At 46.4% G+C, this 142,801-nt stretch overlaps 6 protein-coding genes across 6 annotated transcripts; 3 read left to right on the forward strand and 3 right to left on the reverse strand.

The window, feature by feature from the left end:
- Positions 1 to 11,509: 11,509 nt before the first annotated feature.
- On the forward strand, positions 11,510 to 22,074 carry FCAMR (Fc alpha and mu receptor). Its single transcript, XM_057530787.1, is given in 7 exon segments — positions 11,510 to 11,580; positions 14,114 to 14,174; positions 15,517 to 15,660; positions 18,424 to 18,762; positions 19,723 to 20,479; positions 21,127 to 21,245; positions 21,890 to 22,074. Coding segments are annotated over 7 exon segments (1,644 nt in total). The 5' UTR covers positions 11,510 to 11,541.
- Positions 22,075 to 32,693: 10,619 nt separating this feature from the next.
- On the forward strand, positions 32,694 to 50,038 carry PIGR (polymeric immunoglobulin receptor). The gene is made up of 11 exons (XM_007171562.3): positions 32,694 to 32,822; positions 39,866 to 39,961; positions 40,699 to 41,043; positions 41,784 to 42,437; positions 43,629 to 43,961; positions 44,534 to 44,857; positions 45,764 to 45,938; positions 46,331 to 46,452; positions 47,090 to 47,221; positions 47,345 to 47,403; positions 48,454 to 50,038. The coding sequence occupies exons 2-11, from the start codon at positions 39,919 to 39,921 to the stop codon at positions 48,547 to 48,549; spliced, it is 2,283 nt and encodes a 760-aa protein (XP_007171624.2). The 5' UTR covers positions 32,694 to 32,822; positions 39,866 to 39,918; the 3' UTR covers positions 48,550 to 50,038.
- A 4,323-nt stretch (positions 50,039 to 54,361) lies between these two features.
- Positions 54,362 to 68,945, forward strand: FCMR (Fc mu receptor). The gene is made up of 8 exons (XM_007171563.2): positions 54,362 to 54,451; positions 61,219 to 61,554; positions 62,299 to 62,430; positions 63,410 to 63,632; positions 63,784 to 63,920; positions 64,245 to 64,403; positions 64,681 to 64,739; positions 67,030 to 68,945. Exons 1-8 carry the CDS (start codon positions 54,415 to 54,417, stop codon positions 67,204 to 67,206), a joined length of 1,260 nt encoding a protein of 419 aa, XP_007171625.2. The 5' UTR covers positions 54,362 to 54,414; the 3' UTR covers positions 67,207 to 68,945.
- Positions 68,946 to 69,181: 236 nt separating this feature from the next.
- On the reverse strand, positions 69,182 to 73,038 carry IL24 (interleukin 24). Its single transcript, XM_007171661.1, has 5 exons — positions 72,886 to 73,038; positions 71,731 to 71,793; positions 70,693 to 70,851; positions 70,159 to 70,233; positions 69,182 to 69,265 (listed from the first exon to the last, which is right to left on the reverse strand). The coding sequence occupies exons 1-5, from the start codon at positions 73,036 to 73,038 to the stop codon at positions 69,182 to 69,184; spliced, it is 534 nt and encodes a 177-aa protein (XP_007171723.1).
- A 27,930-nt stretch (positions 73,039 to 100,968) lies between these two features.
- On the reverse strand, positions 100,969 to 103,604 carry IL20 (interleukin 20). The gene is given in 5 exon segments (XM_057530950.1): positions 100,969 to 101,046; positions 102,090 to 102,169; positions 102,836 to 102,983; positions 103,095 to 103,164; positions 103,450 to 103,604. Coding segments are annotated over 5 exon segments (531 nt in total).
- Positions 103,605 to 127,789: 24,185 nt separating this feature from the next.
- On the reverse strand, positions 127,790 to 139,356 carry IL19 (interleukin 19). The gene is made up of 6 exons (XM_007171564.2): positions 138,950 to 139,356; positions 134,353 to 134,499; positions 134,134 to 134,199; positions 131,615 to 131,767; positions 130,627 to 130,701; positions 127,790 to 128,304 (listed from the first exon to the last, which is right to left on the reverse strand). The coding sequence occupies exons 2-6, from the start codon at positions 134,494 to 134,496 to the stop codon at positions 128,194 to 128,196; spliced, it is 549 nt and encodes a 182-aa protein (XP_007171626.2). The 5' UTR covers positions 134,497 to 134,499; positions 138,950 to 139,356; the 3' UTR covers positions 127,790 to 128,193.
- Between the last annotated feature and the right edge of the window lie 3,445 nt (positions 139,357 to 142,801).

Genomic DNA, 142,801 nt, shown 5'->3' on the forward strand with positions numbered 1-142,801 from the left:
TTTGGTGGGGAGCATGCTGTAGGGTGTACAGAAATAGAAATATGAGGTTGTATACATGAAGCATATAATGTTATAAACTGATGTTACCTCAATAAAAAATAAATTAAAAAAATTTATTCTGTAACATTTATTTGCCACCTACAATATGCCGGACTCTGGACTAAGCATCAGGAATTTGGGGGTGAAAAGAACACAATCTCCCATTGTCTGGTGGGAGAGTCCAGTGTGTAAAATGGTCATCACAGTGTAATATGAAAGGGATTATAAAAAGTGTGTATAAGTTGAGTCTTCTTTTAAATTATTTCCATAGGATAAATTCCAACTAGTGAGATTCCTGGGTTACGTTGACAAATTGGTTTCTAAAAGGTATGACGCAGGGCAAGAATAGCTCAGCGGAGAATGGGGGGGACCAGGTGATATCTGAGCAATGTCACTGTACCCAGACACCAGCCTGAGAAGGGGTAGAGGGACCCCTTCAAGCTGTTAGGAGTTTGGGCTTTGAATTGACTGCTTTACCTAAAAGAGGTCTGAAAATGAAAGAGGTTAAGTTACCGTTAAATCATCAGGTTTAAGTATCTTGCCAATGCCACTTCATCTTTGCTCTCAACAGAAGTTAACATCCATAATAAAATACAATTATAAAAAAAAATTTTTACTTTTATATTTCTGAGTAATATATAAATTTTGAAACTACCACCACCAAACACACACACACACACTCACTTGAGGCGTTTTCTGGGCTTTTTGTTCCTTTATTGATTTAAAATGTATCTTTTTGGGTGGGGGGGCCACGCCCTGCCATATGCAGGATCCTAGTTCCCCAGCCAGGGATCGAACCTGTACCCCCTGAAGCAGAAGAGCAGAATCTTAACCACTGGACCACCAGGGAAGCCCCTAAAATGTACCTTTAAAGTCAGAACTAAACTTTAAATGTGCTTGGGGCACTTTGTGTCCACAGGCAATGTAGAAAGACATAATTCTTTTTTTCCCCCCTATTAATAGGCGTAGTTGTCATTTCCTTATACTTTGTGTCAGAGGAACTCAAAACTTTCTTGTACTGTTAACATTGAATGAGATGGGTGATGGCCAATGTGGAAGGAAGCTTCTTGCTGAGAGTAAACAGAGGAGAGTGGGACAATTTGGAAAACGCTGCCAGAATTGTCTCTAGAGAATCCCAGCACGTCCTTTTGTTCCCTCACATTCCCTGTCCCCGTTTGCACCTGCTGGCCCTGCACCATGATTAAAAGCCCCCTTTCACTTTAAAAAGTGTCCTAATCTGAGTAATGAAGGACATGGTCACCCTAGCTATGAAGCTCTTTTGCCACAAGGTGGCAGGATCTGCCCATGGTTGAAAAAGCACCGTAGCTTGCGGGTGGTTCCAGCATCTGTGGCAAGAATCTACCCCCTTTCTTAACCCAGGAGAGGGCTGGAAATACAGCACCAGACCAACGAAATGAGGGTACCTTAGAAAGCAAGGAGGTCATCTTGTCCACCCTCCAAACCTGACAACTATGAGAGAAGCTCATAGGATTCTCTTAGCGTGTGAAGTCAGACCTTGGTTCAAGCATTCCTGTGTGATACCCAAGGAAGGGTCCTCTCCACCAGCGGTTTCTGAGATCCTGACCTACAAAGACACTAGTCCTTGCACTGAAGGTGCACAGTACTTAGATATGTTCAACTGGCCCATGAAGAAGGTTTTCCCAATGATCCTTTAATTGTTAGCTCTCCTCTTTTTTCTTCCTGTTTTTGGGCTGAATTCTTTCCTCCAAAAGGATAGGCTGAAGTCCTAACCCCCGGGACCTCTTGAAAATAAGGTCGTTGAAGATTTAATTTGTTGAAATGAGGCCATACAGAGTAGAGTGGACCCTTGAATCCAATACGACTTGTGTCCGTATAAGAAGAGCAAGAGGTATGGATTGGAGTGATGCTACCACGGGTCAGGGAATGCCTGGGGTGAAAGAGGTAATCGTTTCCTAGAGGCTTCAGAGGGATCATGGCCCTGACAGAAGTCTTTGAAACTGAACAGACATTTTTTCCGAGGAAATGTAGATGGCCAACAGGCATATGAAAAGATGCTCAACATCACTAATCATCAGGAAAACGCAAGTGAAAACCACAATGAGTTATCACCTCATACCTGTCAAAATGGCTAGCATCAAAAAGAATACAAATAACAAATGTTTGGTGAGGATGTGGAAAAAAGGGAACACCTGTACACTTTGGTGGGGTTGTAAATTTGTGCAGCCACTATGGACAACAGTACGGAGGTTTCTCAAAAAACTCAAACTAGAAGTACAATGTGACCCAGCAATTCCACCCCTGGGTATATATCTGAAAAAAACAAAAACACTAATTCAAAAAGATACATGCACCCCAATGTTCACTGCAGCACTATTTACTATTGCCAAGACATGGAAACAACCTGTGTCCATCAACAGATGAACGGATAAAGAAGATGTGGTACATATATATACAATGGAATACTACTCATCCATTAAAAAGAATGAAATAATGCCATTTGCAGCAACATGGATGGAGCTAGAGATTATCATACTAAGTGAAGTAAGTCAGAAACAAAAAGACAAATCCCATATGATATCATTTATATGTGGAATCTGAAAAATACAACAAGCTAGTGAATATAACAAAAAAGAAGCAGACTCACAGATATAGAGAACAAACTAGTGGGAGAGAGTGGGGGAGGGGCAGGATAGGGTAGGGGAGTGGGAGGCACAAACTATTGGGTATAAGACAGGCTACAAGGATATATTGCACAATGCGGGGAATATAACCAATATTTTATAATAACCATAAATGGAAAGTAACCTGTAAAAATTGTGTCAAATTTTTTAAAAGGATATAAAGATCAAAAAGAAAGAAAGAAAGAAAGAAATCTTTGAAGGTATTGTGCGTTAAGTAGAAGTTTGATTAGGTCACTTCTAAGGTCCCTCACATTTTATGATGCTATGGTAATTTATGATTCTAAGAGAATCCTTTCCTAACTTCTTTGGCTCATTGAATTCTCTCACTCTTTTGAGGTTTTATTTTTTTGAATATGTAAGTTTGTATTGATATTTGAGTTTTGATGTTCCTTCCACAATGAGGTCGTAAAGTTTTTGAGGACCATACCTCATATTTATGCTTTACTCCCCCCTCCCTAAGGCACCCAACATCGCTCCAGATAGTCACTGGCTTCTCAATAAAAAGTGGTCAGGGAGAGTTGCACAGGGAGTTTGGGGTTAGCAGATGCAAACTATTATATATAGAATGGATAAACAACAAGATCCTATTTTATAGCACAGGGAACTATAGTCAATATTCAATATCCTGTAACGCAAAAAAAAAAAAAAAGAGTGGTCAGGGAGGAAGGGAGGATTCAGCCCAGTCTTGCTTTTAGAGAACAAAGCTCCCAGATCCAAGTAGGTGCAGCTGCAGTATTCCAGCCCCTTCTCTCCTTCAAGATAAACCTCAGCTTCAAAAATTGAACAGTTAGGAAGGAAATAACCCCAGGAACTCTGAGGATCCTAGGCATCGGCTTTTGACATGCAGAATGAGGCTTCAGCATTTCCTTAGGCATCTTTGTAGGAGCCATAAAAAATTAAAAGATTTTTAAAAAGTGAATGGAAGATTAAGGGTAATGATCTCTGAAGATAATCTGTCTTCTCAAATGAAGATGCTTTGTTACTGTAGAGCTTAAAAGGTGACAATGTGAACAAATAGGCTTTACTTAGAACTTACAACTCAATGAAATGTCCTATCATTATGGAGACTGTCCCATTGTAGCAAATCTGGAGACTAAATGCATCCATCTGCTTTTTTCAATATTTGGTGGGGAAATGGCCCTTGGGAGCCTCCTGTTATCAGCTTCTGCGGGATTTCAGGCAAGTTGGGCAAGTAACACAACATTCTTTCTGTAAAGGAAAGCTGAACCTGCCCTTCCTGTTTCCTACACATATACAAGCTTAAGTCCAAAGAGCATGGAGACATTTGTGGGGGAGATGGGACCCGGGAGCTTGAGAGGGGACATCTGGTGGATGAACCCTCCAAAATTTTAAGTCTCAGCTTCTTCTAAACTCTCAGAGCCTGCAGAATTGACCCACCTCTCCCTATTAAGAACTAGCACCACTCTCTCTACCCCCCGAACCCCACCACCCCCTCCTTGCTTGAAGACACTACAGAGACCTCTCCCCACCATCTACTTTTCTAGTAACTAGGCTTATAATGAGAGGTAAGTCCCAGCTGCCTGGGACTTATATCCCCAGCTAGGATATACTGGGCCTGATAATGGAAGAAAGGGAATAGACCTCAAATGAGCTGCAAGTCCCAGCCAGCATGAACCAGCAAAAGTCAGAGGATTTCACATGGGACTCGATTCAGAAGGTGCTGAACCAAGGGGGCTGAAACATAAGAAAAGATATGGAAGGGTTTCTTGTTTTGGGAGTGCTCTCCAAGGATACAAGGTTTAACACCCTGGCAAGGACTTCAGGAAGTCCTCACTGTTCCAATGGCTCCTAGAAGCATGGAAAAATTGATGGCCCAAGCCAGATGCAGCTGCAATGCCAGAGCTGCCCCGGCAGGCAGTGGAGGAAGAGATGAAAAGGTTCAGGAAGGGATCATGCTAGAGTGGATGTTCTATAAGGCTGGAAGACTTACCAGATGATTCTGTTCCATGAGAAGGCCTGGTGAATACACCATTCACAAAAGCTAAAAGAAATGAGCTAGTGGGCTTCCCTGGTGGCGTAGTGGTTGAGAATCTGCCTGCTAATGCAAGGGACACGGGTTCGAGCCCTGGTCTGGGAAGATCCCCCATGCCGCAGAGCAACTAGGCCCGTGAGCCACAACTACTGAGCCTGCGCGTCTGGAGCCTGTGCTCCGCAACAAGAGAGGCCGCGATAGTGAGAGCCCGCGCACCGCGATGAAGAGTGGCCCCCAGTTGCCACAGCTAGAGGAAGCCCTCGCACGGAAACGAAGACCCAACACAGCCATAAATAAATAAATAAATAATTAAATTTTAAAAAATTAAAAATAGTTTAAAAAAAAAAAAAAAAAGAAATGAGCTAGTGAGAAAGACACCAGCATCACCAAAAAGATCGATAGGGGCTCTCCTCTGTAAGCCAGGCTGCTGGTTGGAGAGGTAGGTGAAGAAATTAGCTCAGTGATACCAATGGTGTTGAGAGGCCCAGACCAAAGAGGCCAGGTGGATGCAGTTATTATGATGAGCAACAAGGTTAGAGTGGCAGCCAAGGGGCCTGACCCCAGAGAGTTATGGAGATGATTAAAAGAATATGGTGTCTTTAGAGGCAAAATAAACACTCAGCCAACAAGGGTGTTTCTTAGCTTGTATCTCTAGAAGTCAAGGATGGATGACAATGAGTCTAAGGGCAGCAACCCCAATAAAATGTCAGACTCAGATTCAGCCAGGTCCCGAAGAGAAAAAAAAGAAAAAAACCCACAACACCAAACATACAGAGTCATGATTCCGTAAGTCCTTCCCAAAGGGACCCACAGTTGTTTGATTGGGTAACTGGGGGAAGGGGACCCCCAACTGTTCTAAGGACTATTGGACACAGACGCTGAGCTGACATGATACCCAGAGAAGCAAAGCATCATCACAGCCCCCTGTTCTAACTAGTGGGGTATATGGGTAATGACTAAAGTCCTTGCCAAGGTCCAGTTTACAGTGTGCCCACTGGGTCTGCAGATATACCCAGTGGTAATTTCTCCAGTCCCTGAATGTGTAACTAGGGTTGACATGCTTTTTAGCTGAAGCATTGGGTCTTAGGCTTGTGGGTAAGAGCTATCATAGCAGGGAAAGCCACATGGAAGCTTGTGAAACTGGCATATGCCAGGCCAAGATAATAAATACAAAATATTATTGCATGGTAGGGAGGAACTGTTGATATTTGTACCACCCTTAAGGATCTAAAGGATGCAGAGTGGCAGTTCCCATAATGTCACTTTTCGATTCAATAGTTGGCCCCTTCAGAAACCTAGTGGACCCTGGAGGATGACAATAAACTACTGCAAACTCAACCAAATATTAGCCCCAATTCCAGCCACTGTATCTGTTTACCTACCACAGCAGATTTGACCTGGCCTCTGGCACATAGTACGAAGCCTTGGTCTGGTGAATGCATTCTTTGCTATTCCCTTCAGAGGAAAGGATTAGAGACCATTTGCAATTATATGGGTGAATAACAACATAGATTTACAATTTTGTCCCCAAGGCTATGTTAACTCCCCTGCCCTATGTCATAATACAGTCCAAAGGGATCTGGACCATCTGGACATCCTGAAGAATGTCACATCGATCCATTATTTATTGATGGTATTATGCTAATTAGGCCAGGTGAGCAAGATGCACCTAGTATGTTGGAGGCCCCAGTAAGACACACATGCCTCAGAGGATGGGAGGAAAACCTCTTGGAAATTCCAGGGGACCGCCACATCAGCGATGTTTTTAGGGGTCCAATGATCAGGGGCCAGCCAGGAACTCCCATCCCAAGGGAAAGACATTATGTCTTGTACCTTCCACCACAATGAAGGAAGCAGCATATTTGACAAGCTTCTTTGGTTCTGGAGGCAGCACACTCTCCACATGGGGCCCAGATCAGGGTCCACAACCAGGACCTCGGCAGCAGGTCCAGGCTGAGACGGAAGCAGTCCTGTCACTTAATATTAGAGGTAGAGGTGTTGGGAAAAGATGCTATGTGGAGCTTATGACAAGCCCCAGTGGGAGAATCACAACCTGGTCACATAGTCCCCTGTGGTTGTTTGGCAAGACCATGCCACCTGCAAGGGAGAATCATATGTCTTTTGAAAAACAACTGCTAGCATGATACTGGGCCCTGGGAGAGGCGTAACACCTGAACACAGGACCCCAGATGAATATGCACGTGGAACTGCCCATCGTGAACTGAGAGCTATTACACCTACTAAGTCATAAGGTCAAGTATGCCAGCAGCAACTCAGAATAAATGGGAAGTGGTACAGCTGGGACCAAGCACAATAAGGGCTTGAGGGCACAAGCAGGCTGCATGATCAAGTAGTCTGTCCCTCATCTCCACGACCACTGCTGCACCAGTGCCCCTCCATAAGGGGCCACACAAGAGCACACATTAAACCACATGGAAGAGGAACAAAACTCCGGCTTTGTTTATGGATGAGTTGGTTTGATATGCGGGTTCAAGTTGAAAGTAACCAGTGGTTGTGTTACAAGGAGTGGCCTTGCAAAACAGAGAGAGCAAGAGAAAGTCCTTCCAGGAAGCAGAACTTTAGGCAGTGCACCTGGTCATCTACTTTGTGTTAATGGAAAAATGGCCTGATGTTAGAATATAGATGGAGGCCTGGGTAGAGAAAGATTGAAAGATTGATTAAAGACACATGGACGGACATGGGAGCTGTATGAAGTGTGAAGCTCTTTGTATCATAGGCTAATGCCCACCAGAAAGTATCCACCATGGAAGAGGCACTAAATTACCAAGCAGACAGAATGATTTGGCCATCTGGCATCAGCCAATTCCAGGCATTGGCCACCGTGGTGCTGGCACAATGGACACAAGAGAGAAGTAGTCACGGTCAGAGGGATGGACTATGGGCTCCCAAGAACAGCCTGGGCTCCCAAGAACAGCCTGGGCTCCCACTAACCAAGGCTGAGTTTAGCACTGTTGCTAACGAGCGTCCAACCTGCCAGCAACAGAGCTGAACACCAAGTCCCCCATGCAGCACCATTCCTCAGGGAGACCAATTGCTCCTCCATGGCAAGTTAGTTATTTGGAGCCCCTTCCATCCTGCAAGGGCCAGTGATTCGTCATCACAGGATAATGTCTATTACAAATAGCATCATAAGCAAATAATCCCAACCAGTAAGAAATATATTTGTTTTAATCCCCAGACTCAAGTCACTCCAGAAAGGTTATGCTAAGAGCTGTGGAGCATGTTTTCCCACAGTGATCTACACCAACATCCTGAGATGAGTTTCAGCTAAGATCTTAGGCTATATGTATACTCCTATGATCTGTGAAATAATCTCCTGGGATTCTTTACTCTGTGCTTTTACCAGCAGGAACTTAACCATCTCAGCACTCTCCTGGCTGCCTTCAGAACAAACGTCTTCTGTGTTTGGAAGGTGTGAATGTTGCTGGATCGTAATCTTTGCTATCAGCCAAATGATGGTTGGGGTTGTAAAAGCCTGCTAATGGCATTATAAAACGATTATTTGTTCTATACAATTACTTTCTTCTGTTATCATTTGGAGGAGTGACAAGTCGCATAACAATTACTTTCTTCTGTTATCATTTGGAGGAGTGACAAGTCGCATAGTTCACCTTCCTCTATGAGTTTCTTTTTCAAAAAAATTTATTTATTTTTGGCTACGTTGGGTCTTCGTTGCTGTGCGCAGGCTTTCTCCAGTTGTGGCGAGCAGGGGCTACTCTTCGTTGCAGTGCACGGGCTTCTCATTGCGGTGGCTTCTCTTGTGGAGCGCGGGCTCTAGGCACGCGGGCTTCAGTAGTCGTGGCACGTGGGCTCAGTAGTTGTGGCACACGAGCTCTAGAGCGCAGGCTCAGTAGTTGTAGCTCACAGGCTTAGTTGCTCCGCGGCATGTGGGATCTTCCCGGGCCAGGGCTCGAACCCGTGTTCTCTGCATTGGCAGGCAGATTCTTAACCACTGTGCCACCAGGGAAGTCCCCTCTATGAGTTTCTAAGGAAGTGATAAAGGACTTGTAGTAATCCAAGTGTTTTTAAACAATGTTTTCTTCAGCCTTCAGTATTCTGACCAGAGCTTGGCTGAGGGAGGGGGAGGAAGGATGTGTCTCTCCCGCAAATAACAAGGATAGAAAAAAGCTTACATGTGTGGGTAGAGGAAGCAGAAAAATTTGCAATGATGTGTAAGGAGGAATGTAAGTCTTGACCACCAGCGACATGGAAGCATAAAACATCTCTATACATTGCTCTTATTCATTAGAAAACATGTTTTGGAGAGGAAAGAGATCAATACAGATTGTTTCAGCACAAATGGTTTTTCTTGCATTGGTTAGCATTCTGTTTGTTGATTTTCCCTCTGCTATGTCTATTGAGCAAATAAAATCCTTTGCTACAACTGGGATTGGGGGTTGGAGTTGGGGGGTCAGGGAGGGGATAAAGCTCTTCCCAGATGTGACATTTGGTCTAAGTATTATTTTGCCTTTTTCTGGAGTCTGGGCCCTGTAATCAGAAGGTCACAGTGTCATAAACCTGTGTAAAGAGGCCACCTGTGGCTTTGTGCTGAGCAAGAGAATTCAGTTATGTTCCCAAGAGAAGTAGCCAGTACCGTTTTCACCCCCATAAATCTTCAGAGAGGGGACCAGCTTGGCTCTGGACCAGTGCTCTGAAAACTGGCCCATGCTTTCCAAACTAACTGGACTTTATAACTTATGTCTTTACTAATCAAATAGTCTTTAAGACACTTGCTCCCTGTTGCTATAAGCCAAGCTATTAATACTATCAGATAATATTTATTGAGAATTTACTGCAGGTTATGCACTTTGTGTTACATGGATTATCACACTTAATTCGCATAAGAACTTTATAAGGTAGGTGCTATTAATCTTCTGTTTTACAGATCAGGAAAATGAAGTTTAAAGAAGATAAGTAATCTGACCCATATCACTTTCCCAGCAAAAAGTACAACTGGGATATTAATTTGGAGGGAGCCTGACTCCAAAGTCTGTGTGATCAACAATGAGGCTAGACTGCTCTCTGGAGAGCTGGGAGGGGAGAATCTAGCCAGGCATCAACCCTCTCTACCACCTGTACAGAGATCATTCAAACCTGGGGATAAGCCTCTGAAGGCAGGACCACCACGTACAGTTCTTCAGGTGGTACACTGCTCCAGCGTGCCACGCCTAAGGGGATGCCATCCACACTGTAGACATGTTCAAACTTACATGGGAGGCCCTAGGTATTTGTGAAGATCTGGAGCTCATGACCAAGTCCCGGGCCAGCAGTACACACAGCTGTGCCCAAGGACACTGGCATGCACGGATGCACGAGACAGTCTTGTCCCAGCCATATTCCAGGCATCCCATGGAGGTGTTTCTTTTCCTCTCCTATTGCTTTCAGTGGCTCAGTTCCTACCCTTACCCTGTCTGCAAACCTAGAAGGGGGAAAGCATAGGTAATACATGCTGCCCCAATGGTTATCCAAGTTATGCAACAATATACCAATTAAATTTATTTTTCTTAAGGAAGAAGTGCCATTTCTAATTGGCTCAAGGATACTACATACTCTATCAGGGGTCCTGGTGAGAGTCTTTAACTGTAGTCTGCAGCACATGTATCCTCTGGAACCCCTTCGTTGTTGAGTGCTTGGGCTATGCCTGCCATTTTTTTGTTTGTTTGTTTTTATATAAATTTATTTATTTAATTTTATTTTTGGCTGCGTTGGGTCTTTGTTGCTGCGCGCGGGCTTTCTCTAGTTGCGGCGAGCGGGGGCTGCTCTTCGTTGCGGGGTGCAGACTTGTCATTGCGGTGGCTTCTCTTGTTGCGGAGCACGGGCTCTAGGCGTGTGGGCTTCAGTAGCTGTGGCACACGGGCTCAGTAGTTGTGGCTCGCGGGCTCTAGAGCACAGGCTCAGTCGTTGTGGCGCACGGGCTCAGTTGCCCCGTGGCATGTGTGATCTTCCCGGACCAGAGCTTGAACCCATGTCCCCTGCATTGGCAGGAGGATTCTTAACCACTGCACCACCAGGGAAGCCCCTATGCCTTCCGTTTTGATGTCAGTTTAAAACCAACAGAGGCAGGCAAATGACATCTTCTACAAGGAAAAAAAACCCATCCATGAAATATCTTCCAAAGGGAAATATTGGGATATTTTTGAAGTGTGTCATCCATTTGGATAAGCCACACTTGTCAGTGTTCTTTCTCCATGGAGATCATCTCATTTACTCTATTGTGCTTTGTCCAGGGCATGAGCTGGTAACTACCAGGCATGCAGCTGAACTGGAGTCAGGGACTCAAACTGCCTCCCCATGGAAATTGAAGGGGCCCAGCCCGCTAGGAGGAACCAGATGCCAGCCAGACAGCAGGGGAATTCCTCTCTTGAATTTTCTCTTCTGCCATGTTGTTGCATCACTTACCCGGGAGAGGTCTGATCAGGCTGGCTGATCTGGGGCATCCTAAAAAGTCTGGGACCCTGGACTGGAGGGGAAATGAGAGGTAGAAGGATGTGGGTCAGTGTGTTTCCCTTGAAGCCACTGTCATCACCCCTGGAAAAGTTCTGCAGGGATAAGTGACAGTAAGAACAACAAGGGACCTGGACTGGCTCCCTCTTTATATGAGATAAAAGCCAAGATCCTGCGTGAAGTGACTTGATGGGAGTGTGGAGAGGTGAGTGGCAGGGCTATACCTCATCCCTCCATCTTCCAGCGCAAACTCCAGCTGCCTTCCGTCACATCAGACAGCCAACTCAGCCTCAAGGTTTAAAGAAAAGAAACCAGAAGGCGTCCAATCACCAGCATATCAAAAACAGAAGAAGTCCAAGTGGATTTTATTTCTGGACAGAGATGGATGGAGAATCCCCAGCTAAGCCCGGAGAACAAAAGGTGTGGTGAGGCTTTCCCCCAGAGGTTGGGGGCTTGTCTCCGGATGTGGGTGGTGAGTTGCAGCCGCGGCCAGCCCAGAGCAGCCTGGCCTCGCTCCCGGGCCCCAGGGAAGGATTCTGGAGTTCAGGCCAGCATCCCCCTACTCTTCTGCTCACCCCCACTCTCCCTCCCACCAGAGTGCATGACTCCTTACAGCCCCCTGAGGGATTTAGAACCAGCTAACAGTAAGAAGGAGAAGGAAGCATGGCGCTCTTGCAGTCAAAGCTCTTGTGTTGCAGTGGAGATGAAAGAGGCATTGCTCAAGGTCATTGCCATGGGCAATGCGGAACCTCCTGAATCCTGGTTCTGTGCTCTTCCCTCTACATCTGCCTCCTTCCTTTCTTGTCTCCTGCCACAGGGATGGGGGCATAGGAGAGAAGTGGGGCTCAGGGGGCCAGTAGGGATTTGGGGAGTTATACAACAGCCTGTGCTGAAGATGGGGTAGATCCCTTCCCAGCAGGTCTGAGGGACAAGAGAATTCCCCAATGTGCCCTTGTCCCCTAAAATGCTGTGCACGATCACAGAGGCCTGTGGCCCCAAGCTGCTGAGTTGGGGCTCCCTGTCTCCTGGAGGGAGGTTTTCTGAAGGTTATCGACAGGTGGATGACTTGGAGACTTTCCGTTGAATGTTATCCTTGCAGCCTCTAGTCAAGGCTGATAACTCCTTGGAGGCATTTTATCTCACACCTTGTGCTTCCTCATTGCCCCTCAGAGGCGGCTTTTGCTCCTGAAGCTGAGAGATAGCTGCACCCACTGGTGCACACTTCAGAGAACCCCAGCAGGGCAGTGCAGACTTTGGCCCCAGCATGTGCTGTGTCAGCACTTAGCACTTTTGAAAAACTCACCTGCGGGAACCTGGGCACCAGCCTCAGAATTAGCCTGGACCTGGTGAATATTAATCAAACAACAGATAAGCTGCAGGCACACCTGGGAAAGCCTCCAGGTGCAGGCAGGAAACCAGCAGCTCTGGAGGGCAGGGAGGGCCTGAGGCTGCCATGATGGTGCCCAAGACCCGGGAGATTCTAAGGGGAGGGCACAGGAAGCAGAAGGAGCCCGTGGACTTTTCCAGATCTGGCCACTCTGGGGGCCCTACCTGGATAGAGCAGGCAGAGGCTTTAGTGGAGATGGCTAGGCAGAGCCACACTGAGGCGACAAGCTTGCATTACAGGGCCAACCATGGACTCTATCTCCTTCTCTCCTCTCTCCTCTCTCCTTTCTTTCAACTCCCACCTTACCTTTCCTTTCCCCTTCTCCTACTTGCTCTGCCTTCCCCCTTTCCTCCTCACCTTGTTCCCTTTTCTCCCCCTTTAGCCCACAGCCCAGACTGGTCAGTGGCCTTGTGTGGCTTTGTCTAGTTGTACAGGGGGTGGGGCGAGGGGACCAGACCATTGACTGTCAGGGCCTGTTCTTAACATTAGCGAGACATGTATTAGCGTTGGAAGGAGAAAACTATGGCTAACTTAATTTTGCTTTCTTTAGAAAAAAAAGTCCACAGGTCCCAGGAACTGCAGCAGTAGATAGATTCAAAGAAGAGATTTTTAGTCACTCAGAAAGCATCCACGAAACCCTGTGGGAACTACAAATGAAGTATAATGTACCATCCCTGCCTTTTTAATCAGCAAGCAACAGAAGGCCATTGAGTAGTGGTCAGCATGGTGTCTGTCAAAAGAGTGGAAGGTTCTTGTTCACAATAGCTGTGCCTTGGGCACCTACACCGGCCTAGATCCTGGTTCAGAGCCTGGCGGCTCAAAGTCCTCCCCTCAAGGAGCTCCCCAGGCCAGTGAGAGAGACTAGAGCAGGGGAAGATCAGTGTGGACTGGGGGCCCGGGAGGGCTTTCTAGAAATTGTGGAGAAGAAACAGAATAGGACCCTTGAACAGAAAACTACTTCGCCTGAGAGTTAATTAACTTCTATTATTGACTGGAGGCACACTTCCAGTGAGATAGAAAGCTTCCCTTGACGGAAGCAATTCTCCTTCTGCAAAAGAGGAGGGGAAGCGAGCGACTCAGTACCAGGCCTGCTGTTGACTCTTCTAACAGTCTCCTTTAACTGGTACAACAGCCCCGTACACATTCTCATTCCCCCTGGAGAGGAAGCTGATCCCCAAGACCGAGTAACCTTTCCAGGGTCCCACAATTGCAGCTAAGGTTTAAACTTCTAGCTTGGGGTCTTTCCACTACACAGTGCTCCCCCAAATCCAGAGCTCCATGCTGGCAGGTGGGTGGGTGCTGGGGCTGGAATCCCCCAGAGGGAGTTTTTTAGTCTTGGTGGCGGTGACCCAGGCCAAATGTGCGTGTTTAGGGCCCTGAGGATGGAGCTGTGCTTCTCTCGGAGGGCAGGTACGTCCTGCTCTTAGATGGAGCTGATCCAGCCCCAGCGCTGAGCAAACCAAGATCCCAGAGTGAGAAGGAGCTTGCCCAGGTCCCAGGGCTGCTCGCCCAGCTTCTCACTCGTCTCCTCTCAGGCCTCTTCATCCACAGTGTTTGTTTTTGCAGGTCACCAGCCAGAGGGCAGGATGGAAGGTGCCTATCCTCCTCATACTGTGCCTGCTGCAGGGTGAGTCACAAACAGCCCAGCTTCAGAGCCTGTACACCCAGACCCGAGCCTTCCAGGCTGCAGACATGCCTGGCGGGCACCTCAGCGGCATTCAGCACCCGCACCGTAGTTCGGGCATCCGCATGGCTTTGGATCGAGGGAGTGGTCAGATCTGGGTCAGAGGGAATGAGGGAGGTGAGAGCTCACATGAGAGGGCATATGTCCGACTTGATGATTGCTGGAATATTCACAGTTTTGATCTGTCTCTGCTCTCTTCCATTCAAGCTGATGACTGAAAGTCGGCTGCATTTGCAAGATATGGGTTCCAGGGTGTGCAAAAGCCAGAGGTAGCACTGCTCTATTTCTACTCATTCTAAAAACGCTCAAGTGCCAGACGCAGTACTAGGGACATAAAAACCCTGACCTACTCCAAAGAGTGCAGAGTCTGCAAAGAAACCAGATGGGTAAATACTACATCTACGCATTTACTTATTTAGTCAACGCATACTTATGGAGGGCCTACCATGTGCCAGGCACTAGGGACACATGGATGAAAGACAGAACTCTGGCTCTGTAGGTCCTGACAGGCTGGTGTGCTGATCAGGCTCAGAGGACCAATGGTCCTGTCTCCATGCTGTGGTATCTGGTTTTATTTTGATGGTAATGGGGAGCCATTGAGGAATATAGTGAGTATGTGCTTAGAGTGTCTGGTACCCAAGTAGATGCTTAACAAATAATTGTTGAAAGAATAAATGAAAAAATAAACGTTATGATAATACAAAAAAAGGATTAACAATTGTGTTTGTCTTACAAACAAATCAGAATTTTAATGAATCAGAGGTAGCTTATACCTGGGCAAGAACCCTCTGTGATATAATCACACCACCTCTTAATTTTCATCTCCCAATGCCCCCTTTAAAACTTTTCAGTAGGAGCAAGCTTCCCCAGCCCCCAGATGAAAACTCAGGCTGGCCCATGATTTTTCTCCGAACATATCAGAGTCTTAACCTAATTCCTTTAAGTCTCAGATGTTCTAATTTGATCATTGTAAGTGGCTGGTTAAATATTTTGGTCAGTAATTTAATGCCCCTTCGTCACCCAAGGCCTGCAGTCAGGAAGGCAGGGAGGGGTCCGGGGGCTGCCTTCCCCCTTCCCCTGCTCCTTCTCCTCCCCGCCGAGGCAGCTGGCACTTGGGACGCCAGTAGGGTCACAGCAGCAGGTGGGAGGAGAACAGGAGCCAGGCAGCTCTTACTTGATGGGATGGCTTAGAACTCTCTGGCCTGGCAGGGCTCTCGAGCTGGCTCCTCCTCTTGTGGATGCCTTTGTGGATCCTTCGAGGGCCCATCTCCTCCCTGTGCCCCAGGTTCTGCTTTGGCCCCTCCACAAGGAAGACCCCGTCTCAGGTGGCTGTGGGATGGCTCTCTCCCCTCTGGGCCCACCCTCTGGGCCAAGGAAACACGCCCGGTTTTCTCACCCCTTTGCTGGAGGGAGGAGTGATCCATCCCAGGCACCACCCCTACTCTCCCTGCTCCTGTCGCAGGCCTTTTGCGCTTCCTCAGACCAGGTCAAGCTCCAGTGCAGGCCTCACTCGCCCATCCCTGACTGAAGCCGTACAGTGGGCAACTGGTGGGAGATGACGGGTGAATGAGAGCAGGGGCACCGCCTCCACCGCAGGGACCCCTGGCAGGCACCACATTGATCCTAAAATGCCAGCCCTTTCTGTAATTCTCACAGGCAACCAGTACTAAATTCCGAAAACCTTTATTATATATAACCAAGAGCTACTAGTCATCCACCGAATAAGTTCTTAAGGGTAAGTGAAATTTGGTATTTATAAAAGAAAAAAATGTTTATTGCAAAAGTTGATTAAGGATTCCTAATCAGCTCTCAGCTGCGAAGTCAGAACAGCCCTTCCCGCTGATGAATGGGGCTCCTTAATCCTTTTGCCTGCGCCACATGTAGATCACATGCAGATTCCTGAAACATGAGGTGTGAACACTTTATCAGAGCACCATCACTGTCATCCTGAGGTGGTCCTTGTTTGTAATTACGAAGATTCTTACTTTTTAATGATAAGTTGCCATTTAACTTTATCAATAGTGACATAGTTGTGGTGTGTCGCTTAATTAAACCTACAATGAGTATTGATTTATCCCTAACGTTTATGGCCTTGACTCTTCCTATAATGAGACCTCAAGACATTTGCAACAGGCAGGGCCAGCTTTATGGGCATGTGCCCTGTGCAGTCACACAGGACCCCGTTCAGAAGGTGCTTGGTTTAATGCTCTACTGTTGCCATAGTGAAATCCTTAGTAACTTTTGAATAAGGGATCCTCCATTTTTATTTTGCACTGGACCCTGCAAATTATGTAGCCAGTCCTGGCAACAGGATTAAACTTTCTTGGATTCAGAGGTGCTAAAGACATAGAACAAACTGATAGATGCCAGGCACCCACATCCTAAAGCAACATGTTGAACCACCTGGGCAGGACTATGGAGAGAGATGGCAAAGCTGGTTGTTCCAGAAAGAGCCCACCGCGTAGTCTCCTGAAGAATCATCAGAGGTAGAAGAGAAGAGCTTTTTGGAGAGAGACAGTGTGCTGTGCTCTCCACCACCTGCTCCTGGGGGACAAGGCGGATCACCTCCTCCTCACTTTAAGCCAAGTAAGAGAAGGAACTTCTAGGATGCCACTCAACAAGCTTGCTGTATGTCCCAGATTTCTCCTGACAGCAGGACAAAGGTGTGTTTCCTGAGGCCAAATGTAGGTCCCACAGAAAGGAGCTGCCCCAGGGCCTCCACCAAGAGGTCTACCCAGAAGGGATTGTAACCACGAGAGGGGCACGTGGCCAGAAGTCCTAGGCTTGGTGGTGCAGGAGTCATAAAAGGCCAGCAGGAGGAGAGGCAGTTCTTACCAGGAGGGAGCTGCAGCCAGAGGCCACGGACAAGCGATCTGGGAGGCAAAAGGGAAGGACGCAGCTCTGGACGTCTGCCATGCCTGGAGGGCACCAGCAGCAGATCACGACTTTCCATTCACCTCTCGTCTCTCCCCTCCACACCCAATCCCAGAGGGGCCCCAAGAGCTGTTCTGAGTAGGGGAAGGGGTCGAGCAAAGCAAGAGACCCCGACCTGTCCCCCTCCCCCACATCAGGCCTCCAAGTGTAGCTGGGAAATAGGAAAAGGCTTCAGTTGGATAAGAGGCTGGAGTTGCAGCAGTCACTGGGCTGGACATTTTCTTATCCAAGTGAGACTATGAAAGCACTATACCTGAAATTATGTCTGAGATTTCATCAAGGAGGAGAGACATCCCAGAGCTAGTACGAAGAGGCAGTGAGAGAAAGAGTAAACTTTGTTTCTGCTTGCATTGGATCAAATTTAAGTCAGTAAAAGGGCCATAGACTGTGCTTCAACTGTGATTCATGCCTACTGCCAAAGCAGACATATTCACAATTCTGCTGTGCTTTGACAGTGACACTTGGTTATTTCCATTTCTAGAGAAGTGAGCAGTATGAACGTTTTTGAAAATGATGGTCTGGGGAGTTACCCACCGAGCAGAGCAGGATTCCTGTGCTTCCAGCACCCTCTTCTTTCAGCAGAAGCCACACTCATCTGTTTTTACTATTTAACATCCCTCTTTAAAAAAAAAATTTTATTGAAGTATAGTTGATTTTCAATGTTGTGTTAATTTCTGCTGTACAGCAAAGTGATTCAGTTATGCATATATATATTCTTTTCCATATTCTTTTCCATTATGGTTTAGCACAGGATATTGAACATAGTTCCCTGTGCTATACAGTAGGACCTTGTTGTTTTAACATCTCTCTTTTACATTCCATGCAAATAAACCACAGCCCTTCTGTCACCTGTTGCCTTGGCCTTCTTACAGGTGCTTAGATGGCATCTTGTTAAACATTTGCATTTTTTGTAAAACATCTGCACTGGAGCACAGTGGCATGAATCCAGGCTTTGGACGGACATGTACAAGATCACCTGTACATGATAAGCTCAATAGTGGTTAGCTAAATAGTGGTAAGATTATTCTTGCATTTTCATCTCTCCATGGGGCCTTGGACACAGCTCCATTTCATACCTTGGAGCTACTCCTGACCTAGTGGCTAAGCTCTGACATTTCTATATTGATTCTTTTTAGCTTCACTTTCACGGAGGCATTTTCTGACCTGTTCCCTCTCTGGCAGAGTTTGGAGCTCATAGCTCCCCAAACAGTGACAAATTCAGCACTCTTGCCCCGGACTTTTTTTTTTCTGCCTGCAGCTGCAAATGCGTTGAAGGGCCCGAGGCTGGTGTCTGGGGAGCCTGGGGGAGCTGTCACCATCCAGTGCCATTACCCACCCTTCTCCATCAACAGCCACCCGAGGAAGTACTGGTGCCGCCTAAGCCCCCTGACGTGGGCCTGCCACACCATCGTGTCCACCAACCGCTACACTCACCGTCGCTACCGTGGCCGTGTGGTCCTAAGAGACTTCCCACACAGAGGCTTGTTTGTGGTGAGGCTCTCCCAGCTGTCCCCGGAGGATGTGGGGCACTACCGCTGTGGCATTGGAAACGCAAACAACATGCTGTTCTTCAGCATGAACCTGACCATCTCTGCAGGTAAGGGCTGATGGCTGGCAGGTCAAGTTTGGTGACATGAATGTTAGGAAGGGGAAGGGGCAACAGAAGACCCAGAGGTCCAGGAGGGCTTTAGACACAAGGGAAGTGATGATGAAAAGCTGGGGTCAGGTAAGGACTTTAAGACATAGACTTTCATTTCAGATGGAGACCACCTTCAGAGGGAAGGTAGATACTAGGAAAATGTCCCAACTGAATCCCCGTAATCTATCTCACCCAATTCCCCCCGAAAGTTGTGGCACATATATTTGAAGAGAGCTCCGTGAAGCTGGTGAATTGGAGGACATGGCTTCTTACGGTCATGATGTCTCTTTGTTCAGACGTGCAGAGCACATAAGACAGGCAAAGCAGAAGAATGGGGACTGAGCTCTTCCTAAGGCTGAGCCTCTCAGCAGACATCCGACAGCTACCAGGCCAATGCCGTGTGTGGCTCGTTCTGGAGAGTTGATCTAGAGTCAGGTACCCAGAGTCCAAGGAAGGACATCCAGGCTATGAAAGGCTGGTCTACCGGAGAGATGGCTCAGGCAGGCAGGAGTCCAGAGAGTGGACTTGTTTGGTTAGATGTTGCTATCTAACCATCTGCTGACATTGGCTGCTCTGCTGTGACTGGAGTTTTCTTTTTTTCTTATTTGAAAAGCAGTACGTGAAGGGATGTGGGCCCTGGGAAAGGGGACAGCATGGTGTCCTGGGGCAGCTGGATAGAGAATATGCGGGTGTAAAAGGAGATAGGGACATAAAATGTCAATATTGGCAACAGACTAGAGAACACATCTGGTTTTCCCAATTTTTTATTTTATCCAACATATTGACCAAAGACTGCATTGCTTAGTGAAGTTGCATTCCATGGAGCAAACACGTCAAGCCTGGTGTCCTTTGCAGCCTGGTGTCCTGTAGGCAGCCCAGATAGCCTTCTCATTTGGTCTCCTTCTGCTGTTCACACAGGTCTTTCCAGAACCATCCCCGCAGCCACTCTGGCTGCTGGTGAGCTCATCACGGGATCCTTTGTGACAGTATCGCCAGTGGCCAACAGACGGACACCAGGAACTATCCAGACTATAGAGAAACAAGGGACAGGATGGGACAGAGTTGCTCTGACTCTAGGAACCAGCAAAACCACAGCTTCAGCTAAGGGAAGACAAACCCCAGGAGCAACTGGGGTCGTAGCTCCAGGGACAGGCAGCCAGCTAGAGGGTTCCATTTGGGCAACCATCCCCACTCCGCAGAGTCCAGCTTCAGCCATCAGAGGTGCGTCCAATACAACAGAAGGTGATCGAGAGTGGAGCACCAGAAGTTTGGAAGCAAACAGGGCTCGGGCCAGCGAAAGAGAGAGGGAAACAACTACTGGGACTGATAGGCAAAGAGAGGACACAGAGAGGGTCAGAATAGCCCCAGACACAGCTGAGAAGGTCATGGCGACCATTAGGCCATCAACCCTGGTCTCAGAAAAATGGATGTGGGAAACCCTCCAAGAAGAAATGTCGGTTTCTAAGCCACAAGCCCTGCGCTCCATTGAAGGAACCAACCCAGTTGCAGCTGTGTGGACCTTGGAGCCAACCAGCATAGAGATGGCATCTGCGGAAGGAAGCAGTGAAGGAGACCTAGACACCCCTGCTGGAGACAGTGGTCCCCAAGTGACGCCAAGCCAGGCCCTGGCAGCAAGGCCCCTCAGGCCCCTGGGCAAGGACTCCCACGTGAAGAGGTAAACCCCCAGGCTGCCCTCCCCGTTGGGACTCCACATCTGCTCCATCCCTTTGCACGCCCCTCAGTGCGCTAACCTCTGTGACTCCTTCCGTCTGCCCACTCCTCTCCCTTTGTAACCTCAGGACAGTAAAGCGCAAGGGACATGAAAGCCAGAATCCTCCCTCATTCAAGGGTCCTTGCTGGGAGAACGCTATCTGAGTATCTTCATGTGACTTTCAAGCAAAAATATAAGCACTAGAATAATGGAATATTCAGGTGGGACTGTTGGGACTTTTTTTTTTTTTAAAGATGAGGAAACAAAGCTCCGACGAGGTCGGGGGGTGACTCACTGAAGCTGCAAAGACAGATTGTGGCAAAGCCAAATGCCAAGCGTAGATGCCCTGACCCTCACTCACTTCTCTTGCCCACTGTGGCACGTTGGTGGAGGAGGGAAAGGATCAGGGTTTGGGAACCAGAAGGCAGGGGACCTAGTCCCAGCTCGGCAACTAACCCTCCATGGGAATTCGGGCAGACAGCTTGCCTTGGCCTCAGCTTCTCATCTGTAAAATGAGGGGCAAGGGCCAAAGGGTCTTCAGTCTCCTACCCAACTCCAACCTCCCCTCTCCTGTGCTTTTACCATCCCCTCCCCTGCTGCTTCCACTCCAGTGCTTCTCTGGAAGAGAAAAACATCTCTCGGATGCTGACTCCAGTCTCTTCGGTGCTGTGTCCGCTTATGCTGACGGCTCTTGTTCTGCTGCGAAGGAAGCTCCGGAGAAAGAAGAGCTGTAAGTGGAGCTTAAGTCGCCCCAAGGCCGGGAAGGGGAGTGCTTGTTCCCATCTGACACCCTCAGGACTGGGTCGGGGTCAGGGTTGGTACCAGGACCTCTGGATGTAGAAGTGCTGCTAAATTCTAGTCTGAGCCATTTAACCAAGCTTCGCCTTGGTTCCTTTATCAATCAAATGGGAAAATAGTCTATGTATTTATGTCTCAATGGCATCCCAGAGCTTAAGGAGACGCTCTTCCGAAGATGGCAAGACAGCTGGTAGTCATATGAACCACCTGAACAATCCCGACAGCAGACCGGAGTACAGGATCCAAATGTGGAACCAGACTGCATTTGCACCCTCTGCACAGCCCAGCTGGAAGTCTCTTACAGCACCAGGCCCAGGTTTAAACATTCCTAAAGGGACTGCTCCACAGCATTTAGATCTGGCGAGGAAAGAGTGAGATGCTCTGGGAGCAAGTCAAAGGGGCTAAGATTCTCAGACCCAGCGCCCCAAAGGCCTGGCCCAATCCCTGCCGATCTAAGGGCTCAGTTGCAAATCCTCTGTGTCAGGAAGTCCTTGAGGCTTGCGGTGGGCGAAGGTGGTTCTCAAGGAATCAAATTCAGTGCCCAGGACGCTCACAGTGTGCTCTGTGTCTGTGCAGCTCAGGAGACAGAAAGGTCATCAGGGGTCACCTTGATTCAGATGACACCGTTCCCGGAGCTGAGCCTCCAGCCAGACCAGCTTCCCCAGGTGGAAAGGGAGATGCTCCAGGATGACCCTCCTCCTCTCCGTGCCAGCCTGAGCATCCCGGAGAGGGACCCTGGACCCCGAGGAATGGAAGGATAAGCCACGCAGTCACCGTGGAAAAAAGAACCAGGACCGAATACCATAGCCCCAGCCTCTTCTCTTCCTTCCTCCGCCTGTATGAAGGGAAGCTTGGGGAGCTGGGACTCCATCTGGGGAAGCAAAGGCTGACCATCACTGGACCAAGGAAGGTGCAGCATTTTTCATGGCCAAAGGTGACACTATGACTCAAAGAAGGCTGCAAGAAAGGATCTATTTGTTACTGGAGGAGGTCAGTGGACCCGGAAAAAGTGGAATTTCCATTCCTGGAGGTTTGAAAATATGAGAGCCTTCCAATCAGAGTGGAGAATTAACAAAATTTCAGCCATCGCTCCTAGCCCTTAGTAGGTGCCCCTTTTTTCTGACATCTCTTAACACTCAGCCTGCTGCACACATTAAACTATATCTTTTTCAAGTACATTCTAAGCTCTTAGGGCAGTAATTGTGTTTTCTCCATCTCACTATGTCCCCAAAGAGCTTCAGCTCAGTAGGGCCCCCAATAAATATTTGTGACTGAATGGCTGACCAGAGGGGCATGGGCTCCGTGACCTCTGGGGACCCTGCCAACACAGATGTTCTGAATCCCCCTTCGTTTGGGAGTCCCCTAGATGATCCCATAGGTCCTTACACAGGGACCAAAAGGAAGAACCCTCATTCCCAATTCATCCCTGCCCATTTGGCCCCATAGTTATTATGCTGTAGACCTTTTGACCCAGTCAAGATTTTCTGGGAGTTTCCTAAGTTCATGAAGGAAGAGGGTATTTTTCAGTAGATTCTCATCTCCTTCATAAAGCTCCTCTTATTCAACTGCTTGTAAATCCTTGATATCAAGGACTGATGATGAAGCTGGAAAGTGGTTATGGTAAGAGGGACAGATAAGAGAGAGGGTGGCCAAGAGGAATTTTATGTGGATTCTGCTTTACAATCACTTTATCTCATGCCTGTTGGGGGACTTTTGCTCCACTCTTGGGCCCACTGTCTTTTCAGGAATTGCATCTGCTCTTTTATTTTGCCAGATCTGTCAGCAAGCTGTCTGAACTTCATGTTTGGACAGAGCAGCCCTTGAGCAGTGGAAGAGAAGGGAAAGAAAGGCTCCAGTATCAAGTCAAGAACTGTCAGGTAGACATTCCCAGAAGGCTCGGCCCTCTCTCCTAACCTGTCAGCAGCACCAGAAATCCTTCCTTCCTTACTACCTCCTCATAGTTGGGGCTGAACCCAGACACTGTCCAGAGAAAATCAATACGATGCCATTTTCATGGTTTGGGAGAGAAAGACTCACTGCTTTGGATAAGCAGGGAAGTTGCCTGCACCTAACCAAATGGAATCACTGAATTTCAGAGCTAATAGATCCTCAGAGATTAACCAGTCTAAAATCCATTGCCCAGGGTGAGATAACTGAGACCCCATGGGGGGAAGTAACTTGTTGAAAGTCACTCAGTTAACCCAGTTAGGAATAGTAGGGTGAGGACTAGAAAAGGGAACTCACAACCTTGACCTGGTGGCTTCCCCACTTCACCTTTGCTAAACAATGTATCAGAGCAAAACTCATCGTCAAAAATCAGTGACACCACAGCCCTAGCTCCAGACCATTTTCATGCACATGATCTCAGGGACCTGCCTGAAACACCTGTAAAAGAGATAGGAGGGCCACTGTTATCCCATCCAACCAATGAGGAAGCAGGCCCTGAATGGTATGTAATTCAACCATGGTCACTCAGCTCATTAGAGGCAGGGACGGGAAAGAACCCAGGCTGTATAGGATCATTCCACCTGATAGAGTTTTCCAGAGGTGTCCACAGAATGCTAGCTTCTGAGGACTGTTAAGAGGTATGCTGAGAAAAAGGTTTAGTAGACCAAAGAAGTTTGGGAAATGTGGGTTAAACAAAAAACAGGTTTTGTGCAGGATTTTTGGAAGACTTTAATTCACTAAGGTGCACTGTGAATAGCTCTGGGGGGTGGGGACATTGTGTGTGTTTCCCCGGGTTTTGGACTATTGTGTTTTGGTGAAGCAACCTCACAGGACTGGGTTCCTCAAATCACTTCTTGTTTGGGGAAGCCTGATGCACTAAACCAGGGGTCAACAAACCTTTTTGGGAAAGGGCCGGATAGTAAATACTTCGGACTTTGCAGGCCGTACAACCTCTGTCACAACTACTCAGTTCTGCCCTGGCAGCACAGAAGCAGCCAGAGACAATCCATAAGTGAATGACTTTGGCTATGTTCCAACAAAACTATTTACAGAAGCAGCTGGATCTGGATCTGGCTCGAGAGCCATAATTTGCCAATCCCTGCATTAAGCCATAAAACCAACTGAGACTCTCCTGTTCCCACTCTGATATGAAGGCTCACTCCTTCTCAACAGCTTCCCTTGACCACCCCTTTCCTTGCCCCCTCCTCCTTCTGAGCTCTTGTAATCCTTCTGTCTGGGATTCAGCCGTTGGGGCATTCTGCCTGACCACCTGCCTGGGGGAAGGAGGGGACCAGCCAGCAAGGGTGTTGGCCAAGGGGCTGGAGTCAGGGGCAGCTTCCAGAAGTAGGAAAGACTGCCAAATCAGAGTTCCAGGGAAAGCTGAGGTCTTCGAGCAAGAGGAGCCAGTAAAAGTTCAAATGGATGGAGCAGAGCCAAGATCAAAGTCTTTGGAGCTGAACCGAGATAAGATCTGAGGGAAATCTTGGCCAGGAAGGAAGTGGGGCAGCCCCGAAGGCTTACAGCTCTCCTTTATGGGCTAAAGGATGCCTGCAGTGGGGCAGGAGCCTGGACTTAAGGGACCAGAGCCAAAGCAGGCTAAGCAGGCTAAGCAGGCCACGTCCACTGCTGGGTATTGTCAGTGCTTTGGTTTTTTAATCTCATATCCCCAGCTAGCATGATACCCACACCTCTGGGATGAGGGGCAGGGAGACACTCCATCTCTGAAGCTGGAATCAGGGAAGTGTCCGTGGAGATTTCTAATCCAAGATACAGGGCAGGGAAGCACTGACTTTCCTAGGATCAAGCATGTTCTCCGGGTTAGGGCTCAACCCTCCCGTTCTCACCCCGCTACTTATTAATGCTGCTACTGTTCGTTAAGTATCTCTACACAGCTGGCATGCCCCTAGGTGTTTTCACATTCCGTATTCATTTGATGCAACATTTCTGTAAGGTAGGCAGGATAATCCCCATTTTACAGATGAGAAGACTGAAGCTGGAGACAGGAAGTAGCTACACGCCTGGGCACTGAACGCACAGCAGCTACAGCCTAGATCCTTGATCACGGCGCTGCACCTCCATACTTGGACTTATGGCCTGCATAGCTGGTCAGGCCTTCCCTGTTTAAGGTTCTAGAGAAATCCTTGTTTTCCTCTTTTAGGCCTGGGTGTAAAAATTTCATAACGATTTCCAGTAATTTGTTCTCTTCAATCACTGAGCTGACTTATTCCTGTCCTGGCTAAGTGAAGTGGAAAAGTTCAGGGAGCTGGAACTAACAGCTAAAGATTCACTCACCAGCCCCGAGGTCCTTATTGGCATTTGTACAAATTGAGCTCAGATCTTAATCGCCTGCAGGGGTGTCCATCTGTCACAGGTAACTCAGGGCAAACGCTTAACTCCACAGACGACTACTCATGCTCTCCACTAAGACTTTGGGGATTTCTTCCTCTTCTCCAGGAGCCAGTGGGATCTGGGAAATACAGAATCAGTTAAATAACAGCTCCAGTCAGATATAAAGAGGAAGGTACTTCCACAGAAAGACTTATATTTCACTTCAGCCAAGTAGACATGGATTATGTGATTGTTTTCCATTGGTGTAGATAATCCAGGGCTAACAGCTTGACAAACGTTCAATGGAGAATGGAGATTCTACACGAAAGGAAACGCACTCTCTGTGGGTGGCCTTGCATGCAGGGTCCAGGGCCACCAAGCCCTCCATTTTTCTTGAAGTGACACAGCTTGGCTTGCGGGCACTGGCCCTCCCAGGTCAACCTGCTCCCTTCACTATCAGCAAGGGGATGAGCAGTCACCCCGTGGCCTGCTCTCCAGGGGGTCAGCTGAAAGCCAGACAGGCAGCAGAGAGGTGCCAGCTGCAGGAAAGGACCCTATGCCATACTCCTAGAGGCTCATAGAAACCACGAGCACTGAGGCACTGGCTCAGGAGGCCACCATTTACCTCCTGGTCCCGTTTTGTTGAACACATGTGTTCCCTGATTAGCATCTGGCGTCTTCTGTGTCCTGCCTCTTCCAACCTCTGGCCGAGTTCCCAACCTTGGCCTGTTTGCTGCCTTGATCTAGATCTACCAGTGTTGCTCTGAGTGTAGAGGGTCAATCAACAAGGGCCACTTCTTCTCCTAATGTTACAGAGTCCTGGCTCCCCAGCCCTGAGTATCTTAGACAAGAGGAAGAAAGCCAGGATGACTATGACCAAAGACGTTTTCCAAGTTGTCCCATAATTTGAAGATGTTGCACCTCACTTCAGACACGAATTCAGAAAAAGGGCATCAGGGAGTTCCCTTCTTTAGAGCCTGGCATGGGAAGGGCAGACTGGTTAGGAAATGCAACTTGTCTAAACTTTTCATTTTGCCAGCACTCTCCTCCACCCGTGTAGCACGGAAAACTGAAAATTAATTACAGTATACGTCACCGGAAAGAAGCAGATGGTACATCACTATACAGGTGGGACTGTTGAGGCTCAGAGGGCACAGGCTGCAGGGGATCACAGGGGACATTTTTCCAATGGCTGCCTGCTAGGCAAACCTTGGGCTAAAGGCCAGGCTCAGACCAGGAACAAGGAAACAGCAAGGCTTCAGGAGGACACCAGTAGCTTATGAGAGGGGCTGGGCCCTGTCACCTGACCCTCTGTTGACTTTGGATGTCTACTTTGAAAATCTTCCTTCTTCCGCCCCTTCCTGGCCAAGGGATGGAGGTAGTAGAGGGCAAGAGAGTGGTTTGGTAACCTCAGAAATGGTTTGTTCATTTGTTCCTGCCTCTCAGAACCAGAGAATAAAAGCTCTTTGGGGTCCCAGGACTGGCTTAGGGGAAATAGAGGGAGCCTTGGGACCAAGGCCAACTTTCCATTTCCAGGCTCTTTCATGTTCAGCTTCATCACTCCTAGCCTCCTCGGGGCAAGACATAGGCTCAGGGGGCACCCACCACAGTCTCTGCCTTTACTACCCCACCAGCCACAATGATAGAGTACAGACAATCCCCCTCACCACCACCCCGGAAGGCCTAGAAGAAATGTTGTTTTCACTCCCTGATTGGGAGTCAACAGAGCTAGGAAAACAGATGAGGGATTGGACGTCTGGGCAGTGACACAGGGAGGCAGGTAGTCAGGGAGAAGGAGGTGACTCAGTGAGTTCATGTAGAAAAAAGAAAAGATTTGAGGCTCAGGTGCACACACTTGGCCAGTAAGTCACCCTCTCCAACACATTCAGTAACCTGAACCTCTAATCTGGTCGCAGCCCTCTCCCCCTCTTTCACACTCCCCACATGTCCACCACCCAGCTTGCCATTCTGACTTTTCCTTCATTGAGCTTGTTCTTGTCATGGACACAATGCTGCCAGATCATAGATGCTATGCTCCAAGCTCCTTAAGAAGGGCCCTGGGGAGCCCCTATGAAATCACCCAGTAGCCAGGCAAACATAGAGCATTTATAATGAAGTTTCCTTCTACCTACTTCCTAATGGGAAGATTCACCAGGGAGCCTCTGAACATAAGTCTGTGCTCAGAAACTCCCCCAAAAGCTTGCCCGAGCAAGCCCAGCCAACTGGACGGTTCTACTCTGGGATTCCAGGCAGTGACCACACTAGGGACCATGTTGCCAGACAGCAGCGCTCAGCTGAGCAAAAGGGCAGTCGTCCCCATCCCATGCCCTCTCCCAAGCCTCAAAGGTGAAATTAGAACAGGAAGAGCCAATGTTGTGCTCCTGTCAGTAGATGACAGCTGGGGCCAGGAAATGCTAGATCATTATTTGCTGATGGCGAGGGCAGGATACTTGGCATAAATAATCCCAAACAGTCAACGTCCTTAAAAAATAAAGGGGGGAATGGGGCTTGCTATTTAGCTTTGGTAGATCCACTGTCACAATTCTATTTTGCAGTGATTGATACTAAAATACTATATATTATTGGCTTACCAAGGAACGCTAAATTTCAGGGCTGGCTGACCTGGGATTAAACATTGACTCCAGACAAGGGTTAAACATTGACTCAGCTAAAGATCCGCACATGGGAGCAGAGAGCAGGCAGTAAACAGCAGTTATAGGCATTTCATCCGTCCCATCTTACCCCACTTGTCCAGCTACATTCATGGAGACCGTCCACAGTGAGCAATGCCAGAAGGGCAGCGGAGGTCTGGGGAAGGAATGGATGGCATTGACCTCCCCTTCTCCGTTGGTGGCTGGGTCAGCACCGGGTCTGGGAGCAACACGCTAGTGGTGCCAACCTGAAGGGCTGGACCTGCGGAGGCGTGTGGACCTGGCCCTCTCCAGTCTTCCCTGGCTCAGTTTAGGGTGCAAACGGGAGCCCTTGGCTGCCTGGGGAAACGCAATTCAGAAGATTCATCTGGGGGAGTAAAGGCTTTGGGAAGTGGAGGAAAGTGCCCAATGCTGGGAGACCTTGGTTCTCAACCCATCCATGCCATCAACTCACCATGCAAACCTGGGCAAGTCATTCCAGTCCCCCGCCCTTGGTTCCTCATGCATCAGTGGGGCTCTGTTCCAAAAGCCTATGCTGTCCCTTTCATTTGAAGCTGGATAATAAGCACCTTTGAGATGCCAGCCGCTGTCCATATTACAGTTAATTTCATACCATAATTATGGGGTAAGTGTAATTAGCCCCATTTTATAAATGAGAATACCAAGGTCCAGAGACATTAAAAAATTTGTCAAGGGTCCCCCCGCTAGTAGGTGGCAGGGCTCCTACGTAAACCCAGGACGTTCTGGGTCTGGAGCTTGGGAGCTTCCCACAAGGCTACACTGCTTGGCTGGTGTGGCTCTTGGCAGTGGTGCATTGGGGTGATGACTCCTCAGTTAAACCATAAGCCCTGGGGGAACAGGGCTGCGTACCCCTGCATGTCTCAAATCTCCCTGGACCTCGAACTTGTTGTGGGCATAATTTTGTGGTAAATTGATCGAACTGGTCATGGGCATAGTAGATGCTTGTGGTAGGCTGAAAAATGGCCTCCCAAAGACATGTACACCTCCTGATCCCTAGAATCTGTAAATGTGATCTTATTTGAGAAAAGGGTCTTTGCAGTTGTAATTCAGTTCAGGATCTTGAGATGAGGAGATCATCCTGGATTATCCGGGTGGACCCCAAATGCCATCACAAGTGTCCTTATAAGAGAGGCAGAGAAACATTTGAGATACACTTTCAGAAGACAATGTGAGCCCAAGGACAGAGATCGGAGTGGTGTGGCTACAAGCCAAAGAGTGCCAAGGAAGGCCAGCAGCCACCAGGAGCTAGAAGAGGCAAGGATCAGGTTCTTCCCCAGAGCTTCCAGAGGGAGCACAGCACCCACGCCTTGATTTCAGACTTTTGGCCTCTAGAACCAAGAGATAATACATTTCAGCTGTTTTAAGCCACACAGGTTGTAGTACTTTGTTACAGCAGCCACAGGACTCTAATGCGGTGCTCGATCAAAACACAGAATCCTAGAACTGGAAAAGCCTTGGAGACCATTTGGTCCAGCCCCCCCATTCAACAGATGAAACGACTGCAGCCCTAAAGGGGGAAGTGATTTGGCAAAGGTCGCTCAGCAAGTTAGAGGCAGAGCCAGAGCCACGATACAGGCGTTCTGTCCCCAGACCAGGGCTCTGCACTTCCCCACACTGACTCATGCCGAGTCCCAGAGTCGTGAAAGCCAAATGAGAAGCCGTTCTCATTATTATATTCTTCTCATATGATTATTTTAAGAGGGAGGGGGAGCTTTTAAGCAGATGAAGTGATGGCAGTTTTGGAGGTATAATTCCTGTTGCTATCATCACTATTGAGTTGGGTAGTTGGACCCTCTTGGCCAGTCTCTCCTCTCTCAGGACTGGGAGGCAGGGGCTATGTCTTAGGGCCAGTGGGTTCCCGGTGGGGAAACCACAGTGAAAGAGGGGGAGCTGGGGGACTCTAATCACACCACCAGCATGTGGCTGAGCCCAAAATAGGACGCAGGGTCTTGACTTTGTGGTTCTTCCCTGGGTTCTACTTCTCATTTTCTTCTTTCCCTAAGCTGGATTACTAATCCAGGCGGGTCTTGGATATGTAGGGCGGGGCGGGGGTGTGTGGGGGAACGGTATGCTAAGATAGTCTTGGGGACTCCTGGGAATACAGCAGAACATGATCGAGGAACCTTCCCACCATCACAGACTACAGGAATAGGAGTGGAGATCTGGGGCCCCCAAGGCAGCATGAGAAGCAACTGTTTCATGGATGTGCTTCCCTCCCTGCCCACAGGCTTACACTCATCGAGGTTCTGTCTTAGTGCTCAGTGGGCCTCTCTTAACCCCAACTCCAGCCCAGACAACACAATGTATCCCTGCTTTGGAGGAAATCGGTTAATGAGACTAAGAAAACAAAACCTACAAATATCTTGACAATTGAGTTCCAAAGGAGAGAGAGATAAGAAGGAAAACCTTTGAAAGGAGCTATAATCTGGCAGAACCAGGATGTTCCCCTAACTGTCCCCAAACCATCTCCATCTCCCCTCACATCGTCCCACTTCACATTGACACTGGAACTGGGAGGAAGAACAATTGCCGAAGGGGAAGAAAGATGGCTTAGCTATCGATGCATCTTTGTGCCTTCCCACCCATCACCATCAGGCTTAGATCAGGGCTGCAGTCAGGAGAGGAGGTTGACAATGACGGAGAGATCCAGAAGGGTTTGGAGATGCCAGAGCCAAGTGGGCCTGTGCCTTGCTTGTCCTGTATACAACTTTGGTGGTCAGCATCTTGCCAATGTCCTTTGCAGCCCCAGTTACATGGGGACAATTGAGCACAGAAGGCTACAAGGGGTGTTGGGGAGAATGCGCCTCTGAGGCACACGATCTCCCGAAGGCATCAGAAAGATGCAGATGAGCCACATTTGCCCTGCATACACAAGAAGGGCGAGGAAGGGCTGAGGGGGCCCGGAGGTCCTACCCGAAGGAGCCCAGATGAAGTGACAAGTAGAACACAGAGTGGACAGCAGACCTCTCAGGATGGGCCAGTATAAAGGCCCCCAACCAGCAGGGCACATTACACCTCAGTGGATGGGACTATTTCCTTCTGGTGCATGAGGCCAACATAGAACCATGACAAAGCAAGGCCAGCGTGATGGGGCCCTCCTTCCCACTGCCTCGACAGTTACACTGGCACAAGCCACCCCCTCACCCATGCCCACTTCCCCAGGGTTCACATAATCACCAGAGGAGAGAGGGGAGACAAAAAGGAAAGAAAATCCAGAATGAGACTGAGTTTTGAATCGGGAGTAAAGTGACTGAGATATCGTTGAATTGGACCAACTTTGCCCAGAAGTGATTAGGTAACTTTTTTCTTACATCAGTCAGATTGTGGGTTTAGGGTCTAAAATTAAGCTCCATAATAGAAAACCTGGTTTCTTTTCTTGCCATCCAAACCTGTGATCGCGAGTTGATAGCCTGCTGTGACTGAGTGGTTAGCTAAAATAAGACCTGGGCTCTGACTGCCTTGCGTTTTTCCGGGACTCTATTTCCCCTTTCCTCCTTCCCCTTTTGGGGTTCAGTCTGTAGGATGCTGTAGGAGAGCCTGGGCCAGCCCTGCGCAGGTATGATGGGGCAGGATCCTGTGGGGGGGGCATGGTGAGGGGTGGAGGACGCACATGTGTGTTGGGGAGTGGGCTTCACTTGTGTGACTCCGGACTAGGATCATTTGGGTTGCTCCTGGGAGTCCTAACTGGGTCAGGTCAGGGAGGCACCAAGGACTAACTGAGTCAGGGAAGGAGGTTTCTACCCCAGCTCTGCCTGTCAGCGCCCTCTTTGCCGAGACGCCAAGCCCAGGTTCCAACAAAACTCCAAGGTCTGCCATTCCCGGGGGAGCTCAGAGGCAGCCAGAATCTCCAATTCTTCTAGTGAGTGAGGAGGGAAGAGCACGGTCCCCGGGGTCCTGGGAGCTCTGGAGCTGGCAAAAGGGGCTCTGCAGGAGATGCGTAACAAGTGGACTTAATCCAGGCTCAATAGCCCAGGGAGTGGGGGACATGTTGCCAGGTGAATGGAGATATGAGTCCAAGGATGTGAGGCTATTCCTACCACCTATACCCCTTCCAATGCATATCGATTCCACACTGTGCCCTGGGCTAGGTGTTTCACATCTAATATCTGGTTATGTCCACAACCTGTAGGTTTGGTATTACTCTCCCTATTTTCCAGCTGAAAAGAAATGTGAAGGTGACTTGCCTAGGATCTTGCAGCTAGAAAGCAACAGAACAGGCTTTTCATGCTCGATACCCCGTCTCACATCCTGCAGCTGTAAAGATGGAGGATTCCCAAGGAACAGAGTCTCCCAAGGTCAAGGAGAAGCAAGTGGTGCCAGCCAGGAAAGCCAAAAGGAAAGGAAAGCAAGGGATCTGTGGGAGTCACGTGCCACTGGCCAGCCGCCATGCCCATGGGAGAGTGTCCCTTTAAGAGCCCAGGTGTGGGTCAAGCACCACACACAGTTTCAGTTTTGGCAGCAGTATCCAGTGTCCTGCCGGAGGCTTCTAGAAAGGCAAGGGTTGCGGACTGGTCAGCAGGCTGTGCCCAAGAAACTGACAGGATAGAAGGAAGTGGCTAAAAGTAAGTGTGGCTGCTCTGGGATCCCCAAAGGGATGCCATCTGGGAAGGGCCCGGGATGGTGACTCAGGCAGTGCCCTCTGCGTGCGTGACTCCCAGCTTTCAGACAGCGGGGTGAGGAGAACGTGGTCGCGGCCTGTGTGCCCGAGCATGTTGTGGGAGAGTAGACAGGCACAGCCTGGAGAGCTGAGTAAGGACGCATGGGTGAAAGCTCAGCAGGTGGGAAGAAGGGATGTCTTGGGTCAACACATGCAGCTCTGCTCTAAGTTTGGTCTCTGAATTCCCTACTAACTCCTTTATAACTTAACTGTGACCTTAGGCAAGTCACCTAATCTCTCTCTCAGTCTCGGTTTCCTAATGTGTAAAATGGGGATACAAATAAGGCATTGGCCTCACTTAGGGTGGATGTGAGATTCAAATGAGAAAACGTGTGGAATTGCTTTGAAAACTCTAGAGCGAAATAACAGTTGTTTGGTGTTTTTCAGTTCGGTTCAGTTATTCCAGGACTATTGAGCACCAGAAAGGCCTGGGTAGAATAAGGCGTATGCAGTGCCTGGCGCGAGGCAGGTACTCTTCTAGTCCTTGAAGCTTTCCACCTCCAGCTTTCTGGTGAGGGCACAGGCAGCCCCTTTTTCCCGGCTTCGAAGAGGCTCTGAGATCCTTTCCAATTTCAACCCAGCTTTGCTCTCGCAGATTCCTGCCACTTCGAGGTATAGTGTGTATCACTGTATCATCCTGCACCTGCTAAAGTGGGAAAAATGAGGTCCTTCCTGGGAAAGTGAGTAAGGCAGGCAGAGCCCCCTCCCAGGCATAGGCAGCATTCCCCAGTCCTGATGTTCCTCCTGGCTCTGCAGCCCGGAGGCCTCAGACATAGGCTTTCCCCTGGCGCATCCCGAGAGCATCCCCAGGCCAGCCAGGGGACCCTCCGGCACAAGCTCAGCTGCTGTGCAAGCTCCGTCTCTCACCACCCCCACTTCCCTTTTTGCAACTGCCCTGGGCCACCTAAGCTGCTGGCGCTGTTTTGCACCACAGCCTTCGCCATCACGCTCCCCCTTCACTAGGGGAATTACAGGTCCCTGAACACCTGGAGATGAGATATGCCAATTCATGGGTTAGGGTAGAAGGCAACTCTCTGGTCTGCCCAGAGCCAGCTCTGAAACTCTCCATCCATCTCTCTCCCTGGCCTTGGGTGTGGTGATGTAGCAGAAAAAGCAATGAACCAGGAGCCAGGAGAGCAGCTAGCTGTCTCTTAGCCTGTCTCTTAGCACCTCTAGATGCTGGGGCTTTATTTTACAAATAGTGTGATAGCAGCAGCTTCCAAGTAGTAAACACACTTACCCTTGGCTTTCACAGCTTCATTCCCTTCCCAACTGAAACAAACCTGGGAGGTAGGCAGGGTAGGTATCACAATCCCATTTTACAGTTGAGGAAACTAAGACTGTGAGTTAATGTGAGTGGTGTAAGTTCACCCAGCAAGTACAAATGACAACATTTTGGGGCAGTCATTTTGATATGGTCATGGGGACATTCTGACATCACCTAAAAAACACAATACCCAACTTTAAAAACAATAACATTATTCATGCATGTGCTCAGCAGAGATCCCCTCATCTCTGTCTTGCCCCCTCTTTGGGTGGGCTGAAGCTGGGAGCCCAAAGTCCCTGGCGTTGACACAGTGTGATGAAGTAGAAAGAAGCTTTGAAGGCAATGTGTCTGGTTATAGGAAACGAACGTAGCATGCCGTACACATGGTAAGTGCTAAATAAATAGCAGCCAGTATTATTTTTCAGGAAGAAATTTCTCTGTTGGCACCTACCTCTGGCTTCAAATAGAGTCTCTTCACAGGAACTACCTTTCCTGTGAAAAGCAGAGAGGCGAGAACTGGACTAACTTCTCCTCTAAGATTGGATTTCCTGCTCCCTCCCCTCCTGACTGCTTCCTCTCAACTCTAAGACCCTCTGCAGTACAGCATAGTGACTAAAATCTTGTACTCTTGACCCAGAATGCCTGTATTTGAATCCCAGCCCAGCCACTTACCTACTGTGTAACTGTGGACAAATGTCTTACTTCTCCGGGCCTCAACCGTCTCATCTGTGAAATGGGTTTACCCATTTTATCCTACCTTCTAGGGTGGTTGTGAAGATTAAATGAGTTAACACATGTAAAGCACTTGAAAATGACTCAGTACGTGCTAGCTATAATTATGATCCCTCACTTCTAACCTAGTCCTCTTTCAGGCCATGCTGCTCTAATCTGAGCAGCTCCCCCGAGTCTTCAAAGGACGCTCAGCAAACAGACTTCTGTTCTCTCACTCTAAGACAGGAAAAACAGAAGACTGTGTTGATTTTAGAGAGGCTATGGGCAAGGAACTATTTTTTTTTTTAAGCCCAGCACCATGCTTAGGACTTTACATATGTTGCTTCATTTAATCCTTACAGCGACTCACTTTACTAGGTACAATTATCTCCAGTTTACAGATGAGAACTTGGGGCTCAATGAGTTTAAATAGCCTGCCCCAAATCACACAACCCCCAAGTAAGAGAGACGATAGCCAAGCTGAGGAGTCCATGCTCTGTGCTACTCTCCAAGTGCACAGCAACCGTAAAAGTTAAGTGCACAGACACTCACCCTCCTGTGCTAACGAGTAATTGCAACCTCTTACAGTGGAAGAGCACTTTACACTATTCAGAGTGCTTCCATATATATTAACCTGTTATTCCACTCCATAGTCCCCCATCCCACAGTAGCCCTTCAACTAGAAGAGTCAGGGACCATGATGTCCATTTTACAGATGGGAAAGTTGAGACAGCATATTTTGCCCAAGTGGTAGAGCTCCTCTGGTAGCCTGTGACAGAGCAGGACTCTGGACCTCTGGGTTCTCTTCCATCCTCCATGCTCCTCTTCATGCTACTTTCCCTTGAGTGCCCAGAACAAAGAAGCTATTGGGCAAAGTGAGAGAAATCAGCTCAAACTTTGCCCTTCTCAGAGAGGGAATGAGGATGTAACCATTCCCAATCCAATCAGTCTTTGCTGAGCAGCTGGTCTTTGCCAGGCACTCTCTGGAGAGCAAGGTCTTCTGGAGATGGGGAGATTGATCTCAGTTGACTCTAACTTCCAGGAGCTTGCCATCTGGTAGAGTGGGTGAGGTAAACACTTACACGTCAGGGTAGAATGGGATGGAGTCAATAACAGGGGTTCTCAGTCTTTGTCAAAAGGCCATCTGAAAATCCACAAGTCTTATTCCCAGACCTTCATGAAGCTTGTATCCCAAATGCTTAATTTCTGCTGAAGTCTTGCATTCCGACTTTTGACAGGAATGGAACCAGAAAGTCTTGGGTCTTTCTAGCTCATATATCCTTTGGACCCTGTGGTTGCTCTCTCTCCATCTCCCTGCCCTCTGGAGTTCCGATTTCTTTTCTCCAACACTGCCTTTACTTGGAGATTCTCCCACAATCCAGGGCTTCCATAAACTCCATAACCTCTCCTATGCTCCTGCCTGTCACTACAAGTCTGAGGCCCTTCCAGACTACACAGACTGCCCTCCCTCCCCTCGCGATGCTGTGGTTTCCAGGCTCACTCTAGTCTGTGCTCGGCCTCTGCACCCCTGGGAGAGGAGAGTGATAGTCCCACATGGACCCAGGCAGCGCCTCTCCTGGCCATGCAGTCCAGGCCAAGGAAAGCTCCTTCCCCGGCCAGACCAGCCACTCCCTGCTCCTCTGAGCCCCAAGCTTCCTGTTCCCCCAAGTTCACACTCACAGGCAAACAGGTGAAGGGCCCAGAGATGCTGAGGGCCTGTGCTCACCAGCAGCCAAGCCAGGACCTGATCCAGGAGAGCCTTCTCCCTCTGAAAAAGGAGAAAAACCTAAGATTAGATGGACAGAGATTTGACTCCAAGCCATGAGAGCTGAAGACCAACCACTCTAACTTCAGGGGAGCTAGCTAGGTTAATTCTATGAGGAGATAGACTCTGCTATTCAGCAGGGCCTACACCCTGCCCCAACCCACAATTGTGTAGACATACATTATGAATATTTCAGGGTCAGTAACTTGGTAAAATGAGAATGATTTAGAATATCCCAGCCTGACTAGTGAAAATACGGCTCCTTTTTTAAGAGCCAGAAAATGTACCTTCCTGCATGATATACTAGCCCATGTAGATCCCAAAAGAACAAGTCCCTCTGAGCGTCCAAGTAGTGATAATAGGGTAGCGATTCGATCCCACTCTGCTGTGGAGTCTTGGGGCCAAGAATCTCTCTAACCCTTAGATTTCCCATCTGCACGTGAAGATATTATTTATCCCTTGGGTGGCTGAGATGATGGATGAAGTCATATAAGACGAGAAGGTAGCAAAGCATCTGGTGCATACTAGGTGCCCGATAAATATTATGCTCTTCTTTCCTTCCTAAAGCAAATCCTTTGACTCCAGCCCCAGCTACCAAGGAACTGGGGCCTCCCTGAGACCTGAATCTCCCAGGTTTGGGAGAAAGTCTGGTTTTGAGAGGAAGGGATTTCTAATGATTCGCAAAGCCCAGGGTCCTTTCAGCTGTGAACAGAGAAATTGTGTTTCAAGTTTAGCTTTGAGCAGAGATTTCCTGCTCTTGAGAGCATGGGGGCACGGGAGGAGTTCAATATCCCTGGGGACTGGACTGTGTGTTTCCTCACCAAGGTCAACTTCTACCAGATTTGCCCTCCCCCTGCGCATGCCTGGTGATGGCATCCCTGGTGTGAGGTTATGCAAAGGGTAATGGGTACGTGTGCGCATCCTCCCCGGACGTGGACCTTCACAGCCACCCAAGCATGTCACAGATGAGAGAAGCCTGGGCTGGCAGTCAGGACCCCCGCTTTGGAAAATCTGGCATCTGACTCTATGTAACCCAAGGCAAATTGCTTTTACCAGTCCAGAGGAGGGGCTGCATCCTCCAGCTCAGCCTATGGGAAGACCGACTCCAGTCTCACAGAAATATTAGGAAGCTTGTTGATCTCAGGTGAGAACAGCGACCAGAACCAGACAGCTGCTGTTGGCTTGGGCTGCTTAAAGCACGTGGCATTGTGTCCTCCCACTGGCCACTGCAACCAAGGCCAGCGCAAATGGCAGGTGGTAGAGTCCTTGGGACTCTGCAGCGAGCCCGTCCCAAGTGTTCCAGAGGAGAGAGACTTCCCAGCCCTCTGACCCCTGCTCCCACCTGGGAGTCAATCCCATGGCCACCACGGTGCCCACTCAGGTGGTCCTGCAGCCAGCGTTGCCTGAGCACATCCAGGCTAGGGCGGACGCTGGCATTTGGCTAAGGCCCCACTCCAGAAGTTAATCATTGGCCTGGTATGAAAAGTCCAGGGCAGTTAACTAGAATCAAGAGAGCCTCGAGCTGCCACCCGACACCCATATCTGTCCCCACCTCCCCTAACCCGCTCCTCTTACTTTTCTGAAGAACTGGAGAAACAGAATACCTTTATCTCCACAAGGAAATAAAAAGGTGCCTTGCTGGGAAATTCCCTCACGGAAAAGAAAGAACCAAGATAAACAGCTCTATTTCCTTTGGCTCAAGCTAGCGGAGGGCATCTCTGGGAGCAGGAACAGGGCCAAGGCAGTAAGGGAGCCTGGGAGATGCTTCTCCACGCTCCCTGCTGCTTAGAGCGTCCTTATCTCTATGGGTGCTGGTTACTGCCCAGCACCTGTTAACACAGTTTTCTCCTTTCACACTCTCATCGTCAATCCATTCCAAAGTTGAAAGCCTGTCACAGTCCGTGGGAAAGTGAGGACTCCCCTCTTCACCTCTCTCCTCCTTTAGGCTGCAGTCTGGGTCCAGAGGACAGCTGTGGTCAGGCTGGGCCCTGGGGCCCTCAACCCTCCCCAGCCCTGGGCTATGTCCACAGATGTTACAAGGTCCACACGTGCTGCACCCTCCGAGTGGCCTTACCTTGGATTCTCCATCTTCGTCTGACCGACCTCAGCAACCAGGATAACAGAGGCCATCACACCTACATTTTTAACCCCAACCCTATAACTGAGTCAGTGGGAAATCGTGGGCAGATCACTCAGCATCTCAAGACCTTGATTTTCTTATCTATGAAATGGTTGTAACTACAACTGTTCTGTTTTATTTAAAGGGAACTTACAGAGCTCCAGTGAAATAGTGTAAATGATAATGCTTTGATAAGCAAAGGGGGCTCTACAAATAACAGGAATAAGCGTGAGGGATAAGCATCCCACTCTATTTGAGGTGCAACACAGTGCAGTAAGAGAGGCTCAGAGCTTAGACCCTGGGGGTCAGACAAAGCAGGATTCAGGTCTTGCCCACCTCCTCCACTCCCACCCTACCTATCCCCACACTTAATCCTTGTGTGAACGCGGGGAAAGCACTTAACATTAAAGCTTTCATTTCCTCCTACGTAAAATGTGGATAAGAATGCCCATCTCCTCAGCAGCAACAACAACAACAACAAAAATAGAATACCCACCTCCTAGGGGTGATATCAAGTTTAAATGAGATGATACAGGTACATTATTTAACACAGTGCCTGGAACATGGTACAAGGACCATTCATGGTGGTTATGACCATCATCATCGCTTTAATCCTTGCTAGGCTGCCTCTATGCATCTCTACTTACTCATATGACACGCCATAAAATACGCCAGCCCCCCTCCACCTCCCAGAGATGTAGGGAGGGCAGCTGGGACAGAGAGGTGGAGCCACTATTTGGTAGTAACCAATTATCCAGTGAGCTGTTCCTGAGCTGTAATGGATCTTGCCCAGGACCATGACCCCCGGATAGGGATACAGAGGAAATGACACACGTGCGTGTCCCTACCCTAAAGGAACTTGCAGCTTAGTTGAGAAGATGAAAATCTACTTATACCTATTAAGGAACAAAAAAGCATTGTGGATGATGGGACTTTGAACTGTAATAGGAAAGGCGGAGCCATTCATTCTTCCACAGGTTTTATGTCGGTTACTGGAGATACAAAATCAAACAGGTGTTGCAGGAACTCGGTCAACTAGTCTTGGAAGACAAAGGCACTTCATCACCTCGTGCTATTGTCTTTCAGCAACCACGCAAGAAGGCGGTCTGGGTGGCACAGCCCCACGGGAGCCACCAGCGATGTTGCTCCTCTTCTTCGCCTGCCTGCTGGCTGTCTTCCCAGGTGTGTCGGCCAGGTCCCAGCCCACCCCTATCCCAGACCCAGTTCCCTGGGGGCCCTGAAATCAGGCCAGTCCCCAAGGATGTCCCTTGCAAAGCTTGCTTACTCCTTGAGGAGCAACCACACAGACAATGCAGAGAGGCCCCAGCTGAAAATGGATTGGTGAGCCAGCACTGGGGATGGGGAACAGAGATGGCACTTCCTCATTTGAAGGTCAGGGGTCTGGTGAAGGGTCTTCACTGGGAATAAAGAAAACAAGACCTTGACCTTGAACGAAACATCACTATGAGTTGCTTTGGGGTTTTGGGGAAATGACTTATCCTTGTGGCTCTTAATATTTTTATCTGGAAAAAAAAGCAAAATAATCTGAAAAGCTTTTTCAGAAATATAAGGAAATAACAGATAACAGATGAAAAAATGTAGCACCCCACGAGGGTTGTTTAAAAAAAAAAAAAAAATATATATATATATATATACACACACAAGGGATATCACTCAATAAGTTTGCCATTCCGTTTTCCTTAAAATGGTTATCATTAATGAATTACGATTAAAATTTAAGAATTGTTTAATAGTTTTGCAATTTAGCAATTGCCTAGCTTGTAGCACATGGTAATTAATCCACAGAAGGCACATGTCTTGGGAGGAAACGTTCATGTCCTCAGCGTGGGCTGTCTGGAGTCTCTCGGCAGGCTGTACCCTCCTGCAGCCTCGGAAAGCCTCTGTCTCTGTCCCCACAGTGGTCTCCATGAAGAGTCCCATATTCGGTCCCCAGGAGGTGAGCAGCGTGGAAGGCAGCTCCGTGTCCATCAAGTGCTACTACCCGGCCACCTCCGTCAACCGGCATACCCGGAAGTACTGGTGCCGGCAGGGAGCCAGGGGCCGCTGCACTACCCTCATCTCCTCAGAGGGCTACGTCTCCAAGGACTATGAGGGCAGGGCCAACCTCACCAACTTCCCAGAGAGCGGCACATTTGTGACAAACATCAGCCATCTCACTCGGAATGACTCGGGGCTCTACAAGTGTGGTCTGGGCATTAGCAGCCGAGGCCTGTCCTTTGATGTGAGCCTGGAAGTCAGTCAAGGTAAGGATCCAGGTGCCTTAGACTTCTGGGGAGAAGTGAGAGGGAATCATCCCAGGAGCAACAGGAAGGCCTGAGGAAGGCTCTCCTGAGAGGGCATGGGGAAGGCTAGGGGTCCATCTGGAGGAAAGGATTTTGCATAATAGAATATGGAAACGAGACAGATGGGACCTACTTGGTGGTGGGGTGCGGGGGCACTTTTCTAGGTCTTCAGGGCCTGAAACATTTCAGGTTTTACTAAGGCTCTAGCTTAGACGAGCATGAGGGGGATGGCTTCTCTCATTATATTTGTTGCAGGAGGGACAAGAGGCCCATGAGCAGGGAGAGATTCATAGGGACCCTTAAATTCCTGCTATTAGAGCCCCCTTCAGATCAAGACCTTGGGTCACCAGAAGGCTTCTTTAAAAATATATTTTCTAACCTGAGATCCATTAGTCCATCAAAACTCTCAGCGTAAAGTAAATGATCAGTTCTTGCCCAAAGTCCACAAGATTGGATGTAGTAAGTGATACAGGTGTAAGTATCAAGACAGAATAGAGGAGGGAGCGATTAATGCCAGCTTGGGAAGCCTTCATAGAGGAGGCAGCAGTAAAGTTGGGCCTTGGTAGACATTCTGACAGTGTTCCTCTGGAAAAGAGGGCACTCCAGGTGACAGGCACACCCAGCCCTCAAGGGGAACATTGAGTAGTCCTATGTTGCAAGAAAGCAAAATCACAACTTGCCCCCCGCCCCTCATCCTGCAGTTCCTGGGCAGATAAATGGCGGCCACGTCTACACAGCAGACCTGGGCAGAACAGTGACCATCAACTGCCCTTTCAAGGCTGTGAATTCTGAGAAGAGGAAATCTTTGTGCAAGAAGACAGGCCAGGACTGCATGCTAGTCATCGACTCCACTGGGTATGTGAGCCCCAGCTACAGCAACAGAGTACGTCTCTCTATTCAGGGTACCAGCCAATTAGTGTTTAGCGTTGTCATCAACCGAATCCAGCTCAGCGATGCTGGGATGTATGTCTGCCAGGCTGGGGACGATGCCAGCGCCGATAAGAGCAATGCTGACCTCCAAGTGCTGAAGCCCGAGACTGAGCTGATTTATGGAGACCTGAGGGGCTCGGTGACCTTTGACTGTGCCCTGGGCCCCGAGATGGCAAAAGAGGCCAAATTTCTGTGCCGGCTAAAAAATGGGGAAGCTTGCAATGTGATCATCAACACGCTGGGGAAGAAGGCTCAGGACTTTGAGGGCAGGATCCTGTTGACTCCCAAGGATAATGGTTTCTTCAGTGTGCACGTCACCAGCCTGAGGAAAGAGGATGCAGGGCTCTACCTGTGTGGAGCCAACTCTGATGGTGAGCCTCAGGAAGGCTGGCCCACCCAGGCTTGGCAACTCTTCATCAATGAAGGTGAGACCTGAGTCGGGGAGAGGGAAGAGGTGGGCAGTCTGGCAGGGGAGAGCCTCACTGGCTCCCTGTGAATCTATTTAATCTCCGTCAGTCAGCTGACAATATCTGCTCACTGACGAGCCCTGGATCAGATGTTCTGTGGGCAGCTGTACAAGAGAGCTATAAGACATAGCCTCTGCCTTGTGTGATCTCCTAACTCTTCTCCTCTGTTATCAAAGGGCTTTGATGGCCGTCCCTGATCAATAGGAATGAGGGGAGTGAAGCTCCTGATTGAGACCAGACCTGTAGATTGTCTGGGTTTCAGAGAGCCGTGGTGAGGACATAACACGGAGTCTCCCTGACCCTCGAGCAGCATGGCACCTCCTCCTTCACACTCAGATGGAAGAAGTCTTGACCGATGTTGGTCGCAAAGCTTTCCCAGGAAGGCAGTGCCCCAGCTTCTAAAATCTCCCCTCCAACATCTCTTAGGGTTATTTGTTATTCAGCAGGTTAAATCCCTGCTCCTTCTCACCCTGGAGCACTCCACACAGAGTTACCCTCATGAGAAACAGTGAACTAGTACTTGAAGTTCATGGTCACTGCCCTTGTGACTTTCCTGTAAGGGGCTCACATTCCCTGTACATCATTTCTCCATCTAGCTTGGTCCTCACCACATCCCTCAGCATCTTCAGTCGTCCAGAGTTCTCACAGAACCTCAACTTTAGCTTCTTGGAGAGAGGCCATGCTTCTCTTGGACATGGCCCTCAGTCGGGGTGCTCAACAATTAAACTTATCTGTGCTACATAGTGTATATTTTAAATCATACTGTTCTAATACATTTTCTTAATTTGGAGAAAAAACATCTGGCCATTTTGTGGGACAAGCTAATAAACAGACAAAAACTTACCTAGGCAGAGATTTTTTAAGAAGCCCAAGGAGAAAGGCTAATAGTCTCTCTTTAAACTCCTTCCATTCTCTGCTCAGAATAAGGTGGGGAAGGGATCAAGGTCACCAGACCAGTGGGGAAGTCTCCTGGAGGCTGGGTGAAGGCTCCAGTGCTGGGCTCTGTGACATTAGGAAAATCTTCTTCACTTTCTCAGGCGGGTGAGGTGATTGGTCTAAACCTCACTCTCCACCCTGGCTGAGCCCACGGGGAAGAGGCTGCCCAGACCACAATGCGTTCTCCCTTCCCATCCCTGTCTGTGCTTCTAGAGACCGCGATTCCCCCAAGTCGGTCTGTGGTGAAAGGAGTGGTGGGAAGCTCCGTGGCCGTGTCCTGCGCCTACAACCCGAAGGAAACAGACAGCCTGAAGTACTGGTGTCGCTGGCAAGAGACTGAAAATGGCCGCTGCCCGCAGCTGGTGCAGAGCGAGGGGCTGGTCAAGGAGCAGTACGAGGGCAGGCTCGCACTGTACGAGGAGCCAGGCAATGGCACCTACACCGTCATCCTCAACCAGCTCACCCCCCAGGACGCCGGCTTCTACTGGTGTTTGACCAACGGCGATACTCGCTGGAGGTCCATGGTGGAGCTCAAGATTGTAGAAGGTAATTGCTGAACTGGGGCAAGAGGGAAGGCAGGCAGCCCCAGGACCCCTCCAGTCAGCAGCAACATCACCCCCCAACCACTCTGCCTCCCACCTTCCCCCACCTCCATGCTGATGGAGAGAGCCCACCTGCTCATACCTGTATCAAGCACCCGCCCCCCACCTGTTCACACCTGTAACAAACCCTTTCCTGCCCCACACTCTTCAAACTACCACACGTAGCACCTCCTGTGATCATGAGCATCTGCTTCTTTTACAGTATATACGGCATCAGCTGAGTAGAGTATGGCTGTCTTGAGTCTAGGAGAGCAGATAACAACAAGGAAAGCAAACTGAAGTCATTAGCAAGGTCTATGGTCTGTGATAGACTAGAGTGACTCACGGTGGTCACCAATAATCTATTACATAGGCACATAATTACAAGTGCTTTTGTGTTCAGTATAGTGTGTTTATTTACCATGCTGTCCAAAGAGGAAATAGGCTGTGGACAAAGCACCCCCCTAGTCCCCCAGTCACTTTTCTGCGGCATCACCAGCGCTGACTTCTGTGCCTATTTCTCCCTCCCTGCTCCAGGAGAACCAAGCCTCAAGGTACCCAAGAATGTCAAGGCTTGGCTGGGAGAGACCCTCAAGGTCTCCTGCCACTTCCCCTGCAAATACTACTCCTACGAGAAGTACTGGTGTAAGTGGAGCAACAGAGGCTGCAGGGCCCTGCCCAGCCAGGACGAAGGCCCCAGCCAGGCCTTTGTGAACTGCGACCAGAAGAGCCGGATCGTCTCCCTGAACCTGAACTCCGTCACCAGCGAGGACGAAGGCTGGTACTGGTGCGGAGTGAAGGAGGGCCACCAATACGGAGAGACCGTGGCTGTCTATGTGGCGGTAGAGAAGAGGGTGAAGGGTGAGTCTCCGAGGGCCATGCCCACGTACCCTGGGACCCCACAGAAAGCTGCCTAAGAACATCTCCATCAGGGGTGGCCCCTAGGTTTGGCTAGAAGAGGCGGGGGTGGGGGGTGGGGTAGATTATGCCCCCACCTGGTCTAACTTAGCCTTCCAGAAAGGGCATCCCAATAAATATACAAACTAATTAAAAATAGTGGATTTGCCATTTAACCTCAGTTTCAAGACAAGTCCCATAGTTGCTCCTTCAGGCCACTTTGAAGCCCTTTCTATACAGAGAGATCTTCTTCTATATGTAGAAATGTCAAAGTCACTCTTATATGCATCATACTCTGCCAAAGTCTGCTCAAAAGAGGGCCAGATAACCTTCATGTACAAGGTCTGATAAAGAAAATCGGGGCAATATCTTCTAATAAGTTTGCATTTCAAGCCTCTTTTTAAAATATCACATGAAATGTTTTATCCCTAATGAAGGTACTTTTAGTCCCTCCAGAAATCCGATTATGTCAGCATCTAGCTGGTCAGGCTCACTGAGGGAACCCTAACCAAGCTATCACCAGGGGGCAGCATTATGGCGCCCAGCCCTGTAGTCAAGAGGCCCTGGGCAGGGTTTCAAAGCTGTGAAAAATCTCCCTGTCCACAAATGATGGGTCAGCCCTTATGCATAGCTGGATCTAATGACACGGAACCTTGTAGATGGAAGTGAATTTGGTATGAATGGGACAGAGATCATCTGTGACAAGCTAGAGAAGACCATCACTCCTGTTTCTAGTGTCCTTCGAGACCCTATCCTAACAGTCTTGAAATCTCACCCTGACCCTGGGATTCCTAATGAAGTCCCACTCCCCAGACTCCCTAAACTCAAGGACAGAAAGAACCATAATCCAGCCCCCTCTGCTCTCTCCAGGATCCCAAGATGCCAGTGGAGTGAATGCTGCTCCTGGTGAGGAGGCGATAGAGCCGAGGGCCAGGGAGACTGAGAACAAAGTCCTTCTGGGTCCCAGCCTTTTTGCAGAGGGAAGAGCAGGGAAGGATACTGAAGATCGAGCTGGTGGGAGCGGAGCATCCGCAGATCCCGGCAGGTGAGGAGGGATTTGGGACTCCCCACCTAGAGAACATTCTGGAGACCAAGGACCTGAGGTTGGGCTACCAGGCCCAAAGAGGAGAGCCTGTCCGCTTCTTGACAGTGGAGGCAGCCCTCACTGCCTCGGTTTGTGCTCTCTGCCCTTCTCCCGCAACCAGTGCGGTGTTCACCATTCAGTTCAATTTCCCAGTCCGGGTGTGCAGGCAAGGCCCAGTCCTCAGCTTTGTCCTGTCTAGGAGGGCTTCTTAGAAGAACAGAGATCGGGCGGCTGTATCAGGAGGACGCAATGGATTAACCAGGAAGGAAGAACTGGCTGTAGCCAACGAGCCAGCACCTCCTGGGATCCCCAGTGTCCCTTGCAGGGACTAACTCAATTAATGCTTCCTCCAGCTCTGCAGGACAAGGTGGGGGCTCCAAAGCGCTGGTCTCCACCCTGGTGCCCCTGGCCCTGGTGCTGGCTGCAGGGGCCGTGGCGATTGGGGTGGTCAGAGCCCGACACAGGAAGAATGTCGGTGAGTCCCGGGGTGCTCCCTGCCCCCCACCTCCAACCCTGAGCCTCAGTCCTGGCTCAGCGGCCCTGAGGGGAATTGCCATGATCTGTTCTCTTTTATCAGCTCAAAGGAAGGGTCCAGGAAAGTGAGGTGGGGAATTATAAACCCACACATGCTCAAAGCTTACATTAAGTGCTGTGGTCCAAATGCCGTCATCTCTGCTGGAAGTCCATCTTCAATTGCTGGGGGTCTAAGTTCAGAGGCGTAGCCACTGGGAAGAGGAGGGCAGGGTGCCGGGAAACCTGGGCTTCCAGCCTGGTGTGAGGACCAGTCAGCTGTGTGACTCGGGGTGTCCCAGTTTCATACCTCTGGTTTCCTCACGGCTCAAGACAGGGATAAGAATAACCATCTCTGAGGACAAAACAAGGTCCTGCGCATTGCAAGTTTGCAGAGTGATGAAGAAAGGTCAGCGACTGTTGAGTCTAGATTGTCTGTGAAAAGGGACTGGGGAGGAGACTCGGGTCATTTCCATTCTGCCTTGGGTCCTAGTCAGAGACGAGCAGCAGAGAACTTGCCCCCCTTCAGCTCTCCTGTGGGGTTCCCTCGGGGACGCCCCGGCCTCCATCTCTACACCAACTCCTCTTTCCCCCCCTGACAGACCGGATTTCAATCAGAAGCTACAGGACAGACATTAGCATGTCAGACTTCGAGAACTCCAGGGATTTTGGAGCCCATGACAACATGGGCGCCTCTCCAGACACTCAGGAGACAACTCTCGAAGGAAAAGACGGTACATCTCTCACTCAAGGGAATGCCCAGTCCCTGGGGAACAAGAATTAGCCCTGACTCTGCATCTGGGACGGGAATAGGAGGCCAGGGAGGGCTGATCTACCCTCCCCTGCTCTACACACAGAGTTCGCCACCACTACCGAGGATGCCATGGAGAAGGAAGAACCCAAGAAGGCGAAAAGGGTGAGGGCAAGGAGGGAGGAGGCCTCACGCGGGTGACGAGGAAATGCAGCATGAGGGACTGCAGTTAGACATCAGGAGAAACCACCTCAGAGTGGGGCTGGTGCCAGAGTAGGGAAGGGGGTGTAAACAGTATTTGGAAAGTGCATCTTTCTGGTTGTGGTGTTGACGTGGCTGAGGCCCAGGCAGGAGGTAAGCTGCGTTTATAGGCTGTAAACTGGCAGGAGGGAGGGAGACGGCAGTGGCGGGGAGCAGGGGGAGTGGTTGGCAGGGGATGAGGAAGGCAAATGCATTAAAGATTCAGCCACAGGGTGGGCAGGTCAAATGTCAAACGCTGGCAGTTAGGCGGGTGCTCTTCCCAGGCCATGGGACCCATAGACTCAGGTCACCACCCTCGCTTGAGGTTTTGTGGGGACCAGCATTTTCCCTGGGGCTGGAAGACATTTGCTCATGGGAGGCACTGATAGTCACTAGAGGCCCCTTCCCACCCCAACCAAGTGCCACGTTACTTGAAATCCTGCCTGCCTTTGGGTCACATGTTACCCTCTCCTCGTACTTCCCTGATCCCAAGGCACTAACGCTTGTTATCATATCTACTCTCCCTGGCGGCAGCAGAAATCCCAGCACTGGGAACAATTAGGGGAATGAGTCAGTCCTGGAGACAGCCTTCCCCTCCAGCCTGGTGTTGTGTCTCTGAACTGGTAGAGAAAGAAAAATGTAAACCTTGTAGCTGACGCCAGCCTAGGCCACCTTGGCCGTGACCGGGGGCAGGGCTTCCGGGGACGGGCCCAGGCAACAGAGATGGTTCCACTCCATGTGTTGGAAGGAAGTAGTGAGACACAGGGAGATATTTTTAGAAGCTGCAACTTTCCGTTTCTCAAAATTAGTCCCTCTTGGTGAGCACGGTGGCTGGAATGAGAACAGTGGGTCAACACAGTCTTGGGTTGTTTAGGCCAAGATTATGAATTTAGGATACTTAGTGCATCCCCTCCCTCCGACCCCCATTCCCTGAGCCAATGCCCAAACACTGACCCCTCTCCTGTTGCCCCCTAGTCATCCAAGGAGGAAGCCGACATGGCCTACACCGCCTTCCTGCTCCAGACCAACAACATGGCCGCTGCCACCCAGGACGGCCCCGGAGAAGCCTAGACAGAGCCCTGGCTGCACCCATCCCTCCGCACGTGGCAATCACGTTCCGAATCACGTTGATCCTCAGGGCCCTCAGCTCCAGGGCTCCACTCCCTGCACTCACACCCCACCTAGGCTTTTCCTACCTGTCCTCAGAGGGTATGTTGGTCCCTTCTCGGTGGCATCCAAGCCTGGCTTACTTGTTCCTGTTGGGGGTGAGGTGATGTGAGGCATTCCCACCTACAGCTTATTCCTAATGAAAGAACTAAGGTGTGGGAGGAGAATTAAGATCTAAGGGGACCTCTCAGAAAGAAAAGGGACCACAGTGGGTGGGGAGACAATTTCAGAAAGCCATTCAGGGCTTCTCTGCACCCTTGTTTGGGGATGTCAGTGGGATTCTCCCTTCCACTCCATCCCCGAATCTCCCAATCCCCCACTCCCTTCCATCTTCTCTTCTTTCCCTCATTAAAAATACGCATTTGGATACTCACTAGATTCCAGGCTCTCTGCTAGACACCGGGACAGATAGGCCACAAACCCGGCTAGCAACCTTTCTAAAAACATCACTGAATCCCTGGAAGCCACAGCATCTCCATGTATTTACACTCACTAAAATCCTCATCAGGTATTCTCACCTCTGCCTATACTGGGAGAAATCATAAAATGTCTGGAGTCCTGAGGCCTTAGGGATTATGTAACACGGGCATACATACAAGGAATCAAAAACACATTCTTACCATTTTACAGGTGAGAAAATTGAGGTCCTAAGAGGTGAAGAAGTTTGTCCAAGGGCAGCAAATGAGATACACTAGTGTCAAAGCTAGATTTCGCATCTCCTGTCTCCATATAAGAGCCTCTGCTCTCCTGATGGAGCCAGAATTCTACAGTAAGGAGAAGGAGGAGGAGGAGAAAAATGTAAATAGAGACTGGTCTTTCACAAGCCCCACCTCAGGGAAGACACCCCTTTCCCTTCCTGTCACTCACAGAGACCTAATAGGGTAAGAGAACGGTCAAACACTCATAACCCCTGTATTTGAAGAGTTCTGAGTGAAAGGGGAGAAAAGAGGGGGTTTGATGGTGCCAAGGAGGGGCTGATCTCCAAAGAGCTAAGGTTTTAAGGTCTTTTTCCCTCTAAGCTCTGTACTTCAACTAGCACCTACGAGCTGGCACTTGCTAACAAATCAAAAATGTGAATTAATTAATAATTAAAGACAGTGATTGCCACCAAGGAGGCTCAGACTGCATTTGTCCCCCATACCATTTGTTTCCCGGGCAACCCTTTCAGAGCAGTTTTGCTGTGGTCCCACTTTTAGACACCCCAGAACATGTATCTAAACCAGAGTTCCCCCCACCTCCAATGCTGGGCTGAGGGAGGCTAGGGGACACCTTGCACGTGGGACCAAGATTCTCTTCAATAAAAGAACACTTTGGCGTCTACACCAGTGGTCAAGATGCCAAAGCTCTGTAAGGGAAGACTCTCTATGATGGAATAAACTGAAAGCAGATATAACCAGTGCTCCTCTTAGGCATTAAAAAAAATCTTGGTACAGAATCCATGGAACACCTGACCTTAAATCTCATACCTCCCTGGGGTATCCTCCAAGATCAAGAGGCTATTAAGCAAAACTCAAGTAACCAAATGAATAAACTCCCTCCATAGACTAGAGGCTAGTTAGATGATGAGTTAGGTTTTAGAATAGTTGACCCTAAGCCTCTTGGGGGACAGTGATTAGGTAAAGGACCCCCTTGTCTCCTAAGGCCATTCGTAGGTTCTGTAAACCTTGCCATATCCTATAAGCCCCCGTGCCACCCCTAGACTCTTCCTCAGGGTGCCAGTGTGTAGAGAGTTCTCTCTTGGAGAGAGTTCTTCCTGGCCATCTAGCCCACCTGATGTGGGATAGAACCTATGCTTCTATCCGGGCCTTGAACATAATGCTTTCCATGCTATGTACTTCCCCAGTCTGGACAGCAAAGCATTGCAAGAGAACCAAAACTACAAGGTATGTTAGAACCCATCACTGTTTTACCCTCAGGAAGCTGCTCTCTGACCCACCAAAGAGTCATGCCTGGGGCAGAAGAATTAAGATACAGCTTCTGTGTTAATGCAACAACCTACAAGCCAGTCCTGAACTTAGGCAGTCTATCCCAGTCCCTAGAATCAAAGGCCAAGAAATGTCACTAAAGCTGCAATCTTGTATTATTCTTAACTGACATTGTCAATAGGTGATAGCAAGTTTAGTAATATATCCTGCCCCAAATCCACCTGCTCCGCATGCAGGATGTTGGACAGAAAAACCCTCCTATGAAGAAGGAAGCTGGTCTAATTTATTTTTTCACCATTCAGGAGTTTAGAAGTCTGAAATCAAGGTGTCAGCAGGGTCGGTTCCTTCTGGAGGCTCTCAGGGAGAATCTGTTCATGTCTCTCTCCTGGCTTCTTGTAGTTGCCAATAATCCTTGGCTTGTAGGCGCATCACTCCTGTCTTTGCCTCCATCATCGCATGGCCTTCTCCCTGTGTGTTGCCCTGTGTCTTCACATGCCTTCTTATAAGGACACCAGTCATTGGATGGAGGGCCCACTCTAATCCAGTTTGACCTCATCTTAATGAATTACATCTGCAAAGTTCCTGTTTTTAAACAAGGTCATGTTCTGAGGTTCCAGGTGGACATGAATTTTGGAGGACACTATTCAGCCCAATATAGGGGAGTAATAATCAACTGTGAGGTTGATAATGATAAACCAAATAACAAGGATTAGTGTCCAGCAGCCACGCAGAGAACTATTTCAATATTTCTGATGGCAAGAAAATCTTCCTCAAGTTCTTGAATTATCTTGATTTTTTTCTTTTTAAAAATCCATTATGTAACAATGATTACACATTACTAAGACCCAATAGTGGTTGAGAATCTGTTTATAGCAGACAAGCCTGTGGTCGAAGTTCTCAGAAAGGGAACTGCAGGATGCCTGAGCCAGGTGCCTCTACCTGGGTGGGCTCCCTGGTGAGTCCAGGGGGCAGGGGACTCTCACGGTCTGTCTTTGGGGAGAGCAGTGCTGGGTCATAGTGAGGGCCACCTGAGGATCTCAGCCCTCTCTCTGGAAAGGTCAGGAGATGGCTCTTCAGAGTCTGGCCAAGGGGAAGGTCAAAGCAGGGTGATGCGATAACCAAGCAGAAACATAGGACAATGTCCCCCTTGATGACAAGGGCTAGTCTCCTCGGCGCTCACACTATATTCCAGCCCTAGGTAAGGCCTGCCTTCTGCAACCCTCACAAGAACTTTATGAGAAACATTCTTCCCCCATCTGTAACAGAGGTAGGATAATAAAACCTCAGCTATTATGGAGAGTAGATGAATTTACCTGAAGGACTTAGCACAGTTCCTGATTTATCTGGTATTATTTATTCCCTCCACCCGCCGGTCACTGGGCTCTGAATTTTTTCCATTGAGTTATCCCTTCTGGCCGAGCCTTGGTGTGACATGAGGCCACGGAGTCCCCTCCCTGTCGGGGCGCTGCAGCTCCTCAGAACTTTTCCTGGGCGTGGGAGCACCAGAGCCATCCAGCAGCCCTGCCGGTCAGAAAGGAGAAATAGAGTGTAGATGGGCAAAAGAAAGAGAGGGAGAAGAGAGGGAGGCTGGCTAACTTTTCCCACTTGGCAATTTAGCCAGGGGTCAGCCTTCCCCTGGGGCCACACCCCCAAGACCCGGGGGCAACATCTGAAGGTAGAGACTAGATGGCCCAGGTCTGCGAGCTTCAGTCCCTCAGACTCCATTCACTTCCTCCCTGGCCATCCCCAGATCCCTAATATTCGCTCTTAGGAGCCCAACGTGATGTTGTTAAGGGTTTTATTTGGGCCACACATGATGTGAAAATCTCTCCTACACGCTCTTATCCCACACATCCCTGCACTACCCGGCAGACCCAGCCACAGCCCAGCCGACCCCTCGTCTTCATAGACACATTCACACACACAGCACGTTCACACTCACAGCCACACACCCACACACTCGCAACCACATGCCACACACTCACAAGCACACACCACACCCACACACTCACAAGCACACATACGTTCACACATCACACACACACATCATTACTCCACACATCACACGCTCACACACTAACATCACACATAACACACTCCCGCACCGCTCCTCCCACTGTCACACACTCACACATTCCAGTCACATACCACTCACGCTCACACATCACACACCTCACACCGTCACGCCCACAGTCACACACACACACACACACACGCACACATTTCATTCATTCATTTATTCTGTCTCCCTCCAAGGCATCCCAGGCCTCGGGCCCGGCAATGCCAGAGTCCAGCTGTGCACCAGCTGCAGGGCTGGGAAGAGGCCTCAGTATAGGGAAGGGTGGAGGCTGACGGAAGACCCCCTAGTGTCACTCGCTTGAACCAGAGCCCGGAGGCTGCTCTCGACACCTCGGCGGTGGGGGGCGGGGGGAGAAATCTCAGCCGCAGCTGCCCTGGGCTGGTGGGGACCCAGCGCCCCGCCACCCACACTTCCTCTGCACCTGCTCCGAGCCTCACGCTCCACTTCCACTGCGGATGTTGTCTTTTGTGTTTTGGAGAGCATGTGACAGACCTGCATTGTGGGGGCCGGTGGGGGGCTGGAGGGGCCTCCTGGAAAGGTATGGGGACAGCCAGAGTCCCCTGTGGGCACAGGAGGCTGCAGCGCCTGGAGGTGGGGGCCCTGGGCACCACCCTGTGGACAGCAGCCAGGGATGGAGGCTGAACCCCCGATCAGTAGCGTCCTCCACGCCTCCGCATGAGGGGCTCTAGAGACACCTGCGTGACCACGGCTTCTGCGGGGCCTCAGGCACACTGCGGGAGGGAGGCAGGGCAGGCACCATCCCATTTTATCCGTGGGAGAACTGAGGCCCACGCTAGAAAGTGCCAAGCCAGGAAGAGAATCCAGGGTTCTGACTGGAGCCCAGAGCTCCTTCCATGATGACTCTCAGCTGATTGTCTCAGTGTCCCGGCCACTGGCCCTCGCCCTCGACCGTCAGGGTCCTGAAGGGTGGCTCTGCCAGGCTGCTGTGACTCTAGACAGAGTTGCTGTGTGACCTGTCACACCCTCTCCGGGCATTGCCCTTGTGATCACTGGACTGTGCCTGGGCCGCTGTGAGAGGGCAGCACCTTAGGCAGAGAGTCAGGGAGGATGAGGGGTGGCTGATCTGAGGGGGGATGAGCTGCAGTTAAGACCCCAGGAATGATGTTCTGTGGGAGAGAATGCCAGTGATCATCTTGTCCCACCTTCATTTCCTAGATAGAGAAATGGAGGCTCAGAGAAAGGTAGTGAATTGCTCAAAATCCACAGTTAGTATTTCCACATAGTAGGTCCCCCAAAGCATTTGTCCAATGAGTTCAAGGGCTACAACCAGCACCTTCTGACTTCAAGCCCAAGCTTCTGTCCATATAGCTGTCCTCAGATGCAGAAAATTGGTAAGGAGGCTCTTTTATCCTGAAGACAGGCATAAGGGGAATGACTCTGGCTCACATAAAGCACATAAAGCATGAGAGGACCCTCCAAGGCAAAGAAATAGCAGAACTGGTAGTTTCTAATAGTCTTTAGAAGCTGCCTGGAGGCACTTTGAACCCTGGTGACCCATTCTCACTCAACACAACATGTTTTCTCAGTTCCTGACTTCCTCTTTGGTTTGCTGGTACTTTCTTTTTCATCTAAGACTAGTAAGCAAATAAGATAGGTTGTCATTTCCTCATTTTCAAGCCGTACTCCTTGTGGGGGCCAGAAATCTCTTTCAAGCATCAAACAGTGAAGGGTTCCTGGGTGAGCAGTGGGTCTCTGTCCCCCTCTCCAGGGGCTCTTGGATGGGACCTTGCTCTGGAAGGAGCCATGGACCTCTGGCTTTGGTCACTTTACTTCCTGCCAGGTAAGTGCTGTGGGGAAACACCCTGGACGTTGTATGAGGGCTGAATGGGCCACAGGTAGGGGAGTTGCTGTGCATCTCCAGCTCTGAAGTTTCTGGATGGATTTAGCTGTAAACCGGTACCTAGGGCAGGACGTGGATGGAGGCCCTCCCCACTCCCAGTTAGTGCGTCTCCCTGTACTCCAGACACACCTCCTGCTCGCTCAGGAGTTGACTTGTAAGGGCTGAAGGTGCCACCTCTCCCAGACATATCAGCCTGTTAATATGGAATCTCAAAGCAAGTGCCTCCAAAGTTCTTTCTTCTTACTTCTACATTCTCTTTCTTTGGATCTCTTTAACTCCTGAAATTTTCAAAGTTCCAATCTAAATGAAGTCTCCCTAACCCATTTGGTAGCCCTAATCCATTTCCTGAGCTCCATATCTCAATTTACAACTGTCTCCTGGGCACTCCCACTTCCATATCTCATCGAGATCAGAAATGCAACAGGCCTAACACCTAACCTCAAATTCCTCACTGGTCACCACCAAAATCAGCTACTCTCTCTGTCTTAACTATCTCTGATATCAGCTGTAAAATGCCAAAATAGCTTTTTACCACCTCTTCCCATTTATCCCCAACCAGACTTTGACCTAATCAATGGCCAATTCATGTAGTTTCTAGATTCACATTTACCAGGATGAGAAGCCATGGCAGCCCCCATTAGAGACATAACAGAGGGAATGGAAAGGAAAAACACTGGATCACCTCTTAACTATCTCTCCCACTTCCTCCAGCCTGACCAGCCTGTAGCTCCAGATCAACCTTCCTTCATCTTGACTGTGATCATAGGATCATCCTCTCCAACAACCTTCCATGGCTCCCACTGCCTACTGAATCGAACTCCTTAAATACAAACTCCTCCCTTGGCCTCCCCTTTTATACTCTAAGCTTATCATACTCCCCTGTGTTTTCCTAACCTCCAGCCAATGGGACGCCTCTTTGAACATGTGCTAGACTTTCCTGCCACCATGCCCTTGCTCATGCCATTCCTTCTGCCGGGAATAGCCTTCCACTCACCTCCACCATTTATGGGTCCTTCAAATCCCATCTCAACCTCCACCTTCTCATACACGTTCCAGAGGTCCCTCTTCTGAACCCCAATAGCTGACCCCGTTCTACCTTGTATTGTAGCTTAAGGTGTGTCCACCTTATTTTATTGATTCCATGGTAAGCTTCTTGGGGGTCAAAGTTGTTTTTTATTCATACTTGCTTTCTTTGTAATGGCTGGAATTTGGAAGAAAGTCAAATCTTTGAATCAAATATTGGAAATCCCTAAAAACCCAAGGGAATGAAGGTTTAATGAAATAGACTCTGTGAGAGGTAGTAGGACATAGGTGATCACAGTGGATGGTTAACTAAACTTCGGCCTGAGAGGGAAGAGGGATTGGGTAGACGTGGAAAATGTCTAGGAGTGAAGGGTACCTAAATTGTACCCCTGCAGTCTGTCCTGAGCAATGTGACCCTTCTAGCCAGAGGGGTCCTTGCTCTGGGCCTGGTCCTTCTCCACTTGTGCCCATCTCCACAGGGTGAGGAGTTCAAGGCACAAAGGGATGTGCCTATTCCAAGCCCACACCCACACCCCCTCTTCTAGACCTCAAATTCCCTGTCCAAATGTCTCTGGAACCACCTTCAATGACTGTGTGAGATTCTATCCTGGGTCTTCTATCCTAGGGTGACTGCTTGGCCTATAAAAGGGTGGCTACAGGTGGCTGTTTGGGAAGGAGATGGATGGAGCTTGTACACGCAAGCTGGGTCATCCCCCATGTATATACCAGGACCATTGTGGAGTGGGCAGAAGCCAGGGATGAGAACAGAAAGGAGAGAGGCCAGAGGTTAGAGGCAGGAAACTTGGAGCCATTTTTCCCTGCATAGCCATGTATTAGAGTGGACATCCAAGGAGTGTGTAAATTTGTCAAGATAGGGGGATACTTTATTCAACAGATTTTAGCCTGCTAATTAACTTTAAAATATTTAGACGTATGATATTTGGGTCTTATTTGTATTCCTGCCCCAGGTTCTGCAAATGTGGGGGTGGTCCTGGTCCCAGAGCCCAGTGCGTGAGGCACAGACTATAGGCCACATTGCCTGGGGCCCTAAGTGGAGTTCTGTAATAAAGCAAGGCAGTAGCATAGGGTATACACTTTCAAACTTTTTTTACCTTGACCCATAATAATAATACATACATACACTTGATGCTGTGACCCAGTACACATACGCATACCTAAAATTTATTCTTGATTCTTTAATATGGGGATGACTTTGGGGCTTCAGCACTTGGACGGATGTTGGTGCTATTTTTGGAGATGGGAAGAGCTTGTGAAGGAACAGGCTTTGGAAGAGAAATCAAGAGGGTTTTGTTTGTTTGTTTGTTTTTGCCATTGTAAGTCTGGAAAATATCTTATATGTTTGAGTAAAGTACAAGAGCAGGTGTCAAAAAGGCAAGTCTGGAGCCCAGAGGTAAAGACAAGACTGGAGATCCATATTATGATGAGACCTATATAGTGTTGGTATTAAAAGCCATGGAAGTAAATGAGCTAGTGTGAGGGGAAGCAAGGAGGACAGAGAAGAGAACAGGCCCAGCGTCAGGCCCAATGCTGATAGAGAAGGGGAAGTAAGGAAGGAAGGAGGAGGAGAACTAAGTGAACAGATAAGGAGAGGTAAGTCAGGAGATTGCAAAGGAACAGCCATTGAGAGTGTAATGTCGGGGAAGCCAGGAGAGGAAAGCATTTCAAGGCAGGAAGGCTCAGTTCCACCAAATGCTGCCAGGAGAGCAAGAAAAAAAAAGATAAAGAAGTGACCATCCAACATGGCAACAAGGAAAGTTTTGGTGACCTTGACCGGAGCAGTTTCAGTGGAATACTGGAGCCATAATTCTGACAGATGTAGGTGGAAGAGGAATCGGGAGATGGAGGAGTGGATTCAGTGATTTTGAGAAAGTGAACAGAAGAGGGGTGGCAGCTGAAGGGGAGGGGAGAAGTCGACCAAAGGTTTTTCCAATATGGGCCATATCAGGGCGTGTGTGTAAGCCATGGCAATGCTGGAGGAGAAGAACCAGTGAGACAGACAGAGAAAGCGGGTGATCGCAGAAGACATGCTCTAAAGAAGGTGATGGGATGGATTCAGGATAAAGGTGAAAGGACTGGCTTTTGAGAGGAGGGGGACACTCCATCCACAGCAACAGGGTCGAGGGCAGACAGCGGGCCCAGACACACACAGGTTAGTGTGGGCAGAAGTGGGAAGGAGCATAGGATGCTTCCCATCCTTTTAAAAAAAATCCACGCTCCATTGGATAAACATAAAACTCTCAGGTCAGCTCCCTTCTTCCAGAGATTCTGCTGTGACTTGAGTTGATAGGGTCCTCATCGCTTTTCCCACCTAGAAAATCACTGCTACACGGAATCCAAAGTCTATTCCCAGAGCACTGCCACCAGCCAAGGCCTTGGGGGCCTTTACCTTACTTTGCATTATGAAAACAAGATATTTTCCATGTTCCAAATTGGATATTTATATCCAATTATATGTTGAGAGTGACTTTTTAAGCTACATATATCCGTTTCCCCTACCATCACCACTGAAAATCAAATCACCAGCTTAGAGATTAATGACACTTAGTTAGCAGCCTATCTAAAACATCAATATTAAACAGCTTGGTTCCTTTAGATACCTTCTACCACCGCTTTCTTTTTTCCCCTGAATCATTTGGAAATGTAGTTAAAGGGTCCAGAATTGCAAAAATTCAAGGGCACCTGGGATGCTTATCTAAGAATGCAGATTCATAGGCCCCATCCTAAGCAGATATAATCACATTGCTTAAGGGCAGGACCAGGTTATCTGTATCCTAGCAAGTTCCCCCACAGGAGTCTTACGCACACTGTGCCTAAGTTCTAAACCTGGAGGTTATATCTACCTTTTTTTCTATTTGGGAAATCTGCTTTTGGTTAGAAGCTACTATGAACTCCAAGGAGAGTGGGATCTGGTCATTTTTATCTCACCCATTAGTGCTTCCTTGGGACCAGAGTTCAGTGTACCCAGAAGCTTTCCTTGTGCTTCATCCATCCAAAGTTTGCACAATAAGGATGTCTTAGTCAGCTCCAGCTGCTGTAACAAAATACCATAGACTGCGTAGCTTAAATAACAGACATTTATTTCTCACAGTTCAGGAAACTAGAAGTCCTAGATCAAGGTGCTGGCAGGTATGATTCTCCGTGAGGGCCCTCATCCTGGTTTGCAGCCATCTCCCTGTGTGCTCACATGGTCTCTTCTTGTGTACATGGAGAGAATAAGGACACTAATCCCATTATGAGGGCTGCACCCTCATAACCTCATCTAACCCTACTTACCTTCCAAAGGCCCCACCTCGTAATACCATCACTTTGGGGGTTGGAATTTCAACACATGAATTTTGGGGAGATACAAACATACAGTCCATAACAGAGGGTCATGGGCAAGCCAGGGGGTTACCAGCAGCTCATTGCTGAGTGGAGAGACGCCACTGGAGGCATCTGCACAGGTGATGACCCCTCTCTGCTCTGTCTTGCGCCTGCCTATTTTACAGCATCTCACCCTTGAGAAAGCAGCAGGCATGCCCTTTTCTGGCTGGGTTGGTCCAAAAATGTTTGTATGCTCATTCTCAGGTGCTGGGCTTTACACACAGGTATGGTCCTTCTGGACATACAGGGGATTCGCCTATCCCCTTGGTTGGGTGTTTGTCCTCTGATGGGTCACCCTTCCACTGGCACATTCCAGTCACAGGGCTACCTCACACGTCTGTTTCCAGGGGATTTAAAGCAGTGTTGGGTTATTCATGAAGGGTTTCCATGTCAGATCATACATGTCTGGTGGGCCCCTCTTCTCCCCACCACACTGACCAGCTACACTTTCAGATCTTAACATACTCCTGTAAATGTCCCCAGCTAGCCCCTCTCTAGCCTCCTCTACCCCCATCTCATGTTCCCATGGTTGTTTCTGTTGTCCACTTTCTTCCCTCTCCCCAGAACATCCTCCTCGACTCTCTCTGCTCATCTAGGAGGCTCCAGCCCCACTTCTTTCCTTGACTCCTTGGAGCTATTCTTTTTGTTGTTGTTGTTTTAAAGAGAGAATTTTTATTTTTTTAATTTACTTTTGGCTGTGTTGGGTCTTCGTTGCTGTGCGTGAGCTTTCTCTAGTTGAGGTGAGTTGGGAGTTACTCTTTGTTGCAGTGCACGGGCTTCTCACTGTGGTGGCTTCTTTTGTTGCAGAGCATGCGTTCTAGGTGCACGGGCTTCAGTAGTTGTGGCACACGGGCTTCAGTAGTTGTGGCACACAGGCTCAGTAGTTGTGGCGCACGGGCTTAGTTGTTTGCAGCATGTGGGATCCTCCCTGATCAGGGCTCGAACCGGTGTCCCCTGTATTGGCAGGCGGATTCTTAACCACTGTGCCACCAGGGAAGCCCTAGAGCTATTCTTAATGTTTGCTCTATGGATGAATTTCAGGAAGGTTGTGAACATCCCTCCCCGCCTCATGAACATGCCATGTCCTCTCTCCTGTCCCAGCCTTCTTGGGGGTGGTTCTCACTGTCTAGAAGGGTCTCTCCTCCACCCTAGTCCACAGCCCCCTCCCCACACACACACTTCATCCTCCGAATTGTCTTCCCAGAAATATACAGACACTTATTGGGACCCACTTAGCTGACAATTAATCATACTTGGACTTACTTTCTTCCCCAGCTTAGACCTGCCTTCTCTCAGCCAAAGCATAAGCTTTTTGATGTCAGGGACTCAGAAACCACACCTTTTATTCCACCCTGCTCCACACCACCCCCAATGCACATACAATGTGCACACACACTCAAATATACCCTTGTTTCCTTCCGTGTTCCCTTCCTCAGTGAAGACAACCATCATTCTCTGAGTTGCCTTCCACACCCAGTCCTTCAGGTCACAACTTACACCTCATGTCTTCCAGAAAGCCTTCCTCAAATTATATCATCCTCTGCAGCAGCCTGGATCAGGCGCTCCTGCTTGCTGCTTCCAAGGAGCCCTGTGTATCTACGCCATGGGATTTATTATACTCTGCTGTCACATAGTGGCCGTCCATTTGTATCATTCAATAAATGATTCGTTCTGTGAGGGAGGGATGCCAGCTACCTTATCACATGAAAGGCATTCAACAGATACTTGTTGAATTATTGAATAAAAAAACTGGAGGTGAATGGTTGTTTTGGTTGGTTGGATGGATCTGAGCAAAACAAAACTAGACAGAAAACCTGTTGGAGCAAATTGTACCATGCCTCCCGACACCACCCTGAAGTCACTCAGGGATATGTGCTGGTTGGGGGGATCACTGTGGCACATTCTCTCCCTCTGGAGTGGGGTAGTGGCTTTGACTGTATTTTCAGGGGTTTGATGTCTGGGTCCATATGGGTTCAGGTTTGGTAACGAGGCTGAGGATTACATTAAGGCTTGGGCTGGGGAGAGACTCAGCCTTGGGCATAGGGCTAGGGATGGACATAGAGCTGGACCAAGGATATAAATAGGGTTGGGGATGGGAAGAGGCTGAGGATGCAGCCAGGGCTAGAGATCATGAGAGGGCTGAGGCTCAGGGCTGGCTGAGGCTTGGGCTGCTAATGGGGATGGAGTTGGAAGTAGGGATGAGTGTGAGGCTGGGCTGGGGCCTGGGTTGGAAACAGGGCTGGAGTTGGGGATGTGGCTGGGAATGGGGCTTCCTCTACATTAACTCCCTCTCCCTGCAGTAGCTGGAGCCCTGAAGGTCCTTCCAGAAGTAAAGGTGGAGGGAATGCTGGGAGGATCCGTTGTCATCGAGTGCCCGCTTCCTGAAATGCATGTGAGGATATATCTGTGCCGGACAATTGTTGCGTCTGGAGGGTGCGCCACCGTGGTGTCCAACAGCAACTTCGTCAAGAAGGAATTCAAGCATCGAGTCACCCTGGAGCTGTTTCCAGACAGGAATCTGTTCCTGGTGGAGATGACAGAGCTGGTCGAGAGTGACAGCGGGGTCTATGCCTGTGGGGTGGGCATGGACACAGACCGGGGCAAGACCCAGCAGGTCACCCTGTCTGTTCACAGTGGTAGGTGCCCCACCCGATGGAGGCTTTGGCCACCCAGAAAACGTTTCCACTCAGGAAGGCTGGGACAACAATGGGACTGCAGTCCCCACACTCTTACACTATTGCCATATTAGCAAGTCCAGTAGGAACTGGGATCTGTGGAGTTGAAACCTCATAGAGTCAATGAACTTCATGGTCCACCAAATTTTCTATCCAAACTGTATGAAAGGGACAGGATAGGTGCACTCTTTGTGTGGTATTTTACTCATCCTACCCAGGGCACGAGGCGAGTGTGGGGTGAGACTGAGGAGGGGCTCTGAGACTGAAAGAAATTGGAAGCAAAAGGACATAATTATTACCATAATTGTCCCATGAAAAATATCAGGGATAAATATAAGGAAAGACAATCATTTTTCACAGTTGATGGCCAAATTTGTTACTTTATGATCTGATCCTTTCTTTATTTCTCCCAAATCCTTCCTTTTTTCTTTTCTCCACTGACTTCCTCAGACATACACAGCACTAATTCAACAACCTAGATTCCCAATGGTCTCCGATGGTTTTGCAGGGAATGCCGACGGGGTTAGGGTGAAAGAGGATTTCTGTCAGGGAAGCCCCCAGCCTGGTTATTTTTCTGCTCCCTGCCCTCATCCCCTCACTGCCATCTGCCCTAGCTGAGCCAGCCTCAGCTCATACCAGCAGTCCCTTCCCCAGGCTTCAGTCTCGTCCTAGAGACCACCAATGGACTCCTCTTGCCTCCGGTAGATTACGGGCCTTTCTGGGAAGAAGAGCCAGTGCCTGAGCCTCCAGCATGGTTTAATAGATTTCTCCAAATGCATATGCCTCCTTGGTTCCAGATGCCTGAACATGCCAGTTCTTTGGAATTCATATCCAAAGGTCAGTTCCTCAAAGGTAGGGTAGGGGAGGTGGGGGAGATTCTATGGCATTGTGAAAATGGAGGAGGGGGTATATGTTCAGCTCATAGGATGGTTGGCAGAGCAGAGCTGCGTCTCAGATGTGTATTTCCCTGCTTTAGGAGGGGGTACCTCCCTGAGATCTGCGTTCCAAGTCTTTCAAGCCCATCCTTCAGCCTGTACACTTGGCACTAGTTGCAGAAATTACCCATCACCACCAGGTGGCACCACATGTAATGAAGTTCGTGCTCCATTCACAAAATCTAGCTCTTTTATGAATGACTGCGGGAAACCAAGACTGGGCAGACGTTTCCCAGCCAGAGGTCCTCCTGCGTCCTGCTCCCCATAGGGCTGTCTTCCATTTGCTGGCATACTGATTTAACAGCTCTATTTTACCATAAAAAGACTAATCATGATTATACTAATGGTACTTTTACATTTCTATACCATTTTCCTGTCTTAAATGCATTTTGACATGCAATAGTTCCATCACATCCTCACATCTGCCCTGTGAGGTAGATACATTAATTGAATATTGTTACACTAAAAGACTGCTGGCCATTGAGAGAGGGATTGTGTAACTGAGCTCATTGTATACTCAAGGTTGTGACTGACAGGTGTGGGATGGGGGAGAATAGACAAGCACATAGATACAACACAAGGCAGAGTGGGAACTGAACTACAAACAAGGTTTTATCCATGCTTAGAGGAGGGCAAGCTCTTCTGCCTGGGAAGTCAGGGAAGACTTCCTGTAGGAAATGGAGTTTGAAGCAAATATAGATAGGACATACTAGATGCAGATGGCATGCTCAGGAGGCATTTCAGGTGATGAAGACTGTGAGAACAAAGGTAGTCTAGGTAAAAGGGAAGCATGTGTTCCGGAAAGAAATGGTTGGCCCAAGGCTGCTGGAGACTAGAGTGTGTGTGTGTGGAAGGTCACTTCTTCCTGCTGTCTTCTGTAGTGACCACACCAGCTCAAAGGACCGAGGCCCCTCCAGCACACCATGCCTCCCCCACCACCTCAATCACCCACCGCCCTCGAGTTTACAGGGCATCTTCAGTAGCAACCGCCCAGCCCACCACCCTCCTGCCACCCGCCAGAGCCTCAAAAACCTCAGCACGGGAGGAACTGCTCAGGCTCCAGACGGCCAGCTACAACCACCAAAGCAGGCTTCACAGGCAGAGGTAAGAGGCCTGCACCATTCAGGGCGAGAATTCTGTTAACAAAGGGACAAACTTGTGAGCTACCTCCAAAAAAGTTGACCACCTGCGTGCTTGCCTTAACCCCCTCCCTTCCTGACCTCTCCCTTCTCTCTCCCCCTCCTTCCTTCTTCAGAGCACTCAACCACGGCCCAGGCCCGGTGTCTGGGATGGAAGATCAAGGCTTCTACATCCTGACCCCCACCATCCTGGGTCTCATCCTGCTGGCACTTCTGGGGCTGGTGGCGAAGAGGGTCATTCAAAGGAGGAAAGGTGAGGGGGTCGGGCTCCTTTTCGGAGAGCCGAGCTTCCCAAAGATCCCAGCGCATTCAGATCCCTCTGATCTCCCGGGGACACTCAGGAGCTTTGGATGAGCAGCCTGGGGTATGGGGAACGTGGCACGGGGCTCAGTGGTCTGGAAATGGGGACGGGGAGGAGCGCGGCCTGGGCCCTTTGGTCTTCAGTAAGCACCCACATGTCAGACATTGCCAAACACCAGGGAAACAGACAGCCTTTAGTTTTCTAAGACTGGGAGGGGGTGGCCATGGGCCTCTGACGCCCTCTTCCTCTCTCCTTCCCTGTGGCTTTACCGAGAAGCTCTCTCCAGACGGGTCCGACGACTGGCCGTGAGGATGCGCGCCCTGGAGGCCTCACAGCGGCCCCTGTCACAGCGGCCACGCGTGTCGCAGCGGCCACGCACCCAGAACAACGTCTACAGCGCCTGCCCTCGGCGCCCTCGGGGGTCGGACACTGCTGGTGAGCAGGCGGCCAGGTGGGGGAGAGCGGGACAGGTCGGGGGGAGAGGGAGGCGGGTTGGGGGAAGCGGGGCAGGTTGGGGGAGAGCGGGGCGGCCCGGGCGTGCATGCAGGACCAGCAGAAACTGCGCGGCGCGGAGGGTGAGCCAGAAGAACCCCGCCTCCAGCACAGCCGCGTGCCGCGCGGCCGGCTCCTCTCCCCAAGGTTTCCGGCGGAGCTGTGGGTGGGGCTGGGCCCTCGGCCCCGCCCCCATGTCGGCCCTCCTGGTTCTCATTAGGTGAAGGGGCGGCACCTCTCCCAGGCCCCGGAGCATTGGCGCCCCCAGCCCCGCCGCAGGTAAGCTCCGCCCCGCCCCTGATTGGCAGCTGCGGCCCTAATGGGCGGCCCCAGACCTGGGCTTGGACCCGAGCGTAGTCGGTGGAGCTTCGGCTTAGCTGGAGGGCGCGGGCTTTCGCAGTGGCTCCCCGGGCCCTGAGTCTGGAAACTAGTATCAGTTTCCTCCTTGGATGGTGTCAGTAGACGATTACGCAACAATTGTGGTAGACTTAGTTACACGGCTTTTAGCCAAGCATTTCTCGTGGGATAAATGGGAGCTTAGTAGAGGATGATAGATGGTACCTATACAAATACGTGAAGGGCTTTCGTGTGGAAAAGATTCGATTTCTAGGAGATCTTAAGGGGGTGGAAGTTATCCAGTTTCACCTTAATATGAGGAAGTACTTTATATTAAGCCCTCGAAGATGACAGGAGGTTGTTTACCCATCACTGACGGCAGTTAAGCCTGGCCTAGAGGCGTAGATAAGATTCAACACTTCGGATGAAGAAGATTCCTCTTGAAATCTAGGTTTGGACATAGGGAACTCATCTTTCTAATTTTTTATTTTTTTCTTCTGATCTTTCTATCGATGGCCATTTGGCAGATGTGTGAAAAACCTTTAAACTATTCGTTCGTGTTTGTTTTCCCAAATTTCCCATTTTATTCTCTAAAGCAGCCTACCATAGCGGAAACATTATTACTTCAGGAACCAGTAAAAACTAAGTGTGGCAAGTGTCCCTGATTTAATTAGGGGGTGTAGGCTAAGCTAATGCAGCAAACCCTAAACCACGGCCCACAACATGGAAGCCTATTTTCCTCTCAAGCAAAAGCAGGGAGCCAGGAGGAGGTGGCCTGAGCCATGGGGTCATCCAGGGGCTCAAATGCCTTCTGCCTGTTGCTGCACCATCCCCTGGAGTCTTGCCGCATCCATCCGTCCGTGGTCAATGCTCAATCCCCAGCACCATGTCTGCATCCCAGCGCATGGGAGGGAGAAAGAGAAAGTTGCTTTTTTAAGACCATGACCCTGAAATTTCACACATCACTTCTACCTGCATCCCACTGGGCACAGTTTAGTCACGTGGTCACACCTGCCTTAAAGGGAGGCTGAATAATGTATCCCTGGCTCAGTAACCGTGCCTTGCTAAAAAGGGGAGAGTGATGCCTGGCAACAAGCAACAGCTCTGCCCCCATCATGCCCAGCTTCTTGAGCTTGCCCTTACTCAGCCCTGCTGGAGAAGGTTCACAGTAGCTTAGGTAGGTCCAGCGGTGCCCATCTACTCTACACTTACCTCAGCCCTTTTCTCTGGAACTGCTCTGTGACCACACATGCCCTCACCTGGGCCAGTACCTTGCTCAAATTTTACCCTTCCTCCCTGCTTGAAATTCACATTCCCACTATCAGGGATAAAAATCTTGATGGAGCAAGTTCACAACAAGGTGCCTATGATTAATGACTGAGTATTTTAAGCCTTCACAGGGAGTGACTTTTTAAAATTTTTTAAGCCAAGTAAATCTCAAATGATGCACTGTATCAGGCAGTGGGAGATGTATTTTTGAAGCAAGCTGCTGCTCATTCCCTCTCTGGTAAAGTACAGAAAGTAACAGCTCCTTTCAGTGAGCACTCACTCAGTGCCTACTATGTTCAGGGGGCTGAACTTCTGGTTCTCAGCGCTTGTGTTAAAAATGTGTGACTCTCCCTACTGCAGCCTTCCTGGGTGGATGTTACAATAGTTGTGCCATGTTAGAGTCAGGGCATAGCCCTGTCCTCCGAGAACTGATCCATCCTGAAGGCAGATGATCCTGAACTTTCTTTCTGGGGAAGTGGAGTTCCACATGGCCTGCCACCATCCTCCGCTTCACCAGCCGGCTCCTTCCTGGAATGCACTGTCATGTGACGTCACAAGCTCTCCATGGAATAAAAGCCCTATGGAGGTGCAGAGGATGACTCGTCCTACTTCTGATAACTCCCTGAGAAGATGCATATTCATGCCACCAGTCACATCATCTAATCCCAGAGGGGAAACTGGTTCTCCTTCAGACCTGTGCTTAGTCACATGATTTTAGTCCGAGCCCCGTTTAAGGCATTTCCTGTCACGTTAGATCTAAGTGTTTTCCAGTTATTTGGGGTTGAGACGCCACCCTGAAAATCCCCAGGACTGAGCCACCTGATGGAGCTCAACCACCGCTGTATTTTGCCTTCTAGAAGACAGCAACCACATGCATGCTTCCCCCCCACCCCGCCCCATTGCCTGCTGTCGATGCTACAGTCACCCTACCCAGATCCAGTGATGCTTCCCTGGCTGTTCCCAGGTGTCGGAAACCCCCTGGCTCCATGCCCCGTCTGTGAACATCAGCTGTGAATACGTGAGCTTCTACCACCAGCCTGCTGCCAAGATGGAGGACACGGATTCCGACGACTACGTCAATATTCCCTGCCTGACTCAGCTCTCCAGCTGTCCCCCTGGGCCCAGACCTTGGTGCCAATGAGTCTTGTCTGTCTGCTGGTTTCCAACACCCGCTCCATCCGTTTTCAGAACCCTCATTACTCCCACGTCCCACCTCGAGTCTCATCCCTGTCTGTTTGCCCTGAGCACGGCTCAGTCCCCCCTCCCCCAGCTCTTCCTGGACAATTTTGCAGCCCCCTGTGGTTTTCAGGTGGGCTCTGGGAATGCAGAGCATTTGTCCTGATGCCACTTGCTTCCTTTCCAAGCCATGCAACGGGCTATGGCATTTGCAGAGTGTCTTTGATCACACGGTCTTTGCTGCCCTGGCTCTAGACCACATGGCCTTGGACTGGAGCCTAGGAATAGCTGTTGCTTTGAAAGCCCTTCTCGGTCTTGGGTTTCCCACCAATAGTAGGTGCCTGAACTTCTTTGTGAGGACATGCTTCAGCCCTGAGCTAGGAAGGGACCTTGTTATGAAACACCCCTTACAACCTCTTTGCCCTGATCTTAGGGCTGGCATTTACTAGTGATCTTCTATTTGTCTGGAGTCCTATGGTGAGGGCAATTTATTTTGATGTGATGAAGGGTTGTAAATTTTCAGAACCATGCTTGTTAGTGCTAGTGATATATGTGGTTACCCTCTTTACTCTAAGTCTTCCTCCCTTGATGCACTAAGTACCCTGACTCCAGCATTCCCCCTCTTTCAGAAATAGAATAGTTTTTGTCATCTATTTATCCTTCTTCCATGCACTGAAATGTGTGCATTTATCTTAGCCTTGGTCTATTTGAGCTATCCAAAGCCATTACATCTCTCTGCTTTCAGAAATGCACCTCCTTTCTTTGCCAGTCCAGGTGGCTTATAGCCAGGTGGGGAAGAACAAGGATATGGGATTCTTGGAAGGCCAGTTGTTCTGCAAGAGCACTCACGTCATGGAAGAAGAGACATCCCACCTCCTACATATATTCATCCTCTTGAGTGTTCTGAACAAGGGCAGAGTTAGGCAGACATTATATCTTTGGATTGCAATCAACTACAAAGTTCAGTCAGAGCTTGAGACTAGAGAATGTCCAGTCTTGCTTTTAGGAAGAAGGCCTTTTCCAGACACACAACTCAGCTTCTCTGGGCACTGGTCCAGTGACAGAAAGGAAAGGTTCCCGAGGTGCCTGCTTTTCATGAGCAGGGAATGTCATCACAGATGGGATAACACATAACCCTAACCCTAACCTAACCCTAAATTATATTCACACCACCATCATACCTGTCATCCAGGTATGATGACACCATCCACGAGGTCAGCTTGACACTGGCACCCTCCCAAGTGGCAGATAAGGGAAGAGTGAGTAGGATAAGAAAGAGAGCACTCAAGGGGCAGGGATGGTTGGAGTGAGGTGGGGAGTGTGGGCAAGAAATGCAGTGTTTAGGGAGAGTCTGCTTTGTTCTGGGCACACCCCTGCATTATATCTTTTATCATTTATATTTCAAACCAGTGCCCTCACCCTCACCCCAGTGCTCTGCAGATGACCCCTGCAGGTGTCATGACAATGTGATTTCCATGCCCTAAAGTTCAACTTCACATCCCAACATCCCTCATTGTTCCTCAACAATTCAAAGACAGGTTAAAAAAAATCCAATTTATTAAGCATTTGCTGAGCACCCATCCTCTACCCCACGTGGTGGCAAGGATTGTGGAGGATCAGAGAGAAGCATGGGGCACTGTCGTTGCTGCCTTCACAGAACTTTAATTCTGAAAAATAAATATGGCATCGGTTAAAACACTGATAGGAATTAAATAGCGTTATAATAAATATAAGAATCTGCTTTGTAGATTATTCGCAGCACCCAAGGGAACCTTCCACGACTGTTGTTGGGGTCACTTAAAGAATGAAGTCTTTGAGGATAAGCCTGGGCCAAGGATGGGGCCCATGGTCAAGGATGTGAAGCACCCAGAGAACATCATGGGGAGGGACGCTTGTTTGAAATGACACAGAGAATGAGGAGGGTATCCTGGCCTAGGCCTTCAGAGCTGGTAGAAGTTCTCCATCCAGGTCAAGAGAATGTCCACTTCTCCAAAGGCTTTGGTCACAGCTGCTTCTCTGTCCAACTAAAGGGAAAGGAGAGTTGAAGATCTGTCATGTTAGCCACAAGAATAGGTTTCCTTCCAACACCTGAACCCGGTCTGACTCCAAATCATGGGCTGAGTCCCCTTTGGGATGGCCTCTGACAAAGTCACCTACCCATCAATTATTCCCCGTCTATGAGTGTTGTCTGCTTCGGAGTTGAGGACAGATGGGTTGGTGAGTGGCAGCGGATAAGGAGCAAGGGAAAAGCATCTGGAGTCCCTGACACTAAGAATCAGAATCCCAGGGCAGGGTGGATTCCGTCCATCCCCTGAGACCACTGTGCAGATGAGGAAACTGAGGCCCGGGTGGCCCCTTTCCCTTGTATATTATTGCTCTTCACCACTTATTTATAAACTGGGGTATCTGTTCCTCAAAAAATGATCAAAATTCTATTTGCTTTGGGGGGGAGCTGGGTATGAAATTCGGATTTTCTTTGTTGTCTTAATTTAGGAAAAGGCAACATACTTCCCGTAATTCTTTTTCACAGACTAGACCCTTTGAACATCATGGAAAACAAGCAATGTGTGTTGTGCTTGGGGGTTCTCCCTTCCTTCCCCCTCACTTCTGACTCCAATCACCCACCTCAAGTACCCATAAAACTCTCACTTGGGAATGTCCTTGGTAGTGAAATCGTCTTGTAGAGAAATACAATAGCACTTTAACTTGAAAACTAGCAGAAAAATAGGCTGCCATTTGTGGTATTTATGCAGAGTATATAGCAATTGACGCAGCTACAGCTGTTCTAAGTAAGGTGGCTTTGGGGCCAGCCAGGTGGAGTCAGCTGCACTGGATTCTGCACTCGGTCCCCGAGGAACAGTCGTGTGACGCTTCAGGCTAGTCTACTTCCAGCTGGGCAGTTCCTGGCTTTGATTACCTGTTTAAATGCTCGCTGGAACAGCAGAAACCGCCTGCGTGCACTCTCACTGATGGAAAACATCTCCTTCTCCTGCTGGATAACAGAAAAAAAAGTGTGCCAAGTGTCGGGTAGGAGCAGAGGCAAGCCCCCTCCCACTCCTTCCTAAGGACGCCGAAGGGGTGCCCCAGGCCTAAGAGGACAGCTCCGAATCCCACGTCCCCAAGGTGGCCAATGCTGAACTCCCACCATGCAGCAGGGACTGCGTCCTTTAATTCTCACTGTAGTCTTGCCACGTAGGGGTGATTATCAGCATTTTATAGATAAGAAAACCAAAGCTCAGAGAGGTTGACCACCTTGCAAATGGACACCCAGTTGGTTAGAAGCAGACCTTGATTTGAGCCCAGAACTGCTGGTGTCCAGAGCCTGTGCTCTTTTCCATGACACCTGCAGCTCCCTGTCGTGGCATAAAAGCCAGGGCCAAATAAGGGAAGACGAGTCTTCTGAAAACATAGCATCTCCTGTGGGCCTCAGTCCCAGCTTTGTTCTACTCACACTGGCTTGCAGTTTGGACACGATGACAATAAAGTTGTTGGCCAGAGTAGAGAATGACTTCAGGATCCTGAATTCAACTGCCTTATCGCGGTAGTTTTTGAAGACAGTGTTCAAGTAGAACTTCAGCAGGGCATGGATGAGGTGGCAGCTTTCAGCCTCCTGGGGAGGGGCAGGGTCACTGCGGAGCCAAGGCCTCTGCCTGCCCCAGCCCTGGATGAACCACTCACGTGCCACGCAAGGCAAGATAAGCACAGTAGAGGCAGCGATCCTCTAGGAGATGCTGATAAATGTTAGATCTTAAGGAGCCTTCAGGCCCCTTTGTTTGACAGGAGGAACCGCAGACCCAGAAAGTGAGGGACTCACCCAGGGTCCCACGGCCGGTCAGTGGCAGACACAGCCTAGCCCCCAGGACTCCTGACTCCCATCTGGTTAGTATTCTTTCTTCTATACCACATGGCCTCTCTAATAGCTCTGGGCAGTGATGGACCTTGAAAAGCACCAGATCTTGATTGGTTGAGTCGGCAGGGAAAAGGCTTGGAAGGAGAAGAAATGAGGAGAAAAGAAAACTAGTATCCCTGAGCACAGGGACTGCACACTGGCCCTCAGAAGTGCCGCAGAGGGAAGCTCAGCATCTCTCAGGGATCGGGGCTCAGTCGTCTGTGCTCACTGCCTAGATGGGTGACGAGTAACAGGTGAGAAAAAAGTAGGGGCATGGAAGTGGCCTAAGCACATGCTCACTGGGCCAACAAAAGCGAAAGAGAAATCTAGATTGACGGCAACTCTGGCTAAATGGAGACAGAGGTTTACAAGCCTCAATCCCCACCCCTCTCCTCATGCCATATGTTCATATACCCCAGATACTGAGGCAACAACCCCAGATATTACTTCTCTGGCTCACTACCAAGCCCTGTCCTGTGCAGGCTCAGCCCAGGGCAGAAGTGAAGTCTTCTGTCAGCCTCCCCTAGACAACCCCTCAGCGTCACCCATAGAAGACCAGCCACCCAGAGGAGGCACCATCCTTCCCCAGCATCTGATTACCGAGACATTCTGCAGAACCTCCTTCCGCAGCAGCTGGACACTCGTGATATTATCCTGAGCTTGCTTTGGGAACAGAAAGAACAGATGTCTCCAGGTTGGGGGTCAGCATAGAAACCAACTTTGCAAATACACGCTGCTTCCCCAGACCCCTAAATCTATCCAGTCTGTGAGATCTCAGAGGCCAGAGGGAGGACCCAGGAAAGGCCATGCTGAGCTGGCCCCTGGGGTAGGGGTTCAAGGTTCCCAGCCCAGAAAATCACCAATCTTGGCCCCCAGGGGCAGATGAAATCCCAAGAGCTCTTAGAGCTTTGATGAAGGACGTGTTTGATTCCTTTGGTCACTTGAGGCAGGAAGAAATAAGCCCATGTGGTTTAAGAGCCACTAGGAGCGGGATGTTACCTCCATATTCTGGGGCGGGTCGGGGGGCTGCCCCTTGGAGCTTCCCCTGCAACCCACCACTCATCCCAGTTCTTGAATTTTGAGCCAAAGAATGCTTGAGAGGAAGGAGTTTTAGAGCTCCTTTGTCCCACCTCCTCATTGTGCAAATAAGGAAACTGATGGGGGCGAAGGTAGGGGTTGCTGTACGGGTTGGTTTCAAGGTGAAGATCATACATAGGTGCCCTGTCTCCAATGCAGCACCCTCCCCTCTTCCCTAGCTGCCTCATCAAGCTCCTTCATTCTACCTTGCATCTGGATTGTCCTTTAAGGAGTACATGTCACAAGCTCTATTAACCATTCTTTCCCAACTCAGCATTAAACATTCTTCGACCTTTACTCAAGGCCTAAGCAGGTGGGAACGGACTAGTAGGAGCTGGCAAAGCAGTAGGTGAAAACTCTAGTGGGTCTCAAAGGATTTCCCATGACTTCCCATTGGTGGAATCTCATGTAACCCTGGGACATAGATGAAGCTCAAATGAATCGGGCTCCCTTCTTTATTCCTCGTGGGCTGTTTCTTTTCCTACAGACTGGCCACATCTTTCTGAGCCTCAGTTTCCCCAAGGGCAAGAGGAAATGTAGACTTGTGATACCTCTGACTTCACTGAGTTCCTGGATAGGAAAATGACGATCAAACTGCAAAAGGCTCCATAATCATAAAATATTATCCTCTACCCAGAATCACCCCCATGGCTGGCTTCAGAACAATGCTTCACTCACCACAATGTCCTTCATGGCCTGGAAGGCCTCCCACAGTTCCTGAAGAACTACCCCTTCTACTTGGCAGGGCCCAAATTGGAATTCTTGGCCCTGGACCCCTGGCCCCCGGCTCCAGAAAAGCAGGATCAGACTCAGGCAGGGAAGGGCAGCCATGTGCACAGGAGAGCCCATCTGCAGCAGGGGACGGACCAGGAGGATCCTGCTGGAAGAAAGGGGGGCATTGCTCTGAGGCAGACCCTCTGCCCCAGCAGGGGTACACCCCAGAGTAATGCTCCTTGGCTCTGCCTCGGCCAGCCTCGGGGACACACAGATGGGAAACCTGAAACTAGAGTGGGTTCCCGGTGTTAGAATAATTCAAACATGTGGCCTTGCTGAGGTGCCCTGGGGTGGGGCAAGGTTCTTTCTGCCCTGCAGTCTCATACCCGTTGATCTGGCTTTCCCGCTATCTGCCCCCCACCCCCCATCCATGTCACACACACACACCCTGCACCTCCTTCCTTGCTCTGTTACAGTCAACTCTAGCCAACAACCTGCTAGTCAGAATTTGACCAAAAAGAGTGAAGAAATGAGGAGTGCCATTTCTTCACTCTTTTATAATGTGCCAAAGAACTCATATAGGGGGCCCAAACTCAGCAGGATAGAGAGCTTAACTAGGCATTTGCCTGTCTGAGTTCTGCCCTTAAGTCACCGGGCACACGTGGACAGGTCTTTCTCCCTTCCCCCAGGAGAAGGCCACCTCTGACTCATGAGGAGCCGTGGGTTTAATCCTGACCTACAGGGAGGGGCTAGCTGATTGATAGGTTACGGTCACACAATCACTATGCCACCTCAACTGACCGACTGGCTCTTGACTCTAAGAATTAAATTTTCAGGTAGCTGAACAAGAGGAAGAATCAGATTTCCAGATGAATCACCTTTAAAACCTTCCACTGAAAGACTCTGTGAAGAGCCCCAAGCTAGAGGAAGGGAACTCCATTGTCTGTCTATCATAACTGTATGCAGAGATTTCTTCTCCCTGACTTCTTTGTCCTTTGCTTTTCTTCCTTCCTTCTTTCCTCAGAGCTCAGTCCCTCCCTCCCTTTCTTACTCCTGGCCCTGGTCTCACACCTGAGGATGCTCTGTCTTCCACCCCTAGACGGGGCAGGAAGCCGGGAGAAGGCCTGTCTCTGGAGTGCCTGCCAACACATGGGCCACAGAAGCGGGCCCAGGGCCAGCACCCATTGTCCTGTCATGCAGCTCTGTGCTTCAGCCTCTCACTCAGAGTCTTTCCATTCCCTTCTTTCAAACTCCACAGGATCTGCAGCCTGTCTTGCAAATTCATCTCTAGGCCTCATAATCCTCCTGGCCTTCCTCTCCTCCAGCCGAAATTCTTCTTGGTGTTAAACCTGAGAAAGTAGCTCAGCTTCATGGTATATCTCACCCTTACATAAACACTGGAAAAGTTGACTTCTGCCATCCCCCAGCCCCCATTCCCAGTAGGTCAGCGGTCAGTGTAAGGCTTCAAAGCCAAGTACTCAAGACTCTCCCATCACTCACCTCAGGTCCTAGAAGTGATGCTTGAGGGTTTGCTGTTTAGAGGTTGCTGGCTCCTGTTGTAGAGGAAGAGGGTTGGGCAGGCACCCCGACCATTCACCGATCAGGGTGTAACTGTGAATGGAAGGCTCCTGTTCCAGCTATGGAAGCTGCTTCAAAAGTAAAGGTGCGCAGGCAAGCCAGGCTTTGTGGAGCTTCCTATATACGGGGGCTGCGGGGGAGGGGCGGAGGAAGAAGAGGGAGGTGGAGAAAGGGAAATTGGTCATGCTTTCCGAGAGAATTGCTTCACTGCCTAGTCACCCTTCACTCTGAGACAATGGGGCAAAGGAGAAAGCAGCCTCTGAGGTGAGGTGAGACCTGGGTCTGAGTTCTAGCTCTGCCACTCTCAGTGTGCCAGGGGCAGGTTGTCTAGCTACCTCAAGCCTCAGTTTCTACATCCATAAAATTAAAACAAGCAAACAAACAAAAATCCATCCCTCCACCCTCAGAGGGCAGGTGTAAGGAGCAAATGCGAAAGTGACACAGAGGTGCTTTGTAACCCCTATACACAGGTAAACCAATTATTACTGTACAGAGTACACTAGTCTCCTTACTGCTAAAATCACTCAATAATTAAGCCCTATTTAATGATGCAACAGTAACCCAGAGGCCAAGGATGGCCAAGGTATGCTTCTCCTTTAATCGGTCAGGGACAAGAATTTTAGGAGTGTTTCCTGACATGCAGCCACCCAGGTGTATAATCACTCAAGCAAAATGTGCCCCTTCTCAGGTTCAAGTAGAATAAGGAAGCTGCTGTGCATGGCCAGGTCTGGAAGGCTGGGGGCCCTGGTGTGCTAGTGGTCTAGCCTCGGCGGTGCTGCTCTGCCTGGGGTCACCCAGGGGATGCCGCAGTGCAGCATCAGGAGCAAGAGACCTGGCCATGTGTCCAGCTAGCAAGGCACTCAGCCTTCAGTTCTCTGGGTGTAGAATGAGGGGCAGACTGGAGCAGTGTTCCCAAAGCATGTTCCACAGAGTCTAGTCCTGAAGGATGCTTGTCTGCAAGACTCTCCATGCAACTAGGGATTTCACTGTCAGTAAATTAGAGAAGCCTGGCACGTGCTAGCCCCTCTTGGAAACCTATAGTACCCTGTAGAGGCAGGGGGCCAGGCATGGGTTTAACTTTCTTTAACCCAGCCTGACCCTGGGAAACACAGTTTGAGAAACATTGGACTCTGAATGAGGAATTGGCAAACCGGCCGAGAATAAGCTAAGAATGGCTTAGCCCGGTGACAGAAGGATAGTTTTTATATTTTTTAATGATTGAAAACAAATCAAAAGAAGAACATGTGTTTTGTGACACATAAAAGTGTGTGAATTAAAATTACAGCATCCATAAATAAATTTTTATTGGGACACAGCCATGCCCATTTGTTTACATATGGTCTAGGGTTGCTTTTGTGCTACAGTGACGAGAATGAGTAGCTTTGAGGCCATATCGCCCACAAAGTTGAAAATATTTACTATCTGGCCCTTTGCAGAGAGAGGTTGCTGAGCCCTGCTCTGAATTACCTTCTTTCACAAACATTCTAAGAGTTTCCTTAAACCTGGGTCCAGGCAAAGCCATGGGAGTAGAAATGTGATGTGAGGGGCAGGATAACTTTCTCCGGCTCCATGGAGAAGGAAGAACAGGGGACCCTGGGAGGAACAGCTTTTCCAACCTCTCCAGGTGGCCGACCCTTAATCTCTCTGGCACCAGCACCCCTTCCCTCCATCACACTCACAGTGTTGTCTGTTTTCTTTAGTAAATCAAATACATGATGCAATGCCCAGCCAGCAGGCTGGCCGGCTGTCCCTGCTGCTACAGGGACCACTCTTGAGTCCTTTGCTCCTGGAAGACCTGAGTCGTGTCCTCTAGTCCTAGGCAGGGGTCCACATCACCCACCCTTTTCCCCTTCAGGGTCTAGGTCATTACTAAAAATCCCTAACTATGATGGGAAGAAGATGCCAAGAGGCATTTATGAGACAGAGAAGAAGACAAAGTAAGAGTATTGGGGTAATAGATGACAGGGAGGCAGGAGAGGGCTGGAGAGACTAGACAGGTGAGCTGAGAGGAAAAGTGAGCCCCTAGGGCAGCTGCAATCCTAGACAACTGTCTACCGATCGGCAGGAGGGTGGGAGGGATGAGCTATTAGCAGAGCAGGCTAGGACAGAGGCATGAGGTCATGGAGACAGCTCAGCAGGCTCCAGAATATCCACCTGGGGTCATGAACTGCTCATTCTGTCTAAGGAAGGAGTAATATAATATGGACATTCCAGGCAAACACATGTCTGCATCTCAGGCTTGGCTGAGCTTATCGTAGCAAGATTCCCCAGGGAAGGGAGAACATGGGGAGAACTCAAAGACCTTGGTCCCACGACAACTGAGATCACTGGTTATGAATTCGCGTTTTGCATGCAGGCAGACCTGGGCCCAAAACATGATGAGCCCCTAGGAGCTCTCTGAGTCTTCTCTTCCTCATCTGTAAAACCGAGTCCTCATAGGGCCACAAGGACACAATGACATAGAGCTTTGCTACTCAAAGTGTAGTCTGTGCTCCAGCAAAACAGCAAAATCTGCAAGCTCATTAGAAATGCAAAATCTCAGACCCTTCCCCCAAAACTACGGAACCAGAAGGTGCACTTTAAAAACTCTCAAGATGATTCTTATGTATATTAAAATTTGAGAAGCATTTACATAAAACACATGAAGGACCATCCGGTATCTTCCACATGGTAAATGCTTAACAAACGGGGGCTTCAAGTGAAGGAGAAGGAACTAGAGCAGTGATTCTCAGTGGGGCAATTTTGCCCCCAGGGGACATTTGACAATGTCTGGAGACATTTGACAGTGCACAGGACAGCCCTCACCGCAGAGAATCGTGTGATTCCCAAAGCCAACAGAGCTGAGGCTAAAAAATCCTGGACTAGAGGAGAGTAGTGGCTGTGGGGAAAGAGCTGACGTAGGCGTAGAGAAGGATTAGAAGGGTACCCTTCTTGGGGGACAGGGGGAAGCAGTGCACTGATGAAATGATCAGGAGAGGGGACAAAACAAGATGGCAACACGGAAGGCAGTGCCCAAAGGCTCCTGGGTGGGAGCAGATGGGCGAGACCTGGCTCACTGGCTCACCACCATTCCCCCCATCCCCCCGCTCCCGGAGAAGCTCGATGTCTCAGACTTTGAGAGACTGGAGAAAGGGGGGCTGATCCCTTCGTCCAGATCCAGGTTTTTTCATCCAAACTCCATCCTGGACCAGACTAAGACCAGGGGCTCTTCTAATCTCTCTGGAAACTTGGAGAATTTTCTTCACAATAATATTGGACAGGAGAAAAGGTCCTCTGAGGATAAACTCTGATTTACAAGGCCACTTTTTTCCCTAAATACACTTTATTAGATTGAGGAGGTTTATTCTGCTACTCTCAAGCCACCTCTGTCACATATGTGTATATGTATGTATGTATTTCACGTATGTCATATCATGTCTGCAGTCTGAATTTTACATATGAGAAGTAACTCTACTCCCACCCCACATCCTCTACAAATTCTCCTAAACCTATAGAGAGAGAAAAGGACTGAACCAGGACGGAGAAGGTTTCCTTCTCCACTCCTGGGTGAGGCAGTAAAGAGCTCACTCCTAAACCTGAATACCCGCTCCTTCTCTGATTGATGGAAATGCCCTGCGGGAGAGAAGTGATGAGAATGTGAATCAGGATTTCCTGAGCGCCAAGAGATAAAAGAAAGTTACATCACCATTTTTCTTCCAGTGAACTGATTTAATCTTCACTCTAAAATTGATTGTTATCTCCTTATTTGGCTGGGAAACTCGCGCACTGATAGATGTGGGATTTCTGGGCTTTTGTTAGTCCTTTTCCCTGTTTCAGCTGCCGTCGTTCCAGGAGCAGAGATGAGGGGTTGGTGTCCACTGGTTGGCCCCCTTAGACTGGCACTCTGCCGTTCCACTTTATCCTCTGTCACTAGTGTAATAAATGATTTATTATTACAGGCATTTCAAAGGATGAGAGTGAAAACAAACATAGATCATTCTTACATCTGTACAGCATGCTCAGATGTACAAAGTACCCCCAAGTGAACTTTCTCATTTGATATTCATTGTCACAAGTACGTTATGAGAAAGAGGATAGATATTATTAACTGTCCTTTGCAGATTAGAAAGCTAAGCATCAGAAAAGTAAAATAATCTTCCCTAGGTCACATAAATAAATGTCAGAATCAGAACTAGAGTGCAGGTCTTCTGGCTCTCAGTCCAGTATTCTTTCCTCTGTTCCACCCTTCATCAACTTCTCAATCTTGCATGTATTCACACATTTAATGAACAAACATTTCCTAAGCACCTAGTGTCAGAGTCTTTTCTGAGTGTCAGAAAAGTCTGTACAAAAAATGAATGACTATGATAACAATTTATAAAATGTCCAGAAAAGACACAGCTATAGAGACAGAAAATATAATACTGGCTGCCTAGGGCTTGGAGTTGGGGACTGGGTGGAGAGAAGGAGTTGGGGGTGACTGCTAATGAGTACAAGGTTTCTTTGGGGGGTAAGGAAAAATGTTCTAAAACTAGATTATAGTGATGCACTCTGTGAATATACTAAAGCGCACTGAATTGTACACTTTAAACAGTGAACTCTATGGTATGCAAATTATATCTCAATAAAGCTGTTTAAAAAAAGAATTAAGACACAGTATTTGTGCTCTAATGAATCAGTAGAGTGGATACACTGCAAACATATCAATTGCAACACGAGTCATGGGAATGTGTTAACACCACTAACAGAAGGATGGAGCCAATGGAAACATAAATGTAAGGCAGAATCTCGGTGCGGTGTGTCTTGGATGGTGCTGGAAGGGGTTGAGAAGCTTTCTAGTGGAGGTGACATTTGACCTAAGGCTTGAAGCCTGAGTAGGAGTTTGCCAGCAAAAATAAAGGGAGGGCACCTGCTGGAGACCACTGTGACCTTCACTAATTCTATGGCCACACAGCTGCTGTAGGGGACCAAGGAGAAGAAGGTTCTGGAAGTTGCTGGAAGAAGGAGGATAACTGTTCTTTTGCTTGAAAGTTAATGGAAATCAATGGACAACAGCAATTTAAATACAGCTGCAGGGCATGTAAGGTAACCTAGTGTTACTGAGCCCTGGGAGCTACAGACAGGAATGGAGAAGTGGGGTGAAGGGCTTGGGTCTCGGCTTTCCAAGCAAAGACTTTGGCCAATCACAAGAAAGAGAAGCACAAGAGACATGCAGTTCTGAAAACTGCAACTGCCTCCCAGAAGTCAGGCTCTTGTACCCTCCCACAGCATGCAGAGCATCAACTTTGAGTCCCAAGGGCAAGAGTATTTTAAATAAATACACAGCAGTGTACAGGGTTGGGAAAAATGATAGTTACAGAGTCTCCTGAGTAGATCCAGGTGATGAATTATGGTCCATGTCCCCTGTGCCAATCTGTGTCTCACATATTCAAGGTTGCTTTTTTTTTTTTAAGGTTGCTTTTTCTAACAGATATTGTTTTTGAAAGGAAAGGAAGAAAGGAAAGGAAGAAAAGAAAGAAAGAAAGAAAGAAAGAAAGAAAGAAAGAAAGAAAGAAAGAAAGAAAGAGAGAGAAAGAAAGAAAGAAAGAAAGAAAGGGAAAGAAAGAAAGAAGAAAAGAAAGAAAGAAAGAAGGAAAAAGAAAGAAAGAAAGGAGAGAGAGAGAAAGAAAGAAAGAGAAAGAGAGTGAGAGAGGGAGGGAGGGAGGAAGAAAAGGAGGAAGAGAGGGAAAAGGCTTCAGTGGGAATGCGATGTATCCCATCCCAAGTCATTCATCAGCGTCAATGCTCCCGAAATAGCTCCTCCGCCTACCTCCTATCCAAATTCATTCTCTAGACCTACAAGGAAATTTTTAGAGTCCTAGACAGCAGCAGTCACTCCACTCCTGTGCTCTTTTCTGATGGCACCATTGTCATCACTCCCTGTGCCCTGGTTGTCTTGTCCACCAGGCCATGAACTCCCTAGGCACCAGCTCTGAGTTTTCTCCATCTCACAAAGGCCCTCAGAACCTGGCACATGGCAGGCGCTCAGTGAGCATTTGTTAAATAAGTGCATTTCATATGACTGATCCCCAAATCTAATTATGTACAGGCCCCAGTAGCCTCCCGGGCTGTTTATAAACAGGTCTTTGCCAAGTGTTGGCCAGTTTTCTCAGGCAACAACCATTGGGTTGTGAGACACGGCCTTGCATCCCATGGCCTTATTAAACACCTGGACCAGCTTTGCGTGTGCCCGTAGTATGAGAGTAAAAACTCATGAAATTATACTATAACCACCCATCTGATTGTAGAATCCCAGGGAAACAGAGTCTGTGATTAGGTCAGCACAAGAGAGAGTCCTGGGTCTGTGAATAAGAAACTCTTAGTCACATCCTAGAGCTTCCATACTGCTGCCTTCATGCTTTCTCTGTGCCGCCCACACCATTCTGCCAAAGGGAGAAAGGTCCCTATTTCATCTGTCTTATAGACTCTCTCCCAGTCTCATCCCTCTTTACAACAGAATGCACACTACTCCAGAAGATCCTTCTAAATGCACAACTCTGATCATACTACTCCTCAACCCCTAAAATTATCTTTGGTTTCAGGTAAGGAAAGCTCCCCCCAGCCCATTGCTCTTTTTTCCATTTCTGTATCCATCAGTGCCTAGCACAGAGGCTTCAACATTTTAGCTTGTTTTTTAATCAATTCTTAATTTCAAAACCAGGTAAATGGAATGCATTTAAGGGAGAGGATAAATTAAATTTATTTTTACTTTTATGTGATCTTTAACTGGTTATTTCTATGGGTAAGAGTCCATGTAATAGGAAGCTATTCAACCACTAAATATAATTTGTCTTTACATTCTTCAAAAAAACCTTTTATAACATTTTAGGCTTAAAAACCAGGTTACAGAATGACATATGCGGTACGGTCCCGTTTTTGTAAACAGTACAATGAGCATATGTACATGTTGAAAATGATCTAGAAATATAAATACCAAGATGTTAACAGGATTATCTTTGAGTGGTGAGATAATGGATGTTTTCCTTTTCTAGAGCTTATCTGTATTTTCCAAGTTTATACAAGTTTAATACAAGGGTAAGGTTTTTAAAAATTACTTAAAATTTAAATAAATCATTAGTTTCACCATTGCCCACAGAAAATTATTGAAATTCCTGTTGTGGAAGTGCACATTCTCTGAGACCCGACCTACTCACCTTTCCAGCTTTATCTCTCCCCACACCTCTCCTCATCACGCTCCCAGCCAAACTGGGCTGCTCACCTCCAACTCCTGCCTCTGCTCTGCTGCTCACAGAATCTGGGACGTCCTTACCACGTGCCAAACACTAACCACCATCTGTTGCCTCGACGTAGAAAGATGAAGTGATATGTTGTTGACTGTCAAAAATAGATTGCATGTATATGTATGTATGTGTTCACATACATGCATATACACACATGTATAATATGTGTGTGTATATAAACACACACATATATCCTGCTAATGATACTTATTTTGAAGGAGTAAGATTACAGGCTGGATAGATTTTATTTTCATCTTCAGACTATTTTGTATAACTGGTGTAAAAAGAATGCAACAAACACCATTTGAGAGTGAAAGAGACATTTGCATTAAAATTTTACCTGTTTTTAAAGGTTTCTTCCTTGAAGCTATTGTAAAAGCTTCAAGGAATTTTTATCACCCTTGAACACCACAGGGATTTGAATTTCTTTTGTGGCCCTGAATCTCATCTTTCCCCTTCCCTTGTCCCTCTCCCTCCCCACCCTTCCTCTCCCTCTCTGCCTCTGTCTCCCCCTCCCCCCCTTCCCCTGGTCTAGGACCTTCGGAGGGCAAAGGAACAGATATGATCTTCTCTTTTCCTCATATTGCTCAGCACAGCAGAATAGGTTATTAAGGAAATAAACAAATAGTAAGATACTCGATATGAAAAGTATTCAGAATGATTCAGAGTCTGCATTTTGGTGGGTCATCTCATCACATGAATAAAGAAGTGGAAATCTCTGGAAGTATTCTAGGTGGGATATCCACTGAGAAGTATGGTAGACATTGCAGTTGCTCCTCACATTTACAGTTTCCTTCTTCTTAGGAGACAGGAAAATTGCACTTCCCTGCCCCATGGAAGCTCAGCATGGCCACGTGACTATTTTGACCAGTGAAATATAAGTGGAAGAATCAGGTGTCCTTTCAGGTGGAAGCATTTAAAACCCAGTGCACAGTTCTCCGTGCTCTCTCCTATCCTGCCTGTGTTGGGATGGCAGCATTAAGGGATGGAAGTGTCTCCTTCGCCTGTGTCCCTGAGTAGCATGATGAGCAGATTGCCCATGCTAACACATATCAGACATGTAATATAAGTGAGAAATAATTTTTGTCGTAATAAGCCACTGAGAAAGGTTAAGGTATTGTCTGCTACTGTAGTATAACATAGCCTAACCTAATACAGAAGGAATGTTAGAGGAGAGAGGGATTTAAACACTTTTAAAGTCCCTTTCAACCCTCAGAAAATGAATGTAGACTCTGCTGTAGGCAAAACTGTTATTCTACATGCTATTTAGACAACTCATTATAAGTCACAGAGTCTCAAAATTCTTCTTTGATGCAAAGTACTGCTTTCTCCTTGAATACAATGAAAACTATGCATTCTGCAGGATGAGGTCAGGTTATGGCATGATGCTGACCACTTTGGGATCCAGGAATTGGCTGCTCAGTCACCCAGGAGTCACATAAAGGGGAAAGAGCTCTGGAACGGAGCGTGGATGGAAGTCTGAAATCCTTGTCTGCAAGAGAGAGCCCTGTGCTCTTGGCGGGAGTGATGGAGAGGACCCTTCTACTCACAGGTGCCAGTAAAGAGTTTTGGACAAGCCAACAGACACACACACACACCCACACACACCACACACACACTCACTTACTACATGGATTTTAAAACTTTCAAAGCAAGGCAGGCTAAGGCCCAGCAGGTCTGAACATGTCCCAGAATGTGAGAAAGTAGAGATTGTGTCCCTGAAAACGCTCACATATGGTACTGGAAATGAGAAACGATTTGGGTTCTTAACCCAAAATAGATTTTTTTGGCTCCTTATCTTCAGCCCTAGCCCACAGGTAAATGATCAAATCCAGGGAATTATCAAAAGTCAAAGGGGGCTTCCCTGGTGGCGCAGTGGTTGAGAATCTGCCTGCCAATGCAGGGGACACAGGTTCGAGCCCTGGTCTGCGAAGATCCCACATGCCGCGGAGCAACTAGGCCCGTGAGCCACAATTACTGAGCCTGCGCGTCTGGAGCCTGTGCTCCGCAACAAGAGAGGCCGCGATAGTGAGAGGCCCGCACACCGCGATGAAGGGTGGCCCCCGCTTGCCGCAACTAGAGAAAGCCCTCGCACAGAAACGAAGACCCAACACAGCCATCAATAAATAAATAAATAACAAAAGTGATTGTTTAAAAAAAAAAAAAAAAAGTCTAAGGACTGGTGAAGAGTAGAAGCTGCTTCCAGCAATAGTGAGTGGGGCTCTCTCCACTCAGACTCTGACTTTAACTTCCAAAAAATATCCTCTTGGAAAATGTTATTACTCATGAAAATGAAGAGAGGGTGTTTCCTTCTGTGGACTAGTTCCTGCCTTGAAGTCACCACCTCTCTTCCCAGGCCAGAGACATGGCCCCACCAGAAAGCTGATCTAATGGATCTAATTGCTTGACCCTGGTTGAGTGAATTCTGCTTTCCCACAATAAAATAAGAATAAAAATAACCTGGAATAACAGAATCTGAAAGTCCACATTTCATTATTCATTTATTTTATTTATTTTGTTTTTGGCTGCGTTGGGTCTTCGTTGCTGTGCGCAGGCTTTCTCTAGTTGCGGCGAGAGGGGGCTATACTCTTCGCTGCAGTGCACGGTCTTCTCATTGCAGTGTCTTCTCTTGTTGCGGAGCACGGGCTCTAGGCACACGGGCTTCAGTAGTTGCGGCACACAGGCTCAGTAGTTGTGGTGCACGGGCTTAGTTGCTCTGCGACAAGTGGGATCTTCCCGGACCAGGGCTTGAACCCGTGTCCCCTGCATTGGCAGGAGGATTCTTAACCACTGTGCCACGAGGGAAGCCCTTCATTTTTAAAATAATAGCTTTATTGAAATATAATTCACCCTTTCAAAGTGTACAATTCAGTGGGTTTTGGTATATTCACAGAATTGTGCAATCAGCACCATTATCTAATTTCAGAACATTTTCATTACCCTCAAAAGAAACCTCATACCCATTAGGATCACACCACACTCCTCTGTCCCCTTAGTCCCTGGAAAAAGCTGGTTTTCTTTCTGTCCCTATGGTTTTGCCTATTCTAAACGTTCCCTGACATTGTATTTGAAAAGTTATAAAGATAATTTCAAGTTTAGGATATTATTGTCCTCTGAGGTGGATTTATATTTGCTTCTGGAAGGAGGGTAGGGGATTGGTAATTCCACATTAGTTTAATCCAATCACAGAATGAGATAATTCAAAGCTGATTTTCTGTCCCTGTTAGGGGATTACCATGGGTTACCATGACACCTAGGGGGTAGCACTTTGGGATCTCAACGGGAAGCTTGGCAGGGAGGTTACTAGGACCCCTCATCAGCAGGCTCAAGCACCTATTGCTACTTACCCATCCTGTAAATTTGTGGCAAATTGGGCACATCTTCTCTTTCCCAACCTTTCATCAACTTTTCTGAATTTGGATGACCCTCCTCAGGGAAAAGCAGTCCCCAGTGCTGGGCTCACTTCTCTGGATTTCCCTCTCCCAAATCTTGGCCCTGGAATTATGCCTGTCTTGTTATCTCTTCAAAACCTTCAAACAGTTTTTTTTTTCTTTCATATCTCCTGATTTTTCCAACTTTTCTTGAATTCTTCTCAGTGAGAAGACTCATCTAAAAGCCAGCAGCTGTTTCCTCCTTCAGGCAAAACAGACAAAAAGGAAGATTCTTCCACATATTCCCCAGCTCCCGAACAGCTCAGAAAAACCAATGTCTTCTGCCACCGACAGGAAAGACACACCTGCTGGGCACATCTGTGAGGATGGAATGAGATAACGCAAAGTGCTTAGTGAGTTTTGTAATAACCATGTTTCCCCCTTTGTTCCAGCCTCGATAAATCTCAGAGCCCAATCTTGATCCTTCTAGCAAGTTATGATTCAGAACCTTATGACATGTCCTTTGTGGAACAATCTTAGCTCAACTTCATTGTATTATCTGTGTTCCAAGTGTTTCATCTATTTTCCTTAAATCCTGCAGTATTGCATGTATCCTTATAAGCCACTCTCTATCACTTTGATAGGAGGTGGGACATAAATAAATAAGTTAAATAAAGGTATTTTGAACTGCCATATGCTATACGTGTGAGAATATTGACATTAGCACAGGACAGAACCACTTCCCTGGGGTAGCAGGACTTCAGGTCTTTTGTCTTTTTATGCCACTCGCTAACATCCTTGCTCATCCTTCATGGTCTAATTCAAGGATCCCTCCTTCAGAAAGCCTTCCCTCATCTCCCCACATAGAGGTCTTTCCTTAATTACATTGAGTCTTATATTGCTGGCAGTGACTTGTCCTACCAACCTCACTCTCTTTATATGCCTCTAACTTCCACAAAGCCTAGAAAGAGAAATTACCTCAAATTGAATTTTTTTAAATTAATTAATTAATTAATTTTTGGCTGCGTTGGGTCCTCGTTTCTGTGCGAGGGCTTTCTCTAGTTGCGGCAAGCGGGGGCCACGCTTCATCGTGATGCGCGGGCCTCTCACTATCGCGGCCTCTCTTGCTGCGGAGCACAGGCTCCAGACGCGCAGGCTCAGTAGTTGTGGCTCACGGGCCCAGTTGCTCCGCGGCATGTGGGATCTTCCCAGACCAGGGCTCGAACCCGTGTCCCCTGAATTGGCAGGCAGATTCTCAACCACTGCGCCACGAGGGAAGCCCAAATTGAATTATTTTTAAAGAACTTTACTGATATACAATTGTCATGCAATAAACTGCACGTTTAAAATGTACAATTTGACAAGTTTTGGCATATGTGTATGACTGGAATCCATCACCATCATCAAGATAATGAACATATTCATCATAGTTTAGCCATTCATTTGTTGGTAGACATTTAGATTGTTTCAAATTTGGGGCTATTAAAAATAAACCTTCCATGAACATTTATGTACAAGTCTTTTCATGAACATATGCTTTCTTTTCTCTTGGATAAATACCTAGGAATGGAATGACTGGGTCATATGGCAGCTGTTTCTTCAACTTTTTCAGAAACTGCCAAACAATTTTCAAAGTGGTTGTATCATTGTATATTCCCAACAGCCCATATGAGTTTCATTTCCTCCACACCTTCCCCTAGCATATGATATGGTCAGTCTTTTTAATTTTAGCCATTCTACCAGGTATAATGTGGTATCTCACTGTGGGTTTTTTTGCTTGTTTGTTTGTTTTGAATTTTATTTTATTTATTTTTTTATACAGCATGTTCTTATGAGTTATCCATTTTATACATATTAGTGTATATATGTCAATCCCAATCTCCCAAATCATCACACCACCACCCCTCCACCCCATTGCTTTCCCCCCTTGGTGTCCATATGTTTGTTCTCTACATCTGTGTCTCAATTTCTACCCTGCAAACCAGTTCATCTGTACCATTTTTCTAAGTTCCACATATATGCGTTAATATATGATATTTGTTTTTCTCACTTACTTCAATCTGTATGACATCCATATCTCTCTATATAACCCAATTTTGTTCCTTTTTATGGCTAATACTCCGTTGTATATATATACCACATCTCCTTTATCCATTCATCTGTCAATGGGCAATGAGGTTGATTCCATGACCTGGCAATTGTAAATAGTGCTGCAATGAATATTGGGGTGCATGTGTCTTTTTGAATTATGGTTTTCTCTGGGTATATGCCCAGTAGTGGGATTGCTGGGTCATATGGTAATTCTATTATTAGTTTTTTAAGGAACCTCCATACTGTTCTCCATAGTGGCTGTATCAGTTTACATTCCCACCAACAGTGCAAGAGGGTTCCCTTTTCTCCACATCCTCTCCAGCATTCGTTGTTTGTAGATTTTCTGATGATGCCCATTCTAACTGGTGTGACGTGATACCTCATTGTAGTTTTGATTTGCATTTCTCTAATAATTAATGATGTTGAGCAACTTTTCATGTGCCTCTTGGCCATCTGTATGTCTTCTTTGGAGAAATGTCTATTTAGGTCTTCCGCCCATTTTTGGATTGAGTTGTTTGTTTTTTAATATTGAGCTGCATGAGCTGTTTATATACTTTGGAAATTAATCCTTTGTCCGTTGATTCGTTTGTAAATATTTTCTCCCATTCTGAGGGTTGTCTTTTCGTCTTGCTTGTAGTTTCCTTTGCTTTGCAAAAGCTTTTAAGTTTCATTAGGTCCCATTTGTTTATTTTTGTTTTTATTTCCATTACTCTAGGAGGTGGATCAAAAAAGATCTTGCTGTGATTTATGTCAAAGCGTGTTCTTCCTATGTTTTCCCCTAAGAGTTTTACAGTGTCTGCTCTTACATTTAGGTCTCTAATTCATTTTGAGTTTATTTTTGTGTATGGTGTTAGGGAGTGTTCTAATTTCATTCTTTTTCATGTAGCTGTCCAGTTTTCCCAGCACCACTTATTGAAGAGGCTGTCTTTTCTCCAGTGTATACCCTTGCCTCCTTTGTCATAGATTAGTTGACCATGGGTGTGTGGGTTTACCTCTGAGCTTTCTGTCCTGTTCCATTGAGCTATATTTCTGTTTTTGTACCAGTAACATATTGTCTTGATTACTGTAGCTTTGTAGTGTAGTCTGAAGTCAGGGAGTCTGATTCCTCCAGCTCCATTTTTTTCCCTCAAGACTGATTTGGTTATTCGGGGTCTTTTGTGTCTCCATACAAATTTTAAGATTTTTTGTTCTAGGTCCATAAAAAATGCCATTGATAGGGATTGCATTGAATCTGTAGATTGCTTTGGGTAGTATAGTCATTTTCACAATATTGATTCTTCCAATCCCAGAACATGGTATATCTCTCTGTCTGTTGGTATCATCTTTAATTTCTTTCATCAGTGTCTTATAGTTTTCTGCCTACAGGTCTTTTGTCTCTCTAGGTAGTTTTATTCCTAGGTATTTTATTCTTTTTTGTTGCAATGGTAAATGGGAGGGTTTCCTTAATTTCTCTCTCAGAATTTTCACCATTAGTGTATAGGAATGCAAGAGATTTCTGTACATTAATTTTGTATCCTGCAGCTTTACCAAATTCATTGATTAGCTCTAGTAGTTTTCTGGTGGCATCTTTAGGATTCTCTATGTATAGTATCATGTCATCTGCAAGCAGTGACAGTTTTACTTCTTCTTTTCCAATTTGTATTCCTTTTATTTCTTTTTCTTCTCTGATTGCCATGGCTAGGACTTCCAAAACTATGTTGAATAATAGTGGTGGGAGTGGACATCCTTTTCTTATTCCTGATCTTAGAGGAAATGGTTTCAGTTTTTCACCATTGAGAATGATGTTTTCTGTGGGTTTGTCATATATGGCCTTTATTATGTTGAGGTTGGTTCCCTCTATGCTCACTTTCTGGAGAGTTTTTATCATAAATCGGTGTTGAATTTTGTTGAAAGCTCTTTCTGCATCTATTGAGATGATCGTATGTTTTTTATTCTTCAATTTATTAATATGGTGTATCACATTGATTGATTTGCATATATTAGAGAATCCTTGCATCCCTGGGATAAATCCCACTTGATTACGCTGTATGATCCTTTTAATGTGTTGTTGGATTCTGTTTGCTAGTATTTTGTTGAGGATTTTTGCATCTATGTTCATCAGTGATATTGGTCTGTAATTTTCTTTTTTTGTAGTATCTTTGTCTGGTTTTGGTATCAGGGTGATGGTGGCCTCATAGAATGAGTTTGGGAGTGTTCCTTCCTCTGCAATTTTTTGGAAGAGTTTGAGAAGGATGGGTGTTAGCTCTTCTCTAAATGTTTGATAGAATTCACCTGTGAAGCCATCTGGTCCTGGACTTTTGTTTGTTGGAAGATTTTAAATCACAGTTTCAATTTCATTACTTGTGATTGGTCTGTTCATATTTTCTGTTTCTTCCTGGTTCAGTCTTGGAAGGTTATACCTTTCTAAGAATTTATCCATTTCTTCCAGGTTGTCCATTTTATTGGCATAGAGTTGCTTGTAGTATTCTCTTAGGATGCTTTGTATTTCTGTGGTGTCTGTTGTAACTTCTCCTTTTTCATTTCTAATTTTATTGATTTGAGTCCTCTCCCTCTTTTTCTTGATGAGTCTGGCTAATAGTTTATTAATTTTGTTTATCTTCTCAAAGAACCAGCTTTTAGTTTTATTGATCTTTGCTATTCTTTTCTTTGTTTCTATTTCATTTATTTCTGCTCTGATCTTGACGATTTCTTTCCTTCTGCTAACTTTGGGTTTTGTTTGTTCTTCTTTCTCTAGTTCCTTTAGGAGTAAGGTTAGATTGTTTATTTGAGATGTTTCTTGTTTCTTGAGGTAGGCTTGTATTGCTATAAACTTCCCTCTTAGAACTGCTTTTCTGCATCCCGTAGATTTTGGATCATCGTGTTTTCATTGTCATTTGTCTCTAGGTACTTTTTGATTTCCTCTTTGATTTCTTCAGTGATCTCTTGGTTATTTGTAACATGTTGTTTAGCCTCCATGTGTTTGTGTTTTTTACATTTTCTTCCCTGTAATTCATTTCTAATCTCATAGCGTGTTGGTCAGAAAACATGCTTGATAGGATTTCAATTGTCTTAAATTTACTGAGGCTTGATTTGTGACCCAATATGTGATCTATCCTGGAGAATGTTCTGTGCACACTTGAGAAGAAAGTGTAATCTGCTGATTTTGGATGGAGTGTCCTAATAAATATCAATTAAATCTATCTGTTCTATTGTGTCATTTAAAGCTTCTGTTTCCTTAATTTTTTTCATTTTGGATGATCTGTCCATTGGTGTAAGTGAGGTGTTAAAATCCCCCACGATGACTGTGTTACTGTCGATTTCCTCTTTTATCGCTGTTAGCAGTTGCCTTATGTATTGAGGTGCTCCTATGTTGGGTGCATATATATTTATAATTGTTATATCTTCTTCTTGGATTGATCCCTTGATCATTATGTTGTGTCCTTCCTTGTCTCTTGTAACATTCTTTATTTTAAAGTCTATTTTATCTGATATGAGTATTGCTACTCCAGCTTACTTTTGATTTCCATTTGCATGGACTATCTTTTTCCATCCCCTAACTTTCAGTCTGCATGTGTCCCTAGGTCTGAAGTGGGTCTCTTGTAGACAGCATATAGATGGGTCTTGTTTTTGTATCCTTTCAGCGAACTTGTGTCTTTTGGTTGGAGCATTTAATCCATTCACGTTTAAGGTAATTATCGATATATATGTTCCTATTACCACTTTCTTAATTGTTTGGGGTTTGTTTTTGTAGGTCCTTTTCTCTTCTTGTGTTTCCCACTTAGAGAAGTTCCTTTAGGATTTGTTGTAGAGCTGGTTTGGTGGTGTTGAATTCTCTTAGCTTTTGCTTGTCTGTAAAGCTTTTGATTTCTCCATCGAATCTGAATGCAATCCTTGCTGGGTAGAGTAATCTTGGTTGTAGGTTCTTCCCTTTCATCGCTTTAAATATGTCATGCCACTCCCTTCTGGCTTGCAGAGTTTCTGCTGAGAAATCAGCTGTTAACCTTATGGGAGTTCCCTTGTATGTTATTTGTCATTTTTCCCTTGCTGCTTTCAATAATTTTTCTTTGTCTTTAATTTTTGCCAATTTGATTACTATGTGTCTCAGCATGTTTCTCCTTGGGTTTATCCTCTATGGGACTCTCTGCGCTTCCTGGACTTGGGTGGTTATTTCCTTTCCCATGTTAGGGAAGTTTTTGACTATAATTTCTTCAAATATTTTCTCAGGTCCTTCCTCTCTCTCTTCTCCTTCCGGGTCCTCTATAATGCGAATGTTGTTGCGTTTAATGTTGTCCCAGAGGTCACTTAGGTTGTCTTCATTTCTTTTCATTCTTTTTTCTTTATTCTGTTCCACAGCAGTGAATTCCACCGTTCTGTCTTCCAGGTTTCTTATCCGTTCTTCTGCCTCAGTTATTCTGCTATTGATTCCTTCTAGTGTAGTTTTCCTTTCAGTTATTGTATTGTTCATCTCTGTTTGTTTGTTCTTTACTTCTTCTGGGTCTTTGTTAAACATTTCTTGCATCTTGTCGATCTTTGCCTCCGTTGTTTTTCCGAGGTCCTGGATCATCTTCACTATCATTCTTCTGAATTCTTTTTCTGGAAGGTTGCCTATTTCCACTTCATTTAGTGGTTTTTCTGGGTTTTTATCTTGTTTCTTCATCTGGTACGTAGCCCTCTGCCTTTTCATCTTGTCTTTCTTTCTGTGAATGTGGTTTTTGTTTCACAGGCTGCAAGATTGTAGTTCTTCTTGCTTCTGCTGTCTGCCCTCTGGTGATTGAGGCTATCTAAGAGGCTTGTGCAAGCTTCCTGATGGGAGGGACTGGTGGTGGCTAGAGCTGGCTGTTTCTCTGGTGGGCAGAGCTCAGTAAAACTTTATTCCACTTGTCTGTTATTGGTTGGGGCTGGGTTCCCTCCCTGTTGGTTGTTTGGTCTGAGGCGACCCAACACTGGAGCCTCCAAGGTCTCTTTGGTGAGGCTAATGGCGACTCTGGGAGGGCTCAAGCCAAGGAGTACTTCCCAGAACTTCTGCTGCCAGTGTCCTTGTCCTCACCGTGAGACACAGCCACACCCTGCCTCTGAAGGAGACCCTCCAACACTAGCAGATAGGTCTGGTTCAGTCTCCCCTTGGGTCACTGCTCCTTCCACTACTTTGTGTGTGCCCTCCAAGAGTGCAGTCTCTGTTTCCCCAAGTCCTGTCAAAGTCCTGCAATCAAATCCCGCTAGCCTTCAAAGTCTGATTCTCTAGGAATTCCTCCTCCCGTTGCCGGACCCCCAGGTTGGGAAGCCTGACTTGGGGCTCAGAACCTCCACTCCAGTGGGTGGACTTCTGTGGTGTAAGTGTTCTCCAGTTTGTGAGTCACCCACCCAGCAGTTATGGGATTTGATTTTATTGTGATGGCGCCCCTCCTACCATCTCATTGCAGCTTCTCCTTTGTCTTTGGATGTGGAGTATCTTTTTTGGTGAGTTCCGGTGTCTTCCTGTCGATGATTGTTCAGCAGTTAGTTGTGATTCTGGTGCTCTTGCAAGTCGGAGTGAGAGCACATCCTTCCACTCTGCCATCTTGAACTCTCTCTCACTGTGGTTTTAATTTGCATATACTTAATGACAAACAATATTAAGCATCTTTTCATGTGCTTCTCTTGTTTTTGCATATATTTATCTTCTTTGGTGTCTGTTCAAATCTCTTGCCCAATTTTTAATTGGGTTGTTATCTTATATTTGAGTTTTGAGTATTCTTTATATTTTCTGGACCCACATCCCTTATTATACATAGGGATTTGCAAATATTTACTCCTAGACTATGGGTTGTCTTTTCATTTTCTTAGGTGTCTTTTAAAGAGCAGAAGTGTTTAACTTTAGTGAAGTCCAATTTATCAATTTGGTTTATTATGGATTCTGCTTTTGGTGTTGTATCTAAGAAATCTTTGGCTAACTCAAGGTCAGAAAGATTTTTTCCTCAGATTTTCTTTGAGAAGTTTTATAGTTGTAGATTTTACATTTAGCTTGATGGTCCATTTTGAGTTAACATGTATATATGAAGTAAAGTATAGATCCAAGTTTATTTTTTTCTATACAATATCCAATTATTTTAGCACTATTTCTTGAAAGATTATTCTATCTCTACTAAATTACCTCTGCACTATTGTAGAAAATCAATTGCCCCTAGTTGTGTGGGTCTTTTTCTGGACTTTCCATTCTGTTCTATTGATCTGTTTGTCTGTTTTTACACCAATACCACACTGCCTTCATTGCCATTGCTTTATATAAGTCTTGAAATCTAATAATATTAATCCTCCAACTTTGTTCTTCTTTTTCAAAGTTATTTTGGCTATTTTAGGTCTGTTGCTTTTAAATATGAATTTTAAAGTTGATTTGTCAGTTTCTACCTAAAAAAAAAAAAAGCTACTGAAATTTATATTGTGATTACATTGAACTTATAGATCAATTTGGGGGAAATTGACATAATAATATTGAGACCTATGAATATAGTACATCATTCCATTATTAAATAATCTTCCGTTTCTCCCTGCAATGGTTTACAGTTTTCAGTGTAGAGCTTTTTTACATCTTTTGTTCTTGATTTATCTCCAAGGATTTCAAACTTTTTGATGTTATTTTAAATAGTATTTTTAAAAATTTTAAGTTCCAATTGTGTGTTGATGGTGTATGGAAATACAATTGATCTTTGTATATTGATCTTATATCTTGCTACCAAACGAAACTTTCTTATTAGTTCTACTAGCTTTTCGTAAATCCATTAGATATTTCTCCCTGGATAGGCATGTCATCTATGAATAAACACTGTTGTACTTCTTCATTTCCAATCTGGGCGATTTTTACTTCTTCTTTAATTGAATTAAGATTTAGTGATCCTGGAAGTACAAGGACCTGAGTTTTAATGCCAACTCTGCCATAACTCACTGTGTAAACTTGGACAACTCACTTTCCCCCTCTGAACCTCAGTTACCCTGTAAAGTGATCTGTAAATTCTTGCCCACCTCTAATGTTCAGTGAGACAAAGAATGTACTCTGAAAGGTATTAGCACTCTGGTTTTAATCCACAGCTTCTTGCCTCCTTCCTGCCTTAGAGGGTAGGTCTCTGAGTCCTACCCTCTTCCCATTAAGTGACTGACTCATTGTGCTCTTGACAGTTGGGTTGAATGGGAGAGTGTTCAAACTGCCAACCTTCCAGTGAATCAGGGGACCGGCCCTATTAGTTCATTCTTTCACCAGCTGTTGTTCTGCTGCCTCCTGTTGGCAAGGCCCAGTCTGCAGGGTGTGTTATCTGTTTTCTAGCAAAAGTCAAAGTCATTAATTCATGAAAAAATTAACTGAGAGCCACACACATAGAGAAACCTATTTCATTTAGCTTTTTTTGTTTTGATTTTAATTTTTTTAAAATTATTTATTTATTTTTGGCTGTGTTGGGTCTTTGTTTCTGTGTGTGGGCTTTCTCTAGTTGCGGCGAGTGGGGGCCACTCTTCATCGTGGTGCGCGGGCCTCTCACTATCACGGCCTCTCTTGTTGCGGAGCACAGGCTCCAGACGCGCAGGCTCAGTAGTTGTGGCTCACAGGCCCTGTTGCTCCGCGGCATGTGGGATCTTCCCAGACCAGGGCTCGAACCTGTGTCCCGTGCATTGGCAGGCAGATTCTCAACCACTGCACCACCAGGAAAGCCCTGTTTTTAATTTTTAAAAACGCATTCCATTCTCCTGTTTTTGAATTCAGTCCTTATCAATAAAGTAATTTTTGCTGAGATAGGGTAGGCTAAAAAGCTGAAAAGACACAGTCCTTTCCTGCAGGAACTTAAGAGTCCAGCAGGGGAATGGTCCGTTCGCTCTCCATCTGTATAGAAGAAGAACGGGCAGACAAAATTATACTGGACCATGTTGGAGAAGGCCTGAATCCTTGAAAACAGGGAATTGGGTCAATCCCAAGGCATGGTGGAAATGAGAGATACAGCAGATTTTTTTACCCTTTTTAGTCACCCTGCAACTGGATCTCATTCCTAAGTTTAGGGCATACTCTTCCTTCTGAGCCCACCTCTCATCAGAGGGAATGCTTGTCCAGTCTCCCTGGCATCTAGGGCATCACCTAGGTCTTTCCAATCAGATATGCTCACCTCAAATTCTGAATCCAAAGCTGATGATACAGGAACCATGCAGACCCCTCTGGTAATTAAGGCAGCAGTAGCTACATCTGATCTCCTGAGACAGCGATAGCACATGCAGTTTCTAGAATTCAGAATCATCTGTCTCAACTCTTTCATTCTACAAATGCAATGTGGAGTAAATGAAGACCAACCAAATGAGAACAGGCAACGGCTATTTTTTCAGAGCTTGTTATAGGAAGGGAGTCAGCCACCATCACATGTTTTGGCAGAGACTCAAAGGCCTGCAGAAGTGGGAAAGCTTTACAGGAGAAAACAAATAAGCCATCAGGTATGCCTTGCTTGGAGGCTGTTGGTGTGGGGAAGCCATCAGTAGGCTAACTAGAAGCAGAACATCCTATGCGATTGGTTAGGGGTGCATTATTTGGCTTTTTCTGGTTCATGCTAGGTTGGAAGTGGGGACAAAAATTAGGGAAGCTGTCGGTTTTTTTTTTTTTTTTAAGAGGCTCTTTTCTTTTTTAAAAAAATTTATTTATTTATTTACGTATGGCTGTGTTGGGTTTTAGTTTCTATGCGAGGGCTTTCTCTAGTTGTGGCAAGCGGGGGCCACTCTTCATCGCGGTGCGCGGGCCTCTCACTATCGCGGCCTCTCTTGTTGCGGAGCACAGGCTCCAGACGCGCAGCCTCAGTAGTTGTGGCTCACGGGCCCAGTTGCTCCGCGGCATGTGGGATCTTCCCAGACCAGGGCTCGAACCCGTGTCCCCTGCATTGGCAGGCAGATTCTCAACCACTGCGCCACCAGGGAAGCCCAAGCTGTCGGTTTCTAATCAAGTCCTGGCCATTTGGATCCAGTGGCTACAGGAGTTATAGTTTGGCTTCATGAGCTGGTTGCTAGAGATTGTGGTCTGATTTCATATAAGTCTGACTTACTGATAGCAGACTGGCTTCCTAGGCTGTTTACTGCAGATAATGGATTTGTTTCCTGGGCTGGTTGCTGCAGATGGTGGATCAGAGTTCTACTTTTATACATGGTCTAGCCATTGTCTATTTTTATATGCAAATCTCTCATCAGAAACTGAGGCCCAGAGAAGTAGAGCGGTCTAAGATTCTTAATCCAAGGTCTAAGAGCTAAGAGTAATCAGAACTGATAGGTCAACCTGAGATTTAGCATATTTATCCTATCATCACCTCCAAAGGAACTTGTTCTGCTTGTTGAGGAAACAAGGTTCAGATCCATGGAAAAATGAAGTTCAGTACAGATGTTACAGAGATCAGTTGCACCAGGAAGTTAATAGTTAGTGTTATAGCTTGGCAGGAAAGCTCACCACTTTCCCCTTCAGGCAGAAGCACTGCTATATCCAGAGCCTCTAGTGATCAAGTGCTCTCTACGTACTGGGCATTCCAGCCAGGCAGCAAAGTGAAGTGGTTAAATGCACGGTTCTCCAGGCTGCCTACCCTATCATATTTTACCCTCGCCATTATTAGCTATAAACTTGAACAAGATACTTTACCTTTCTGGTCTTCAGTTTCCTCATCTGTAAAATGGGAATAACAATGACACCTAGCTCATCGTGCTCTTGTGCAAATTAAATGAGCAGGCACTTGCAACACACTTAAAACAGTACCTGAGGGCTTCCCTGGTGGCGCAGTGGTTGAGAATCTGCCTGCTAGTGCAGGGGACACGGGTTCGAGCCCTGGTCTGGGAAGATCCCACATGCCGCAGAGCAGCTGGGCCCGTGAGCCACAACTACTGAGCCTGCGCGTCTGAAGCCTGTGCCCCGCAACGGGAGGGGCCGCGATAGTGAAAGGCCCGCGCACCGCGATGAAGAGCGGTCCCCGCACCGCGATGAAGAGTGGCCCCCACTTGCCGTAACTAGAGAAAGCCCTCACACGAACTGAAGACCCAACACAGCCAATAAATAAATAAATAAATAAATAAATAAATAAAAAAGAGGAAATATTAAAAAAAAAACAAAAAACAAAAAAAAAACAGTACCTGATACTTAATACGTGCTTATACAAGTTAGATATGACAATCTTGTTTAGTCTTCACATCAACTCAGCGTGATAAGTAGTATAATCCTACTTTGCAGGTGAAGAAACTAAAGATAGTACTAAGGATAGTTATGTCCTGGTCCAAGATAGTGAGTGTCCGAGTCAGGATTTTCACTCATGTCTCTATGAAGCCCAAACTTATTATTCCTTCCCACTTAGCTTCTGAACACTAGATGCCACTGTTGGGAAAGAAGACAGTAGAGTGGGAAAGCATAGAGGGCTGTGGTATCAGGGTGTCCAGATTCAATGCTTGGTTCTGCCCTTGCACAAATTACTTACCATCTCTGAGCACATTTTCCCTTGCAAACTGGTAATAATAACCTACCTCACAGGATTGTTTTAAGGATTAAATAAGATAATGTATGTGAAGTTTCCAGAGCAGTGCCTGGCACATGAGAGGTACTTAGTAAATGACAACGATCATTTTCACTGTTAGAATTGAAAGTGACAATTGTAAACTATTCTTTAGAGTCTGTCCCTTAATGGCCCACCTTCATGAAGTTTTGTCTTAGTCCCCAAACTGGCTTGACCCTCCACTGCTGAATTCCTCATTGTTGGTACTGTGGTAGGTCAAGCAGAGACCAGAAAAATGACTTGGAGGAGGAGAAGGGTCCTGCAGGGGAGAGGAATAAACAGGCAAGGAGTGGTTACATGGTAATGTGGAGTTCCAAAAGACCAAGGCTTCCCATGGCCCAGACTCTCAGAAGAATCAGAAATGCTTCCCAGAAAACAAAGGGAGGAGCTTCATCCTCAGTTCTGTGGGTCAACCTGAGACATACCCTCGGCATGTCTCGTGTTGGTTCTAATTTTATTTATTTATTTATTTATTTATTTATTTATTTATTTATTTATGGCTGTGTTGGGTCTTCGTTTCTGTGCGAGGGCTTCCTCTAGTTGCGGCGAGCAGGGGCCACTCTTCATCGCGGTGCGCGGGCCTCTCACCATCGCGGCCTCTCTTGTTGCGGAGCACGGGCTCCAGTCGCGCAGGCTCAGTAATTGTGGCTCACGGGCTTAGTTGCTCTGAGGCATGTGGGATCTTCCCAGACCAGGGCTTGAACCCGTGTCCCCTGCATTGGCAGGCAGATTCTCAACCACTGCGCCACCAGGGAAGCCCCTGGTTCTAATTTTAACACTGAGTTCAGTGAAGTTGACTTCGCAACTGTGCCTTGAGAGTTAAAGCTGAGTCGTTTTTCAGACTGGTCAGGGAAAACAGAAGACAGGCAACTGGAAAATCTGATAGAATAAAGGTGCTCATAATGGGGAGTATAAAAGCAAAAATGCCTTGTTTCAAAGGAACATAAAAGACCATCTCTTCCATCACCCTGAAAGGTAGGTGTTATCATCTTGTTTTCCAGAGGTTCCTAGGTTAAATTTTACAGCCCAAATCAATCAGGTAATCAGAGTTGAATCATGATTTGAATCCAAGAAAAAAGATCTGGAGAAAAACACACCTAAGGACTTCCTTGGTGGTGCAGTGGTTAAGAATCTGCCTGCCAATGTAGGGGACACAGTTTCGATCCCTAGTCTGGGAAGATCCCACATGCTGTGGAGCAACTAAGCCTGTGAGCCACAACTACTGAGCCTGTGCTCTAGAGCCTGTGCTCTAGAGCCCGGAAGCCACAACTACTGAGCCCTTGTGCCACATCTACTGAAGCCCACGTGCCTAGAGCCCGTGCCCAGCAACAAGAGAAGCCACTTCAGTGAGAAATGAGAAGCCCATGCACCTCAACAAAGAGTAGCTCCCGCTCGCCACAACTAGAGAAAGCCTGCGCGCAGCAACAAAGACCCAATGCAGCCAAAAATAAATAAATAAATAAATAAATAAATAAATAAATAAATTTTTAGAAAAACACCTAAAGATTTCAGAATGGTTATCTATGGGTGATAGGATTATGAGTGATTTGCATTTTCTTCTTTATATTTGTTGTATTTTCCAAATTTTCTCTATTGGGTAGTTGTTACTTAATAATGAGAAAAAAAATCAATAAAATTATTTAAATTTCATCAGGGCTGAGGATGAGGGCTGGGAGCAGAAACCAGAAGCAGTGGGAAAGCTCACTATAGGATCATCAGTCTGCTGTTTCTGAAACTGCGGAAACTAAACTGCTAAGCTGAGGTTCTATTCAGAGTGAGATGGGGAGGAAGGAGGCAAGCAGTCCAGGCCAGAATTCTGGCTCCTTCGAGCCCAGGGAAGTTCAGCATGAAAGGTGCCTGGAACAAGAACACTGACTTAATAGTTGTTTCCGAGTTAGCCTCAAAGTAGAAGATAGGAGAATAGGTGGGGATGTAGATGTAACGAGACTGAATTTGGTTGATAATTGTGAAGCTAGGTGATGGATAAATGGAATTCGTTCTATTTTTACATTTGCATTAATACACTTATTTGTTCATAATAATTTTGTAAAAAGTTCTCAATAAATTTATTTAACCAGTGAACATCAAAAAAAAAAAAAAGTTGTTTCCAAACTCAAAGACTTGATCCAGGAACAACCTATACCATGAGGCTGGCCAGAATCCAAAATGGAAGGACCTCGAAAGAAGGCTCATGCACCTCCCTGGGCAGGGCTCGGGAACTACACTTTGTCCCTGTGCATTCTTAGCCCTTATAATCGAGCTTCCTGTCCACTATAATTTGTGTTACAATTAAGACCTCTGACACAGAAGTATGAGAGCCTGAAATGAGAAGGAAAACAGGGGTACAGAGAGGAGAGTGCCCAACACCAGCAAGGAGGAAGCGGGGAGGACTGACGCCCCTCACCCAGTCACAGTCTCTTCATGTGGAGGGCAGAGTCATGGGATCGGAGCTGTGGGTGATTTAGGAGATAGAGCTGGGGATGCATTTGGCAGGGGAGAGAAGGCCCAGGTTCCCACTGGCATCTTCCTTCTCCGAAGAAGCAAGAGGTCCCTAGGTAATATGAGATTCAAGCTCATCCCCATCATTGTTTCTACTCCTGAAGCATTTTCAAACTCCAAGCAGATATCATACGGAGAAAACTTTATTTGTAAAAATACATTCTGGCCCCAGAAGATTCCATAAATGGAAGATACACAAATCTGGGGTTTGGGAGTTGAGTGGGAGTGGTCAGTCATTGTAAGACAAGCCTGTAATTTCACATCAGAAGTTCTTCTTCCACAACCCACGCTTAGCAGCCATTGGTTCAGTTTTAAGTATCTCTTAGAGCACTGGTGGTCAGTAAACATGTCCTTAATTTAATAAAATTCTAGCGGCTCCTCTAGAATTTAGAAGGTTTGTTTACTCTATGAAAAACCTGCTCTAGTTGGGTTATAAATATAATCTGTGAATTGTTTTTAAAAGTCTCATCTTCAAATATAAAAATAAATAAGTTAAATAGCAAAAATAAATACATTAGCTAAGAAATACACCCAACAGTAAAAAAGATCTTATTAAAATCTAACAAAACTTTAGATTAAGAATAGGAACACATGAAGATAATCACAGTAAGGAAACAAATAATAAATAAATAATATACACAGTGACCAGCACTAAATTATACAACAAAGAGATGGTGGTTTGGGGTCATGCCTCCTGGGTACTGAGGGCTGGGAGTCTTGGCCCAGAATACTCTCAGCAGCATCACTTTCTTCCTAGTCCATCTCTTCCATCCAGCTCAGGAGAATGTCTAGCTCCCCCAAAGCCTTCACCACTGCTGCCTGAGGCTGAAGCTGGAAGATACCAAGTGAAGTGGTGAGCAACTCATAAAGAGACAATGTGGGCTCCAAGGTTAATCCTCTCCTTTCACTGGTAGGTCTATTGGAGATTGTAAACAGAGCATCTTTTTCAAAATGAAGAGCTCGAGAGGCATTATGGAACCTCAAGATCTCACAAGAGGAGGGAAAAATCATTGAGTCCTATCACCCTAGTCTTACATAGAGAAACTGAGGCCCAGGGGTGTAGCAGAATTGGGACTACAACTCAAGCCCCTTGAATCACAGAGATCAAAATAATTAGGCTGTTTTTTAAAGAAAGATGTGTGTGTGTGTGTGTGTGTGTGTGTGTGTGTGTGTGTGTACGGGTTGCCTACTGTGCATCCTTCAATGGAACAAATATTTATTGTGCTAAGCATTGGGCTGGCTAGGGACTCAGAAATGAATGACATCATCACTACCCACAGGGAATTCACAGTTGAGTGAGGGAGACAGGCAGAAGCAGGCAATTAAAATGTAGTGTGGTAAATAGATGATGGGGGCCCCACAGGATGACAGGAGCACTTAACTCTGAGAGAAGTAGCCAGTGCCTTCCTGGAGGTGATGCCTAGGCTGAGTCTTAAAGGATGAGTAGGAATTAGTGAGTGTGGAGCAGCCTCCAGCCTTCCTGGCAGATGTGCAAAGGCATTGAGGTGAGAAACAGCATGGCATGGGCATGCAGGAAATTGTGAGTGACTATTTTTGAGGGTATGTACAAGTGTGTGAATGTCGGAAAACTATCGCCTCTAGTTTGTGTAGCTGGAAAGTTCAGATGTCTCTGGAGTGACTTGATGGAATCATGGCTATTCCTTCTTGATTCCCAGAGCATCTTGCAGAGACAGCACCCTTCTAGAGCCTGAATGGGTATCCCCTGGGTTAAAGCAGAGGGATAGTCCACATGACTTCAGAGAGCCATTAACCTGAGGGCTATAACATTTCTTTAGGTATGAACATCCATCCCACCCATCTATGATCTCAGTTCTAAAAACACTCATCCCAACCAAGGCCAAAATTGCATATACCTCTTGGAAGTGACTCATAAGCTGGCCGTATTTCTCCATTGCTTCCTCCCCACAAGGGCATGTCATATGGGCATGTTGAAAAGAATACCAAAGAATGATAGATTTTATTAAAGATTCTGATTTTCTGCCCTTGCCATTGACACAAAGTAGGTGGAAGTTCTATTCTTTCACCTATAGAAGTCTTTTCAGACCTCCTTATTTAGGATCATTAAACTGATCATCAGCTAGAAGAGGAAGCATATAGAGCTCATTGTTTCTTTTTAGAAACAGGCAGCACTGAAAGAGTTTGTGATCACTGTATCCCATCTGGCCTGCACCCTCCAACCCAGTTCTAGTCTAGCTCCCTCCAGAGAGCCCCCATGGGAGAGAGAATTGGATTCCTAGGTCCTATCTTGAGATTGAGTCCGGTTGTCTGCTGATTAGCTGTCTGGACTCAGGATGCACTAGTATGCCGCAGGATAACTCACCTACAGAAGAAGCATAATTTCATGGATACTAGGAAATTATCGGTGACATCAAATAGGTAGCACTTTATAGTTCTGTAGACATTTTGTATGGAGCTTGTATTCAAAAATAAATATAACTGAGTTCTCATTACCTAGTAACATGGCTCAACACAGATTATTAGAACTCTTGGACTCAGTTCTTCCATCCATTAAATGAGGCTAAGAATGAGCCTGATTGCTAAGTCATTGAAGCTATGTGCTGAGGTGGATCCTTTTACCCAAGACCCTTAGTCACACAGAGCCAGAGGTCCTTCTTGATGGTAAGAAAAGAGTTGGCGAGACTGCTGATCTTCTGGAGGATACGGTGGTCAGGGGTCTGATAGTTTTTGAATACCTTGTCCAGGTAGATTCTCAGTATATGGCAGAGGAGGCAGCACTGACCTGCAGGCTACAAAGAAGACTGGCGTGTTGGTGGGGGGGAGGGTGTCCAGGGACAAGGGTGATGGAGATGCCCCCGACTCATATTTCCTCCCAGAACTCATACAGACCAAGCATGTACCTTTGTGTCTTGCAAAGGCTGAGTCTTCCTCAAGATTCTGAGGTCAATGATTTCATCTTTGGGTTGCTAAACAGAGGAAGGCAAGATGAAAAAGTACAGGTCAGTAACTGCTGCCAGGATCTTAGACATCCAGACCTCCCATCCCCTCCCTGCCATGGCACAGAGGGCAGAGTCCCTCTCCAAAACACTTTTAAATTATGAACTACAGATATTTCCTGGGAACACATCCTCCTGGTAAGGAGTCCCCAGCCTGCCTCTTTTTGTAATCACACTGCTGAGGGACAGAGAAAAATAAGTAGAAAAGTGGGGAGGCAGTCACAAAGTGAAAGGTGGGGTCCCTCCCTCACATAGCCCTCTGTTCCGTATCTCCGAAAATCCACTTCGAATTGCTTGAAGACTTGCGGTGATCACACAGCTTCCCAAATGGAGTGTCTTCACCCTGGCGGAAGGTGTCCAGAAGAGATAAAACACAGCAGAAAGAAAGCAGAGGGGAAGACCAGAGCCTTTCATTCTGGAGACCACAGGAGATTCTGGAGCCAGATTCTGGAGACCACAGGAGCTAAGAATTAAGGAAAGAGCATGACTTATTGATTTCCCCATTTCATGCCTTAAGAAGCCAATCCCGTCACCAGGGACATGCCTCCCCCCAATCCCCGATGTCCCCTGGTGAAACTTAATAGCTTCATCTGACTTCAGATGGTCTGGCACATTCATCCAACTTACTAAGAAAAAGAGAAGAGAAGGCTTCAGGTGCTTGCTCAGGGTCTGAGTATGAGTTGGTGCTACAGGTCCTGGCTCCTTTATTCTCTCCCCAACCCAGCCCCATCATTATTGCCCAGCAGGAAAGGCCTGGAGCAGCAGGCACTTGCAATGAGTAGATAGAGGATGACATTTCAGGGAAAATGTCAAAACTTCTTTTCACGAATTGACGTATATAGTCTTCCCTTCCAGAATGCCAATGTAGCTCACCCTTCGGGTCCCCTCAGACCCACAGAGGGACTGGGGGAAAACTGAACCTCATAGAAGCTGCTGCCAAGCCACCAAAAACATTTCAGGGAAATTGTCTGGATTTTACGGCCATCCCCAGGGCAGAGGAACTTAGCTCTATTTGACATTTGTCTGAGATCAGATTGGTTATTTGAGGATAGTAGATTTATTCCTAGCCTTGTAACTCAGGCCGAGGATCAAGTAAGCGATCCCAAAAGAAAGAGGAAAAAGGTGGGAAGGAACTCATTTCTTCTTGGGATGAGGCTTGCTCTGTAAGAGGGCACTTTATAGTAGTTGCTGAGTTTTAAGGTAAAATGATAATGCGCTGAGATTAGGGAGAGGAGAGTGAAACACTCACCTCAGGCACAAAATTTAAGGAGACAAAAGTCTCAGTAATCAAGATAAATAATATTTTAATGCAGTAACAAAATTAATGAAAACAACCATGATGAACAAAAGATTAACAATTTAAATAAAGACAGAATCTGACAGGGCCATGCTGAGCCATATCGGAACCCAGGACAAAAGGGGAAATGAGTGCTCCTATCTGTCTATCTATCTAGCTATACATTATCTAGCCATCTATATCTACATATGTTTATCCATCCGTCTATATCTATCTATATATCTATATCCATATCTATGTCTTTATGTATCAGAAGTATATGATGAAAATATTAGTGATGAGTTTTCTTCCCTTAAAACCAGGAAAGTAAAATTATAATAAATTCTGTTTGGGACATAAATAACATATTTAAACTTAAAAATAATGTGAGTTGTAATACAGCTAATTATCAATTTTTCAATAATTTTCAACTACCTTAATGTCTTGGAAAAATAATATACATAAAATAATAAAAACATATGCAGAAGAGTACAAATGAAACTATTTACAAAACAGAAGTAGAGTCACAGATGTAGAAAACAAACTTATGGTTACCAGAGTGTAAGGGGGGGAGGGATAAATTGGGAGATTGGGATTGACCTATACTCATTATTATACATAAAATAGATAACGAATAAGGACCTACTGTACAGCACAGGGAACTATACTCAATACTCCGTAATGGCCTATATGGGAAAAGAATCTAAAAAAGAGTGGATATATGTATATGTATAACTGATTCACTTTGCTGTACACCTAAAACTAAAACAACATTGTAAATCAACTATACTCCAATAAAAATCTTAAAAAAGCATATATAGAGAGGTGTACATCTTTCCTGTTTGCCTTAGGTTCCCGGATGCCTTGGTACAGCACTGATAATCGTTACCGCTTACTGATTTTTTTCCTGCGTTCCAATCAATAGGCTCGGTATACTTTACATTCATGTTCACCTGGGATACTGCCACATGTAGGAAAAGGGAATAAACAAACCAAACCCAAAAGTATCAGAGAGAACTCTGGGTTTGAGGACTAGGTCCAAATGCCTGCTCTACAAGTCCCCATCGGTGTAGGTTGTCCCAGTTTTCCCAAGACTGGGGCGGGGGGGTGAGGGGAGGATCCAGGGCATAGCACTTTAACTTTTAAAACTGAAAATGTCACAGGTAAATCTGTATGAGTTAGTCACTCTCTATCTATGTGACCTTGGACAAGTCAACTCACCTCTCTGAGTTTTGTTTTCTTAGCCCCCAAATGGTTCTAACTAAACTTACCCCAGAAATTTGTTTTGACATTTAAATAAAATGATGCATGATTTGTACACCTAGCATCTAGTGAGTGATCAACTTATTTTAAATAGAGAATGATGTTAGTTACCTTGAACATAGTGGGTATATGGTAAATATATGTTAAATTCAACAATTTGATCAGCATTTATTAAGCACCCACTGTCTTGAATATCATGCTAGGTACTGGAATACAAAGATAAACATGACAATTCCCTATTCTCTAGGATATTTTGTCCTAATGAAAAGGACTCCTTTAGACATGGCACTGAACACACCTGGCTAGATGACTAGGAGAACTGAGCTCATCCCCAGAACCATGTGAATAGTGTAGAGAGAGGGAGCTCTTTTACCTGAGTTCAGGAAGGGCTGCTGCTTGTGATCTCCTAGGAGTCTGTCTCAAGCTAAGAGTTTCCAATTATGTGTATATATATCCCATGAATGAAGTCAGCTCCCACAGGTGAGGGCTAAAACTCCCTTGGAATTTCTCTGGTGACACTGGACCTCCTCCCGGCCTGAGGCAGTTTAATTGCTGACTGGATTACCTCAACACCTTCCTCCTCTAAGAAGCACTTCTTTGGAGATTACTGGTTTAGTTATTGGTTAAAGGATACCCCTTTCTTTCTGGCTCCCTTCCAGAAGGAAGGTAAAATGGTAATCAGAACAGAAAAGATCACTGAATTACAGAACTGGAAGAGAATTCCAGGAGGTGCTTTTTCCCCCTCCTCTAAATCCAGTTCTCCTAACCAGTTTTCTCCCCAGACCCAGACACTGTGGACTCGCTCCTGCTGCTTCTCCTTTGCCTTTGCTCTTCCCACCATTTCTCTCCAACAATGGCTACCCTACTTTCCCTCCATTCATCATTGAAGAGTGGACCCCAATTCTTTATTCCTGAACTACTTTGGTCCGAAGCAATTCCTCTCTTCTCTAACTTCCAACAGCAGGTTTTTCTTTGGCATATGAGAATCTAATGTTGCCCTCTGTTTCATGGGTCTTAGCCTTTTCTCTCTAATGATACTGGAAGATTTTCTTAGACATGGACTAATCCATTAGGCGGGACCACACCTCCAGGCAAGATTAAATTAAGGCACCTGAGATTAACCTCCAACAGTGCTTTGGAAACTGTCAAGATGGTAGAGATTATAATATATTCCTTTGCAACATTTTTCCTATTCAATATCTGACACTCTGAAGTCCTGTATTTAAGCTCAAGGATTCCATAGTTACCAGGATAACTTTGGCATATTCTTTCATCTTTCTGGATGTCAATTTACATTATCTGTAAAATGAGAGCAATAGAATAGATAATGTATAAGATCTTTTCCAATTCTGACATTCAATGTCACTATGATGCTTTGCTCTTCTACCTCTTGATCAGAACACTCCTTTTTAATGTCTTTTAATGTCTTCCTAAAGTTCCTTGAAAATGAGGACTGTAACGTTTCATTGTAATACTTGATAAATGCTGAAAACGTGTGAATATCTAATCTAGATATCTCTTGTGCTTATGCCTGTTTTTCCATCCTTGTTAGTAGGTAAACAATTTCTCATCCATAACTGTGATTAAAGTAAAATTGAGAAACATGGTCTGGCAAGACTTTCAGGAAATATAAGCTGTACCCGTGTCAGTCAGTTCCTTCTCATTAACCAAGAAGAACCCAGTTGTTTTGTTCTAAGTTACCTATAATGATTAAGTAAATCTAGTTCACGTGCAATCCCAATTTACTTTAATAATGAAGACTCTGCTTTTCCTATATCAGAATACTTTATTCTTGTTTAAAATCTGCTTAATAGATCCCATTTCACACTCTGCACAGACACCAATTCAGCTTACCTGCTATAAAACACTTCCTCTGTCTCACCCTAACCTCTCTCTCTCTCTACACCACCACTTACCGAGGCAAAATTTATCCCTCCCTCCCACCTTTGGAGCTACCCTTTATTTTGTGCCTCTTGTGTAATTATCACAGTGAATTGCAATTTTTTGGGTTACATATCTGTATCTCCCACTGGCCTGAGAGCTCCTTGTTCAACTTCATGGTCCCAACACTCAATGGTTCCTGGTAGGTGCTCAGCAAACACATGATGACTACTGAATGAACATGTTGATTTCAAATTGTTCCTTCTTTATATTATATCTTAAAACCACAGGATCTCAGGCTTAGCTGTACCTGAAAATGGAGACATACAAACCAATCAGTAATTACCAAATGACCTAAAATTAGAGCAAGAGAGGAGAATGGGGACACAAGAATGAAAGATAAGCTGGTTGGAGGTCAGAAGTAAGATTGGTCATGTTAAGGAGTTAGGACTTTATCCAAAAGCAAGGCGTTATGAAGGCTTTTAGCAAGGAGCAATGAGATTAGAGAGGCACACTTGAAAATGGACTTGAGGCAGGTAAGACTGGAGATGGGGAATCCAGCCATTGAAGTAGTCCCAGAGAGAAATTTAACCTTGGCTTGACCTAGTAGCAGCAGAGAGAGAGAGAGAGACGTGGGTGGACTTGAGAGAATTTAAATACATTTTTTAAATGTTTGGAGACAGATTAAATGTGTAGGTTAGGGAGAGGAGGAATCAAGGATAGTAAAAATATTGCTAGGTTGAACCACATGCAATTTCCATCTGTGTAGGTCAAGATTGGTCTGATATTACAAACGAACTTATCTATGAAACTAACAGACTCACAGACATAGACAACAGACTTGATTGTCAAAAGAGAAGGGCGGGGCAGGAGAGGAATGGGATTGGGAGTTTGGGACTAGCAGATGCAAACTATTATATATAGGATTGATAAATAACAAGGTCCTACTGTACAGCACAGGGAACTATATTCAACATCAATAAACCATAATGGAAAAGAATAGGAAAAAGTATATATATAACTGAATCACTTTGTTGCATACCAGAAACTAACACAACATTGTAAATCAACTATAATTCAATAAAATAAAAATTAAAAATTAAAAAAAGACTGGTCTGATATTGGCCTTGTCTTATAGTTCAACCTAATAACTATTATAATGATAATGTAGAGCGTATCCTAAACCTAGTACCTGGACTTAGATATTAAATGCTCTATACATTATAATCATAATATATATAACGTACGTTATATATATACTAATACATATATATTATACTTATTGCCATGTAATTCTCATAAAATTCCACTAAGAATATAAGCTTTTTGAGGGCAAGAATTTTGTCTGTCTTATCTACCCCTATATTACACATGCCTGGAATGGAGCCCAGTTCATAGTAAGCTTTTTCTTTCTTTTTTTTTTTTTTTTTAATTTCTTGGGCTATGAAGTACCTATGTCTATGGATTTATTTTTAATTATTTAATTTATTTGTTTATTTATTTTTGGCTGTGTTGGGTCTTCGTTTCTGTGCAAGGGCTTCCTCCAGTTGTGGCAAGCGGGGGCCACTCCTCATCGCGGTGCGCGGGCCTCTCACTATCGCGGCCTCTCCTGTTACGGAGCACAGGCTCCAGACGCGCAGGCTCAGCAGTTGTGGCTCACGGGCCTAGTTGCTCCGCGGCATGTGGGATCTTCCCAGACCAGGGCTCGAACCCGTGTCCCCTGCACTGGCAGGCAGATTCTCAACCACTGCGCCACCAGGGAAGCCCGTAAGCTTTTAATAAATATGTGTTGGATAAATTATTATCTCTTTGAGGCAGGTCTTATAACCCAATTTTCTGATGAAGAAACTTAAGCTTAGAGGTTGAATGGTTTTCCCAAGTTCCCCCAGCCAGTAAATGACAGATCTTCCTCAAAAAACAGTATCTCTTTCTACTGTTATTACCGATGTGTGGGTACTAAGGCCCAGGGAAGCAACGTGGAGATCAAGGAGACAGTTGGTGGCAGGATGGAGACATCAACCTAGGTCTCCTAATTTGGAATTTATTACTCTTTGTGTTAAATTGTGTGTCCTCAGAGGCAAGGGGGCCCAGGAAAAGTAGGGGGAATATGCCAGGGGATAGGATTCCCAGTTCTACTTCTGGCCCTATGTACAAGGGAGAGACCTGACAAGATGTTCAGTTAAAAGAACAGACCACCCATCTCATCTGTCTGAGAACCTTCCAGACACTGAATCCACAATAATAGAAACAATCTTTCTCATTCTATCACATCCCATCATCCCTCCCAGGATTCCTGAATCACTGGGATAATTCCATCCTATCGTAGGCAATACCAGCTGCTTGAGGACCCGTCTCATAGGCGATAAACAGGATGGGTGTTGTTACCCAGTTTGTGAAACAAGCAAGGAACTGTTGCAACCCATCCTCAAGTCCTGAAATCAGAAGGTTTTCAAACTTCCCAATACAATGAAATTCACTTTTTCTTGGAGCATTAATATTAATCATATCATTCTAAGAACATGTTGGTTCAGTATTGCAAATAATTGCCGGAAATAATTGCAAATTATTGCCACACCTTCTGTAACATGACCCCCTCAAGTTGTCACATAAGAACAAAAATGAAATAGAGTTTTGTTGTGAGTCTCTTCCCTTTGCAAGCTGGCCCCTGCCTGCTGGTACAATCCCAGGTCCTTTAGAGAAGACAGTGGCCTGCAGTGCATGCATTTCATAACTTAATTTGTGGGGGGCCCAGGGGCACCCCTGCCACAATATCATTCCTCTAGTATTAGAGCTAGAAGTGACTTCAAGTACATCTAGTCCAATTCCCTCATTCCACAAGTGGGGAAACTATGGTTCAGATAGGTTAAGTAACTTGCCCAAGGTCACTCAGCTGGTAAAAGACTCAGAAGTTGAAATCAATCAAGTAATCTTTCCAATAAATGACACTTTTAACCCATTTTGAACTATTCTTCTAGAATAAGTAGCATCCCTTGAAAATGAGACCAAGAGAGAAGCTTTTCCCATGATAATTCTGGCAGAAGAAATGACTCTTCTATGGAAAGAACACAGAGGGGGTTGACTGGACACCAAATGGGACTGAGAGCCAGGACACCCAGTTCTAATATTTACATCCACACCACTAACTTTCAGGGTGACCTTGGATGACCCAAGACAAGTCCTGACATTTCAGGCATTCACTGATTCATCAATGAAATGGAGAATAAAACCTACTTTGCCTGTCTGGCTCACTGATTTGCCAGGAGGATTTTAAATATATGCAAATCTTTAAGCTCGAAAGTAGATTTTTATTACTCCTTGTGTCTGATAGAATAGATTTTAAGTCATTCTTTCCATAAACATTTACTAACTAAATGCCTGCTATCTGCAAGACACTGCTGAAGGCTGTGAGGATTAGTGATGCCTCAGGAGATCTCTGGTCCCTGGCTGCTTATAGCCTCAATGAGGGGATAAGCACGTGCCTGCAGAACCACAAAGTCAACACTTCTGCATGAGCAGAAGGTACGTGCTGAGGAGCACAGAGGAGGGAGGCTCACACAGAGGAGGGTTTGAGCTGAACCTTTAAACGGACAAAGACTCTGGAGAGAGGTAGGGAGGAGGAGTGGAGTCCGGCAAAGGGCATTCAGGACAGAGATGACTGGGGCAGCAAAGCTCACAAGGTATTTGAGGACAGGCGAATGAACTAGCAGTGGCAGATCAAGTTGGAAATATGGCCACATCATCAAGGAGCAAGAATATCACGCCAAGGAATGTGAATTTAGACTAGAAACCTAAGTTCTAGCTCTAGCTTCAGCTTCATCCCACTGTGTGGTCTTGGGGAAATCACTTCCCTTCTCTGGGCCTCAGTTTCCTCACCTGTGAATTGTGGGGAAATAAATTAAATGACTTCTTAAGGCTCCTTCAGCTGGACCTTTTGATTCTGTAATTCTTTGTTTTTGCCCTGAGGCAATAGGGAGCCATGAAGGGTCTTATAGTGGGAGAGAGACACAGTAATAGCTGTGCACTAACCGGGAGATTTTCAAGGGCGGTGCAGTGCATAGCACATTGTCAGTGCTCAAATGGAATGGATGGGGATGACGCGGCTCTGGTAGAGAAATGAGGGTACATTTCATGAGCACATCAATCTAACTTTAAGAAGTAGGGTTTCAAAACTAGGGGTCAGCATGTAATCAGTGCCTGTGTAGTTGAAAAGATAAGCTGGGCGGAGGAGAGAGAAAAAGAATTCTTTCTTATGAAATAAAATCGGCTCCTTAACCAAGCCATTTTGGGGCAGGAAACAATTTTCTAGAAACCAAGAAAAAAAACCCAGCCACTCCTCTTCTCCCACAGCAAGTCCTGAGTTGGCAGTTTAGGGTTTTCCCTGTCTATGATGACATCACATTTGCTGGCATCTGGGCTTCCTGCCCAGATGCATCACTTTGCAGGGAAACACGTAGCCCTTAGGGTTCTGCTGGACGAAGACCTCAGCTCCCATTCTCAGGCCTGCAATATTAGAAGCTTCGCCCCGTCTGCTACCCCCCTGCAGGGTGGGGATGGGCGGAGCAGCCGAGTCCCTGAGAAGCAGTGCATTTTCAGTTCCCTCTCCTCAAAGCTGACAGAATGTGTGACATCATTTCCCTTTCCTGCTTTTCTCTGTCTTGTCTGTTTAATCAGCCCGACTTGCTGCCATCCTCTCTCCTGAGATTTCCTCTGACGTACCTGGGTCCCCCAGAGTTAGCTAACCCCTCCTGCCCCCTGTCTACAAAGTGGGAGTCACTTGGAAAACCCTCTCCTGGACATGGAGTCTGGGAACAAAACTCCAGACATGAACTTGAATTAAGTTTTCTCACCTAGGAGAGTAAGGATGTACTCAATTCTTTTCCTTTTAATTCCACAAACGAGCGTGGAGTCTCCCGTGTGCAGGCGCTGAGCTGGATGACCCAAGAATGCCAGAAGGAACAGGCTTGGTCTCTTGGGACCTCTCAGAGGACCTCAGAGCATGGTGAGGGGAACAGATGCTCTAATGTAGGAGTTCCCAATCTGGCAGAAGGCAGATGGGAAAAAGCCACATCTTATCTTTTCAATAACCTCTAATCAAAATTTAACTTTTTTTTTTTTTATTAAAAGGATAGGAAACAAATACAGACCACAGTAGTATTAATGGTGCCTGTGACTTTGTCACTGATAGAAATCACAGATATTTTGTATCCCATTATGGTCGTTTCAGATATCTCAACATATTTACAATCTTCACGACTTAGAAATGTCAGTAATTTGTAGGCCCACTGCTAGATCTTAATTAGTGCATTAATAAAGAAGCACATTTATTATATAATACCCATTGTCATTTCCATATTTTGATAGCTGTATTTTAATAAAAGTGGTTTCTTTTGCAATCCTATATATTTTATTTTATGCGTTTAGAAACATTATTCTGAGTAGGGTCCATAGGCTTTGCTGGTGTGTCATGGTACACGAAAGGTTAATAGCCCTTGCTCTAATGGCAGATGCAAAGGCCCAGGGGTATGGCAACCATATCTCCCCAATTGTGACATGCAGTCTGAGAAGAATGAGGCTGTTTATAGGGATAATGGAGTGTTTGTTACCAGGACTTCCCTGGAACAATTCTGGTTCATCATAGGCATTGCGGGAAGGGAGTGCTGAGATGACTTCTGAGGGATGAGGAGTATCTCTGGGAAGGTTTCTTGGAGAAAGTTCAGTTTGAGCAACACTTTGAAGAACTAATAATTTATGAGCTTTGGGGATGGAGAGACTGTGACAGGAGCAGAAGGACCCTTGCTCCTTACAGTAAGAAAAGCTGCAACAAACTTCCTGAGGCCAGAGAGCCCGTTGGTACCTGGAGGATGGTGTTCCTGTGGGTGTTGGGTAGGGAAGGGAGGTAGGTATTAAAAAAAGGTTGAAAAGAGTCACAATGCAATGAACTGTGAGCATCAACCTGAGGACGTTCCACTCTGAAACTTTTCATTTCTGAAGAATCAGTGAGTGTTTTCCTTTGGTAAGCTGCTCAGGATCTAGATACCATCACATGCATCCCAGGAACTCAACAGAATTGCTTACTGATGTGTTTCCCTAACTAAATTCAAGGCACTTTTTCATGTGCTAGTTCCCTGAAGAGAGACTGAGCTCTCTGATTGCCAACAACTCTCATACAATACACCACTTCTAGCCACCCGGGCATAATCCCACCACCCCATGTGTGACCACAGAGGGATGTCGTCTGCACCCTGCCTCAGGGGTACCTCATGTAGAGTACACCTGCTCTTCTTGGGCTAGGTGTGGGGGATGCTTTAGAGGTGTCGAGGAGGTGAGGAAGAGGAGGTAAAATTGGTACTTCTTGAGTTCTTTCTCCCCACCCACAGGGCCGCAGGACCACATGGCTCCCAAGAGAGCTGGGGTCCAGGTTAGCATGATAGCCAAAGGGCTGGTAGCCCAGGAGTGGAATGGGAGGCACTAATGCTTCAGGCTTCAGGACATTGAGTTAAGGACCTTAAAACAACAATTGGGCAAAATCGAAACCCAAGCCAGGGAGGCCAGACAGAGGGGAAAACTGAATCTTTGCTATGGGCTAGAGATGGGGACATTAGCAAGGAATGTCCTGGAGGATAAGAGGAAGCCAGAGAGATTCCTAAAGCCAAACAGCAAAGCCGTAGGCTTCCTCCAAGAGGCCAAGAGTGAGCTGCCTAGAGGACAGCTGGGGTTGCCTTTGTGGCATGCATGCATTCATTCATTCAAGGAATATTTATTTACTGAGTGCAGCCATTCACAAAGTAGCTGTCCTGAGGAGCTCAGTCTGGAGAGAGGAGATGGACGCCAAGATGTCTCTGACTTGTCAAAAATTGGAAAATCACTCTGGGTCCCAGGAACACAAATGAGGATGGGGGTGGAGGTGAATAGGAAGGAGCAGGAAGAAGGCGGTTTCTGCCCTGGCGGTGGGACTATGGTTCTTGGGCAGTTAAGTCTAGGCTGGGGTAGAGCTAGGACACCAGCAGAACGTGGCCACAGGCTCTTCTGTTGTCCGTTTATGGCGCTTACCGCATGCCAGGCCCCAAGTACTTCGTGAAATATTAACTCACTTGATCTTCAGGCAACCCTTAAGGTAGGGATGATTTTTCCTTTCATTTTCCAAAATAAGGAAACTGAGGCATAGAGTCTTCTTAGAGCGTCTAGAAAGTGACCAGAGAGAGACATCCAGACCAAAGGCGTGCTGAGTCAAACTTATCTCCTGGTATGAAAGCTGGATTTTGAACCCTCTCCCCGTCCTGGTGCCTGGATCAAGCCTGTGCCTGCACAGAAAATGTCTCTTTCACAACATTCAATCTCCACTGACGGTGGTTCCACGGTAGAGGCCTGAGACTGGGCTAATTGAATATCTTTCCGTAACAGAACTACAAGTATATACTATCTCTATAACTCATAATAACTTTTTAAGAATACATCCTCCCCGAAACTCCTTGACCAAACATGATTTGCTGACCCCTGAGTCTACCTCCAGGAATGATCAGTTGTCTTCTGCCACTGAGCAGAGGCATTTGTTCACAGCTGCAGGGGACATCAAGTGATTTGGACGCAACAGGGATTGTGCTAGGCATGAACAAAGCAAGGTTCAGATAGAGTCAAGGGAAGAGTTTCACACTGGCCTGAGTCTGTGACAGAGGAAGGGTACGGGCAGAAGAGCCTTCAGGGGGTGGGCTGAGTAACAGGAGAATCAGGAAGGCTGCTTGGAGCCTGGCTGGCCGCACAGAAACTGCAAGCACCCCTGTGAGGGGGCTCAGCTGAGAGCCTCCTGGAGGTGCAGGCCCGGAAGGCAGCACAGTTTGCCTTGTCTCACTTGCTAGTTTAAAAAAACAGTAAGATTAACCAAGATGGCGGAGTAGAAGGACGTGCTCTCTCTCCCTCTTGCGAGAGCACCAGAATCACAACTGGCTGCTGGACAATCATTGACAGGAAGACCCTGGACTTCACCAAGGAGGATACCCCACGTCCAAGGACAGAGGAGAAGCCACAGTGAGACGGTAGGAGGGGCGCAATCAGAGTAAAATCAAATCCCATAACTGCTGGGTGGGTGACTCACAGACTGGCGAACACTTATACCACAGAAGTCCACCCACTGGAGTGAAGGTTCTGAGCCCCACGTCAGGCTTCCCAACCTGGGGGTCCGGCAACGGGAGGAGGAATTCCTAGAGAATCAGACTTTGAAGTCTAGTGGGAATTGATTGCAGGACTGTGACAGGACTGGGGGAAACAGAGACCCCACTCTTGGAGGGCACACACAAAGTAATGTGTGCATCGGGACCCAGGGGAAGGAGCAGTGACCCTTGGGGAGACTGAACCAGACGTACCTGCTGGTGTTGGGGGGTCTCCTGCAGAGGCAAGTGGTGGCTCTGTTTCACCGTGGGGATAAGGACACTGGCAGCAGAGGTCCTGGGAAGTTCTCCTTGGCGTGAGCCCTCCCAGAGTCTGCCATTAACCCCACCAAAGAGCACGGGTAGGCTCCAGTGTTGGGTTGCCTCAGGCAAAACAACCAACAGGGAGGGAACCCAGCCCCACCCATCAACAGTCAAGTGGATTAAGGTTTTACTGAGCTCTGACCGCCACAGCAACAGGGAGGGAACCCAGCCCCACCCATCAACAGTCAAGTGGATTAAGGTTTTACTGAGCTCTGACCGCCACAGCAACAGTCAGCTCTACCCACCACCAGAGCCTCCCATCAAGCCTCTTAGATAGCCTCAACCACCAGAGGGCAGACAACAGAAGCAAGAAAAACTACAATCCTGCAGCCTGTGGACCAAAAACCACAGTTACAGAAAGACAGAGAAGATGAAAAGGCAGAGGGCTATGTACCAGATGAAGGAACAAGAAAAAACCCCAGAAAAACAACTAAATGAAGTGGAGATAGGCAACCTTCCAGAAAAAGAATTCAGAATAATGATAGTGAAGATGATCCAGGACCTCGGAATAAGAATGGAGGCAAAGATTGAGAAGATGCAAGAAATGATTAACAAAGACCTAGAAGAATTAAAGAACAAACAAACAGAGATGACCAATACAATAACTGAAATGAAAACTACACTAGAAGGAATCAATAGCAGAATAACTGAGGCAGAAGAACGGATAAGTGACCTGGAAGACAGAATGGTGGAATTCACTGCTGCGGAACAGACTAAAGAAAAAAGAATGAAAAGAAATGAAGAGAGCCTAAGAGACCTCTCGGACAACTTTAAACGCAACAACATTCGCATTATAGGGGTCCCAGAAGGAGAAGAGAGAGAGAAAGGACCAGAGAAAATATTTGAAGAGATTATAGTCGAAAACTTCCCTAACATGGGAAAGGAAATAGCCACCCAAGTCCAGGAAGCGCAGAGAGTCCCATACAGAATAAACCCAAGGAGAAACACGCCGAGACACATAGTAATCAAAGTGGCAAAAATTAAAGACAAAGAAAAATTACTGAAAGCAGCAAGGGAAAAACGACAAATAACATACAAGGGAACTCCCATAAGGTTAACAGCTGATTTCTCAGCAGAAACTCTGCAAGCCAGAAGGGAGTGGCATGATATACTTAAAGTGATGAAAGGGAAGAACCTACAACCAAGATTACTCTACCCGGCAAGGATCTCATTTAGATTTGATGGAGAAATCAAAAGCTTTACAGACAAGCAAAAGCTAAGAGAATTCAGCACCACCAAACCAGCTCTACAACAAATGCTAAAGGAACTTCTCTAAGTGGGAAACACAAGAGAAGAAAAGGACCTACAAAAACAAACCCAAAACAATTAAGAAAATGGTCATAGGAACATACATATCGATAATTACCTTAAACGTGAATGGATTAAATGCCCCAACCAAAAGACATAGACTGGCTGAATGGATACAAAAACAAGACCCATATATATGCTGTCTACAAGAGACCCACTTCAGACCTAGGGACACATACAGACTGAAAGTGAGGGGATGGAAAAAGATATTCCATGCAAATGGAAATCAAAAGAAAGCTGGAGTAGCTATACTCATATCAGATAAAATAGACTTTAAAATAAAGAATGTTACAAGAGACAAGGAAGGACACTACATAATGATCCAGGGATCAATCCAAGAAGAAGATATAACAATTATAAATATATATGCACCCAACATAGGAGCACCTCAATACATAAGGCAACTGCTAACAGCTATAAAAGAGGAAATCGACAGTAACACAATCATAGTGGGGGACTTTAACACCTCACTTACACCAATGGACAGATCATCCAAAATGAAAATAAATAAGGAAACAGAAGCTTTAAATGACACAATAGACCAGATAGATTTAATTGATATATATAGGACATTCCATCCAAAAACGGCAGATTACACGTTCTTCTCAAGTGCGCACGGAACATTCTCCAGGATAGATCACATCTTGGGTCACAAATCAAGCCTCAGTAAATTTAAGAAAATTGAAATCATATCAAGCATCTTTTCTGACCACAACGCTATGAGATTAGAAATGAATTACAGGGAAAAAAACGTAAAAAAGACAAACACATGGAGGCTAAACAATACGTTACTAAATAACCAAGAGATCACTGAAGAAATCAAACAGGAAATAAAAAAATACCTAGAGACAAATGACAATGAAAACACGATGACCCAAAACCTATGGGATGCAGCAAAAGCAGTTCTAAGAGGGAAGTTTATAGCTATACACGCCTACCTAAAGAAACAAGAAAAATCTCAAGTAAACAATCTAACCTTACACCTAAAGAAACTAGAGAAAGAAGAACAAACAAAACCCAAAGTTAGCAGAAGGAAAGAAATCATAAAGATCAGAGCAGAAATAAATGAAATAGAAACAAAGAAAACAATAGCAAAGATCAATAAAACTAAAAGTTGGTTCTTTGAGAAGATAAACAAAATTGATAAGCCATTAGCCAGACTCATCAAGAAAAAGAGGGAGAGGACTCAAATCAATAAAATTAGAAATGAAAAAGGAGAAGTTACAACAGACACCGCAGAAATACAAAACATCCTAAGAGACTACTACAAGCAACTTTATGCCAATAAAATGGACAACCTGGAAGAAATGGACAAATTCTTAGAAAGGTATAACCTTCCAAGACTGAATCAGGAAGAAACAGAAAATATCAACAGACCAATCACAAGTAATGAAATTGAAACTGTGATTAAAAATCTTCCAACAAACAAAAGTCCAGGACCAGATGGCTTCACAGGTGAATTCTATCAAACATTTAGAGAAGAGCTAACACCCATCCTTCTCAAACTCTTCCAAAAAATTGCAGAGGAAGGAACTCTCCCAAACTCATTCTATGAGGCCACCATCACCCTGATACCAAAACCAGACAAAGACACTACAAAAAAAGAAAATTACAGACCAATATCACTGATGAATATAGATGCAAAAATCCTCAACAAAATACTAGCAAACAGAATCCAACAACACATTAAAAGGATCATACACCACGATCAAGTGGGATTTATCCCAGGGATGCAAGGATTCTTCAATATATGCAAATCAATCAATGTGATACACCATATTAACAAATTGAAGAATAAAAACCATATGATCGGGGGCTTCCCTGGTGGCGCAGTGGTTGAGAATCTGCCTGCTAGTGCAGGGGACACGGGTTCGAGCCCTGGTCTGGGAAGATCCCACATGCCGCGGAGCAGCTGGGCCCGTGAGCCACAATTGCTGAGCCTGCGCGTCTGGAGCCTGTGCCCCGTGACGGGAGGGGCCGCGATAGAGAAAGGCCCGCGCACCGCGATGAAGAGCGGTCCCCGCACCGCGATGAAGAGTGGCCCCCGCTTGCCGCAACTGGAGAAAGCCCTCGCACGAACCGAAGACCCAACACAGCCAAAAATAAATAAATAAATAAATAAATAAATAAGAAAATCCTTAAAAAAAAAAACCATATGATCATCTCAATAGATGCAGAAAAAGCTTTTGACAAAATTCAACACCCATTTATGATAAAAACTCTCCAGAAAGTGGGCATAGAGGGAACCTACCTCAACATAATAAAGGCCATATATGACAAACCCACAGCCAACATCATTCTCAATGGTGAAAAACTGAAAGCATTTCCTCTAAGATCAGGAATAAGAAAAGGATGTCCACTCCCACCACTATTATTCAACATAGTTTTGGAAGTCCTAGCCACGGCAATCAGAGAAGAAAAAGAAATAAAAGGAATACAAATTGGAAAAGAAGAAGTAAAACTGTCACTGTTTGCAGATGACATGATACTATACATAGAGAATCCTAAAACTGCCACCAGAAAACTGCTAGAGCTAATTAATGAATATGGTGAAGTTGCAGGTTACAAAATTAATGCACAGAAATCTCTTGCATTCCTATACACTAATGATGAAAAATCTGAAAGAGAAATTATGGAAACACTCCCATTTACCATTGCAACAAAAAGAATAAAATACCTAGGAATAAACCTACCTAGGGAGACAAAAGACCTGTATGCAGAAAACTATAAGACACTGATGAAAGAAATTAAAGATGATACCAACAGATGGAGAGATATACCATGTTCTTGGATTGGAAGAATCAACATTGTGAAAATGAGTATACTACCCAAAGCAATCTACAGATTCAATGCAATCCCTATCAAATTACCAATGGCATTTTTTACGGAGCTAGAACAAATCATCTTAAAATTTGTATGGAGACACAAAAGACCCCGAATAGCCAAAGCAGTCTTGAGGGAAAAAAACGGAGCTGGAGGAATCAGACTCCCTGACTTCAGACTATACTACAAAGCTACAGTAATCAAGACAATATGGTACTGGCACAAAAACAGAAACATAGATCAATGGAACAAGATAGAAAGCCCAGAGATTAACCCACGCACCTATGGTCAACTAATCTATGACAAAGGAGACAAAGATATACAATGGAGAAAAGACAGTCTCTTCAATAAGTGGTGCTGGGAAAACTGGACAGCTACATGTAAAAGAATGAAATTAGAATATTCCCTAACACCATACACAAAAATAAACTCAAAATGGATTAGAGACCTAAATATAAGACTGGACACTATAAAACTCTTAGAGGAAAACATAGGAAGAACACTCTTTGACATAAATCACAGCAAGATCTTTTTTGATCCACCTCCTAGAGTAATGGAAATAAAAACAAAAATAAACAAGTGGGACCTAATGAAACTTAAAAGCTTTTGCACAGCAAAGGAAACCATAAACAAGACGAAAAGACAACCCTCAGAATGGGAGAAAATATTTGCAAACGAATCAACGGACAAAGGATTAATCTCCAAAATATATAAACAGCTCATTCAGCTCAATATCAAAGAAACAAACACCCCAATCCAAAAATGGGCAGAAGACCTAAATAGACATTTCTCCAAAGAAGACATACAGACGGCCACGAAGCACATGAAAAGATGCTCAACATCACTAATTATTAGAGAAATGCAAATCAAAACTACAATGAGGTATCACCTCACTCCTGTTAGAATGGGCATCATCAGAAAATCTACAAACAACAAATGCTGGAGAGGGTGTGGAGAAAAGGGAACCCTCTTGCACTGTTGGTGGGAATGTAAATTGATACAGCCACTATGGAGAACAATATGGAGGTTCCTTAAAAAACTAAAAATAGAATTACCATATGACCCAGCAATCCCACTACTGGGCATATACCCAGAGAAAACCGTAATTCAAAAAGACACATGCACCCGAATGTTCACTGCAGCACTATTTACAATAGCCAGGTCATAGAAGCAACCTAAATGCCCATCAACAGACGAATGGATAAAGAAGTTGTGGTACATATATACAATGGAATATTACTCAGCCATAAAAAGGAACGAAATTGAGTCATTTGTTGAGACGTGGATGGATCTAGAGACTGTCATACAGAGTGAAGTAAGTCAGAAAGAGAAAAACAAATATCGTATATTAATGCATGTATGTGGAACCTAGAGAAATGGTACAGATGAGCCAGTTTGCAGGGCAGACGTTGAGACACAGATGTAGAGAATGGACATATGGACACCAAGGGGGGAAAACTGTGGTGAGGTGGGGATGGTGGTGTGCTGAATTGGGCGATTGGGATTGACATGTATACACTGATGTGTATAAAACTGATGCCTAATAAGAACCTGCAGCATAAAAAAACAAACAAAACAACTAATACTAAACTTTCATTGGGTTATTTGTATGGAAATATGTTAATATAAATGTTTCAGACATTACATGAAATTTCTAAAAATCTTATATTTGTATTTGTATGGAAATATGTATGGAAATATGTTAATATAAATGTTTCAGACATTACAGGAAACTTCTAAAAATCTTATATGTTCTGGTATAATGTTATAAGTAATAATCCTAGTTATTACTTTAAAATGTATATCTCAGAAATAACTAATTTTCTTGTCAACTGCATTATTATGAACTTTCATCAAATCTTTAACCATGGTCATTTTTAAGTCTTTTGTCATTTACAGACAGTTCTGGGTGTACTCTGATGATTTTGCAAATATGTTCCTATAAAAGGGTTTCATCTTCAAGAAATTCATGGAAAAGACTCTGACAAGTACAGGTTTCTGGTAACTGACTGTACTGCTGAACTGAATGAATAAGCATTTTCAGAACTCTAATGAAAAACTGATGAACTCATAAAAGTGCTAACAAAAGATCAAGATAAAAAAAAATTAATTACATGGGACTGAGTGAACTGATGAGGATGAGTATAATTTTTGTGACCTTCTGTCTGAATTAAAAAAAAAAAAATCCCACAAGGACTCAGAGGCAAAGAATATACAAATCAATTTTCACTGCAAAGTAAAGGAGCTGTCACAGTGGAGGATTACTGGACTGAATGTCAAAATTATGACATAGTATGAGTGTGTTTCATGTTTGGTAATTGCAATCATTGTTGCTTTTGTTGTGGTCATCCATGTACAATGCTTGGTGTCAGTCTATTTATCTCTTGTAAAAATAAAATAGTGTGTGTGTGTGGAAAAAAAAAAAAAAAAACAGTAAGAGGAAGCCTTTCCGAAAACAACAGTGTTTTATGGGAAATAAGATTAGAAAAGTTGAAAATCACTAAATAGTAACAACCATCATTTTAATGAGCACCTACTTTACACCTACTACACAGCTACTGTAAATGGTATCTTGAATCCTTATAACAATCCATGAGGCAGCTATCTCCTTAATTTGTGCACATGTGGTAAGGGAGGCTCAGGTTAAGTATATTGCCCAAGATCACACAATAAATGGCAGGACCAGGATTTCACACAAACCTACCCTCTTACCCATTTGATCAAACTTCTGGGCAAGTCTGTGGTTCCAAAAGATAGGCTGCCCTGAGCCTGTGTGGCTGTCAGTGATCTGCTCTGGAAGATGGAAGGGGCATAGAATGTCCTCCAGGCGGAGCCCAGACTCGTCTGGGCCAGAAATATCCTGTGACACATTCAGAAGTCAGCCTCTGCTTCTTTGCTCTGTGTTGGTCCATAAATTTGTGTGTAACTTCACAGGCTTGTTGCCGGCAAGTCCAGGCCCCTTTTTATGCACCTGGGTTTAAAGATCTGTGTTGCTGGCATCCAGTGTAGCAACTTGGGCTCTGGGTTAGAGAGCTTGGCCCAAACAAAACAAGCTCCCCCAGCAGCAAGGGGAGGGAGCACTGAAGCCAGGAAGATCAGACCTGGATTCACCTTCTGGACCTGCCATCCCTCAGCCATGTGACCTCAGGCAAGTCCTCCCACCTCCCCAAGCCTCAGATGCCTCTGCTGGTCACATGGGGATGAGACCTACAACCTCCTCAGCTCCTCTGAGACTTAAGTGAGGTCATAAAGTACCCGCATGGTCCTGCCACAAGCTACGGATTCCCTCCCCTTGCACCTGAGCGGTGGAAGATGAGCCCTAGATTTCTCAAGGGCTCCTCCTAGGGGCTAATCAAGGACTCAGAAGGTATGGTTTGGGAGTGAATTTTATACTTGGATCCTTAGCAGGTATTTATGAAGCACCACCTCTGTGAAAACAAAAACAAAAAATAACAACACCAAGAACAAAAAGCACAACTCTGTGCCAGGCCCTCTGTGGACTACACAAGAGCCAGGACACATTCTTCAAGTCTGGAAGGAGAGCAAGGACAGGTAGACGAGCAAAGTGGTGAAAGTGAAGTAAGCAGGCAGGAGATATGGGGGTGGGGCTTCTCCGTCAGTAGTGCTTCCTCCCCCTCCCTCGCCTGCTCCATTTCCTCCTCCTCTACTTTACAACCATTGATACAACATATTTCTTTCCTGCAGGTACAGCTCCTTATGCCAGTAAAGCTCCTCTTCTCTTGTCCACCATGCGTGCAAGGTGGAGTAGAACACCTGCGTTGGGTATTGTTAAAAGATAAACTGATGCATATTAAAATTCTTTTACCATTTTATTTGAGCAAAAATCTACTGGAATCTGCAGCACCAAACCGGAAGTGGTTAGGAGCTCTCTGCGATCAGAAGCCTGGAAGGACATATATAGACAAGGTGAGGAAGCAAAGAAAGGAAGCTATTTGATTGGCTACAGCTTAAAGCCTAGTTGGGTGTTTGTGATTGGTCCTTAGCATTTTGATTTCATAACCTTGAAGCGTTTACGTGCTTAGATTTTGGTTTGCTTACACAGACTCACCAGGGCATTACAGCCACCTAAGGGTAACGGTCTCCTTGTTTAATTAAACAAATCCCAGTTCCACAACTAACTGCGTGACCCTCAGTGTGCTGTTGAACCTCGCTAAACTTCAGACCTCATCATCTGTGTAATTGGGTTGTTAATAATCTTTCCCATAGAGGATTATCGTGAGGAGGAAAGGAGAAAACGAAAGTAGTTTTCACCTCGGTGCCTGGTGCATAATAAGTGCTCAACACCTGTACACTGTTGTTGACATTAAAGTTCAACCTGGAACCGGGTTGCCGGGATTGGAAGCCTGGCTCTGCTGCTTACGAGCTGTGCGACTTCAGGTGTTACTTAACTTTTGTGCCCAGGTTCTTCCTTAAGGTTTAATGATCTGTATTGTTAACATTCAAAGAGAGGGCCTTTTTCATTTTATTTCATTCTCACTTTTATAGGACTGTCATGAAAATTAAATGAAATATATATTCATAATATATTACATTATGTATATTTCTTAGACGACTGTCTGGCATGTAGAAAGCACTGTATGAATGTTTGCTGTTATTATCGTTTTAATGCATCCAGATCACGTATTCATGAAATGTGAATTTAACACTTACTAAGTGCCAGGCAGTGAAGAAACTGAACTATCCTCATGGAGCTTACATTCGAGTGGAGAAACAGATAATAATAAAATAGGATGTTGGGGAAGCAGGAAAGGGGTATAAGATGGGCTGAAGGTGGAAATGGGGGTCTTTTTTTAAAAATAAATTTATTTATTTTATTTATTTATTTTTGGCTGAGTTGGGTCTTCGTTGCTGCACGTGGGCTTTCTCTAGTTGCGTTGAGCGGGGGCTACTTTTCGTTGGTGCACGGCCTTCTCATTGCCGTGGCTTCTCTTGTTGCTGAGCACCGGCTCTAGGCGCACGGGCTTCAATAGCTGTGGCACACAGGCTCAGTAGTTGTGGTTCATGGGCTCTAGAGCTCAGGCTCCGTAGTTGTGGCGCATGGGCTTAGTTTCTCCGCGGCATGTCGGATCTTCCCAGACCAGGGATTGAACCCGTGTCCCTTGCATTGGCAGGCGGATTCTCAACCAGTGCGCCACCAGGGAAGCCCCGGAAATGGGGTCTTAATGCTTAAATAGTATACCTTTTGAGTAAAGGTCTGAAGGAGATGGAGGTGCAAGCCGCGCAGGTGTCTGTGGGAAGCACACCTTGGGGAGTCACAGAAGATGAGAAATGCTCTAATGAAGCTGGTCCTGCCATCATCCAGCCAGCTCAGTATAGACATCCAGCCAAGTCTCCTTGGGAAGGTTGAGTCCTCCGCAAACAACTTTGCTTCCTCTTAATAGTCTATTAGTCACATTCGTGCATTACAGTGGAGTGTTTTTTTAATCCTACCTTAGCTTATGTGTGTATACACACAAACCACAAAGGCCCTAAGGTGAGGACATGACAGGTATGTTTGAGAAACACGAAGTAGGCCAGTGTGGTAGGGTGGTACTGAGCCTGGACAAAAAGTAGGGGACACAGTAAGAGGAAAGGGAGTTGGGAAGGCAGTGTGTGCAGATATGAGGGCTTCTTAGGCCATCGTAATGCTCCGGCTTTTAAATGATAACACAGAGGTCAGTATCCACATTACAGACAACTAAGGGTCAAAGAAATGTAGTGACCTGCCCTGGGCAAGTCATGGCAGACTTGGAACCAGACTGTGATTCCTGACTTGGCACTCTTTACACTACACGTGCAGCCACCCACCCTGCTGGGGCTAGCGGGGACTTCGCCTCACTTGTAGCTCACAGCAACACTTGCAGACTGGTGCTATTATCTCCATTTTACAGAAGAAGACATTGAGACTTAGAGACACTAAGTTATTCGCTCAAAGTCACATAGGATTGGAAACCAGGTCTGTCTGACTTCAGAGGTCCTGCTCTGTCCACTAAAGCACGTTCTGTGAAATCTCTTTCCCAGGTAGGAATAAAGAAAAGTTGCTTCAGCCAGCCAGTTACAGTATAGATAGTGACCCAGGATAGTACATGTAAAGCACTTATTTCAGCACCTGGCACATGCAGGTGCTCAATAAGTATCCGTTGTTATCGTCATTAACCATCTGAGGACTGACCACCTGGAAATTAGTGCCCATTTTGGCCAGAACCCCTCTACCGAGAATTCCCCCTGACTTGGGCTGCACTCATTCAGCTTTGTCACCATGACAGCTATCCCTTGGTCAGAAACACCCTCTCTCCAACCCCACATACATACCCATGCGGGATGATTTTAGGGTCAGAAAAGACATCTAGGTTGGGAGCAGCTAGAAAGGAATGACAGAGAGAAAGAGATGTAAGCAGCTTTTGGCAGGAAAAAGCTCTTTGCAGGAAAGAGCTGTCTTCTTTGTCTTGTCACCGAGCTTAACCCAGGCACCCCAGTGCTCTACTCATCTCCTCCCTAGCACACCTTTCAAATCTTTTGATCACTTTGCCTAACTTGTTGATTCTTTCTGTAGATCAAAGAAATAGAAATGAAGAATAGGAAGGGCTTCCCTGGTGGCGCAGTGGTTGAGAATCTGCCTGCCAATGCAGGGGACACGGGTTCGAGGCCTGGTCTGGGAAAATCCCACATGCTGCGGAGCAACTGGGCCCGTGAGCCACAATTACTGAGCCTGCGCGTCTGGAGCCTGTGCTCTGCAACAAGAGAGGCCGCGACAGTGAGAGGCCCGCGCACCGCGATGAAGAGTGGCCCCCGCCTGCTGCAACTAGAGAAAGCCCTCGCACAGAAGCGAAGACCCAGCACAGCCATAATTAATTAATTAATTAATTAATTAATTTTAAAAAAAGAAATGAAGAGTAGGTAATCAACAGATGACCAGATCTCTTCCCCAGCTTCCCCTTCAGTAATCTTGCGAACAAACTGTGTGAACAAGATAGCATCTAAAGAAAAATCAGGAGGAGTCGACGAGCCTGCACACGGTAGGGGATGGCGGCGACTCTGACCCCCTAACTCAGTGATAAACTGAGATTACTTCCCTGTTTCCCTTTAAAAGCTTTCACGTCCGAGCAGAATCTTTGGAGGTGGTTTCCGGGGGATGCTGAGTCCATCTCCCCAGATTGCCAGCATTCTGATTGAAGGCACATTTCCTTTCTATCAACATTTGTGAGTATTGATTTTGTAGAGCAGTGGGACCCAATTCAATAACAGAGAGACAGAGAGAAAAGAGAGAAACACAGAGAAAGAGAGATCAGAAGTGGAGTGATAGCAAGACGGAGTCATGGTCAGAAGCCCTACGTTCATCCTCTTGATCATTATGTGGAGGACAGGGAGCTGGATGGAGTCCAGTTTGAAACCCTTGGCACTAACTCACTTTGGGACTCTGAGTAAATTTTTATCCCTCTCTAGGTCTCAGTTTCCCCATCTGTTTCTGTTCTTTAAGGCCCTTTTAATTCTAATAGTCACCATTCATGGTTCCTTCTCCCTGAATCAGAAGACACTTCCACTAATTGGTAAAGAACAGAGTTTATTCAAAAAATCAGTCAGTACAATATGCACTACAGGATACCACTTAGATCACATCACAGACACGGGATAGACAAGTTCACAATAAATTAGGGGAAAGCCCACCCTCTCCCTCCAGGATGGCCTGCAGGACCTTTCGACAAACATATTTCATATAAATATGACAGTAGACTGCTTGGATACTTTCAGGTGGAATCAGACAGCCTGGGCCCAGCCAGTGAGACTTGTAGCTACAGGGTAAGATGTGCTCAAACCTAGATTTTTCCCCTACAATACCTCAGCCCCAGAGAAAAGAATTCCAAATGGGCAGGAAGGTTTCCTCAAAAAGACCTAATTTGCATAAAAATGGAGCTTTCCCCATCTCCCTCCCCTCCAAAGTTGGCTGTCTCCCACTGGAAACCTCTCAGGGGCTGTTCATCCACCACACTTAGGTTTCTTGTCTTGAGGCAGCAGAAGTTCCTTGATGATTCTTGTCAATCCAGGCTAGGAAGACATCAAGCTCTCCCAGGGACTTAATGGCAGCAGACCGGACCTCCAACTGAAACCATGGAAATCATCATAAGAACTTGCCTTTCTAGACCGTGTCATAGTTTTCAAATCACTTTCCCCATGTTCTGGTCCTCATGAGGTTTGCTTTTTATTCAGCCATTATATCTGCAGGGCATACAAACCCCAAATCATTTTCCTAATAGGTGGCCTAAATTGCTTTCCACAAACAAGCAGTTAAATCATGGCAGCAACTTATAAACAAAATGAAAAGGTCTTCATTCTTTGCTTTCTGCTTTTCTTTTTCCTATATTTCCCAGAAAAAAACAACTTGCTTTTCTGGCAGTTCTGCTTACTTTCCCGTTCACATCAGTTTGCTTTAGTACTTCTGCTCTCCCAGAAAGCTGCAATCCCAGAGGTGCCCAGCAGTGGGGAGGGAGAAGGGGGTGCCTCCATTGGACAAATTAAAGCACTGAAGCCCCTGAGGATGTGTCCTACCCAATGTGACACAGCTGGTTGGTAGTAGAGCTGAACTGGAACCCAAGTCTCCTGACTTATTCCAGCTCTTCCTCAGCAGAATAGAAGGAGACGGTAAGATCCAAAAGTATGTCCTGTAGAGCCAGATGGCATGGGATCGAGCCCTACCTCCATCACTTAGTTGCAATATAAACTTAGTTAAGTTACTTAACCTGTTTGTGCCTTGGTTTCCTAACTTATCAAATGCAGATAATGGCTCATAGCATTGTTGTGAGGAATAAGTGTGTTAATACATTTAGTGTGCTTAGAACAATACCTGGCTCATAGGAAGAACAATACGAGTTTCAGCCATTGTGATGTTATCCTATGGAGCCTCTCCACAAAGAAGCAGAGGTCTGAACAGACCCCCCAGCTCCTTGTTATTCAAAGCATTGTCATAATTTGGGAGTGTGGTTGAAACACAGACCTACCAGCCAGAACCTGCATTTTAACAGAATCTCTAAATGATACACGTAAGAAACACTGCTTCTAACTCCACCTCTACATGAGGTGTGCATTCAACATCTGCACCTACATGAGAAGCACTATTCTTCATCACCACACAGGATGCTGACGTCAGTTACTGGCCACAGTGACACCCAGCAGGTAGCATGTTTCATGTATAACCGCTTACAGTTCTCTGGAGATCTTTGCTCCCTCTGTTATCACCCCCATCTTAAACAGTATGTGCTTTCCCTCAAAACTTAACGTAGGTCTGATATGTGAGGGCATAAGAAAATGCTGGAAGGATGATAGGGAAGGGGAGCCCAGGAAACTAGCAGATGAGGTAAGACCAACACACTCTTTGCAGACACAGAATTGGGCAGACCTGCAATAAATACTGTTGAGTAATCATTAATCATTAGAGAAATGCAAATCAAAACTACAATGAGATATCATCTCACACCAGTCAGAATGGCCATCATCAAAAAATCTACAAACAATAAATGCTGGAGAGGGTGTGGAGAAAAGGGAACCCTCTTGCACTGTTGGTGGGAATGTAAATTGATACAGCCACTCTGGAGAACAGTATGGAGGTTCCTTAAAAAACTAAAAATAGAACTACCATATGACCCAGCAATCCCATTACTGGACATATTCCCTGAGAAAACCATAATTCAAAGAGAGGCATGTACCAAAATGTTCATTGCAGCTCTATTTACAATAGCCAGGACATGGAAGCAACCTAAGTGTCCATCAACAGATGAATGGATAAAGAAGATGTGGCACATATATACAATGGAATATTACTCAGCCATAAAAAGGAACAAAACTGAGTTATTTGCAGTAGGTGGATGGACCTAGAGACTGTCATACTGAGTGAAGTAAGTCAGAAGGAGAAAAACAAATACCGTATGCTAACACATATATATGGAATCTAAAAAAAAACAAAACAAAATGGTCAGAGGAACCTAGCGGCAAGATGGGAATAAAGATGCAGACCTACTAGAGAATGGACTTGAGGATATGGGGAGGGGGAAGGGTAAGCTGTGACAAAGTGAGAGAGTGGCATGGACATATATACACTATCAAATGTAAAATAGATAGCTAGTGGGAAGCAGCCGCATAGCACAGGGAGATCAGCTCGGTGCTTTGTGACCACCTAGAGGGGTGGGATAGGGAGGGTGGGAGAGAGGGAGACGCAAGAGGGAAGAGATATGGGGACATATGTTTATGTATAACTGATTCACTTTATTATAAAGCAGAAACTAACACACCATTGTAAAGCAATTATACTCCAATAAAGATGTTTAATAAATACTGTTGAGTAAATGAATGAATTTGAATGGAGAGGAGGCTGCCCAATCAGGCTCCGACATCCCATTTCCATCTTCCCCATCCTCTTCCCTTGCCTTACCTGATCGTAGTAGTCGTGGATGATTCTGGTTGCATTGGTGGCCTCCTGACTGCAGCGACACAACCTCTGCTCCTGCTGTGATCAAGCGGAGACAGCACCCATCAGAAGACCTTTCCACCCTGGCTCGCTCTCACCGCCACCTCCCGCATGAGGAGTAATAGTTCTCCTTCCTCCCAAGGTGAGAGTCAGGTGAGTAAACCCAGGTTGAGGCAGAAGGGGGCAGTAGGATCTGCTTGTAGAGTCACCCTGCACTTACCCAGGGCTGGAAAGGCCTGGAGAGTAGGTTCCAAGTCTGTGTGTCACCACCCAGTACAGTGTTAGGTAGGCACTCAATGAATATGTTGGGCCAGTTAATTACATAATTGGTTAAATGAATCTTAATGTAAGTGGGACAGGGGTCATGACCTCTTCTAACAATTTTAGAACCCAAGGCACAGAGAGGTGAAGTAACTTGCCACAAAGTTACACAGAAAATCTTTGTCAGAGATGGGGCCAGAACCCAGGTTTTCTCCTGGTCTAAGTTTTTGTTGGTTTGTGTGGGTTTGGTTTTATTTGTGAGGCTTGTTTTTAATAGATCACAATGAATGAATAGGTGATCCTTAGGAGAGGCTATACCAGGGAACTACCCAGAGGTTAATTGGTATGGAAACCCCAAAGGGCCAGAGACCAAGAAACTAGGGGTATGCCTGTGATAAGCCCGGAATCCTCAGCATGCCTCTCTCACAGGCCAGCCCCGGCATCACCTAAGAGATGCTTTGACATAAGTCGGTCACCACAGGAAGATTATCCATGAGGAAACTGGGTCTGATGAGGAGAAAGCCCTGGACAAGGAGGGACCACTGGAAGAGGCTCCCAACCTTTCTTCCCACGGGCGACAGGGCAGGGAATTTCCTTTGAGTCCCGGATCCATTTCGGAACACTGACTGGGGCCAGCATGTCCTGGGCTCTCCCTGGGGCAGACGGAAAGCAGATGGTGCTGGTGACTCACACATTGTTGCAGAGTCTTCTGCATGTAGAGGAAAGAGTTGGCAATGCTGCTGATTCTTCTCAAGATTTGGGGGCTCAGCTCCTGGTGGTCCTTGAATACCCTGTCCACGTAAAACGCCAGGAGGTTCTTGGTCACGCAGCACACATCTAAGGGCTACAGACACAAATTAGGGAAAGCCCCAGAGGCCCTCTCCTCTTACGATCTTAGAGACCAAAGCAGCCTGCTTGGGTAGGGGCAAGAAGGAGTGAGATAACTAAAAGTCATTTTTTTAAATTCATATTGGTCTCAGAGGGTCCTCTTAACCACACCAAAGCTACTTATGACAAAGGCACCAAGGAGAGATGGCGGTTCTTACGCTCTTTTTACATGGCCAGGAGATAGTCACAAGGGATGGAGCCCAGTCAGAGACTAGAATTCTCTCTACAGCATCTCCAATATGTCATCCCTGACTTCTGCTTAACCGCTTCCATCAGACACCTCCCTTTTGAAAGGACCAATGTCTGAGCAGCTTTCTTGAAAAGTACTTCCTTACATTGTGCTGAAGTCGGCCTCTCTGGAACATCTCCTAGCCACCGACATGTGTTTATTCGATGGCTATTGCATGTCAGGCCTATGCTGGGCACATATTCCTTCCAGTGTAATGACACTGTGTTTATCCTGGCCACCCTGCTCAGCTCTCCTCCAGTCTGTCCTTTTTAAACTTCAGGGATCACTTGGATGGAGCTGAGATGTGCAAGAATAGAAACTGACAGCTGCAGAAATGCACACATCTGGGCAAGTCCTCCTCGGGCTGAATGCAGCTCTCCCTAAGGGAAAGCTTCTGACTTCCCCAGGCGCAGTTTAAAGCAGATGGCCAGGCAGAGTTTCCTTCTAGCAGTTTGCACCCGGCCCTGAGAGCCAGCGCAGGAGATTTATGGCTCAGTCTGAGAAGGGAAGTGGCTACAGCCAGTGGTGCATTTATCTTCATTAGCATTTAAAGCAGCAAAGCCTCCTTGGTCCGACAGGCAGATTTTCTGATGTGGAAACTCACCTTGCAACACAAAAACCCTCCTTTTCCTCTGCTCCTGCTAATTCCCTTAACCAACGGGGCAAAAAGCTGCAACCTCTGTTTTATCAAGGAGGGGGAGAGGGGGAGGGGAGAAATATGGCAAAGACCTGCATCCTCATTGACCCCTTTCCTTATGCCACATCAGCTACTTCTTGACCTTGAGAGGACAAAGAATCTGGAGACAGAGGCATGAGACTTGGGGGGGTCTATTCCTGGCTCAACCACTAACTAGTCATTCTTTCTCCCAAAATGTCAATTTGGTCACTTGAAAATGATGCTTTTGGAACAAATGGCCTTTTGGGTCCCTTCCAGCTATCATATCCTCTGAGTCTCTTATACCATTGGCTGGAATAGTATTTAGGAAGTGGATCCATGTGTTTACCATAAATAAATCAGGCCTAATACTGCCTAGAAGAATTATCTCGTGCAGAGAAGCCCAAGGAAAAAGTAAGTCTTTGTGGATGTACCTTACACTCTGTCACATAAATGCCTGAAAGAACTGGATCTTTCTAGAATGCTTACAAAGACTGGAGGAGCTCACTTTTAAAGGCACTGCTCAGTGGCCCCTTCTGTAAAGTGAATTATCACCTCGTAAGCCAACTGTTTTGTAACACACACTCACCACCTCTCTCTGGACCAGTAGACTGATCCCCTCCCTGCTTTCGTGCCTCAAGCCGGCGGTTGTAAAGAACATCACCAGACTGTCTAAAAGACTTTGTGGTCACACAGTCTTTGGCTCAGAAACCTGCAGGGACTCCCGATGGCCGCACGGCGCAGCCAAAAAAGAAAAAAAAAGAAGGCCGGGGCTCGGCCAGCCAGTTTCCATTTTGGCCTGGCTTTCAAGGTTCTTGGTAAAACTTACTCCAACGTATTTGTCCACTTCATTCTCTTCCACTTGCCTTCATGTCCCTCACACCACGAGCCTGGTTGTCTCTTTTATTTTTTTTCCGCCGTGCCTCGCGGCTTGCAGTATCTTAGTTCCCTGACTAGGGATTGAGCCTGCGCGCTCGGCAGTGAAAGCTCAGAGTCCTAACCACTGGACCGCCAGGGAATTCCCCCTGGTTGCCTCTATGTCCCCTGACACGTATCCATTGATTTTACATACCCATTCTCCCCAAACCCTTCCATCTCTTTTAGCCACTAACCCCAAGCCTACTCAGCTTTTAGGTCACTGCTCATTTTCTCAGCTTCCCCATGAACCCTTCCAGAGTCAGCCTAAGCCCTAGACATCCTGTCCCATTTGAGCGTGTGGCACCCCAGTCACTCCCTGGGTGAACACCCTCCCATGGGGTTCAAGGTCGCTGAGACGCGAGCGCGCCCTCACGCATCAGTTGACATGTGAGAAGCCGGAGCATCAGAGTTCACTGGAGGTTAGGAAAGAGAAGAACACAGGGTGAGGATTTCTCCCTCAGCCCCGCGCCACTTCACCATAAAAATGGCAATAGAGGAACGAGCAGACACAGGCCAGTACCTTAATGCTGTGCAGGGTCTCCGATGTGGACAGGATGGTGACATTTTGGAAGGTGTCCTTAGCTTGCTGTGGAGGAAAACATAAGAACAGACACAAGCAGTGAGTACTCCACATTCTCCAGAGACACAAAGGTAATGAGAAAGAACTGGCTCTCCACGGTTAAGATGTAAAGTGAGGCACGCCCCCCTGCCCACACCTTCACCCCAAACCCTTACTCACAATGGCATTTTTGATCCCTCGGAAACTCTCCTCTATACGGCGCATGTCCAAGGAAATCACACATCTCCTGAGACCTCGGGCATGCGCTGAGCACAGAAAGATCATCGCACCCAGGAGGCAGAGAGAAACACACTGTGCCTGCATGTCCTACAGGAAGGGATGAAGTCAGCTTCCCAGCCAAGAGTGGAGAGCAAGGAAAGAGACCCCAACCGAGTTCCCCTTTGGACCTCGCGGGGCAGGCCAGATGGCAGCCGAGAAAACAGGACTCAGTACCTTAGCCTGTGGACCTCGGGGCATGTGTCTCCTTCTCTGGTTTTTTTTTAATCAATTGAATGAGCCCTTCCCTCTCCCCCCTGCCCCCGCTCCACCCCTAGAGAGGCTGATCCAGTGCTCTCCCAACTCCCAGGGAGTAAATTCGTGTGTAAATCACTCTCATGACTCAACACGGCTCACTTTTCAACAGGGTGAGAAGCATTGTTTTTAATAAATTAAATAGGAAAAACAGGGTTGGTAATATGCCCTAGGAGTTAGGCAACAGATCTGAAAAACTATAAAAGCACATTTTTTTTTTTTTTTAAAACTTAGCCTCTCTTTTTTTTTTTTTTTAAATTTTATTTATTTATTTATTTATTTATTTATGGCTGTGTTGGGTCTTCGTTTCTGTGCGAGGGCTTTCTCTAGTTGCGGCAAGTGGGGGCCACTCTTCATCGCGGTGCGCGGGCCTCTCTTGTTGTGGAGCACAGGCTCCAGAGCGCAGGCTCAGTAATTGCGGCTCACGGGCCTAGTTGCTCCACGGCATGTGGGATCTTCCCAGACCAGGGCTCGAACCCGTGTCCCCTGCATTGGCAGGCAGATTCTCAAACACTGCGCCACCAGGGAAGCCCACATTTTTTTTTTGTTTGTTTGTTTTAACATCTTTATTGGAATATAATTGCTTTACAATGGTGCGTTAGTTTCTGCTTTATAACAAAGTGAATCAGCTATACATATACATATATCCCCATATCTCTTCCCTCTTGCGTCTCCCTCCCTCCCACCCTCCCTATCCCACCCCTCTAGGTGGTCACAAAGCACCGAGCTGATCTCCCTGTGCTATGCGGCTGCTTCCCACTAGCTATCTATTTTACATTTGGTAGTGTATATATGTCCATGCCACTCTCTCACTTTGTCACAGCTTACCCTTCCCCCTCCCCATATCCTCAAGTCCATTCTCGTAGGTCTGCGTCTTTATTCCCATTCTGCCCCTAGGTTCTTCATGACCTTTTTTTTTTTTTTTTTTTTAGATTCCATGTATATGTGTTAGCATACGGTATTTGTTTTTCTCTTTCTGACTTATTTCACTCTGTATGACAGACTCTAGGTCCATCCACCTCACTACAAATAACTCAGTTTTGTTTCTTTTTATGGCTGAGTAATATTCCATTGTATATATGTGCCACATCTTCTTTATCCATTCATCTGTTGATGGACACTTAGGTTGCTTCCATGTCCTGGCTATTGTAAATAGAGCTGCAAGAACTCTAATGAAAAACTGATGAACTCATAAAAGTGCTAACAAAAGATCAAGATGAAAAAAAAAAATTAATTACATGGGACTGAGTGAATTGATGAGGATGAGTATAATTTTTGTGACTTTCTGTCCGAATTAAAAAAAAAAAATCCCACAAGGACTCAGAGGCAAAGAATATACAAATCAATTTTCACTGCAAAGTAAAGGAGCTGTCACAGTGGAGGATTACTGGACTGAATGTCAATATTATGACATAGTATGAGTGTGTTTCATGTTTGGTAATTGCAATCATTGTTGCTTTTGTTGTGGTCATCCATGTACAATGCTTGGTGTCAGTCTATTTATCTCTTGTAAAAATAAAATACAGTGTGTGTGTGTGGAAAAAAAAAAAAATAGAGCTGCAAGCACCTTTTGTTTTTATGTTTGCCCCCAAAATAGGCAACACCCTTTTGTTATAAACCCCTACTGTGTATCTGCTTAAAATCATTCCTTTGAAGCCAGCTGTGAAGATGTCACCTTCTGGAGAAGATGGGAAAGGGAGGTGCGAGGCATCTAATAACTAATTAGCCACAGTGAAGAGAGAGACTCACAGATGGCAAGGTGGTGGCTTTCCCTCCATCACCCACTGAGCCAGCAGGCACCAGGGACAGGTTTGCAGCTCGCTAGCCTCTAGGCAGGGCCAGACCTGAGATGCCTGCTGCCTCTTCTAGTTCTCGCGCCCCTCCTGCCTTTCTCTCTGCCTCTTTGCATTTGACCGCTTTCAGTAGTTTCGTGTAACACACCTTGAGAAAAGTGCCCAAAGCATAACTGTACAGACTGTTGAGTTCTCCTTCTCTGACTTTCTCCAGCACTAGCACGTTTCACAAACAGAGCTGAGCATTAAAGGTAAGTCAGAGGGCAACCCATGGGAATAGACCAGCCTCTGCCCAGCCTCCTCCACGTGCAGACTGAGCACTCATTCCCAGCCATGCGTGTGCTGCATAAGCGTAGTGGGTGCAGCAGTGGAAGAGAGGGAGGCAGCGAGCATAGGAAGCCAGCTGAGGGGGCTGTGGACGCCCCCACTCCTAACTATAGTTACAGCTGCTCTAGGCACGCATGTGTGAGAGCATGAGCCACACCTGTCCCCGCTCCCCTCCCCCCACCCCGATCATCCTCGGGAGTCCCAGGCTCTTCTCCAGAAAGCTGAGGAACAGCAAATCCTGCTTAGAAAACCATTTTTCCTTCTCTCTCCTTAACTCAGCATCATTCCCAGTGAGGGACAGGTGTAGGTTGAGACCTCACTGTAGAGCAGGCATTATGTTAAAGAGCATGATTTCTCTTTTTCTAACCTCTTTCTGGAAAAACAGGAAAACAGACCCCATTGACAGGGGAGACTATAGAGTTCCCCAGAGCTCTATCCCCTCGAAAGGCAAATACGGTGCTTCTAGAGAGCCAAGTGACTAAAAGGGGGCACAGTTTTTCTTCTGACAACTCTCAGAAGCAGTGGGGCATTGCCGGTTCATCCCCCTCTGGGAGCCTCAGAGGAGAAAGATGTGGAAGAAAAGGATGTCCCCCTTAGCTTGGTGAGACGATTCCAGACATCTCGGCTGATTCAGGTAACAGTAGTAGCTAACGTTTATCATACATGCCACGTGCCTGGGGCTCCACGCCAAGTATTTTCCACAATTATCTTATTTAATGCTCACAACCACCCTATGAGGTAGATTCTGTTTCTATCCCCATTTTACCAAAGAGGGAACTGACACTTAGCAAGGTGGAGAAACCTGCCCAAGGGACATGACCAGCGAGTGGCAGAGCCAGGATGTGAAGGCAGGTGGCCCGTTCTCCTTACCACTGCACCACCCCACCTACAGCTCTGTTCCTCCTGGGCTCTCAACTGGAGATCCAGCAGATTTCCTTACAGCAGACAAAAAGGAACACATTTCTGATCGGATCCCACTGAACCAGTGGTGTTCCTTATGTTTAAAAAGATATTTAATACTGCAAAGGATTAAAAATACACATATTCTAAAGTGCCCAGCACAGTTCCTAGAACAAAAAGTTTATAGTAAATGCTAGATTCCTTTCCCTTGAACCCTCCAACACTGTTGATGGGAATGTAAATTGGTGCAGCAGCTATAGAAAACAGTATGGAGGTTCCTCAAAAAACTAAAAATAGAGTTGCCATATGATCCAGCAATCCCACTCTTGGGCATATATCCAGACAAAACTATAATTCAAAAAGATACATGCACCCCTATGTTCATAGCCGCACTATTCACAGTAGCCAAGACATGGAAGCAACCATCATGGAAACGTCCATCAACAGATGAATGGATAGAGAAGATGTGGTACATATATAGTGGAATATTACTCAGGCATAAAAAAGAATGAAATTATGCCATTTGCAGTAACATGCTTTCACCTAGAGATTATCATACTTAGTGAAGTAAGTCAGAAAGAGAAAGACAAATACCATACGATATCACTTACATGTGGAATCTAAAATATGACACAATTCAACATATCCACTAAAGAGAAACAGACTCACAGACATAGAGAACTGACTTGTGGTTGCCAAGGGGGAAGGGGAGAGGGGAGGGTAGGACTGGGAGTTTGGGATTAGCAAATGCAAACTTATATATAGGATGGATAAACAAGTCCCTACTGTATAGCACAGGCAACCATATTCAATATACTGTGATAAATCATAATGGAAAAGCATATGAAAAAGAATATGTATATGTATAACTGAATCACTTTGCTGTACAGCAGAAATTAACACAACATTGTAAATCAACTATACTTCAATAAAATTTAAAAAATAAAATAAAATAAAAAATCATCATATTTAAATAAAAAATAGATTCCTTCCCCTTCCCTTTCTTCCTTCCTCCTTTCCCACTCTCCCTGTTTCTTATTGAGAATAAGGTACTGGAAAGTTCAGCCTCTCTACAGAATACCCCTCCCCATTCTACAAAATGCCCAGCACTTGGGATATCATAGGCCATCCACAGTGACAGCAGGTCACCTCTCTGCAGCTGTAAAGGACGAGGGCTGGGATGGTTGATGAACAAATCCTCTGAGGAAGGACGACACGAGCCTTACCTCTCACGGGGTGCTCCTGGGCTTCTCCTGTGTCTTCACTCTTCGTGTTCCTTGCCACTTGTAAAGGGCTGGTCACTTTTATGCAGGTGGATACAAGGAAATGCTGTCAAGGTTTACTGGGTGTGTCCATGTGGAGGGAGATTGTTTTTCCCCTCATTTCCTTAGCATCTCATTTCCCCAATTGATTTCTTTTTCTTTTCAGATACAGCTGATTAATGATTATTAAGAAATGCCTCTTTCTTCTCTGTCTTGACATGCAGCTTCTAGCAAAAATAAACTCCCCATCTCTATGCAAATGAGAATTTCTTGCAATCCTGTGTCCATACAGAAAAACCCAAGTAGGTCACTTTCCTCAGAGCTGTGGCATGTCACCAATCGTACCCTGCAGGCAAAGTCAGGAAAGCACTCTTCTGACAGCCGTGCCCTGCTGCAGCCAGCCCTGAGACTCTGTGGGTGCCCCAGCTCCTGCACGCTCCATCTGCCTGAGCTACTCAGCACCTAACATGTGCCAGGCAACAGCTTAAATGCTTTACATGCATTATTTTGTTTAACTTCATAGGGAAGGTTTTTTTTTTCGTTCTCAGAAATGCAAGGATTTCTTTGGACATCATCTCTTTCCTCTCCATCTTGTCCCTTGGACAGCCCTTTCATTCTCAATTAATGCAGAGAGAGAAAATGAGACTGGGAGTCAGAGAGGCTTAGCAGTCCATGGCAGAGCCAGGAACAGAGCCTGGAATCCTTGCTCTTGAGCTAGAAGACTCTCTATCTCAATTACTTTTTTACACAATCTCTACACCGCCATGTTCTTCAAGAATCAAGGTTTGGAGAGACGGTGATGAAAAGACAGGGTTTAAAAAGTTTCCTCTCCAAACACAAATTCCCAAAACAGAGTTTGTTTTTACCAAACAAAACAACTTGTGGATGGGGTGCAATTACAAGAGACCCCATGGGCTCTTTGGACAACGGGTTGGAACAAATCTGCCCTGCAGCCATACTGGCAAGACAGAGTGGTAGGCAGGGCACTAGCAGGGAAGGAAGAGGGACGGAGAGGACTGAGAACTTTTTATGGGCATAGATGCAATGGAAGGGAGCCACAGGGGCTGGAAGCCTTGTTGTTCAGCATCTTGGACGTAATGAAATAGTACATGTTGAGGGAAAATAGATTGTAGTGGTCACAGTGTAGCTCTGGATTTAAACCCAGGCTCTCCCTCTTCTCTGTGAGACACTAGACAAGCTACTCAAGACCTTTCTGAGGCTCCATAAAATAGATGAAAATAAACCATGAGGATCTGAATGATCTAATGGACTTGACCCATAGTAAGTACTCTGTAAATATTATTTATTCTGATGCTGTATGCCAGACAGCTGGAAAGAGAGAAGACACCTTTTTAGGACTTAATAAGTGTCTCTTTCCTCCTTCTGGGGAGGAGAGAATGAGCTACTCTTGAGTCCAGAGATCTCTGCCCACCCCACCCCTGCTTCCCTGGGGAGGGAGATGGGCGGTGGGGGGCAGACGCTGTTTTTCTCAGCACTGCCTGAACTGCCTGGCTCATAGCTCACAGATGGTGGCCCCATATGTGAGAGGACTGCAAAACTGGGCTGACTCACAGCCTGTATTCATCAGCTTGCACTCAAATGGTGTGTTCTGACCCAACTTTCATCTCAGGACAAAGATGTCACATCAGGAAGCTTGCAGAGAAAGGAAAAATATGTTAATGTGCTTATAGCTCCCCTCCAGCATACACTGGATCACAGTGACTGGGACTGTACCTCTGGAGTCAGCCAAGCGTAGGCAGACTGCCTCTGCTCCCTACAGCTGTCAGACCGAAGGCAAGCCAGCTGATCTCTGTGCCTCTGCTTATTCATCGGCAAAATGGTGCTAACTGTGCCTGACGAATACTCACCATGTAGGCATGGTGCGTAGATTAAATGATTAAATGTACGTTTTCAGCGCAGTGGCTGGCACATAATAAGAGATTAGAAAATAATAAGCTTTTTTATTAATGTTACAGCCCCCCTTTAAGTCCCTAAATTGGGAGGAAGGAGAGACAATAAGAAATGATTTCTCTCCATCCTAAGCCTTGCTACTAACATCTAATGTAAAAAGATAAGCATATGGATTGAGATGGAATGGCGTTCCTCCCAGGATTGCAATCAAACGGTGTATTTGATCCATAGATGTGGGTTATGCCTAGCTTTAGAACTGGGTCTTCTAGAGTCAGCTGACCCACCATTGGGATACCAGAGCTCAAGTTCCCATTTGATAAATGAGAATACAGAGAGATTGAAGGAAAACCAGAGAGCCAGGATGGAGATGCTCTGAGTTTGATGGGTGCTGGACACAGCTCTCTCACACTTTCCAATCCCCTATCCCCACTCACAATCCACTGCACCTCCATGAACCATTCATGATGCTGCCAAGGCAATTTCTTCTCCATAAGAGTGGAGCTTGCCACTCCTAAGTGCTAAGTCCTGGAGCTCAGACAAAAAGTGAGCCAGGCATTGTGCAACTCCAGAGGGCACCATGCCCATTGCCTTTTATGGGAATGAGGCTCCAGGGAGCTGAGCAAAGTGCAGCCCTACTGAGTGACCTGGAGGAAATGGATTAGGTTTATATGCATAATTTCAGTTAGATCTGAGGAAGAACCTATAGTTGTGAGGACTATATGACACTGGAAAATATGATAGAGAAAGAATTTGTAAAAGAAAGAAATACTGATACTGATGGATGGATATTTCATTTGGGAAGTAAATGGGACTTAAAAGCAGAAAGAATATAAATGTTATTCCGTTTTTTGTCTTTTTATTTTTTATTATTTTTTAATTGGAGTATAGTTGATTTACAATGTTGTGTTAGTTTCAAGTGTATAGCACAGTGGTTCAGTTATACATGCAGACATATATATATTCTTTGTCAGATTCTTTTCCCTTATAGGTTATCACAAAATATTGAGTATAGTATAGAAAACAAACTTATGGTTATCAAAGGGGAAAAGGGGGAGGGATAAATTAGGAGTTTGGGATTAACATATATACACTACTGTATATAAAGTATCAATAGATAACCAACAAGGACCTACTGTGTAGCACAGGGAAATATAGCTGGGAATATAAATGTTTAAATGTCTTGGTAAATATATCTGGATTGTAATAATATGTTTTGAATTGTATATAACTTTTAAAATAAAGCAAAAAAAAGAGATAAATTTCCCAGTTCTGGCTGTTCCCATTGAGAGTTGCTCTGTAAATAGTTGTAATTTTGGTGTGCCCGTGGGAGAAGGTGAACGCAGGGTCTTCCTACTCCACCTTCTTGGCCAGTCCCCCCGGGGACTTTAAACATGAAATGTTTCTCCTCTATTTGGGGTTTAGAAATGAGAGTCAGAAAAGACAGCAGAGAGCACCGGTTCAACGTTCCCATTAAAGCCGTGAACAAACGGAGACGTGAACCAGCCCTCCCATCACCCAGCAAAGACACGGCATACTGTTCTCAAATCTCCACGTCCTGACTTCCAGCTCAGTGCCCTTTCTAACCCCACTCTGCCTTCCCGTTTCAGGGCTAGGTGGAGTGGAACAGAACATAAAGCTGTGGGGAACATCAAGCCTGTTTAGCAGGGGGAGATGATGTAACTCCCCCAAGCCAAGCTGTTCTGACTTGCCTTCACCCAGGAAGTTAATGACCTGAAGAAATTCACGCTGGCTGCCCCTGTGCTGGTGGGGAGGGAAGGACAAACTTGCCTTGGGCACCTGTGCTACATCAACCTGGCCTTTCCTTCTCCGTTTTCACCCCCAGGGCCCTAAGTCACAGCCTGGTGGCCTAGAGCCTCAGATCCTGTTTGACACCTTACGTCAACG

The sequence above is a fragment of the Balaenoptera acutorostrata genome, chromosome 1, assembly GCF_949987535.1.
Source record: "Balaenoptera acutorostrata chromosome 1, mBalAcu1.1, whole genome shotgun sequence".
Taxonomy (NCBI): Eukaryota; Metazoa; Chordata; class Mammalia; order Artiodactyla; family Balaenopteridae; genus Balaenoptera; species Balaenoptera acutorostrata.

Coding starts and splice junctions, on each gene's coding strand:
- PIGR (XM_007171562.3), top strand. CDS start 39,919: ATGTTGCTCCTCTTCTTCGCCTGCCTGCTGGCTGTCTTCCCAG. Junction 44,858..45,763: donor GGTAGAGAAGAGGGTGAAGG/GTGAGTCTCCGA, acceptor TGCTCTCTCCAG/GATCCCAAGATGCCAGTGGA. Junction 47,222..47,344: donor AACTCTCGAAGGAAAAGACG/GTACATCTCTCA, acceptor CTCTACACACAG/AGTTCGCCACCACTACCGAG.
- FCMR (XM_007171563.2), top strand. CDS start 54,415: ATGGACCTCTGGCTTTGGTCACTTTACTTCCTGCCAG. Junction 62,431..63,409: donor TTTGGAATTCATATCCAAAG/GTCAGTTCCTCA, acceptor TGTCTTCTGTAG/TGACCACACCAGCTCAAAGG. Junction 64,740..67,029: donor CGCCCCCAGCCCCGCCGCAG/GTAAGCTCCGCC, acceptor GGCTGTTCCCAG/GTGTCGGAAACCCCCTGGCT.
- IL24 (XM_007171661.1), bottom strand. CDS start 73,038: ATGGCTGCCCTTCCCTGCCTGAGTCTGATCCTGCTTTTCTGGAGCCGG. Junction 70,852..71,730: donor AGGTTCTGCAGAATGTCTCG/GTAATCAGATGC, acceptor GCCCCTCCCCAG/GAGGCTGAAAGCTGCCACCT. Junction 69,266..70,158: donor TCCAGCGAGCATTTAAACAG/GTAATCAAAGCC, acceptor CTTTCCCTTTAG/TTGGACAGAGAAGCAGCTGT.
- IL19 (XM_007171564.2), bottom strand. CDS start 134,496: ATGCAGGCACAGTGTGTTTCTCTCTGCCTCCTGGGTGCGATGATCTTT. Junction 131,768..134,133: donor AGACCCTGCACAGCATTAAG/GTACTGGCCTGT, acceptor TTGTGTCTGTAG/CCCTTAGATGTGTGCTGCGT. Junction 130,702..131,614: donor AGAAGACTCTGCAACAATGT/GTGAGTCACCAG, acceptor GCTTGATCACAG/CAGGAGCAGAGGTTGTGTCG.